Source organism: Crotalus tigris, unplaced genomic scaffold, assembly GCF_016545835.1.
Source record: "Crotalus tigris isolate CLP2741 ecotype Arizona unplaced genomic scaffold, ASM1654583v1 scf7180000019259.915256, whole genome shotgun sequence".
Lineage (NCBI taxonomy): Eukaryota > Metazoa > Chordata > Lepidosauria > Squamata > Viperidae > Crotalus > Crotalus tigris.
Window position 1 is genome coordinate 148,095 of NW_024097459.1, and position 144,179 is coordinate 292,273.

General features: G+C 37.1%; 1 protein-coding gene across 3 annotated transcripts; it reads right to left on the reverse strand.

Annotated features, from left to right (window-relative positions):
- Nucleotides 1-27,407: 27,407 nt before the first annotated feature.
- Nucleotides 27,408-106,759, reverse strand: RAP1A (RAP1A, member of RAS oncogene family). Of its 3 annotated transcripts, XM_039361356.1 has the most exons (9): nt 106,611-106,759; nt 57,212-57,282; nt 46,478-46,561; nt 40,721-40,789; nt 39,125-39,181; nt 37,575-37,715; nt 33,100-33,243; nt 29,941-30,056; nt 27,408-28,141 (listed from the first exon to the last, which is right to left on the reverse strand). In XM_039361356.1, exons 3-8 carry the CDS (start codon nt 46,532-46,534, stop codon nt 29,970-29,972), a joined length of 555 nt encoding a protein of 184 aa, XP_039217290.1. In that variant the 5' UTR covers nt 46,535-46,561; nt 57,212-57,282; nt 106,611-106,759; the 3' UTR covers nt 27,408-28,141; nt 29,941-29,969. The 3 variants fall into 3 exon arrangements, with proteins under 3 accessions (XP_039217290.1, XP_039217291.1, XP_039217292.1); XM_039361357.1 differs by lacking the exon at nt 57,212-57,282; XM_039361358.1 differs by lacking the exons at nt 57,212-57,282; nt 106,611-106,759 and adding an exon at nt 42,707-42,786 and having other exon boundaries at nt 46,478-46,540.
- Nucleotides 106,760-144,179: the final 37,420 nt, after the last annotated feature.

The following is a 144,179-nucleotide window of genomic DNA, read 5'->3' on the forward strand; positions in this document are numbered from 1 at the left end:
GCTCATCCTGTAAATATGGGTGGAGTACAAGAGGAAATCCCATTATGTAAACAGAGCTCTACTCCCATAATTCTAGATATAGGCTCTCATTACAACAATGTATTATTTTCTTAAATGCTAAAAAAAAGTATAGGGTAAAACAATTTAAATCAAGTAAATATTTTATATTGATAATAATTGGTTTTTTTTTAAAAAAAAGTAGGTAGTTCAAGTAAAGCACTCCTTCTATAAGCATGGAAGTAGCCATTTGTTTCCCTTATTTATTGACATAAAAGTTTCCCACCATTTATTGACATGTGTATAAATGGACAAAATTCTATTAGGACAAGAGCCAAATAAAGATGATGAAGTAAAAAGAAAATCATTATGAATTGATCATTTTTACTCTATTTTTATCCAAACAAACAAAATAAACTCCATTTGGCGCTTTAGGAACTAAGTATTATTATATTCTTGTTACACTGACTGATTTACTAGTAGCCTTCATATGACATGTTTATGAAGCAAATGAAAATAATTACAAATCACTGAAGCTTACTTCAGCAGTATGGGAACATCATCATTATGAAATGATGCGTGTATGTTTTAATAGCTATACGAAAATGCTAAATAACTAATTATTCTTATTCTATCTGGAACAGAATACTAATTTCAAATTTATTTTTGTATAGAAAATAAGAATTATTTTCTTATATGTCTCTGATGTTTTATCTTATACATTTACCATTTATGTGTAAAGAAACATAGTATAGAGCAGAATAGAATAAAGGGAAGAAAAATGCTTTTCTAATAAATGTCCAGGAAAGTAAAAAAAGTAATTGGAAAAAAAAATCTTCCAGGTTTTAAACTAGTAACTTGTGGTTGTGCCTTCTCACTGATTGCATCTGCTCTTTGGAATATTCTCCCTGGTGTATCTTATGATGATTCTTTGTTGAAGATGCTTCCCTTCACTCAACCTTCCCTCTTGGAACCACAGATGAATTGTTTTGTTACTTGCTTTCCTTTCCTCACCCAACTGTTTAATGAAAATATTGGTATAAATTTTAAAATGTATTTTTTACTGTTGTACATTATTTTAAATGTTTTCAGATGCATTGTACAGGTAGGTAGAAATACTATCTAACAAACAAATTTATATCTACAAAGTACATGCCAAGAGACATGATATTTGTAGTTATTTTATTTCTTCCAGATGCAATTCAGTAAAGCGTCAGCTATAATTCATCAATATACCAAGTTGTCAGTATAACACAAATAAAAATAAGAAAAAATGAATCATTATTAGAGTGAAACTGATATTTTAGGGGTGCCTCACCTTTTGGCACAGGGAGACAAGTCCCTATCCTATCCCTTGATATGGCACCATAAGGCAAGATGAGACTTCTCCACTAACTTACTATTATGGGATGGGCTCACTTCCCAGCTGCTATCTTTCTGATTGTCATTCTTAGTATGAATTTATATTCATCTGTCTCCTTTCACTCCCCTTTATTTTCCACTACCCCCCTTTCTACAGCAGCTGCCAGCTAATTAGCCCTTTGATACCATCCATGGGTCTTTGCCAAAGATGTCTAACTGAAGCGGGAAGAGAGAAGCAGACAGCCAATTGATTCCCCAAATTAAGATCCAAGCCATCCCTCTTTTTTCCTGCCCTAAATCAGATGCTTCAAAACCTAGAGCCTCTGCAGATAAATGTCCAGCAAAGCAAGCTAATTCTTCTAAAATTCTTGGAATGCTGAACATATATTTTTTCCAAGGTATCACAGATTTAATGAAAGTGGAGTAGGATTCTTGTTTTCCTCCCCCGCTTTGTTTCCTTCTGAATCTTTTTGTCAGCTCCCAATTTAATTAGGATGCAAGCAATCCCCAAGGAATGTTTAATATTAAAAAGCAAAAATGAAATGATTAAACTGGGAGGGGAATGCATGTTTATTTATATAGCTGTTTCTGAAGAACAGGTTTTTTTTTTTCCAAAGCAAAGTTATTTTCCCATTTATACTTCTCTCTCATTCTACTTTTCTAATTATTCAGCATTTTAGACCACCAGAAATAATGTTTGAAAAGGGAACATTTCCCAACTTGAGTTCTCTAATATGTCTTTCATTCTCATAGTTCCTATTCCACCTGGGGATTATGAGCATTGAAGCTCAACACATACAGTACCATCTTTTTGAGGAAAGATGAAATAACACAAATACTCTTCAAAAAATCATTCTCCATCAGACAGGAAAAAAGATAGACGTATATTCAAAAGTAATATTATGCCTAAATTGAGATATTCATTCTCAGTTGCAGGAGTTGAAGATTTGAGTGGAATGCAACACATATTGAATGGGAGGGAGGGAGGGAGGGAGGGAGAGAGGGAGGAAGGGAGGGATGGAGGAAGGAAGGAAGGAAGGAAGGAAGGAAGGAAGGAAGGAAGGAAGGAAGGAAGGAAGGTGCTGACGTTCTCCTTTCCTATATGCATTTTTTTAAAGTCTACTGATAAAGTGTAAAGCTTCTGAAGTACAGAGACCCACATATCCAATTAAAAACTATATCACTTTATACAGACCATGGCATTTGCCATGTGGGCTATGAGTTATGAAAGCTTTAGAGCCATGCAGCTTTTGTTCCAGAATGTCTGCTATAAATCCAGCAGAGTTAACAGTAGACTCATTAATGAAAAGGTCCCAAGAAACAGCGCTAACTGCTGTTAAACATATTGGGGCTACAGTAGGGAACGCCACCTCTGAATTCAATCTGGCAGCTCAGACATCTCACTTTATCTATGAAAAAAGCACTCTATCAAATTTCTTCAAGGGATTTTTAGGAAATAGAACTTGTTATTAATAGTACAGGAGCACAGCTGTCATTGACAACATCAACAGCTGACCTGGGTGCCCCACCTCTATTCTGAAATTTCTATTACAAGTACAAACCATTGTGGAGCATACTTGGACAAAAATTTGTCTAGCAGCTTCCTTACTGTTTATTGCTTTTATATATGCTGCCTTTCACGAGACAAACCATAGTACAGATCAACTAAAATTGTAAATCAAGGTATACTGAATAATAATTTTATTTAGAAAATATAATATTAGGGCTCCTTCTAATGAAGATGTTGGTGGTCATTGCCATGTTGGCAAGTGAGATGGACGTGGGTTTTGAAGTAGAATGAGAAAATGAAAAATCCTTTAAGTTTTTCTTAGCAAAATACATAAAACATCTAAGAAATTCCAATGCAATTGCCTAATAGAACTTTAAAAATAACATTCAGAGGGAGTAAGAAAAAGTAAAGTTTTGTTAATTATCCACAGAGCCAATGTCATAGTAACTTTGTCAGGAGCATTTCCTTCCATGCTGAAAAAACTGTAGGTGGGTCTGGAAGTCAGAACTTGAAGTGGCCTTTACACAGGATGTATAGTAAATTATCTCAGAGATAAAAAAAGTGCACAAGACTGAGGTAAGAGGAACAAAATCTCTTGTACCATCTTTCCCAAATAATTTTGAAGTAGTAATTGATTAATGCAAGCATATCTGGATGTGCTGCTATAAAGCAGGAAATTTGAATGACAGATTAAGTCTTTGTGTAGCCCTCTGGGCAGGGCTGTCCACAGGTGGGATGAAAAAATCTAGGATGGTGGCTGCAACCACAGGATTGAAGCCCTGACCTTTTCTCCTCTATGGTGTAGAGATGATAAAAATCAGAATGGCAAAGCTATTTTTGACTTATCTTCAGGCAACAACTGCAACCTATTTTCAGTCTGATGCTGAACTGCCTTGACATTACCAAGAGCCATACAGATCTATGACATATTGTATTGTTCTATCCCCAGCCATGGGATCCTCTGTATTTGAAAGCAATGATCTCACCAGCACCTAAGGCTTTATTCTAAGGAAATACAAATGGGGGACAGGGAGAACACAATACCATTATATTCTCAAAGAGAATTTAAGAATACTGAAGAATATAACTACAGTTGAAGAATATTTAGGAATAAATAAAACAAAGAAAGATGGCATGCTCCTTCTGCCACTCAGGGAACTTAAAAGAGATGATGACAGATGGAACCCTTCAAAGCCAAAAAAGTATGCAACAACCTTCCAATTAGGTATGAACTAAAGTTCTATCCCATAGGGATTTATATAGGCTCTGAACCACCATTATTCACATCTATTTTTGATTGCCTCATCTCACTGAAATTTATTAAGGCAAGCCTATCTTAACTTGCACTTAGAATACCTGCTAATCTGCTAAGAATAAGACCATCAAGGTTAGGGAGTATTTGTTTATACAGATGGCTGGAACTGAAGACGAGAAAGTTCATCCTACTCCACACAGGTGTTTCACCAAGGATAGACCAAAACAAAGCATGACTCTAATATGATACTTTAGTAAGTAAAAGAAATTCTTGCTCACATTTCATGTGAATATATAGTTCTGCATACCATGCACCTAAGAAAAAATGTTAGATACCACTATCCAATTCTTCCTCATTAATTTTCTAGTAAAACCACTGTGCACAGAACTAGCATTGGAGAAAAGTCTATAGAGATTCATCAAAACATTTTGCTTCAGTTCTGAAGAAGCTTATTGGATGAGAAGTAAAACATTTTCAAGGAAAAAAAAAACAAGAAAGTCCATTTGTCTTTTGGAAAAGCATTTTTGGGATAGTGTTGGGGAAATTCTAAAATGTCCAAAAATGTACCCAAAAAATCTTTATAGGAAAATACTGAACCAAAATAAACTGAACAAAAACTTTAAATCACATACATATACAGACTTAAAAGATCTGAAATTTGCAAGCTCAGAAGCCACAAAATAATGCCTGAGTGCTGGGTGAAACAGAACCAGGATGAGATGGCATGGAGTTACCCTAAAGACGCTATTACTGATTGACTGGAATTCTGAGCAGGAACAATCCATAATATTTGATGCCAGTCGATACATCCTTATATATTAAGAACAATTCATTCTCCAAATGTAGACTCTAATTAGGCCAAAAATAGCCCAAAGAGGGAGGGAGAACCCACTTTTTTCCTGAAAGGCAATCAATATTAAGGGGAACTCCCCACTAAACAGCAGAATGGTTTGGTTAGAAGCATAGGGCCTCCTTCCTAGATGACTAAAATCCACAAAAGTTCTCTCTCTCCCTTCTACATTATTGATTATAAACCTCATTTTTCATCTCTATATTTATACATATTCCAGATGAACTCTGAACACTATTAGAAATAGATTTTTTCTTTGTGTGGTATCCAAGTTATGCCCTGTCTATAGAAGTGAGCTGTGATTTAAAACTGTTTTCTGTTCACTGATATTTCCTTGGTTTTCTTTCCCCCCATCCTCTGAGTAGCTGTTTCTAACAGCTTACAATCCCAAGCAGATAATGGATTTGCTCAGAGAGCTATTGGTTTTAAAAAACAATATTAATATGGATTTGATTCTAAAAATAAATACATTTCTCAAGCTATTCGTTTTTTTAAAAAAATGAGATAGATACCAAAGGATCTGGGAAATGGGGATGCAATGGACTGAACTGAATCATTCCTGCTTCAGTTCCCATTGCAAGACAGCACAATACAGTTGAACACAAATGAATGATTCCAAGCAAAATAAAATTATCTGAAAAGATAGGATATAATCACATAATTTATATTCCAGCTTACCAGGTCAGGCATACATCTGATGAGACTCCTTTTGCCAATAGTTGTCTATAATATCAAAAGAGGAATATGGTTAACTCATTGTTAGTAATTATGGCTAATATTGTGTACAGATTGTCCTGGGCATGATAACATCCAGCTCGTAATAGAGCCATGCTGTTTTGGTCTTAGGTCTTCTAACTACAGTTACCCTATTTCTTTTGGAAGTAAAATTTCTTATTGCTGTTTTATTTAAATATATTTATTTGGATGGTTGTATGCTATCCATATTTTTTCATATATTATTTCTACATTCATTTGTAGACTGCCTCGTTCCATTTGAATGAGTTTACAATCACGTATCATAACAACTTTTTAAAAGTTCAGGACAGGAGCAACCTTTTAAAGGAACAATCTTTTGAAAAGGCTTTAAATCACTGGATTTTTAAAAACTAATTTCCACAATCCTTTATTACTGGACTTGCTAAGAAAAATTGAAACCCAAAACATCTGGTAACTAAAAATGGTTTTCCTTGATCTATATTAACTATGATAAACTTATTTTTAGGACTCAGTGTACATAATAATTTTTATTTCTTTATAGAGAATTGGCTTACATGATTAAAAACACCTGCAACATTTAAATATTTCAAAAGACTTTTTACCCAATTAATTTATAGAGCAGCAATTAGTATTTTTTCTTTAGATACTGTATTCTTTTTACAGTTGCATAACAAGCAAAGGTTGGCTACACTAAGATTCTCATAAAATGGCAGAGGTGAGAAAGGTGTCTGTTTCTTTCTGTTACATCTTTGTTAAAACACTACAAGACGAGGAGAAGAAAATTGCAGAGAAACTTATTTGCATTATGCAACTTTGGTTTATACTTGTCTTTCCCCTTTGTGATCTTGTGTTCTTTTTGCTTAAGTACTGGAATATGGGTATGTTCATGAAGTATTTTGATGATGTCCCATTATTTTTCCACACTATGGAAAATATGCCCTGAATCCACTAATTTGGAAGATATTTGCTATATAGTGTTCACCTGACTTACTTATCAAGCTGAATCATAATGTGGTTTCATTTTAGTAGAATGTGTGAAGTTGGTCACCGTGCCTTCCAAATCATGATTTTTGGCTTAGCATGGTGTATGATTTCAACTAATTGTGGTTCATTCAGTAAGCTGATTAAGCAAACCATGGTTTAGTTCAATGTGTGAATTCAGTCATTGTCTCTGAATCCTAGGAGGAAAAGGAAGGACAACTCATATTGGCTTTTACAGTTTAGTCATGGTACCTATATGTTTTAGTAAAATTGGGAAATTGAGATATGTGCTCCAATTTAAATTAGCATTTTCTTTGAGCTATTTAATTAGGTACTCTTTCTGCACCAGCATTTTTCCTTTAGCATGTATATCCCCTTGTCAACCACCTCAATAGGATTATAATGAGCATTTTATGAACTCAGATAACTATGTTTGCTCATTGTTAATAAAATCAGGAAAAATGTGCACACCTCTCTGTCGATGGATCTATGCCCATTAGAGGATTCATCCTTTCAGTTTAGGAAGCAGTTGACTACATGTATTGACTGCAAAGGTGTATCATCCCAGAAAATTGCAATATCCACCCCACTTTTTTCTCACTTGCACATCTAATGGAGCATAAATATGTAATAATTTTGCAGCTGGGCAGAGTATGTAAGTTTTTCAGAGAAGGAGTCCATATTGTCAGGTCTTAAATGAAAGATATTCAGAATGTAAAGAATGTCTTTTTCTTCCCATTCTTCTCTGCCCTTCTATTGACTATAACTTCTTCATAATAGGTCTCTACTGTGTTCCTTCTCTCAAAAAACCAACAACTTAAGCCACCAAGAAAATTGATTCTAAATTAAATATCCACTTTTACATGTGAATCTATACTATTTAAACAAATACTGTTAAAGAGCTTGATGAATTCTAGATCAGTGGTTCTCAACATTTTACCTTTTAAATTCCACCAATAATTTTATCAAGGAATCATTTCCCACCTGGTAGAAGTGGATAGAAAAGCCTCTACCTTTTCCAAGAAGATCTGTATTTAGAGACATTCTGTTATTATTAGAATTGTGCAGAATTAATGATTTATTCTCAAAAAGGGATTTTGGACTGCAAAACATCTTCAAAGCACTTTAAAGCGGTGTTGAAAAAAAATCTTCATCAGGGTCCAGTCCAAGTCGGGAATAAACAAAATGGAGACAGTGTACATAATAATGCTTATCTCTACAAAAAGTAGCCCTCATATTAAATATTCATTCACTGGAAATATTATTTTTCAGGGGATTCCCGCACTGTCATTCTCAATAGGTCATCCAGAATCAAAACACAGTGAGTTTTCCTTAGAGCTCTGTTGACTCCAGTTATACAGCAGCTTGATGTTTTTTGCTTGAAAGACTAAGCAAATCACACTAGATTAAGTCAAGTCTTGTATGCCTCCTCCCTCAGGTCCCAAAGGATGTTCCCTTCTGCTTATCTTTATTTGTTCTATAACAGGGTTTAAAGGTTTCAAAAAAGATCAGGGTCAGACTTTTGATACATGTGATATGAAACTGGTTTTTGCTCCAAGGACATAGAAGCTGTCTGAGAGAATAAGGCATATAATCCTATCACACAACCATTTTACCACACCTCTTCTGCATTATGCACTCCTTTTCATTGCATCAGACTGATAGCAAACTAACTGTAGCATATTGTAAAACAGCATTTCTCAAACATTTTGGTCTCAGGACCCCTTTACATTCTTAAAAATGATTGAAGCCCGCAAAAGTCTTGGTTGATGTGAATTGTATCTATTTATATGTACTCTATTAGAAATTTAAAATGAGAAATGTTAAAATATTAAATATTCAGTCATATTAGAAATATTAAGTCCCTGCATTATACAGAAAATCAATCATTCATTTTTTATTAAGCTTTTCTTCAAATGGAGCCATGATTTTAAAACCATCGTAAATATAAATATGCTTCACCATTTAATTACAATAGCTCTCTCAGTAAGATTTGGTAAATAAGTCTGCAAATATCAGTGACAAAAATAATGTAATTAATAACCTGACATCATCATAATTTCTGTTTTATATCACTCACTAAAATAAAGCCACTCTGTAAGTCAGAGTGATTTCCAAATAAATATATAAAATAAATAATTTCTGTTTTTTCATCAGTTCCAAACTTACTTCCCTAATGGCACTTTGAAGCAACTTAATCCATATCCACTCCTCTCCCATCATGCCAAAAATTCAGAGAGCATATTCATTGTCTACAGCAGGGGTAGGCAACCTTGGTTCTTTTATAACTTGTGGACTTCAATATCCAGAATTCCTGAACTAGCCATGCTGACTCAGGAATTCTGAGACTTGAAGTCCACAAGTCATAAAAGAGCCAAGGTTGCCTACCCCTGGTCTAGAGGATGGTGATATCTGGCATAATAGCAAGGCAATAGAATTTTCAGCCAGATGTTTGGAGTGGTTCTTCCCCTGACAGATAGGTTTCTACATAAGGAAAGCATGAAAAAAAATCCTAGATTTTCTTATCAAGCAGACAGTTTCTTTGCAGTTAGATTTAGGTGTCAGGTTTAATACTTTATGGTGTAAAGTATTATCTAGTTTATGCACTGACAAAGTACATTTCATTTGCAAATTTAAAACTTCATTAAGCAGGGTCAGGTAAAGTATCTACATTTTGACAGTAAAGGCTAGTAATTGTAAAGCTTTTAGAAATAAGAGATAAATATTTTAACTGTCACAGGGTTTTTTGTTTTCAAATTAAATAGTTTGAAAGATTATTCTTTTGAAGTTTATTTATGTAACTCTACTTCTTTCTTAGTACCTTTATTTTCAAGAGTTTCCCCTTCACTTCCATGTTTAGGTGCATATAAGGAATAAAGACTGTGTCTCTTTTAGAAATCCCCCCAAAAGAAGTTGGAACTATACCAAAGGTTGTCTTCAGATCCTTCTCACCCTCCCGAATATTAAATTCTTAAGAACTCTCTTGATATCTAAATTTAACTGTCCCTGTGAGGTTAAAAAGGTTATTTAGTGTGGGATCTGATGGGTGTTAATTGCAGTCCCCAAAACTGGCTAGGATAAAGAAATCATAAAAGTAGAGAATTCAGTCTGCAAGGTTTGTGTCCTGATGTCTGTTTGCTAATCACTACCATGTTTTCCTAGACCCAATAAAACATTGTAGCAAAATCTGATGGAAAATCTCTCTTTAAATGATGACTAGCTCAGTCAGTGTAAATTGGAAATGGGATCTTATGTTAAATGTTAAGAGCATGCATTCCTTATGGATGATAAGGACACCCTTGAATTTAAAGGACCTTCTCTTATTCACACATCTTCTCTAACATGTGATTTGATTTGACAGCTGAACAATGTTGATGTCTTATGACAGAAAATTGTATTTCTCTTCAATTTGGGTTAGCAATTTTGAGAGTATTATGGACAAAAATGGATCCTACTTAATTCCATTTGTTGGTAGTAGATATTTTATTCTCCATAGTGAAATATTTTTTCTTCCCCCCAAAATTTCAACTGACAAATCAACAATCTGAAACAACAATCATATCAGTTTGATGAAAAAGTGGTTTTTCCCAATACAAATTTCCTTCTGCCAAGGGCCTGGATGCCATCCTGAGTTCCAATAATACTGTTTTCACAATTAGAAAAGTGTTGTTGAACCCAAAAGATTAGGGTTGGCTTAAAAAAAAGTATCTTGTACACCTGAATGTAAATTGATTGAGACAGAGAAATGCAATTTGGAGGTGAATAGATTCTTCCTTTTCAGTATTTCTTGAACCTTCTTTGCCTGAATGTGTTACATTGCTGATTATTTATATTTATCAGTACTTTACAATGGAAACAAACAAACAAAATTGAAAACAACTATATTAAAGTCAAGTGAATCCAAAAACATAATGAGAACCTTGTTTTAAAATGCTGTATAGTTTTTGGAGGGGAATTATTCAGAGGCCTGCCCTTCTAGCATTCTGATTCCCCATGGCTGTTAAAATGGTGCATTTTGGCTTTTTAAAATATTTTGGATTGCTATCCTATACATTTTATTTTCTAATCCACTATATCATCCAGATTTTGTTGGAATTATAATCCCTAGAATTCCTAAGTAAAGTGACTATCCTAATATTCCATACATACTTTCCTAGAGATAAGTCCCACTGAATTCCACAGGACGTCTAAACTGATATGTGCTGGTGAGTGTGTGATATCAATGAATCAATAAAATAAAGTGCAACAGTCAGATCTGAAGTTACCTCTAGATCATGGCTTAGGAATTCTGGAAACTGAAATCCACACTTCTTAAAGTTGCCAAGTTTAAGAAAGATTGCTCTAAATCATTTCACACAAACCAGCACTCCAGTGTGTTAGGCAGCAGTTACCTCCTACTACCAGCAGATATCTGTGCCAGTGGGGGCCCATCTGTACATACTTTTAGACTACTGATAATGAGGAGAGCTGCTTTAATTTTCCTTGCAATGGTCCTGTGGCAAAAATGTTAGGATATAGGAGGACTGCATCTGGCTCTTAGCCTCCCAGTTCAGGCTGTGTGCTCAGATTACAAACTGTTCTACTGTTCATTTATGAAGTTATCTTTTGTGCTGCTGTACTGGAAAGGACCAGTTGGATACTGTGTAACTGAGTGCATTCTGTATTGGGCACATAATGCCTGGAGTTCAGCCAAAGTCTTATGGTTGTCTGCCACCTCAGCTTTGCTTCCTTGAAACTCTTAAACATAGCAGAGTTGTTCTAATAATTGGACTCAGCAATAAGGGCTTTTCCTTCTGATTAGGATTCCAAAGACAGAGCTATTCTGCAAGTCCATGCCATTAAAATAGTTGCCTTTCTATTAAAACCTGAAGTTGTTCAAAGAGGAACACAGCAGAAGCAGCAACTTAGGTTTCCTGAAAGAAGAAAATGGGAAACCATTATCATCATTATTGGAGCTAAATCGTAACTATCAGTAGCTATAACTAGTCGGTAAAGCAGAGATTTCTCATTCAGGAAGTTCTGGAGAACTGTGAGTTCTGCATTTCACCAATATTTTCCAATTTGGGCAATATATAGACCAACTCTTAGAATCCTCAACAAAGTTCATGCTTGTTGGGGAAAGCAAGCATAAGCATCTGAGGGCTGCTACTGTATATAAGAGAAATGTAAGATTATTTCATCAACAGTTTTCTGAGTGCCTTATGATGTAATTTTATTCCTAGCAACTCATTAGGTCACTAAATTGTTTCCTTGTATAAGATTACAGTATCAAAATTCTCTAACTTTTGAATAGAAGAATAAACTAAACTATTGAGGACTTTTGTTTAAGGTTTATTTAAGTCATTTAGGGTTGCTGCCCCTTCCTCTCTTTGCACCTCCTCATCTTCATTTGAATATTTCTAATGATATCATAACAAGTTTTTACAGCTTCATACTCCTTGCGCATGGCTAGTGGGTTTTCTTTTTTTTTGTAAAAGGCTTAGGCATCCAAAAAGCTGATTTGAGATTACTATGGAGATTATTATGATGACATAGCACTTCATGGATAAATGGATGTAGAGATTATAAATTATTATAAATCCTCAAGCACTGTGATTTTTGCTTAGTTTTGTGATTTATGATCCAAGTCTTATCTATTCTATCTATTACAGTTCTATTTTGCTCCAGTTAAGAAGCTGGGGGTTGGGGTGATCACACTTCAACTCAGAATCACATTAGGCAAATATTACAGTTTATACTAGATATATTTTAATTTATTGGATGTTCTATTCAATCATGTCTGATTCTTGGAGATGCTAGACTAGTCCCTATACTTTTTTGACAAGGTTTTTCAGAAGCAGTTTGTCATTGCCTGCTTCCTAGGGCTCAGAGAAAATTATTGGCCCAAGGAATTTCCAGAAGTCACCAAAAAGAGGTCTGAGACTACATCTATGAACTGCTCTCTCCTTTTCTTGCTCAGAGCAGGTTTATTTTTATGCTACTAGGATAAAATAAGTTTACATATAGTGCAGTATGATAAAAAGATATGAAAGCATATTAGGAGTCTTTCCAGGATCCTTCAAACTTAATATTTTTTTTCTGATAATGAAAATGCTGGAATATTCCTCTTCTTGTCATTGCATAGAACACTGGACTCGACCCTTAATATATTTCATAGGTTTAATAAGAGCCAGGTGTGTGTGTATATATGTATATATATACACTTTGTGAAAAGGGACTGAATAATCACTTGGATGTCCATGCAGAATAAGGCAGATGAGAAACTCTCAAAGCCTTGTGACAGCAGTTAGTAATATTCTCATCATGCATTTGTGCTTTGGTGGATCTGATAATAATAAATACGAATGAAAAAAAGTCTTTATTTAACCATTTATTAGAAGGAAAATTCAATGATAGAACATAAACATCTTGACCTCTCTAGTCCATTAGTCTGTTCTCACAGTTGACAATCAGTTGCACAAGGATGCCCAGTAACCTCCCCATAGATAGCCTTCAGAGGCAGTCACACTGCCCTCAAGACTAGTAGTCATCGATCTCCAGGACTTCAATGATTTGCTAAAACCTAACCTCTTGCAGATGTTTTGGACTTGAACTCTCCAGTCCACCTAGCTTTATTGGGAATATCTAGAAATTGCCAGTAAGTATGAAACCACTAAAATGGTGACTTTAAAATGGAGTGAAATTGTTGAGCCAGCTTCCTGCCAATTCCATCAGTTGTTGAGTTTAAGAACATACTGCATGTTCGTTTAGACAATTTTTAGGTCTTTCTCCAGTTCTATTGTTTTGACTCTTCCAGTTATGATTTTGAGGCACAGTGTCACTGATTTTAAATACCCATTCTGTCAAACATTTTTCTGAACTTTTCTGCAAGTTCAGGATCTTAGCTTATATTTCTTTCATAGTATAGTAGCTCATAACTACTGTATATTTCAATATATGTCAAGGATGAGAAACACTTTTTTTTTTTAACTCCAAGAGTCGCATTCGCTCAGGCACATTCTGCAGTTATACATGATAAGGCCAGGTCATATTCCCACAGTCACTCTCATCCTCTCCCTCCCTCTCTCTGTTTCATTTTTCCTCAAATATAAATACTACCACCACATTTATTCTCCTGAATAATGAAAACCATACAGGCAAATGATGGTTCAGAAATTTGGATCTTAGACTACAGTGGGAAGAGAGGAGAGGAGAAGAGAGATGGTAAACTGGAATTAAAGACTTAATAGGTTGCACACTTGGACATGAGCTTTCTGTATGTGTGTGTTAGAGAGAGGGGGGGGAGAGAGAGAGAGAGAGAGAGAGAGAGAGAGAGAGAGAGAGAGAGAGAGAGAGAGAGAGAGAGATGGGGGTAGGTGATACAAACATTGTATGCTGTAAGTTTTAACTTTCTGGACTTTGTTTATGAATAATGTAATCTGAGCACCACTTTTCAGAAACACAGCAGGAGCTGAATGAGAATTTTAAAAAGTAGAGGTTAGTTAAACATTCTAGCAGACTGGGGGAGGGAGGACACATTTTTTCAGGGAACTGTAGCATAAAAGAAGGTCTTATGAGAAGTGATATGAAACAACAAAATTTCAGATCTTACTAGGAGCCTCCAGCAAACACTCCAGTAAGAGATTTACAGTATTTATTAAGCTTAGGAGAGTACTTCTGTTCCTTTGTCTAGCTTGTCTTAGTTTTCCAGTCAACGTGTAGTGAAAAGGACCAATGGACCTAAAAATACATAAAGTTAAGCAGAGATGCCTTTAATGCAGTGCAATCAGCAACAATCCATTGTTCATCCATGAAACCATTCCTGTAGGTTAATATAAAGTGCTTTAGCTATAGGACCCGTCAGTTTACACTTCTGTAATCATATGATAGACATGGCCAAAAAGATGTTGGCTTTACTCCAAAAAATACTTTAGACAGACAGTCTAAAAAAATAGATTATTGGATTAATAAAACTCATGTGCAAGCCTACAATTCACAAATAGAAATTAGCCTGCATGGCTGAATTTTAATAAATATAAAGAACAGACCTAAACTCCAAGATTTTTAGGTCATAAATTGTCATTCACACCCCACTTTTTGAATACTACCTGATTCCCAACAAGTATCATTGTGAATGGATGATTGACTTAGAACTGAGGGGGAGCAACCTGAAGCCCCATGGTTGTATCCAGAGCCTGAGTCCTCTGCGTTGAATCTTCCATGTCTCTTTGATACTCTTTTTGTTGTTGCTCCTTTTCTCAGCATTTGTCCCTCTTGGTTACAGGGTCCATGTGTTTTGTTCTGTGCCGACTTGATTAATACAGCATCTATCAATGCATGCTACACCAAAAAGTTTAAGTTTTAAATGGCTTGTTGAAGGATCCTGACACTGATTAGAGTCGAAAGAGAGTGACTGGCCCAAAGTCACCCAGCTGGTTTCTGTGCCTAAGAGAGAACTAAATTTCCTTCTGGTCTAGCACCTTACCTATTCTGCCATAATGCTTTCTTTCTGACTACTCTTACTAAAAATTGCTAACATGATTTCTTGACATTTGAATGAGGGAAACAGGAAAACTAAAACATTAACCAAAAATAGGCCTAACATTGTTTAAACAAAGAAAATATTTGAAGCAGCAAAACTTAGTCCTCTAAACTAGAGTTCCCCAATCTTTTCGGCTTTGTGAATGGGCGGGGGTGAGAGAGAGAGGGGGGGGATGGTTCTGCAGGTGTGGTGGGCAAGCAAGCACCATTTGCATGAGTGATGAATGTGCTTGCCTGCCATGGTTAATACCTAAGAATGTATTTAAGAATATGGCCCAGTTCTGAAAGGCTCAAGGCCTGATAGTGGGCCATGGCCTAGGGATTGGGGACCCCTGCTCTAAACAGCAAAACTCCTGATCCTGTTTGCCATGTTTTGTCTTTCTCAATCTATTGCAGCCCTTGGACTGTTAACAGTGACTCCCAGCTATGAAAAAGTTGTCCACTGCTGCTTTTAGAATAGTAAGGCAAAAACAAAAAACAAAAACAACCAAAAACCATTTTTAAATACTCCAACCTCAATCTTTGTCCAAGATCATGTGTCTATCTGTCCAAGGCCTTTCAATTTTCATTTGTACACAACTAGATTTTGCTACTACCGTTATTAAATAGATTCTTAGGTATTAACCATACTTGTACCATACCCAGAGAAAATCATTTAAGGGTTGGTCCAAAAATGCTATCAATTCACAGCCTTCCTTATTAACCTTCTAACTCAGTTTCCATTACATTTTCCAATGAAGTTCATCCATTTGTCTTGCCAGGCTGTATTTATCTGTCCCCATTTGTTGTTCTCTCTCCTCCATCTGCTCATTAAAGATATCCATTGTTGAAAAGGACTAAATGATTTGGACCTTGTTTGACCTTTTATCATTTATTGTTAAAACCTCAAAATACCTTATTGATGTAACTGTTGGCTTTCCTCCATACATTGCATTTGTCTAAAACAGGGTTGAATCATTGACGGTTCAGTGTTGCATGGGACTTCCACCTTCCCTTGTGTAACCAGCTTATGTTAAGCCATACTAAAGTATTTGCTTGGAAATATTATGGTTCATGATCACAGGACTTATGGTTTGTAAACTCAATTCAGATTCTTGTTTCCCCCATAACAACAGCCCCTGTGATACTACCATGTTTCCCCGAAAATAAGACCCAACTGGAAAATAAGCCCTAGCATGATTTTTCAGGATGCTTGTAATATAAGCCCCAGACCAAAAATAAGCCCCAGTTAAGATAGCCAGACGGACGCATTTAGTACCATATTTCCCTGAAAATAAAACCTAATAGAAAATAAGCCCTAATGCGTCTTTTGGAGCAAAAATCTGATTTTTGGGGAAACAAAGTATGTGAAGCCAGCTGTAGATCTTCAGAACGTCATCCGAGCCATTCTACTTCTTGATCGGACTATCTGCCCTTAATAGAAATTTCCTAACATGGTTGTTATGCTTAAGAAACCATATATAAATCTCATATATACGAAGAGGGCCATTTTTGAAGAACTACCATTTTAATTTTGTATGTTGATATCTTTAATCAAACTTTTTATACAAGAAATATTTCATTTTCTTAAATACCTGAGCGTATGTGACACTGCGGCTTGCTTTGATTTTTTAATTACTACCTACATTTTTTTTGAAAGAAAGAATATAAATATTTTAATGAGAAAGGAATAACCATATAGTTATTGATCAGCTTAGAAATAATAATATAATAATAACAACCCCAAAATGGATGGTTTGTGGAATATGTTCTAAAATGAACTCACAAAACTGGGGCAACAGACTGATATGAGGAGCAGCCCAGTAAATACAAATCTGCATATGATTTATTATAGATAAGTGAATCCACTAAGAAACCCTCAAACAAAATTGGTAAAAAAACCTGGTCCAAATCAAGCCATATGCATTCATTTTTTAAAAAATCTGAGCAATACTGAGGCTAGAAGATAAGGGATTATAATAAGAACTGCCGTATTCAAGACTAGCAATTTTATTTGCTTTAATTAACCTATTGGGAACCAGACACCTTTGAAAGTCTAATGCAAATCTCAGGGATGGCCAATAGAATTATGACCCCAATGGAACCCATATGTCATGTTCCATTATGTGAGAGGTTTTTTTTGGGGGGGGGCTAGTTTATTCCCAACAATCTGGAGGGACTTTGGCAACCACATAGATTTTCTTTCTGTGTTCCTAACTTGATTCCAACAGTGCACCCATTTGCCACTTTAACTGACTCCATCCACCTTGCTACTGGTCATTCTTTTTCCTTCCACCTTTCCCAGAATTAAAGCTTTGTGGAGTGAGCTAGATCTTTGTATAAGATGTCCAAAGTAGGATAATTTGAGCCTGGCCATTTGTGCTTTAAGTAAGACTTCTGGATTGATTTAGGTTGTCTAGTTTAATGATCCACTTGTTTGTTTTCTTGTTTGTCCATGATACTCTCAGGAATCTTGTCCAGTACAAAAGTTTCAGTTCTCTTTCTATCCTGCTTCTTCAAAATCCAACATTAAAGTCCTGGGGAATACCGTTGCTTTCACTATTCTGAACTATCTTAAAAACATAATAATGAGCATAAACAATATTAAATAATACTAAACTGATTATAAACAAAGGCATAACACAATAACCAAAATGATTCACTAGAACATCTGTAAAATTGTCATGTACTGGTAATGAATAAAAAGTAGGAACATATAGTTGAAAAAAAGGTTGAAAATAAGCAGGTTAAAATATTGTGGGATTTCATGAATATAGACTTGGCTCATAACACACCAGATTTAATTAGTTGAAAAGGAGAAAATGTAGATAATTGATGTGGCAACAGAACATGGAATCATAAGGCTGGAGGGACCTTGGAGGTTTTCTAATCCAATATATTCTAGCTAGAAATAGAAGAATAAATTGTAGAAAGAAGATAAAGAATTGGAGAAGATCACAATGTACAAAGATCTAAAAATTGAAGAAAGATTATGGCATAAACTGACCCTGGTGGTCAGCACACTGGGTGTTATACCAAAAAATCTTGGATGGTTCTTAGAAAACCCATTGCACATTGTCAAAATGTCCATCTACCACTTGTACTGTGCTGATCCATTACAACATCCTAGGTTCTTGGAAGGAACTTGATGTATATGAAGGCCAACACCAAATGAACTGACAGCTGTGACTTCACATTGTTGTGAACAGATGATAATAATAACAACAACATCAACAACGATATAATATGAGCTTGCTTACACATCATGTTAGGCTAAAAACAAATCAAGCATCATTTATATTTTGTGTAAACCCAGCTATAAATAATGTAACAGATTGGAGGAAGCCATATTAAATATCTTTCTGTTATATTAACTCAATTAAATTAAAGCTAAATAAATGGTGGTCACATTTTCATCCAGACCCCTTTGTGACTTTGTGTCCCCTTTGTGACCATCCCCTTTGTGGTTGCTCAATCACAGATAGTATTCACAACCTGCACACACTTGTTTGAAGTAAATGTTTAAACTACACAGGAACAACAAAGGAGGACAATCTATGAAAGAAATGTTTCTGGGCTTTCTATCAGAGGCTCTCCATTCTCTGTCGTCTGACTTGATGGAATTGGCAGGAAGCTGACTTGCCTTCTTTACAAGATCAATTCAAAACTCAGGAAAGTGATTTTTTTTTTAAAGATCCCAGTACAGCTGCAAAGGCAAACATCTACAACATGCCATTGATGATACACAATACATTTCTGGCTCTTTCCCCATTTTTTTGTATGCATGCTTTACATTCAAGCACAGAATTTAGAAAGATAGTTTCCTGCAGCTGCTGCAGTTTTGCTACCTTCTTCTCAGTATCATGAATTGTTCTGGCTCAGACACTTCTACTGTTGCCAGGAGTTTATTTGAGACTCTTGTCTGAAATCTCAGGGGCCAGAGGGAGCTACTGAACAGACGGAAGTTGCAGCTTTTTGAACAGCCTGGAAAGCATCCAATGTAAGTCCTTCAATGCCTTTCATGTAGAGACCGAGCTGTGATTTACAATATCAATGTTACATCCATGCAAACAACCCCTGACTGATAGAAGAAGTATAGTAGGTGTCTACAGGCATAGCAAGCCACAAATTCTATGAAATTAATTTCTGCCATCTGACACTTATAGAACTTGTTAAGAGCTGCTGGATATATATTTGAGTACATATGGTCTGAAAGGAGTCATCCAAATTCATTTGGATTGTATAACATCAAGCTACAGATGGAGAATCAAAAATTCTGATAGTTGTTCTTTTTGAAAACTCCTGGATATTAAAAAAAAATTAGCAGACCAGGAAAAGTTAGCTTTTTTTTTTTAACCTGCAGGAGCTTTTTAATTGTGGAAAATGTAGTACTGAAGGATGGAACAGAACAAAAATATATGTACGTCTGCTTGGTATGATTTAATAATCAGCTATTTTCTAAAATGTCACTAGCATATGCGTGATTTATAACAGGGGCCAGAATTTAGTTTTGACAATAGGAGACTTTTAAGGAGTTTTTAATTCTATCACAATACTTTCTACTATGAGATGTGAAATAACTAATAATGATCCATCCCACAGCATGTTCCAATTTCGGCTGGCTCTATTAATGCTTCTAAAAAATACACCTCTTTTCCTATTCAAAGTTTCTGTATTTTAGCTCCAGAGACTATTCACCAGTCAGTCATTGCTTAAAATTGCACATTTTTTTTTAGTTACAGTTGGAAATTAGCATACAAAAAATTACCTTTCTCTGCTTTTGTCATAGAGAAAATATGAACCTAGAAGCAAACAGTTGTATGCATATATGGAGACTGAAATTCAGCCAGGTTTTACAATTAAAATAACAACTTGCTTTTACAATTAAAATAACAACTTGCTTTTACAATTAAAATAACAACTCTTGAAGTAAACACCATCTATTACTTTCCTAGAACTAGACTTGCTAATTGTCCAAATCACCCAGGTGTCCACTTTTTAAATTCAGGACTTTTTGACAACAAACTGAGCTATTCATCTATTATTTTGCAGAATTAGGGAAGGGTATTTAAATGTCTTCTGGGACCCATCAACATAAGTTGAAGGGACTTGCAAGAACTCTAAACACAACTCGAGGGAAATTGAACGGTTCCAATTTATACTTGCCCATCCTTTGCATTTCAGAACTGAACCCGAATTGGCATTATTTTAAGTGGACAATTCCTTTGTGAGGAGTTGAACTCTTTGTGTAAACATGAGAGATGTGAAAATTTAGCACGGCTCCTGAAATATTGATTTCAAAGCAGTATAGTATAGCTTTTAAAAGTGCGTACTACCATAAGTGCTATGGAATACAATTTCAGTGTGAATAAGCAGGGGAGATTGAGACAAGTGAGGAGTATGTGAGTGGGTTTCAGAGTCTCTTGTGATTGTTCTTTCTTCATCCTTCTGCTGATGTTTTATGTGCACAAAATTGGCAGGGAGTGGGACACAAAGACACAGATACAGTATGGATGCACAATAATTGTGAGCTGCTTCAGTCTTGTTAGCTTCTGCAACCTTGTGTGAGCCAAGTGCCAGACCCACATGGATCTATAGGAGACAATTGAAGTTGACTGCAGAGGATTGGGGCCCTAAAATGTTAGTTATTAGATGAAAATCAGTTTTTCATACAACAGTTTAAAACATAGTGCAAGAAACTAATAATTTTAAAAGACTGATAACTCGCAATTGGCTAGAGAAGGAATTTTTTGTACCACTATAGATGGTACCAACTATTAGTTTCCAATTTAAAAAAAGTAATTGTCAGAATCATACAAAAACAAGCCAAGGTTGCATTGCTATTAAACTGAGCATGGTTCTTATTGATTTATGCAACATTTCCTTAATAATCCAATGATTAATGTCTAAGGACTTTGAGATGTGTTTGAATATTAGTAGCTCGGGTTGGTAGTTGGTCTGTTGATTTGACCTCCGAGCTTGGCGATTTGGCTGCAAATGTTTCGTCTCCATTGGGGGGGACATCTTCAGTGCGCTTTGAATTGTGCTCGTCTGTCAGAGCATTGGCCTTTAAATATCTTTTTATGTGATGTAAATTGGTGTTATTTGTCTGGATGTTGCTGAGTCATGGTCTGGTTTCGGGTTGTTTGATTGGCTGGTTGTTGTTGCTGGGCCATAGTCTTTGGTGTTTAAGTATTGTCTGTGTGATGCAAATGGTGTTTGTTCCTTTGGTTGCCGCTGAGTCATGGTCTGGTTTCAGGTTGTTTGGATGGATGGCTGTTGCTGTTGAGATGTGGTCTGGTTTCTTGTGTGGGATTGTGATTTTTGCTGTGTGGTGGAGTGCCTGTTTGTTCATTTTAAATGCTGCGTTCGGGATTGTGGTTGAAGTAGTTCTTTTGTTCTCAATGGTTAGTAGATTGGGTCAATGTCGATGTGTCTGTTTATTGACTTATTGGTGGACAACCAGGCTTCGAGGAATTCTCTTTTTCTCCTTGATTTTGCTTGGGTTACAACTGTGGTCCGGTTAGATCGAACTTGTGTCCTTCCGAGTCCTTGTGGACAGACATGAGGGATAGTGGGTTGTGTCTTTTGATAGCCAAGGAGTGCTCATGCAGTCTGGTAGCTAACTTTCTTCCTGTTTGGCCCACCTAGTTCTGTTCACACTTGCGGCACTGGATTTGGTATATGACGCCTGATCTTTGATATTTTTCTGTCTGCTCCTTAGGTTTGGACAGGGTCCGTCTGAGAGTTGAGGCTGGTTTGTGGGCTACTGCGAGGTCATATTGGCATAATAGTCGTGCCGTCATCTCTGAAATATTCTGTACTAGGGAATTGTGGTTCATCTGATCGCTGCTGTTTCTGTTGTAATTGTGTTGCTTTGGTTGTTTGTATTGTTTGTGTGTATGGATCTCCAGATAAAGTTTCGTGGGTATCCGTTTCTCTCGAAGACTTTGCATAAGTGTTTTTGTTCTGCTGATCTGGCTTCGGTAGTGTTGCAATGGGATTCCGCTCTCTTGAACAGTGTTTTGATGCAGTTTTCTTTGTGGCATTTAGGGTGATTACTGTGGAAGTTGAGGATTTGATCTGTATGTGTTGCCTTCTTGTCATGGATGTTAGAAGTTAGCCATTGGTGGTTCTGGTTCAAGGACATCCAGGAATGGCAGTTTGTTGCTATTCTCGTTTCTGTTGTGAATCGGATGTCTGCAAAGACGTTGTATAACTTAAAATAGCAATTAAATACACTCAACAATTAAAACTCTTCTCTAAAAGATATGATTTACAACTTCTGTTTTTAAAAACCACTACGAGGTTGTCTGTGCAGGTGACAGTTGCATCTGAGAATGAAAAGCATCAAAGTTGTGGGTGCTCCAACACTGGAGGTTTTTAAGAAGAGGTTGGACAACCACTTGTCTGAAATGGTAGAAGGTTTCCTGTTTGAGTAGGGAATTGGACTAGAAAACCTCAAAGGTTCCTTCTAACTCTGTTACTTTGTTAAGTTAGGTTGCTAAACTTTATAGAAAGTATTTATATTAAAAAAAACCGAGGCAGCTGTAAAGACAGTAGAGTACTAAGTCACTAAACCCATTACAACTGCAGCTGAATCTCCTCACATGAGTTAAGAGAATGTGTGAGTTTGGGGGTTATATAGAAACAGAGATTTTCAAATGAACTGCAGAGAGCTTCCAAAATCAAAAGCAGCACTTTCTATTTTACCCATAAACAAATTAGTTCTGTATGAGTTATGGTTTCCAATCAAACTTTGGGTTACCAGCACAGCCATTTATTTCAAGATTAGTTTCTTCCAGAAAGTTTGCCTTCTATTGATAATCACTCAAAGGTAAAAAAAAAAAAAAAAAAAAAAAAAGTAATGCTGGCCATTTTGCTGCTCTACTCTGGGAAACTAGAAAGTTTGGGATACAAAAGCAACCTCAGACTGCACAGCTTCTGAAAGACATTAATGTTAACAGTAGTTGTACTTGCTCAATAAAGGATCTGTGAAAATAAGATTAAAATCTCCTGCAAAACACAGCAGGATGTAGATGCTTCCCTCCGAGTGTGAAAAGAGAATTGAACATCTTTTATTCCAATGCCTGCTTACCTTTAGTTTAACAAGTTCGCACCATCTTTTTAGTTTCACAAAAGTTGTCATCGTTATGTGGTACACACACCTTCTATCATCTCATAACTATACTTAGTACAAAAATGTTGCACCATCATCTGAATTTTATGGTTTTTCTTAAAAAAAGACATTGACCAATGACAATTTTAAAAATGGAGATTGCTCTATAGTTCTGCTTACTATTTTGCAGTCCATACCTTTTATTTTTATCAACTGCCATTCTTTGCTTAGCATGAAGTAATGAAGTGCCATCTAGTGGCTTGATGGAAAGAAATGTTCTTTACATCAAAGAAAAGTCAATAAAGAAAGATGCAAAGACCATTTTCTTGATTATCTTACAGCATTTTCCCCACATTTCTTCTTTATTTGCTGTTATTTGTTATTTTTGAAACTTCGATTATGTTTCAAAAACAGAAAATAAGGAGTGGGCGGGCTGAAAGCTGCAGTAGATGGGTTAATGATATAAATAGAATGATTTTTTGTCACACGTGGTGGATTTTGCTACATTTACTTTTCTCCAGCTTTTGGAGATAAGTCAACCTATTTATGTTAAGATTAATTTAGGAGTTTGTATTTACTGTCTTCAATTGGCAGAGAACTGACAACAATATCTTGGATTGGCTGCTCCACAATGTGGCAGTACCACTGTTATGGGCATCTCATGATAGGCCCATGTAACATTTCTGCTTTGTGAACTAGACTGGTGATCTGTTGTTTTCCAAGTGCAAATTTAAGGTTCTGGTTATAACATATAAAGTTATTCTTGATGTAAGTCCTAGTTGCTTGAGGGATCTCCTGTCTTCCATCATTTCTGTCTCTTCTATACAGTCTCTCACAGCCAGGATGCTCCAGATGCCATGACCAAGCAATTATCAATTTTTGTGACCTCTGTCATAGTGTTTGCCCTCTGGGATGGTCTCACCCTAATACAGGAATCTTCAAACTTGGTCCTTTTATGACTTGTGGACTTCAACTCCCAGAATTCCTCAGCCAGGCACGCTGTCTGAGGAACTCTGGGAGTTGAAGTCCACAAGTCATAAAAGGGCCCAGTTTGAAGACCCCCTGCCCTAATACTATTGAGACAAGGCCTTAAGACCTGATTTTTGTTTTCATGCCTTGGGTTATAGTGGGTGGCAAGGTCCTTGTGGGTTGTCTGATCTGTGAGATTATGGTTGGAGGTATTGGGAAGAAGGGGAATATTAAATTTTATGTTTGTGGGCTGCATTAAATTTTATATATAGTAAATTGCACAGAACTGCAGTAGAGTTGGGCAGTCAGTGCAGTCAATTCAAAGACCTAGTTTGGGTTAAAGACTTATCCCATTTGAAAAATACAAAGTGTCCTTTTACTCAAAACCAGTGAGACTAGAAGACAAGTATACTCATTTCAGCTCCATTTCCTGGCTCCAACAAAAATATCTACTTCACAGTAAAAATCTAATGCTTAGATAACTTTTAAAGAATTTTTAAAACAATGATCTTAATAGGAAGAAAATACATACACAATCTCTTACATCTGACACTGCTAACTATCTTTTAAAGTTATCCTTAAAGAGCATATACATCTCTTTTTCTTTCTCTGAATCTCTCTAAACTTACTTACACTACCCTGAGTTATGCACAAAGCGATTTTCTGGGGGGGATGGGAAGGAGTTTGACACATTTTCCACAAACCAGCCACAATTTGAAACCAGGTTGTGTTGGCAGTTTATGAAACAGCTTATTTAATGTAAACTGAGAATTGTGTCATTTGGGGCTTGTTTTACAGGCTGCATGATGCCATTACAGTATTTGATTGCATGCTTGCTGACTCTTACATCTTGTTTGCCTCCCTTCACCCAAACTTACCCAGGAGTAGCTTTGTGAGGAAAGCAGGCCCAAAGCTAAACTTACAAGCTGCCTGCAAGTTCTGATGGCCTCAGAAGGGAGAGAATGGCAGATACAGTAGTTGCCAAAATTGTAGAAACCTTTTGGGAAAACTGTACAGTAGAAATGCCACCTTTGGTTAGTTTCCACCAATTTTTCTTCTAATTTCTTTACAACTATAGCCTTGTTCACTTAATAATACTATTTTACATCACTTTCTGGGCAACCAGTCAACTCTTTGCACCATTACTTTAATTTTATTACATTTTACAAACTCACTAAACGAAAGAAAAAAAACCACCAACTTGATAGTGATCACATAACACACTGACAAATGTCCTCCTCTCTGCTTCAATACATGACATCAATAACTGAATCCTACTGTGATCTGATTGGCTCATTGCCAAAACAAGATGACACCTGATTGGCTCTCTAAACACTCATGCTCATTGGCTACAATCAGATGAAAGAAAGCTACCTGATATCAACCTAAGCAAGTTGTGCTTCCTTTTTCTGGTTATTTGGCTATAACGTTTCATAGAATACAGTACAGATAATTGAACGAACTATGTTGCATTACATTCTTGATTAAATTATCTTTCCATTGATATATAATTTTATGGTACTAGTCCAAAAAAAGTGGTGTTATTAGCCATCAAACCTCAAAAATACACTTTTCCCAAAAGGTTTCCACAATTTTGGCCTTTACTGTAGATCCTGGAACTCTGCTTTTAGCAGCAGCTAAAAGGAGTTCAGTCTTTAAAAAAAGAACGTAAGATATCCAAAGGCAAGTAATGTATTTCCTGGGTGCCACAATAAAAATGAAAATGGATTACATCATTACTAGCTCTCATGAAATGTTGGCATTTTTTACTCACAGTTACTAGGGAAATCATCTCATCTGATTTGGTAGCCTGGTAAAAGCTTGGACTTTTTAAATTTACTTGTTGTTGAATATCAAGGCCTGTATCAAGAGAAGAGCTACTGTTGTGCTAATGCAGTGTTTCTCAACCTTGACAATTTTAAGGCATGCGGACTTCAACTCCCAGAATTCCACAGCCAGCAATGCTGGCTGTGGAATTCTGGGAGTTGAAGTCCACATGCCTTAAAATTGTCAAGGTTGAGAAACACTGTGCTAATGGCTTTGGCTGATATGACAGCCCACCATTTGCCTGTCAAATTACAGGCAAGTGGCCTCCTAGAACTAAGCTTTCTGGATAATTTTTGTCTGCTACATCCAATTTCTCTGCTTACAAGAGAGTCAAAATCAGGAGTTTCTGCAAGAAGTTCAGAACTGTTGCAACAGTATCCATGACTCTTTTTTATAAGTGTTATGACTTCTTTGACTGCTCCTGGCCTAGATATCTCCATTCTTAGCTTAGCAGAGTAAAGAGTGAAGCCTCACAATAGATAATTAATGATCATATCACATTTATTACCTATATCATGTTTTTATCCATTAGCAGAAGGTGGTTTAGTTCTCATCTTAGAAATTAGGTAATCAAACAGGATATATGATTAGAAAAACCATTCTTTTACTGAATTAGCATGTTTAACATAATTACTAAGATTCCTGATCAGCAACTAGAACCTATCCCTCTCCAATAATAATAGGAAATATTTTGAACCTTTCAATGAATTTCCAGTATTTTTCAACATTACAATCAAAATTTCTGTAATGGGGAACAGCTTAGTCTGTTTGTATGTCCACTAGGTGGCACATGAATACTATTTATTCGGACTTTAAATACAACTCTCATTATGGAGGATACATATGAATCTTGAATTGTAAGCAAAAATGCAAGTCTGATGTTAAATGCTCTTCCCGTTTCCACTGAATTGTAGTCATCATTCCAAACCACAGTTTTTCAAGAGATTTGTATTATAGGATCCAACATATAAGCAAACTAGACAACAGATTAATACTAGTTTCCAGAATTAAACTGAAAAGTTATCTATATTTGTAACTATAATTTACCTATCCATCATATTTATCTGAATCTACTATTACTTTTTACGCACTGTGTTTATCTAATACAATGGTGGGCATTCTTTAAAGATTGTTTACTTAAACAAAAATTCTTAACTGCATTTTCAAATCACTTCTGCTTGCATCCATATCCAGTAAGAGATTTTCTGGTACAACCTAAGTGGGAGTTACTAGTGTACTTGTATTTACTATTACAAATGTTTTTCACCTTTTCAATTAAAAAACGAGACTTGCAATCTAAAAGAGTAACACACAAACAAAGTGGAAATGTACTAAAATTTAATCAATCATAAAAGCTGTAATTTAATCTGTGACAGTAAAACACAAGAAGCAATATTAGAATTGGTTTAGTATATTATATATTTCAGCTTTCAAAGCCATAGAAATCAGTTATCCCAGTTTATTTTCCTATAAAAGACCCATTTGTTTCCAAAGCATAATGCACAATTTTAATTAGAATATAGGGCAGAATGAAAATAATGATAGTCCATAACTTTTTAAATATAAAATGAAGTCAATGACTTGGAAAGGTATCACTGCAGTGAATATGAACAGTAAAATTTGTATAGCTGTATCTATCATGATAGATATCAAGTATTAATGACTGATCATTTTTAGTGCTTGATGGGCACAGGATTATGGGAAGAGGTCAACATGAAATTATAGTAGCAATATCTAATGTTTGAAATGCATCCATGCTCTTGTATAATCATACAACTAGAGTCAATTATATTTATTATCACATTTGTTAACTGCTATTGCAAAAGAGAAGTACTATTGTCTTTAATTCCAAGAGACATACACAGAGCAATTTTATTTTCTTATTTTTTTTCCTCAGGGACCTTTGTGCAAACCATTGTAAGATCTAATTTCTTCACATAATATATAAAAACAGAAGCCTCTTCAGATATGATGTCAATTTGTGGTATAGCTTTTTTGAATTTCTGGAATGCTGGCACTTTCCAAATTAGGCAACAGTTCTTCATTCCTGTGATCCTAGGTAAAGAAGTCAAAGGGAAAAATTAGCATCCAAGTCAAAATAGATTTTTTAGGATAAAAGTTTAATGTGAGCTACCAAGTGTCTTATTCATTGTAGCATCATAAAAGAGCATTTAGTCCTCTACCAGTCATCCTCAATCAGCACCGGTGGCAGGGAATTCTGGGAGTTTTGTCCAATACATCTCGAGTCAATTAAAACTATTTTTTGGGAAAGCTTTTTTTTTTTTTTTTTAACTTTCCAGATTATACCCTATGTTGTAGGTTTCAGAAAGAAGGGCAGATACCTGCTGAAGGATCTGCCCTTTCTGTATCAATATTCCAACTGGAAAACTTCCTCTCTAAAGATGTTTCATAGGTATAGATTTAGCACTGATTAAAATAGTTCTAATTTTCTCTTATTTGTTAATGGATGAATCACAGTAAACCTGAATACAAGTAGATATACAAACAGGGGGGATTCCCATTTTATTTCAACAGCTATCAGTCCTGGGGGGCGAGGGGCCCTTCTGGAATGGTGTGGGATATGAGACAGCAGTTGAGAGATAGTTTGAAGAGGATGAGTATATAATTTCTGCAGCTGCTGTTTTATCCTTGTGTTATTGACTGCATCTTTTGCCAATAATAATACGTACACATCATAAAACATTTTTCATCAGAATGGTGGAATATAAATACTTTAATTCAATAAATCTATTTTTTCACTGAATCAACTAAAATGTTATAATTATGCAAGCTTCTGACTTCTCAAAAGACCTCAATTCAAGACCTCATTTTCCTCCAAATGTACAAGAGTACCAAACAGAGAAGGAACTAGGACAATAGATGTTGATCTTACTGTGCATGCCCCTACCCACCCATCCTAAGTTTCAGTTCTTGCACTGAGAAGGAAAGATAAATCACATGATCAGAAACTCCTTTTAGAGCTTGTATAATAATATTTAGTTTATTCAAGAAAAAAAATACAAAATACCAAATATTAAAAAAAGAAAAAAAAAAACATTACAAGGCATTTAAAAAAAGTGTTCTTAGGAAAAAAAAAATTCTAACACATATAAACATTACAGCCTCCCTAGTTGAATGCTGATTAATATAATATAACAATATTAATTTCCCACCCCTTACAAAACAGGTCAAAAGCATTATAACTACTCAACTACTAAATCCGTTTACAAATTGTTAGCCTGTCATCTATATACTATATTAATCCTTTTAGAGCTTGTAGATTAAAGCTGCAAACAAGCCTTCTAACAAATGTATGAAGAGATGGACAGAAAAGTGAGATAGAAATCTAATGCAAATAAAATAAGGAATGGGAAGGAAAAGAACATCCTAGGACATACTGTAATGATGAAACACTTATCTATAATAGAAAAAAAAGCACTTGTGACAGGATACTGGCTAAAGAAGGTAGTATATAAAAGAATGATTTATCAGAAGAAAACACTACACCAAATGTAGTGCATGTCATGTTTACAGTGTAAAAGTTTTGCATCCAGGTCTTCTGAACTAAAGGATGATCTTTACGTTAAGTACTGAATTAGAAAGAATGCTTGCCAAAACTCTACAGAAAACAGCTTTTAGTTCCACTGCAGCTTCTGTTCCACAGTCTATAGTTGCCCTTAGATAACAGAGTAGCTTCAGGGTAAAGTCAAGTCAGTAGAAACATGTCTCAAGAAAGAACAATCGGATTTGACTATTCAGCCATGCTGACAGAGAACTTTGGTAATGAAAGTCTAACCCATCTGGAAGTCCCCAAGTTTTGACAAGGCTGAACCTAAAGGAACGTGTTTGCTTACCTGGCTCAGAGCTGCTGCATGCTGTGGGTCTAAAGCAGCAGACATGACTTCTTTTTAGGCTTCTTCTTTTCCACTGGTGTTTTTCTATTTATCTGTCTGACAAGATCATAAAAGATCTACAAAAGAAAGACATTTAAAAAACCACCAAGAACAATTAGAGAAATGGGTCTTATAGAATGGAAACTTCTTACAAAATTTCATCTAATGAGCTTTGTGCTGTATCAAGTGAGAAAGAAGTGGAAAGGAATCTGATGTCAGAAAGAAGAGTTTGTCACAAAAGCACAAGACAATTCAGTTAAAACAGAGATTTAGTTGATTTCCTACTGGGACTTTCCTAACCATGGAAACTATGCACACGCAAAACAAAACAAAAAGTGTGCTCTTAGAAATATTTCTATTACTTTAAATGAGTATTGCTTCAACAAAGACAGTATCATATCCTATAAAATGCTTATAAAAATAGTACCATTCTACTGGCTATTGTAAACATTATATGCTGTTTATATGTAAATTCTGTATATGTAACACCATGATGCCAAACATTATTTGCCTCCCTTTCTCTCTCTCTCTTATAAGAAAGTTAATTTTTGCAGGACATATGAACACTTTCTGAGAATAATCAATCTAACAAAAGCTGTACTAAAAAAACTTTTTTTTTATGAAAAAAAATCCACATTCTACAAAAATGCAGAATCTGGTAACATGAACTTCAGAGTTCAAAGGTTCCTTTGAAATCATCATTTGCCTCATGGTTTGTGCAACACAATCCATTTTCCTAGTAAATGAGAGAAATACTAAATTTCAATATAATCCAGTATTTTCCCCCTCCCAAAAAAAGTAAAAAGAAAAACCCTCCCCTAAGAATCAGAAGGACTAATGCATTTTATTAAAAATTATAAACTTTTATCAGTTGCAGCTCACTTCATTAAATGCATTAAATGCAAATGATGTAGAATTTAAATTAGGATGAGATGTGGGGGGGAAAAGATGGGTTAGTTATGCAGATTTAGTTTACAAGTGAGAGAGATTACAAACACCTTATTTATAACAACTGCAATGTGTTAATAGTTGGGTTTGTTGACACCTTTTAAGATTGTCTGAAATTTTTGATATACATGATTTCCATAATCTCTCACTCAATACTATTAAAGTCTCACTTTTCCAAAATGATCACCATCAATGAGTCCTAAGAGGTTGAAATGCTCTGATATTGTAAGTAAAAGCAGACAGCATATTTAAGCCTTAACTTTATATTCTCAAATGATAGAATAAGACATGCAGATCCTCTAGACTTGTTAAAGATATTGATTACAACAACAAAAACAAGAAAAATGTGCTCTCTTTTAGAAGTGCTATCCACCAGATATGTTGGACTTTTAAGTTTATAATTCACAGTTAGATCTACATTTTCTTTAACTATTCTACTTGTGAGGGATGGGAACTGGAAATCCAATTTTCCTTTCCTAAGGAAGGAAGGCTGACTCCTATTTTAATCTACTGTTCAGAACTGGATTGGCAAAGTGTACTTTCCATAGTAGCTCTTGTTTAAGAAAATCAAAGCAAATATGAAAACAACTCTTTTGGATAAAAACCCTTTTGGATTCTGAAAAATGGAAATTACAAGAGGAAGTCACTTCTTGCTTGCAAAACATAAAATAATAGTGCAATCTTTAGCAGTTCCACACTCTTGGCAAGATCCAAACAATATAAAGGTCAATACAGAAACTTGAGTAGTCTTCTCAAAAAGAAAAGAAAAAAAACAGGGCAAGAGATGGGGAAGAGAAAAGCAACAAGAAAAATGAGGGAGTACATATTTTCATCTTCAAAATAAATGCTATCAGACACATACGTTAAAAACCTCATTCTCACTAGATGAGAATGTCTATTTAATTTATTAGTGCCTATACTGAACTTAATAACCAATAGACAATTCATGCTTTCCTGGGATACCTTGTTAACTTTTGGAGTGTTTTTGGAGATTCTAAATCTTACATTTCTAGTCTTGTCAAGACACATTACTACCAATCTTCCATAACATGATAATTTCCAGTTGCACTGGACTACAACTTCATTATTACAGCCAGCATCACTACTTAGGCAAAGCTGGCACATATATCTTATGATTCAGGCATTTATTTAATATCTTGACGATCCTGTTGTAAAGGTGGCCCACTTTACTTGGACAGAGCTGCACTCACCTTTAAGGATCAGGTTCACAACTTAGGGGTCCTCTTCGATGTAGCACCAATGCTAGACAGTATATTTATCATATCTGGCTGATAAAGAGAGTGAACCCAGACTATGGTAATCTCAAAGTTGGATTACTACAATTTTCCTCTTGCAGGATGTCTATAAATGATGGATGAGAAACCACAGCTGGCCCAGAATGCAACAGCATGGGTGACAAGCAGTACTTCTAGGGTGTGCCATATATCTTAAAACTATTTTTAAAATGTCCATGATATGTAGGTGTAGGCATGTTAAATTATTATTTTGTTATCTAGAGCCAGTGGAATTGGGTGGAATTATAAATTCATTAAAAAAAATTGCATGGCATATGTATTTACACAAGTCTATTTATATTAATTTGTTCATTTACAATCCAAGTCAAAGAATGTAAAAAATACAGTATACCATTTAATATATACATATGTAACAATACATACATATATGAAAGGAAGAAACCCTGTAAAATTCACCATTGGTAAAGGCACCAAACAGTTTCTATCAGCTAAAGCTATAAATAAAAAAAAATGCTACTATTTTCACAATATCTGAAAATTGACCATTTATTAAGAATACCTTTATCTGCTCATCAGGAGTCAAGATATTTCTCCTAAGACATTTATCTTGTTAATGAAATAGTAGAATTTATTATCACTTATGCATTAGAGAAGAAAACATTAACATGCAGCAATGCAGGCTTATATGCTTTGATGGAGCAATTCTCACTTTTAATTAATTGATTTTTTGGAACAAAAGCATCAATGGTGATTATCTAAAAAGCATTCTTCAGACTGGCACATTAAGGGAACATTTCTGAGAGATTCTATTGACAAAATGTAGTACAAACTATCTAAATAGAAGATATGTATATACACATGCTCATGTTTACAAACCAGGTAATACAATGCCTTCTGAAAAATCAACCAATATTACCTCATTTACATTGATTTTAGACTTTGCAGATGACTCTAGAAAGGCACAGTTACACCACTGTCTTGCTAAATTCTGTCCTTGTTCTTTGCCAACTACTCGTTCATCTTCCAGATCACATTTATTGCCAACCAAAATCATAGGAACCTGTACAAAGAGAAAAGAAATGTATGTGTAACTGACAATGAGATAAATGCTTGAAGTTCCTTACTTTGGTCTGGACTAAAAAATAATTTCTGGCTAGTCTCCTGTCATGAGAAAGTAAGCATATAAAATGAACTTTCCAAACGTTCATACCGTATATTCCGGTGTATAAGACGACTTTTGAGAGCGTTGAAACAAGCGCCGAACTCGGGGGTCGTCTTATACGCCAAGTTGTTTTATACGCCGGAAATAAGGTAGTTTCCGGCGTATAAGACGACTTTCTAGGCATGCGACTCAGCGTCGATTGTCTTGCGACCCGACGTCGAACTCGGGGGTCGTCTTATACGCCGAGTCGCCCTATACGCCGGAATATACGGTACCTTCTATTTGATAGTTGTCAAGACAATTCATAATTATCAGGGCAATATAATCAGGATAATATCAAAAGATAAAAAGGTTTTTTTTGCTGACTTTCTTGCTCGTGTTTAATGCATAATCCCATCTTTAGTTCATTAGATCTGCTTCATTTAATTTCTAAGTAATACAGGGTTTTTGTGTTTGTTCAGCTACACATTATTATTACTATCATAAGCTTCCCTCCCACCAACCTAAGATGAAAAATTCAATTAAAACATAAAAGATAGGTAGACAGATAGACAGATAAGACCCTCAGTTTTAACTTTCATTGAATTTAGATATAACATCCCAAAGGAGTTTATGAAGTCTGGTAGCACACTAACTGAGGTGCTGAAATTGTGACAAGGAATATTCTAGTTCCCTCTGAACCCATCAAAGTGATTGGGGCTAATCATGCTCTCTCAGTCAAGTTTACCTCACAGAATTGCTATTGTAGGCATAAAATTAAAAGACTGTCCCATGCACTGCTTTGAGCTCCCAGGGAAAAAGTTAGATAGATATTAATACACCCCTCTTTCCCCAAAAAGGATTATATAATGGATATACATCTCTAGCTATTTGTTTTGAAATTCTATAATAGAATCACCATTATTGACAAGTTATGTTTACAGAAACAAAATGAGGAACAGAATACATTAAAATACATTACTATTAATTCTTTCCATCAATAGAGATCTTTTGTTCTTCTATTTGACCATTCTCCAAGCGAAGATTAAAAGGAAAATATTACACAAGGAAGCAATGTATTTTAGAAGAAAGTGCTGAAATATTGACCAATCAAAATCAAGCTGTTTTGGAGGCTACAAAATTCAAAACTCAATTCTGAAAATATTAATTACAGTAGGCAATCTACAAATGCCCATTAGTTTTAAGAAAGTGAAACAAATATTGCTTCCCCCTTCCCCCCCACCCCCAAATATCCCACAGACACACAATACATAATAGACTGAAATTTGCAAGAATATTATAACTTTCTGAGGAGATGACGTCTGTCAGAGTTTGCAGTCTGGCCAAGAATCTTGATGGTCTGATTTTATACTCTATTTAAAATTGAACTGAATTGAAAATTGAATTGCATTTTGTTTTAATTAGATTACATTTGCATGCTCCGCAGTTCAATCCAAACATCAAAAGGAGATGTTTAAATTCCAATGAGTTCAGGAAGAGAATCTTTGGTATCAATTTTGAACTTCTACCCTCACTTTATAATGCCTTGGTAAGACTATACTTGGAATATTGCACATTCATTTTGGTCACTATGATATAAAAAAGATGTTGAGACTCTAAAAAGAGTGCAGAGAAGAGCAACAAAGAGGATTAGAGGAGTGGAGGCTAAAACATATAAAGAACGATTGCTGGAATTGAGTATGTCTAGTTTATGAAAAGAAGGACTAGGGATGACATGATAGCAATGTTCCAATATCTCAGGAGTTGCCACAAGGAAGAGGGAGTCAAGCTATTCTCCAAACCAACTGAAGGCAAGACAAAAAGCAATGGATGGAAACTAACCAAGGAGAGAAGCAACCTAAAACTAAGGAGAAAATTCCTGACTACTAGAAAATTAATCAGTAGAACAACTTGCTTCCAGAAGTTGTGAATGCTCCAACACTGGAAGTTTTTAAGAAGAGATTGGACAACTATTTGTCTGAAATGGTATAGGGCAGTGATGGCGAACCTCTTAGAGACCGAGTGCCCAAACTGCAACCCAAAACCCACTTATGTATCGTCGGGTGCCGGGTGGGTGTGCCCCATTGGGTGGGTGTGACCAGTGGGCGCAGCTGCAGTGGTAATGGCAGACTGGGCGGAACTAAAAAGTTCAATCAATCAATTCCAACTTTGCGAGATCTTTTTTTTCCCACGAGAAATTGAAATTGATTGAACCTTTTTTTTTTAACATGGTGGCAAAGGCCTAAAATGAAAAGGTTTTATAAAAACCAGCTGAAAGCCTAGGACTGGGGCAATGGCGTGCGTGCCATAGATTCGCCACCACGGGTATAGGGTTCCTTCCTGAGCAGGGGGTTAGACTAGAAGACCTGCGAGGCCCCTCCCAACTCTTGTTATTTTGTTATTCATATATTTGAACAATAGACATTGAGCTTCCCTTGATAAAGACCCTGCCAAATTATGGATGTTTGAAGTGGAAAAGGAGGAAATTACAAATCTACATTATTTCCTATAGCTTGTGGAGAATGCAATCTATTAAATGTACAATACCCTAAACATTTATTTACTCTGGAAAAGGATGGCACTTCATAAAGAACTGGGAACTGAGGTAAAAAGCTAAAGAAATTATCTTTCTCACAAAAGAAATTATCTCTAAGATTTGGCAAGAGCTCAGACAATGTAAACATCTTGAACAAAAATGTAAATAACAATGTATCTGTGAGCAAACACAATTATGTACTCGCTAGCAAGTCTATAAAATGAAAATCTAAAGGAGTTGTTTTCTTCATTATATTCAAGAGTAAATGCAAAAACTACTATCACTTAATTTTTTGGTGAGAGCCAACATACACTACATGAGACTGGCCTGACTATTACAATTAAAACCTGATCCACACAATGGGAGAGTGGAAAGAAAAAAAGGAGATTAAAATTTTGGTCCTATCAGCATTTTTAAGCCTGACTAAAATTGGACAGGATATGGGAAAAACCATGTTTACCTATGGAGAATGATAATGGACTTTCCAACTCTGGGTGACTATCAGATATAGAGATAATTTTTACACATTGGCAAAATTTGCTTTTTTGTAGGAGACAGATAAATAAGTGATGAACATGAATAGGCCAAGTGGGAAATATACTACCTCTCAGAAACTTTTTTATGCTTTGTGCAAATCTATCATTTTAACTTGCATACCTGTGCTTCAAATTATAACCTAATAATGAATACTGAATAGGTTCTGAATTTAAGTTAAGTATGAACATTGTGGTGCTATATATTCTCAACTACTCCACACTAATAGCATTTAATTTACTTCAAGCTGACTATTAACTTATTGTTTTTAAAATACTATTTCAAATAGAAGAGAAAACATTTTGATTAAAAGAGGTTATACTATATTTTAGAGGTAGTCATTCATGTCTCTTGGCAATGCCTTTCACAACAGTGCAAAAGAGAACATTATACCATATTAAAGCCTGACAAGTAATGTGTTAGTACAAATGGAAAATCAAAACAATTAGAATTATAGAACAAGTCCTCAATCTAATTCATTTGATGTATCATCTGATAAAAGTCTCACTTCATGGGTGAAAATAGCTTCACAAGCTATAGAGCTTTGACTTAAATGCTTAGAAAAGAATTGGGTTTCAAAGGCTCTGCAAGAAAAATAATCCCTATTTTAAGGAAGATTAGTTTTACAAATATTTTTATATATCTACTTAAGCCAGAGTGGGAGCAAAAGCTTATAGAAAAGAAAATGAAACAATGATTGGTATAACATTAGAAAAGTAGAAATACACAACTAAAATCCCTCTAGTCATGTATTTTAGTAGGTTATTCTTCAAGAATAACAATTTAAATACAGTATTTCCTGATTTCAAAATAAAGCCATCTTCAGCCTTATCAGATCTAATTTGTTAGACAGAGACTAGAATATGTTATCCAGTTCCATTTCTCCATTTTGATTTCCCTATCCTAACAGAGAAGATTTGAAGGGAAACTTCACTCATTCATTAATTATGCTCATCTCTGTAGCAGGGAAGATTCTGACTATATTCATAAAAACAAAATTATGGTTTCATTTAAGACAAAGGAAATTTAGATCTCCATTATGCTGCTCAATTGAGAATGTTATTGCATCATACAAAGTATTTAGAATGTTTTTTTTCAGTCACATAGACACTGCACAAAAACAGAAGCTGCCTTGTTTAAAAATGCAATGGTTCACAAGGCAAAAACCCTATTTACTTACATCTTCAGTGTCCTTTACCCTTAAGATCTGTTCCCTCAGGTCCTGTAAGTCATTGAACGTGGACTGTGCTGTAATAGAATAAACTAGCGCAAATCCTTGACCATTCTTCATATACAGATCCCTCATTGCGGTAAATTGCTCCTGTAATCAATATATACGTATATTTAAAAATTCACTGTTCAACAGAGTTAGTTCATGTTAAACCAGAGACAAAAATGCCATTGTTAATGTTGAAATTTTCACTCTGCTCTTCCAGAAATCCAATGAAGCATTTGAATGTATTTTAATGATATCAATTATTTCAATATAATTTTTGAAAATTTAGAGATGAAAAGAGGTATCCCAAACAATGATGTTCTCCAGTGTTAATTTAGGAGTTATCTTATATTTTACAACAGAAGTGTGCCTCTATTTTTTTCAGTGAAAAAATTGTATAATATTCCAACTAGACCAGTGATGGCGAACCTTTCAGAGACCGAGTGCCCAAACTGCAACCCAAAACCTACTTATTTATCGCCGGGTGCCAGGTGGGCATGGCCCACTGGGTGGGCGTGGCTGTGGTGGTCATGGCAGACTGGGTGGGTGTGGCCAAGGTGGGCATGATCACCTTGATGTTGCTTGTGGGGAGGGACCCCTGTGGGGGCCGGGCAGGGTTGGGGGAGATCCAGGGGGTCTCTGGCAGGTGGGGTGGTGGGCAGGAAGTTCGTCCTGCGGAATGAGGCGAGGCAGGGTGGCGGTGCCATTGTCACAGGGCAAGGTGAGGCAGGGGCCGGGGCGGCTGCTGCCTGACACCATCAGCCTCCGCACACAGAGGCCAGCAAGCACATGGGTGCTAGGATGCATCTGACCATGTGGAACCTCGGCGAGTTAACGGGTGGCTGGTTAAAGAGGGATGGTTGCCATCCCTGGGGCAGGGCACATGTGCCCACAGAGAGTGCTCTGAGTGCCGCCTCTGGCACGCGTTCCATAGGTTCGCCACCACTGAATTAGACTCTTGTTTTTTCTTTCATATATATACTTATACAGCAGAACTGAAGTAACCAGTCAGTTTTAGAAAACTGCAGACAGACTATATGTTATGGGAATACATGATTTCAGATAAAACCTATTAACAGAAACGTCTGCTGTAAAGAGCAAAGCAGTATTAAAATACAGGAAGGTCAATATTAATATGGAAAATTAGCTCCATATTTACCTGCTTTGCAATTGACATTAGCCCTAGCTAATGACCATAACAGGTTTGTCTGGTAAAGTCCAATAAGAAAGAAACAGTTAAGTCATAGTTAAGCAAAGCTAAATTGTGTAACTATTTTAAAAAATATTATTGGAATTCTCTACTTGGAATCCAAATCCAAGATCATGAAATTCAAATTTACTTCTCATAAAAGCAATCTTAAATATGTAACTGTATGACTTGAGCTACTCTTGAATATATCATAATAAAAATTAGACCAAGAAAGATAGATTTCTTCTCCTAAACACTGGATCTTGTGTTCTTGGTTCTGTCTTCAAATGAAAGTATTTCAAAATGTATTATAGATTGTACTTACTGTCCCTGCTGTATCGAGGATTTCAAGCATACATTGTTGGCAGTCTACTTCCACTTGCTGAAAAGCAAAGGGATAAGACACACCACTGAAGCATTAAAAATTCAGTGCTTTAGCACAGAGATCTCCAACCTTTCTGGCGGCCCAGAGGGAAGGAGAGCAACTTCCAAATTGGTGCATGCACATGCACGCAAATGGGTCCACACACACCATTAAGGCACTAGCTGCGCTATTCACACATGTGCAAACGGGCCATGCGCACTCGCCCGATTCTAGTGGCCCCAATTGTGCATGCGCAAATGGACCACACACACCTACCCAGTGCTAGTGGCCCCATATGCACTCCCATGCATGCACAAACAGGGCCAGGGGCACTAGCGTGAGTGGGGGAATGCGTGCATACATGTGTGTGCACTGGCCAGCCATTGCTGCAGCCCACTGGCCAAGAGACCACGGCCCGGTAGTGGGCCATCCCCCCATAGGTTGGGGACTCCTGCTTTAGCACACAACTATGGTGAGACAATTCATGATCACAAGTGTTTACAAATACACAGATTAATCAATATAAGGCTACCCAATTTGTAGAATATTAGAAAAGTTTTCAGTAGAAAACTCTCTAACTGTACTTTTATGGTAGGGCCATCTTAAATTTTATCTTCCTTTCATATAAACACGATGCTGCAAGTAAATAGCTTTGACAAATTCTGATTTACATATTTTGCCTGATATTATAAAACAACCTACATTAACTGTAATTTCATTCCATGTAATTGTTGGTATAACGTATGTGTCTACAACAGGCTTCTAATAATAAGCTTTCTTGGCTTTGGAGAGATGGCTGATTATTTCAGAAACTATGAATGTAAGGAAACCCAACACAGAACTTCAAAACTAGATTGAGCCCTTCTTTCAAAGGCCATTCCTCACTCTCTACCAACAGATCATAACAATTTATCTTATGAGTACAATTGGCTTGAACACCAACTTTGAAACAAATATCAGTTTTTGTTTAATTGTTGGCAGTGAAATGAAATTGGAGAAGAATCAAGGGTTTTCCCCAGTTCAGATCATATCTTTATAATTTTACAGAAAAAAAGAAATCTAAACTACACAATCCCATGGTTATCTATGTACAGCATAAGCATAAGCATAGTATGGTATAGTATAGCAATAGCAATAGCACTAGCACTAGCACTTAGACTTATATATCACTTTATAGTGCTTTAAAGCCCTCTCTAAGCAGTTTTTACAGAGTTAGCATATTGTCTCCAACAATCTGAGTCCTCATTTTACCAGCCTCGGAAGGATGGAAGGCTGACTCAACCTTGAGCCAGTGAGAATCGAACTGCCAAAATGCAGGCAGCCGGCAGTCAGCAGAAGTAACCTGCAATACTGCATTCTAACCACTGCACCACCATGGCTCATAGTATCAGTATCAGTATAGTAACCAATGACCCATAATCAGAATCTTTCTTGCAGGGAAACTATTTGTCATTGTAAAGGTAATTTTATGTCAGATAAGGCATAAAATTTATATTAGTTCGTTGATTGAAATAAAGGGTATGATTTGACATAACGTTTGAAAAACTCGAATTTTACCTTTCTGTAAGAGTCTTCTATTGTGGGGTCATATTTTTCAACAAAAATTCCCTGAACAAACTGCACAGTCTGGAAAAGAAAAAAAGGAGAAACATATATTCAGTTAGTTGCCTGAAGCCAAAAATCTACAACAGATAACAACACAGTTTAAGTTTAGTTTTTTACCTATGTGATTTAGAACATGTTCTTTACTGAGTGTCAACTTTTCATGAATTCAACAAAATCTATGAATGGGTTTATTTTTTCAAGCATGTATGACACTAGTCCAGTTATAAAGTTTAACTAGCCTGTTTTCAAGTAAGAAATGGCAACCAGCATGAGTTCCTTTAACATATGTTACACTCCTCCTACACTGGTTCCTAAACTATTTCAATACTGATAATTAGAATATTTTATTTTAATTCAAAAGCCTTCATGGATTGGTTGGGAATGACAGCAGTTCATATCCAATGTCCAAAGTTCTCTTGTGACTTGCTCATGGATTAATTCCATAGCGCATCTCCATATTTCTATGTAAGTGCAATCTCTCTCTCTCTCTCTCTCTCTCTCTCTCTCTCTCTCTCTCTCTCTCTCTCTCTCTCTCTCTCTCTCTCCCTCCCTCTCTCTCTCTCTCCCTCCCTCCCTTACACACACACACACACACACACACACACACAGAAATAGCTCTAGTAATAAAGGACACATATTCTGAATGCAACTCATAAAATATATGCTGACAGAGAAATATGGTTCAATGTGGATGTACTGTCATTCTAACTAAGTGCCCATGTATTCTCTCTCCCTTTTACCTTGACTTTCCTCCATAGAGCATTGTGGATGCTCTAATTTATTAACCAGGTACTTTATTACAGACAAAGCATATAATCTGATCCAGGCCTGAGTCATAGGAATTATTTTATGTATGTGTACACACAATATATATATTAGATAATATATTAAAGATGTGAAGCATCAGAATCAAGGCACTATGTTGACAATCATGGCTCACAGATAAGTGGGCCTTAAAAAAAAAATAAACCAGGGTTTATTTATCAACATACCAAAATTTACAGTATCATGTTGTTCTCTCATTCTTTCAGTCAAAGAAGATACTATATGAAGCTAGATTCCGATAGTTATGTATAAACCAAGTAATTGGAATTAGAGTTCATTACCAAAGCAATATGTGCTTCTGATCCATAAATAAAAATCTAAACAATGAGAAATTTGGAATTAGGCTCCAATGGACTCAAGACTTGTTAAAGTCTTGCTATTTTTCAGCAGCTTTACTACTCTATAAGCTACAGTATAAACTCCACCACCATTTTATGCATTCATTTAAGGCCTATCAGCAAGGTTTCAAAACAGGCCTCTCTCACTTTTGAACAAGCATTAACTCTAAAATGAAATCCTTTGCTTTCCAGAATAAAATGAAAATACTTCAGAAGCATAGGGTTTGGGTGTTTCGCCTTTATATTAATGAGTCTTTTCTGCAGTTACTGAAAATAAGCTTTTCTAGCCTCTACTACATCCTTAAACAACAACCCATTTTGTTTAGCTGCAAAATTTCTCGAGAACAAGGAATACAAGTGCTGTTGCTCCTAATAAATGGTTTCAGATTTGAAAGTCTAGTTATCTGCAGAAAACATCATTGTATTCAAGAGACTAATGAATGCTTCAGAAAATTCTTAACAAGCATGAAACCAATTTTATACCTTTCATGCTCACAGGTGTTTTCTTGCAATTGTGTTTAGGAAGGGTTGACTACAGACATACTGCCAGTCTAGCTCAACTTACATTTGCTCCTGTAAAAAGGTCTCCCAATATATCATCAAAATGAAATACCAGTTCAAGTTCTTTTTATGTAACTCATTCTGTTAAAAAAAATTCAACGGGGAAGATGACCCAAATAATTAGATCAAAGTACAGTGTGGATATTAGGTAAATGATTTAAACATAGTTATTTATTGCCAAAGAAACACAGAATTATAGAAAATTCTCACTTGCCTAAGCCATTTGCAAAAGAGCCAGTGTTCTAAATACAGGAATGCAGCTACTCTGTAAATACGTATGTTGTAATAGCTTTCCTTCAAATAGCAAAAGAAGAGTACACATCAGTGTTATTTTAATTACTTAGAACATGCATTTTATCAATGATATCAGATTTTTATATTTTTATTGAAGGGATAATTGCACAATGGGAAAGGCAAAGACTTATAGTACTGTGGCTTAAATTTAGCCAATGGTAGAATAATTTTTGTAAGCAACTGCTTATTATTATTTATCACCATTAGCACATTTAGTGATATGTAGAATATAAGAAATCTGATCTCTTGCCAGAGGAGATTGTAATCTAAAACTTGAGGAAGAAACAAAGAGTAAGAGTAGCAATAGAAATAACTTATTTATTTCAGCTGTACATGCCATCAAATGTTCATATGTAGGAAACTGGAGTAGTAAGAAATCAATGTGAACTTTACTTTCAACTCCAATTGTCTCCAGCAGTTTGTTTTCAGGTTACACAATACTTAAACTGCACAGGTAGATACTGAATACTTTATGTATCCATTTAATTGTGGATATCTAATCCTGATTTAACTAATTTGCTAAACAGAACCCCATGACATACATTATTAAATATTTTGGTGAAACCAAGATATATCATGTTCACTGTTTTAATCCTGCCTATTTATCCTGCTTGTCATAATTATTAGTAGAATATATACAATAAGTATCCTCTTCTCAAAGAAGATACAATCAAAATAGGAGCGTAGTAGTTTCTCTTTTTGTTATTACTTTATTGTACTTAACAACTAAAAAGTGATTCCTCAAGGATAATCTCAAAATCCAAAATGGAATCTATAAGAAGCAGTCCTCTAAGTGTGAATGTGTCTGGGTGGAGTCAAAGGCTACTGGAAAACAGGGAATAACCAGAAGTCAATAAAGTCTATCTTGGTTTATTTCTGGATTCTCTTTTGCTATTTCTTTAAATATTGTTGGCCTGATGAGTTTGCTTAAACATGTAAGAAAGCTGAACTGAATTTACAACTTTACAAAATGTCAACCAGATAAGTATTACCATTTGTGAGGCTAGAATACTAATTTCCACTTTTTTTTCCAGAACGTGGGACTGTACTGAATACTGAACAAAACTACATAGAATAAGCTAAGTACATCAGAAAAATAGATTATAGTATCTTTATTTTCAACAGCCTTCTTCCACCAGGATATCCTCCAGATAATGACCTTCAACTGCTGCATGTCTTAGCAATGATAGTGTAAGTTGGGAAATCTACACATCTGGAAAGTACTCAGACCAAGCAAGTCTAGCTTTCGGTAGAGCAGCCAATAAAGTTGTGCGTTAATGATAGTTCCTGTCTATCATCTTATCAGAATTAAATAAGAATTAAATAAGTTTCCCTAATAGTGAAATAGAACTTCTTTTCACAGGGTCATCTAGCAAGGCCAGCTCTAACAATATTAATACTGACTTTGTCACCACTAAATAAAATATAATAAAAATAGATCAATCAAGGAGGCACCTTTTCTGACTGCTAAGAAAAAAAGAAGAATGAAGAAGAATGCCAAGGAGAAACGAAAAAAATCTGTCTGGCCAAAGTGTAAGATTTTAATATAAAAAATGTATTGCATATAAATTTCCCTGTGTTTGTAAAAGAGAACTCTGTGTTCAGTGATTGTTATTTCTAATAAAAAGAATCTTTAAAAGGCATTTTGTCATATACATCTTTTTTCAGGATACAGTGAAAATATGAAAGCTATTGAAAACACAAGCACACACAATCAAGAATACATTTTAGTACTAGAAACAATTTTAGAAACTTCCAAACTAATGAATAAATAGGATCCATATAATTAAACTCAGTCTTCTTAATTAATGATTTCCATCATGATTCAAATTGATTTGATTTAAACATATCTATCTACTATATAACATATATAATTTGAATTCATTTGCTTTGTGATCACAGTCTTTTAGGGAAAAGGTTGTTTGGGAATCAGTTCTTTCTAATTCTATTACTTCCAAAGGTAATGAGGACCACTAAAAAGTGATTCCTTAGTTTATCAGTGCAGTTTTTAGTCTCCATATCTATTTCAGCATTACAAAACATTAGTCATAGAATGTTATAAAAGTCTACACTATCTAATTCACTCCCTTTAGTAGGCCAATCCCAAACATATTATTTTTTTATTCAAGGCTACATATTTGATACTTAAAACAGCAGTAAAGTAAAGTAAAGACTCTAGAAGAAGAGCACAGAGAAGAGCAACAAAGATGATTAGGGGACTGGAGGCTAAAGCATATAAGAAACGGCTGCTGGAATTAGGTATGTCTAGTTTAATGAAGAGAAGGACGAGGGGAGACATGATAGCAGTGTTCCAGTATCTCAGGGGCTGCCACAAAGAAGAGGGAGTCAAGCTATTTTCCAAGGCGCCTGAAGGCAGAACAAGAAGCAACGGATGGAAACTAATCAAGGAGAGAAGCAACCTAGAACTAAGGAGAAACTTCCTGACAGTGAGAACAATTAACCAATGGAACAAGCTGCCTCCAGAAGTGGTGAATGCTCCAACACTGGAAGTTTTTAAGAAGAGACTGGACGGCCATTTGTCTGAAATGGTACAGGGTTTCCTGCCTGAGCAGGGGATTGGACCAGATGACCTCCAAGGTCCCTTCCAACTTTATTATTATTATTATAAACATGGTGGCATAGTAATTTAAGGCTTAGAATTTGAAGTAAGTACCAGTGTTTATCAGCATCTAAAAGGTGGTATTTTTAAGCTTCTAACAATATTCAGTTCCATCAATTCAATTTCAGTTAACTAAAAGTACAAGGGTTTTAACTATATTTTAACTATATAATTAAAATATATAACTATATAACTATATTTTAAGTATATAAAAAGTACAAGGGTTTTAACTATATTGTACAGTAAACTTTTTAAAATGCTCTTAAATCCTTTACAATGCTGGAGATTGGCACTTAATCATCTACCTTGCATTACATTAAAAATCAAAGGTAGTCTAAGAGAGGCAATTAAATGCTCAGGGAGCATCTAGTATGGATCCCAAGCTTCTCTGTGGCTTTCCAGTTATAACCTACTATATTGTCCTTATTCCCAAGCTTAACATTTTGTGAAAAACATTTGTTTCACTCTAAATGCAGACAGATGCCATTGGCCTAAATTAAGGGTGGCTTAATCTATTTTTTAAGATAAAATAACTTGTCTTATTTGGTTGCTGGTATTCCTTCCAAATTTTAATCAAAATATACTACGAAGTTTGGTCCAAGGCTAATTTATCAAGAAAAAAATGTATCAACTTCATATACGTTTAAAGATGTTTTTCTATTCGTTACACATATTACAATATTTTTACATATATAAAATGCTACTTCTGAGTCTACATACATAATAATTTAGAAATCAGTTATTAGCACAAACTTTATGAAGGTAATGTGTTCACTAAGCAAATTTCAATTCCTAGGCATTATGGAGCTCCCATGAAAATGGAACTCAGATAACCTTGATATTAATATTCTAAGTTTTCTAGTTTAGGTTAATTCAGAATTTGCCATATGAATACTAGAGAAACAACTATTTAAGAAATATTTATTTCTTTTCTGAATATTTTAAATGCAAACATCTTGACTATTAACTATTTTATTAGAGGGTCAAACCTGGAAGGTTGCAAATATGCTTTTTTGAAAAATCAAAAGCTTGAAGAGAGAAACTTTGCTTTTTACTGAGCATTAAACTTACCAAAGCAGACTTGCCTACACCACCTGAGCCAAGGACCACTAGCTTGTACTCACGCATGATGTGGTCTATTCAAATACTGAGAAGCTGTAAAAGAGAAATTAGCAATTAACAAAACAAATTTTTGCTATACATTTCAGCATATTCAGCATATTTCAGCATATTTTGCAAAGACTGCCAGTTACTGGGATATATTCATTTGTTTGGTTATAAAAAAGAATAAGACTTTATAAAACATTTGAATTGACAGGAAGCACTATTTCTACTTTTCATCCAAATCTTCTAAAATACACAATAGAATAAAGAATTTGGTTACATTCTACAAAGACCAAGATATTTCTACTAATATATTTACTTCAAAAAGGAGTTTTATTTTACAAAGTTGATTAGCGGTTGAATGCTAATTTATTTCAACCCCTTGCTAGGTACTCTAATTGCTTTTTTCTCTTGATATATATTGTTCTGGATAACCTGGATAAAATATGACAGTGTATTTTAACTTTCAATGAAATAAAAACATATATTAAAAAATGAGTTTAATTATGTAACTGTTATAGATTGAAAAATTGAAAAAAACTCACTACATATTCAACATTTCTATTTATTTTGAATAGTTTTGTTGCAAATTAAATTCTCTGAATCTTTATTTCAAACCATTATTGATTTTCATGTAAATAACAATGGTACAGTAGTATTAAAAACCCAGGAAAAACTAGGTGTCCAGCCAGTTAAGTTTAAATTATGGAATGCCTGCCAGACTCTAGAAGCATGATGGATGGAGCTAAACAGTTAAACAAGACAGCTGAAATCATTTCAAAAAATATTCCTTAAATTTGTAAATGAATAAATATGACAAAGAGATGCAAAGCAATTCTGCCTTAATGATGGGTATAAGCTGAGTGGGAGAGTCACTTTGATAGGCTTTCAAGATTATGTTAAATACTCTAGCAATAAAGATCTTTTTTAACAAATTCAAGTGGTTCTTTTTTCCTGAGCTTTCCAGCTGTATAGCACTTGACCAATTGTGAACATGCAGCTGTTTTATTACAGTTAAATAAGAGACAGTCAAAGTAATGGAAATAGACTGAACAAAACAAAGTAAATCCACCCTATCATCACTACTGAGTCCAACTTTCAACTATCTCTTTGCTTCCAGGTTCTAAAATTTGAATAGGGTGATACTGATGAAGAAATAGACCAGGGGTGTTAAACTGCCGGCCCATGGGGCAGTTTAATCATACTGAAGCTGCGCCCACCCCATTGCTGGCAATGGCAAAACCGGCTCGATACGTTGCGATACGTTGCGCAACATCACGTGACGTCGCGAGTTTGACACCCCTGAAACAGACTGTTTCAAAAAAAAGGGGGAGGAGAAAAAATCTGAGGAAGATAGAAACAACTAGTAAAAGGTCTGGTGACAGGCCTAATCAGTGTCTTAAGGCAAGTATAAATCAATATGCAAGCAATGAAAGGGCATCAGGATATACTATATCCCATTCTCCATGAACATCACATCTCTGATGATGTTGCTGGTTCAGCAGATACCCATCTATACAGGATTGACATTTGTCAAAACCTACCTGGACACTGGTTTCTATGTGAGTAAGAACACTGAAAGACCGTTGGATTAAAAAAATCAGAGGTACATGCAGCAAGGGGGAGCTCCTTATAGATTTGAACAGACTTCAGATTAAAAAGCAATATGTAACTATGATAAAAACAAATTATATATGTTTTTTTCCTAAAATTTCTAGGCATTGAGACAGAGATATTATATTCTCTAGTATTTGAAATCAAATAGTATGAATACAGCTCTGGCACATTAAAATGTTGTAGAAATGAGTAAAACGGCTAGAACTCCAAGACCGTAACATTTTACTTTCAAATACATTAATATTCACTTACATAATTTATGTTTTTCACCCTCAGTTGCACAGAAGTATGTGCCATTGAGCAATAAAATTATAGTAGCGAGCTGCAAGTAACTACGATTGCTTTCATATCCCCAACAGGGAATGATTTAAGACTTTTTTTTTCTCTGTACAAGGTCAAGCCTCACTTGCCACTGCCAACTCAGAAATCTTTCTGTTCCTCAAAGCATTCTCTGTGCCTTTTTATGGAAATCTCTCTAGTTACTATGCTGTACCAGAAAACCTTTCATTCTCTTCAAGATTACTTGACAAATATGGAAAATGGCAAAACCTATGATAAACATTTTAAAAGTGTTTATATTATAAACCAGCCTTCGCTGCCCCAACTGATCCCAGCCAAGTTATGACATCGTTTACTAATTATCTCTTCAGCCCTCCCAAGTAAGGATTCAGAAACAGCAAAAGCCTCATCAGAGACACCATAATCCAACTTCACTAAAAACACTGGCTAAAATAAACTCTCCTGATCAACCTAAAGAGCTACCGGTACATAGTCTAGCATTCTAGTCCCACAATATCTAATAGGACTATGCAAAGTACTTTCCAACATAGGGGAGAACATCTGAATACCACTTTTTGAAATATGAAAGCAGTTCTTTTTTTTTCCACATTCATGAAGCTACTTCATTGGTGTCGCCTGGCTGGCTGTGTATGCATCTGCTGGGGCAAGCACAAAGTTCCTGTACATACATACATACATACATACATACATACATACATACATACATACGTGGAATCAGCTAGGAACTGTCAGTCCTCTGAAGGAGACCAAACTAAGAAAGCAATGCCTATAGGTCTAACAACTTTTATTAGATCAACTATAGTGACAAAATCTTGCGCTTTGATCTTCATTTGAATTCTCAAACTTGTTTCTTGGAAAGAATTCAAGTCCCACTTGACTGATCCATTGCCTTAGTAGCAGCTCTTCTTATTCTTCAAGACCATTCCTATGCCCTCTGTAAGAACAACTTGAAAACAATCATCCAAGTCTGAATAAAGGCAGCTGTTTTAATGAACTGAATTATAAAGGAAGTGCTTTATAAGTGCAATGCAAAGTACCTTTTTCAAAGGAATTGAAAAGCCCTGGAAGCCAACAAAATAGAATGACTACAAAAATGGCATAAATGTCATTCCCTGTACTTGGGTTCCAACAACTGATGAGAATCATCAGTACTGAAAGAAACAAGATAGTCGCTTGGTTTTGCTTCAGTTGAGCTGAAGCCGGTTCATCCTAGATTACCACAGCCTCCAGATACTAAGAACATGGATAAATCACTTGATCTGCTTAGGACAGAGCTAGGTGTCATTAGTCATTGATGAGGCCTGACAAAGGATTTTACCAGCAGTTTCATGTTGATGCTAAATAGGAGCGGGGAGAACAGAACCTTGAGGAATGCCACAGGAAAGGGGTTAGGGCAGAGGTGTCAAACTGCCAGCCCACATGCTGGATGCATCATAGCGAAACCGCGCCCATCCCATTGCCGGCAATAGCAAAAAAGTCACAATACGTCACACCACGTCACGTGATGTTGCATATTTGACACCCCTGGGTTAGGGATTAGATCTCCACACATGGGAAAAGTGAGGCAAATTTAATACCATTATGTAATTGATCAAAACTAATTTGTTTGTGGTAGCAGATTCTTTGAATTGCACATAGAGGCATATAGACGGATAATGGCCAGAAAATGCAAGTCTTTAAATGTTTCACTGGTTTTTGTATTTGTGTCATTTAGTTAGTGGGTCATACAGAAGATAACAATTCTTTGCTTGTGCAGGCATCAAGTCAACTGTTCTGCCTATTATTCTGCTGGCTGGCAGCTATGGAAAGAGCACTGAAGTTCTGAACAATGACTACATTGGTTCTTCTTGAAAGAATGGCTTGCAAAAGAATCTTCTGAATAGCTGTCTGTCTAATATGACATTGTGATGTACCAGGACATTAGGAAGCCCATTCCTAGCCAGTAAAATAACTTGGGTGAAAGTATGTCATGCAATTATTAATGGAATCTGACCCTAAATTTTTAAAAAAAGACAATGCCAAAGCAAATTGAAATGTGTTTGGCTATTAGGTATGATTTTATTGCTTTGCAAGCCTGAAAAAAATCCATGAATAGAGTTTAAATCCAAGTTTTATTACTATGCAACAAAACCTATTTATGGAAATAAGAAGTGACAAACACTTAAAAAAACCTTTCTCCCTAAAGGCATTTCCAGACATAATATTGCTGAGAGTTAATGATGAAATGAAGTCAAATATAGAATTCAAACAAATTATGTTTTTCATTAGCCAGCCATCCTCCATGAACTCTACATTGGACAAAAAAATGTTTTTGAAACTTAGGAAGAATTTCAACAGCTGGTGGTTATACAGTACAGGACAGAAGTCTTTTATCATAACTCTATCTTAATCTGAGTCTTGCTAAAAAAAAATTAAATGTCAGCATAGATTTGAGCTGGTTATTCAATATTTGTGTCTTGCCCACTAAGCTGTTAACGCAGGATCAAATATAAAATCAGCATTTTGTGTTTGTAACTATTTTAACTGCTTATTTATATTTTGTAAGCTGCCCACAGTCTACCCGAGTCGGTGGCATAACAACTTACAATAAAAATAGTATTTTATAATCCCTTTTATTTAAGAGGGATTGGAGTATAAAAGAAACAACAAAATACCAAGGTAGATCCTACATAAATTCTTCCCCCAAACATCTAAACTTTCCCTTGATCTGAGAGATACCTTTTTATCATTGACTTGCAGTTCTTGATTCAGGTTTCCCTATAAGTGGAATAAGTCCATCTGGTCTCATTTCCTCACAGCCACGTTGGGAAGCTTAATTAGGTAATTGCTATAACGCTTTTGGCAGACATGACAAACATTCAAACATAATTAAAAGAGCAGGTGCAAAATGATCAAGCTCTCCCCCACCCCAACAACATTTTAGCAGAACTGCCAGGAGCCTGGCAGAAGAATTTCACAGCATGAACTCACTTATTTTGGAAGTGTTCTTAAGTTCTATAAGCTTGGCTTTCTTCATTATTTTACTTTAAAGAAGAATGCAAAGGCTTTTTCATCCACCCAACCCTAGCAGAGCTAGTCAGATTAGTGAGAAAGCATCTAGTGAATGAATGCACATTGCTTTGTCCTACAAAGCCAGAATACCCAATAACTTGTACCAAGTCCGATAGGAAAACAAAACAAAAACAATGTCACTTTGCCTGTGGGTTCTTAGATGGGATTATGAGGAGGCAATAAAACCCAGTTGTTGCTTGATTTGAACAGAGCACGTTTGGGATTTCCTTTCCTTGATAACATCATACACTTGAAAACAGCACATTTGGGAAAAGCCATGCTACCGAATCTGCACCTCGTTATCTCTTATAAAGTTCAGAATAGTTCCCATAAAATCTGTATATATATCTATCTAAACAGGAAATACTACAGTTATGTGAACAAAGGGTCAAAGGGCTTGGCAACTGAAAGACAGAAAAAAGTATGCAAGAATAGCAAAACAACTAAGTGCCTTATCTGAAACTGAAGCAATGGCATAAAACATTCTAAATAGCAGCTTTTTTGAATTCTTGTTCTACATTGCAATCAATATACATATAAAAGGATTACATTATTTTAGAGGAAGGAAGGAAGGATGGATGGAAGGAAGGAAGGAAGGAAGGAAGGAAGGAAGGAAGGAAGGAAGGAAGGAAGGAAGGAAGGAAGGAAGGAAGGAAGGAAGGAAGGAAGGAAGGAAGGAAGGAAATTTCCGATGCTCCCTGCCAGCTTCCTACAATGAAACTCAATGGGGAACTTGACATGAAGTTGTTTCCACTCCCACAATTTTTTTTGCCACCCATAGTTATTCTGTTTGTTTAGGTTAGGAAATATCTCTGAAATGATGGCCTAATGGGTCACAGGTTGTCTTGTGCACAATAAATTTTGACTGGAAGGCAGATATCAGTTTCAGTGTATATATCAGTTTTGGACAGACTTATTTTGGATGAATTATACAACCCATAAAACAATACTATTTACAACTCAAAAATCCTAATAAACAGAAGATGATATTAATAAAGGAGAATATTTGTAGCTCAGGGTTGGAATGAGGGGTCCTTGGTGCTTTCTGAGCTTGCTTATTTTCTTGCAAATGTAGCACTGATAATGTTACTTAATTTGGGTAATGAAATGTCTGCAAGAAAACAACCAAGCTCAGAGAGCACCAAGGACCCTTCAAGTAGAAGATGATTTACTGCTTAGCTTAAATAATGTTATACTTTCTGATGAAGATCAACAGATGGATTTAATACTGTTGCTAAATGCAGCAACATGCAACATGAATGTTCAGGATAGAAAGACCAGTAAAAGTATAACACGTTATTATACTAAAACTCATTTTGATATAACAAAATCTCCATATTCAGTTTCAATACAATCGTGTTAACTCCGCATGTCTTTAGAAAGTTCATTGAATTATCTATTTGGGCTATAAGGTGCTTGTTTTTTATTAAATAAATAAATGCACAAGAAGTGATTGTTTAAGTGGCTGTTTACAGGCATACTACTAGAGCAGGGTCCCCAACCCCCGGTCCATGGACCAGTACTGGTCCGCGGCACTCCAGCAACTGGTCCGCACAAACAAGCAGAGCCCCATCCATGAGATGCAAGTAGCACATAAAACCACACACCCTCTGGTCCACGGAAAAACCTCTCTCCACAGAACTGGTCCCTGGTGCCCAAAAGATTGGGAACCTCTGTACTAGAGCTTATACTGAAGCTTCGGGTACACTGTATATTAATCAAAAGGAAGCTTGATTTGTATTTTATTACTATATTGTTTAATTTAGGGCTTAAAAAATTAATATGGTCAGTAACACAATATACAATCATGTATATCTGACTACTGTTAATTAAGGATTTACATTATGTTTTGTGGTTTTAGTATATCTTGAATAATTGCTTTATTTTATTGATAATTTACATTTACATGTACTTTACATTTACAACCACATTTAAGCTGTCCATTCAAATTAAATAAAAAACAAGAACTGGGAGTAATGAGATTATAAATATGATCAATATTACTATACATGCAGAAGTCAGCATGGGGAATGTACAGCAGTCTAGAAAATTGTAAAGATTTTAACATTTCAATGAAAATAGTAGTAGTAGTAGTAGTAGTAGTAGTAATAGTAGTAGTTGGAACCTTGGACCTTGGAAGTCTTAGTCCAACCCCCTGCTCAGGCAGGAAACCCTATACCAGGAGTGTCAAACTTAATTTCACTGAGGGCTGCATCAGCACTGTGGTTGCTCTTGGGGGGCTAGGTGAGTGTGGATGGAATGGGGTGTCAAACTCAATTTTACTGAGGGCCGCATCAGCACTGCGGCTGCTCTTGGGGGGCTGGGTGGGTGTGGCTAGGGGTGCAGCCTACTGGGTGGGTGTGGATGGAATGGGTGTGGCCAACTTGGTGGGCATGGCCAGTTCTACATCATTCACCAGTTCTACATCATTCACGTCAAGGGTGCCTGTGGGGCCTGGGCAGGAGTGGGACAGATCTGAGGGTCTCTGGCAGAAGGGGGTGGGACCGGGGCAAGTGCCAAGGCGTGGTCCACCAGGGCAAGTGCCAAGATGGCCACCACAAAATTGTACATTGGTTCCTGGCTGGCCTGGGCCAGGGCCAAGGCAGCGGGGGCCGTTCCCTCAGTGTTTCCAGGATGGCTTCGCGGGCCACATGAAACCACTTCGCGGGCCGCATCCGGCCCCTGGGCCTTGTGCTTGACATGTCTACCCTATACCATTTCAGACAGATGGGTGTCCAGTCTTTTCTTAATACTTCCAATGTTGGACCATTCACAACTTCTGGAGGCAGGTTGTTCCACTGATTAATTGTTTCACCTGTCAGGAAATTTCTCCTTAGTTCTATATAGTTCTATAGTCATTAAAATACAAAATTTGGAGGCCAGAAAAGATGTTAGGCCAGGTCATCATCACTATAAAGTCCTTTAAGACTGATCATTTCACTTATCAGACAGATTTGCATGAAAACCCATCTGAAGAATAAGTTTTGTATAATTGTGGCTTTACAAAATTCAGCTACATGCCCAATTTAGAAGCTATAAATGAAGATAGTTTGCAAAATGCTCTGTAAACTTTAATTAGTATACTGCATGATTCAAGCCAAGAACAAAAGAAAAAAGAAAAAGTAGGGTTTGTTTTTAAGATAAATGAGAAAGAGCTTACGTTTTTGAAAATATTAACATTTCAGTCCATCATACTCAGATACTTTCACTTAATGCTTCCTCTATATTGCTAATTTGTTAAAATATGCTGCTGATTTTACATATGGATATTGAATGACTGACAGAACATCTTACACAACAGAAATGCTCTACAGCTCATAATGCTTATTTTAATGCTGCACATATTCGACTATGTAAAAAAACTGTCTTTATCCTACAAAACTGGCAGGAACTTCGGCTGTTCTTTGCTTTCCACGTAATGTAGTTCTCTCTTATATGAACAATCCATCCAAATCAGCATCTTTCCTCTAGTGAACTATTTTTTGCTTGTAAAATATAATAACACAAATTGATAGAGGTAGCCCTTGACTTACAATTGGGACCAAAATTTCCATTGTAAGTAAGGCAGTTGTTAAATGAGTCGTGCATGATTTTACAATATTTTTTGCAACAGTTAAACAAATCACTGCCGCTAAGTGAATCATGCTGTCATTGAATGAACCCAGCTCCCCCTATTGACTTTGCTTGTTGGAAGTTGGCTAGGAAGGTTTCAATTTTGATCCCTTGAACCTGAGATGTTGTAACCATCATAAATACATGCCAGTTATCAAGCACCAAAACTCTGATCATGTGACAGACGTAAGTGCAAGGATCAATTGTCCCTTTTTACAGTGCCACTGTAACTTTGAATGGTCAATAAACAAATGGTTGTAAGTCAAGGACTGCCTATACTGGGGAATCCATGAATGCATGAATATTTCATATTTACAGTAGGAAGATATTCTATTGACTTATAGATACTGTCATCCTCAGGGGTCCCCAAAACAAACTGCAAAACAAAATATGCCACGACCATCTCCAAGCAGATTTAATTTAAAAACCTGAACCATGAAAATCCAGGTGGAATCAAAATGTTTTGTTGGACAGCTACAAGTTATCAGAAGCAGATCTAATCTATTTTCCTTTAGAAGGAATTCCATTAATTAGGCTCTGCTAAAGCAATAATACTAGTTCCTTTGACCTAAATTACTTCCATGCTGGAACATTCAAAAGCAACTCAGAAAAGTTCCAATAGTGAAACAAAATGTTCAGATATTTTTGTTTAACGAATATAGGTTTATAAATAGCAGTACCGTGATCAGATGGTTTTATCTATGGTCTTATTTCTCAGTAACTCTGTAGAGTGTAGGACAGTGGTTCTCAACCTGTGGGTCGGGACCCCATTTGGGGTCGAACGACCATTTCACGGGGGTCGCCAAACAAGGCTGCCCACCATTTTTTCCCCTTTTCTTTGGCCACGCCCCTGGCACCCGGTGATGTATAAGTGGTTGGGGGTCACCACAACATGGGGAACTGTATTATGGGGTCGCGGCATTAGAAAGGTTGAGAACCACTGGTGTAGGAGATGACCAGGTTGAGCCTGACGAAGGGATCAAATGTGTTATCAGTCATGAGTCCCTTCCCGTGCCCACAAGAGATCTAAGACCAGCCCATCTTGAATTTTTTCTGCCCTTAACTACCGCCAATTTCCTTTGGCAGTTAGTAGTTCAGATTCTTGTAGAGAGGTTAAGCTTGTAATAAATCTTTATATCCATTTGGACTGCCTGTATCTCCTGTTTTCTCTGGAGCTTGACAGATAGCATTTTAGTAAAATATAATAGTCTGCTAAAGTATCCCAAGTTGCAACAACTTGCATAGAGCTAGCAGAGCCTTTTTATTACCAGTAAGATATATTCATTTAAGGCAAGAAGCAATGGAATGGGATATGAGTAAGACTTATTCTGCAAATAAAATTCAGTTTGTTTAATTCTGAAATTTTAATCAAAGAATATTTGACAATTCCTCAGAAGTGATAAGAGTTCAAAGACAGTTTCATACAGTATATACACAGAAGACATCCAGATCAAAGCCTAAGCATTTATATTTAGACATTTTCTGGCACTAGGGTCAAGAAAGATCTTTGGCTGACCCAACCAGGGCTACTGCCAGGCACAACGGACACTACTGGACTAGAGAGGGAACATTACACTAGGGCAGTGGTTCTCAATCTTTTTAATGCCGTGACCCCCAACCGGTCGTAAGTCGAGGACTACTCAACTGGTCGTAAGTCAAGGACTACTCAACTGGTGCAGCACCATTTGCAGAATGGGACTTTTGGCGGGCTCAGCAGGGCAGAGACAGCCTGGACAATTCCTATTGGCTTTTGAAAGGCAATAGAATTAGACTCTATTTCAAAAGCCAATAGAATAAAAGGGAGTAGCACAGCTAAGGAAAAGGGGGAAAAATGGTGGACTGCGTTGTTTGGCGACCCCCGTGAAATGGTCGTTCGACCCCAAATGGGGTCCCGACCCACAGGTTGAGAACCACTGCACTAGGGGACGGCATATATTTGAATGAAAATAGTCCTAGTTCATTCCTGGTATTTCCAGATAGATTAGGGGGGGGGGGAAATGTCTGAAAGCCTGTCACAATTAAGAATAAGATGATAGACAGAACTACTGTGACATGTGTAGATGAATCAAGAGTCTGCCTTAGTTTAAGCAAAAAAATGCAAATATAACAAATAGTTCAAACCTTGGTATATAAGATCTCTCATCCGTATGAACAGCACCTGCTAGAGGTCTTCCCAAACTCCCGTTAAGGGACTGAAAAGAAAAAAAATGGAATCATTTTCAAAAATGTAAATATTAACATAAAACTTACATTTACATATACTGAAAAGTGCACATTTCAAGCAATTTGAATGGTTGCTTTAAGGAGTGTGACTGCAGATACTCATTCAAAAAACCCTCACGCCCTTTAGCCTTCCCATTCTATGGACCAATAAAGATACAGTATATGTCACAAGATAAAATATACACAATTTCAGGTAATTTAGGCAACAGAAAATTAAAAATGACCACACATGTAGTGCTTCACTAGATGGGAGCATCTAGTGGATTATGGGTAATTCTGAAAAATAAAAGAAGCTCGGACTTGCTTAGTACTTGAATGGAAGACCACCAGGAATTATCAGAGTTGAACGCTAGATTGAGAACTTGTGAACAGAACAGGTAGAGCAACAGCAAACCACTTTCAAATTGTTGCCAAGAAAATTACATGAATGTATATTAGAGGAGTCTCCCATGTAGTCATTGGGAGTTGACCCAAAACAACTATTTGGAAACTGAAAATCATATTATTGAAGTAAGATTTAAAAGAGCAATATGATTGTGTAACTCAAATAAAAAGTACATCTGAACATAAATTACTACTCTTAGAATAGCCACATATTTGATATTATACCAGCCAATAAAATGGTACACAAATTCCAGAATGAAAAGTTTTATTTTGCTTCCCCCAAATGCATTACAGTTCTCTGAATTATGAGGCAAAGTAATGACAAAATCAGCCTAAACAATTTGATCCCATCTACAGAATCTTCTCTCTTCCCATTATTGCATTCTTATATTATGCTGGTTGCTAAACAGGACATCATGTCATATAACCATCACATTCTACTGGATACTTAATTCCAAAAACAGGTAAAATCTATGCATGAATTGTTTGGTATGTTTGTATAAATTTTCTAAGAAATCTACCTTTAAAGTATTTTCTTAAAAGACCACATCCATACACCACCAGTAATTTACATTTAAATTACATTTCAAACAGAAGTATGCTTTTTACACAAAATACAAACTACTCAGTTTTTCTGCTGAAGTATTCCTATTATGCAAATTCTCTCTCTTCAAAAATTTTCCCTATAAAACAGATTTTTCTCTGTTTCCACATGCATGTTCATACACAGTTGCTTAGTTGGGACACAAATGGACACAACTGGGGCAACTTCTGAAACAGACACAGGAATCTGACAAAAATGCAGCTGCTTTAACTGTCAAGGTTCCGACTGACAATCCTTTGACATTAACATTCAAAGAGAGGTGTTTCATAAATATTCCTAATGATTTGAAGAACTTATTACAAAATATATGTGCAGCCCTAACAAACTCCCTGTAATTTGCTAGCAGTTCTACAGTTTTTCTCCACAGGCAGAAGGTGGCAGAAGATTTTCAGTGGGAAACCACAGAAAACATATCTTAGTAATGGACACAACAGACATAAAACTGCTAGTAATTTTACTGGGTCAATTAGAATAGATGCACGTTAACTTGAGATCTTGCCAGTGTAACTGGATCAACTCTGTCCAGATTAGCATTTCATCATAAACAAAAAAAGGAAGCTTGATCACAAGTTCTTAAAATGAATCCTCTATATCTCATTTTTTGACAATACTAAACACTAGTTAAGAGATGTTAGTAACACAAATATACCCTTACATTGCTCCCCATATAAGAAGATCTCCTTTTAAATACTTTTACCCTTCAGTCTTCTATTTTAGTTCTGAAGACCTCCACACTGAATTTAGGCAAAGATATCCCCTTTGCCTTATTTCCAAAGAGATTCTCCTCGTTTCAAATGCCACACATTCTACTTTGCTGTGCCAACTTGTGAGACAACTAATATTTCAGCATTCTTTACTCCACAATATCACAGAAATGCTTATGAGCTAAAATTAGCAAGTTTTACTCACAGCCTGAAAAGCAGAACAGAATGTCTCCATTGAGAGATGACAGCCCATTAGAGGAACTGTGAGAGACCTGGCTCCAGGCCCAAAGGAGTTGTTCAAGGACAAGGTTACTGAGGAGAGAATTCATCTTGAGTAGACTTTGTCTTAAGTAGCCACAGACCAGCTGGCTTGACCTTGGGCAATCCGCAAGGCTAGAAATCGTTCCTTAGAACATATTGTTTGGATTCTTCATTGGGCTATTCCGAGGACTGAATATGGCACTTCAAAAAGGTACTGCCAGGGAATGCAGATTATCTGAATGTTTAGGCACCAAATCTGCGCAAAACTCTGGTTATGCATTTTTTGATTTACAAAGTATACCATTCTTTTGATCTGGATTAGAGAAGGACAATGAAAAATGATGGAGAGATTATGCTTTCCTTCAACATAAGTGGTATTAAAACAAACTTTGAATAGGGAAAGGGTAACACTATGACAAGCATAGTTATAATCTTTTCCAGCTGGGATCACAAAGCTAATACAAGGTCAAACACCCGGAGTGTTTATTGTCATTGAGTAAACAAGCACCTTAGGGAGCAAGGATGGTGTCCACTCCCTGTTCCATTCAGTCTCCTTATCCTTTATTTGGTAAAACAAGTGCTTCACAAAAGCAAGACACCTCACTTAAATACTTTGCTTTCAATCTGCTAAATTATTCCAGCAGTGCATGCCAGTTTAGCACAATGAACCCTTCATTCACTTCAGGTATATAATATGTAACAAATATTTGTCCTAGCAATTGATTAAGGTATGAAACAGCTGCATACCACATCATCAGCAAGCCTCTAACTTCTCTACAAAAGTAGAAATGTGGGAGAGGGAAGCAAGCTGCTTTATTCTGCATCACAGATAGACATGCAACCAAGTTAAAGACCAAATTCAATCCAGTTTTTTTACAGCTGAAATAAAGCAGCCTTCAGTTTAAAACATCCATGCATTCTTTTTCTTATAGATTTCAGATATCAGTGTAGAAAAGAACATTTTAACTAGACAAATGAATGGCAAAATAAATGAAATTTAATGGATCCTTCTTGGGCATTTTTTCAAGGACTGTTGTGAAAAAGAACTGCATTCATATACACAGCTATAGTCAAATGGTATACTGTATATAAACAAAATGCCATTTGGAACCATGCTCAACCATGAAACTAACAAAGGTGCTCACGGCATCAATACTAGGTTATAATAGAAATGCAGCAAAAAATAGTTTGGTTGAAACTAATGTTTGCCAATATTGGCAGTGCTGGCAGATATATGCTAAGAACTCCTTTTATACCTCAATTCTCCAGTTCTGCATTTATACAAAATATATATTGTAACGTTTTCCTCCAATGCTCCAAAATACTTGCATAGAAATATGATAAAGATTGGTAAAAAGTGTGCTTCTGGTAAAGTAACAGATGGAGCAAATTTGGTGTGGAGGGAGAGGACATCCAAAAAAATACTTTTCTTCCAGGATGATCTTGCATACGTCCTAATTGGCATCTCCTTTATTCGAATTCATAATCACAATATGGACCCTGCTGTTATTGCAACTAGTTTGGCTCCTAGTATTTTAACAGTTTCCATCAAGATCAGAGTAATAATCTAGCTATCTAATAATGTCGTATCTAAATAAATAAATAAATCTAATAATTAACAAAATTAAGTTATCAGTTTGCTTTGTCTTCCAAACTCTCCAGTTCACAAAGATCTACTTCGTAACAGTTCTAGATTTAACTATTCATTTATTCTTCATCCATGAAAATCTACTGTGAAAATTTGGGAAACCCTCTAGAACAGTATTGGAAGTGGCTCAAGAGGGCACATACTGTATCTAACTCACTTCCTGCAAAGAAGCAATCCACTTGAGCACAAAACATCCAACCTTGACATAGGCCAAGCCAGGCAACAACACCACAGGAAATACTGGAACTCTACTTAGTGGTGTAGACCAAGCTTTCCCAATTTTTATCCTGGAGGAACCCTTGAAATAATCTCAGGAAAATCCTCATAAAATCTGCAAAAGAATAAGAAAACTTTATAATAAAATGTATTTTTAATCCATACTTCTCACATTTTACAACATTTATAACAACAAAGCAGCAGGCTGCCAGCTGAAATACAGCATATAAGAATTTCCAGCATACAAGCACTAGCATTGTGCAGCACGCAAAGTTTTTTTAAAAAAAAATAATACTTTTTTTCAATTGTGTTTTCTTGCAGAATCCACAACTTTGAAGTGTAAGTCACTGATAACAGCAAAGGAGATGCAGTTCATCTGATTAACTCACGCTAAACCAATTTATTTCCCACCCATCCACCTACCCCAACCCAAAGACTTCATGGCCAGATATTAGGTTTGTTGGTCACTTGGCAATTTTCTTTTTCCCTGAAGACAAAGACTTGATCTGTGTAAAGTATCAGATTGTGAACTTTCTGAAAGCAAAACTGGTGAACTGAAGTCCAGAGTATCATCCCTCCAATATTTAATGGTAGTGAATAAGTGATTTTTTAAAAAATATATATGCATGCATGCTGCAGAAGACTGCCTGGAAAGAGAACGCATACACTCTATTGTTCACATTTTATGCAGGCCTGGTCTACATCAGTGTTTTTCAACCGCCACCACTTTAAGACTTCAACTGCCAGACTTTCCTAACCAACATCATATTGTTTTTCAATATTGCTTCCTAAACATTTCATTATGCTTGGGAAAAAATGAAACACAGGTACATTTAGTAGTTTAACTATTCATGTCACTTTGTAAAGGTACACCCTTTTTATGTTGCTATTTTGTCATAGTAAAAATATAGCAGATCAGCTTTCCCTTTAAAGACACTGGCAAACAATAGTCAGTAAAAGAATTAAGAATTAAGGGGAAACAGCTACTATTCTTTCTACCTACGCATCATTCCAAGATTAATGCTTAATAGATTGCCAGCTCCTCCTCTGCTATTCAGTTATTCTGGGCCCAAAGTGGGGGATACCTCTACTTGCTGATACTTAATTTTTTCTTCTAATCAAACAGCTCTTGATAAAAAGCCCTCAACTTCCTTCATTTCCTTCCACCGGAAGCATCATTTCTTTAATCTTTCCTTGATTTCCAGAAAGGATCAGCTTGATTTTGTGTGGTTTTTTAAAAAAATATTCTCATGCCTTTAAATTATAATAAAATTCTCTGTTTCTTCTATTATCTAGGAACAACTCTGAAAAACTGCAGAAAATTTACTAACCAAGATTAGCCTGCAAATATTTATCTGAATATTATCTACAAAGGACTGTGCAAGAATATTGTTTGTGGATTCTTCTACAGGTAAATTTTCTACAGTTACCTCAAGAGATTTCTTACAGAAAATTTAAGAAACTAATTTTTCTACCCTACACCAAAATCAAGGCTATTCCAAAAATCCATTGAAGCTGTTTGTAGGTAGTATTAGCTTCCAGCAGAGAAACCGAAAGCACCCTTCACGAAGGCTATAAAAGAGCAACATGAAGCAGAGAAACCAACGTGAGCTAAGATGGTATAAGCAATGCCACTCCTTTCACTAACCAAGCGAATTATGCTAGGGCTCTTATGATTTTAATGCATACATTTTACAATATGCTCTGCCTATTTGAATGCAGAAAGTTAAGTCTTTGTGTAATTTCTACCTCAACTTTGTGAGAAACTATGTTGTTAATTCTTTGTAATTGCTCCACAAATGGAAAAAGGGTGAGGTCAAAACAGACCCTAACTTAGAATATTGTTTATTGTTTATGATATTTCTTTATTTCCACTAACAAAATTGTTGGATCAGTTCCTTAGTTTAAGTACACTTTGTTTTGGGAAACCTATAACTGGTGCTCTTTAAATAATCACCTGTTCAGTCTCAGTTTTGTATCTGTGCAGGGCCATTATCCCAAGTTTTTTTAAGTGATGCAGAATTTGTTTCCAATTTTGCCAGCTCTCTTTTGCAGGTAGATATTCAGGTTTTACCAGCTTCCCTACCGTTTACATATATTTTTCAAGTGAGAATCACGGCAAGTCCCAATTTAATTCAGTAAGATTTACTTCTAAGTAAATGTGGATGGAATAATAGCCCAAGTTATAAGCTTTAATAAACTTTAATTTGTGCAAAGAGATATATCAGATCAACATAATCTCCAAAAGTTTCAGGTGCATCTACTCTGCTTCTGGTAAAATAAGGCTAGGATTTTCATTTGTTGAGTAATGTTTATAGAAACATTAAAAACAACAAATTTGTAAACTTTCATAAATGTATGTTGGCAATGAGAAGAGTGGGGTATAGTTTACTTTATTTGGTTCAAGACACTTGTCTACATGAAATTCAGAGTTTTGTTATATGTTGCTGCTCTTTCTGGTTGTTATATAAAGTGCAATTATTTTCCATCCTTTAATGGTTAAAATTAAAGTGAGAATTAAATCAGAAAACTGTGAGTACTTGAACAATGTACAATGCAGAAATAATTCATATGTAACTTTGTATGGGTTGAATCTTACATCTGGATTTACCATCACATTAAAATAATAAGTCATGCATTTATATAATCTTGAACTCAGCAATTTATAAATATCATCTAATAATTAGAGTTTGCTTGATCCAACTAGAAAATTTCATTAGGATGTGTTTTGTTCAGATGTAAAAACAGATTTTTTCAAAAATTATGGACATGACTTAAAAAAACAGCAATACTAATACCATTTTCTTCTGTTTATAAACCTCACCCACATATTTTTATTTTAAAGTGTCTGTGTTTTAAAATCAAAGGAAACATATTCAAAACTACCTCAGGGATCCTTTTCACAATTGCAGCAGCATCTGTTTCTAGAGAAGATGTCTAAAGCATCACAAAGATTTTAGCCAGTTCCACTGTTTGCACATTTGTTTTTAAATATTATCATCACTAAATAATTCCCACTTAATGACCTTATGACCACTAATCTTACTTAGTGTTCAAACTGAGTGCATGAGGCCCTCAAACCGAAGGCAGAGATGCAAACAAAACCCATAAATTTAGATTATTTTCTGAGAATTTTGTTTAGTGAGAAATATTAGAGATTTGTGTTTCTGTGTAAGTCTGTGTGTGTGTGTGTGGAGGGGGAGGGGAAGAATAATTTAACATGAATAGAAAATACCTCTCAACTGCAACCTCTGCTAATACAGAATTCCACATTTCAGGGAAGCTTCTAAATACTGTCTGCTAAATGCACTAAAAAAATTCAGATTGTCATAACAAATTCCCAAGGTCAAGGGGTGGGTTAGCACATGTAGCCCTGGCCTTCTACACACTGTGTTGTATTCCTGCCTGCAGGCTGATCTTCTGAATAGGGATTTCCCGGATACATAATGTTTAGAGCAAAGGAAATGGTCAGTCCCAAATTTAAAGAATTTGGCCAGCTTCAAGTAGTACAGAACATTTGGAAGGGATAAGGGAAAAGTACGCTCAGATAGCTGGCCAATAAGATACTTTTCATTAAGAAAAATGCTACTCACACTTCTTATCCAAACAAACAAACAAATGAAGTTGTATGGCTGTTAAATTGGAGTTCAAATTTCAAGGTTAATTATGATCAGTTAGCAAAAACAATGCACCAGTGGGAAAGTTAAAGAGCCCACTCAATTATCAATTACTTTAAAATGTCCTCATTTCAAAAGGCCTTCTTAGTTTAGAGGAATTTGCTCAGCTCAAGGGTAACTAGAGGCCTTTGTGAATGTGCTTTTATAAGCAGTGCTTTTATAACCAGCTTCCGTTCTCTTCTGCTATCCTGTCACTTTGCTTTATGCAGTTCTATGTTTCACAGGGCTTGGAGTTCTTTATGGCATTATTTAAAAAGATTATTTTAAAAAAAGAAAGGGAGCAAAGATGAAAGGAAGTAAAGGCATCCTGTGATGACAGTCACAACTTCAATGTTCTCATAAAGAAAACAACAAAGAAGGTATAGGGTACATGCATGTGTATATCTATCTGTTAGGAGTAGGATTAGGATTTGTAGATCAACAAGGCAGTGATCGTGGATGGAGTAAGTAAAAAAAGATTAATCAGTCAATGATGTTCAACACGTGTAAGAAAAGAGATTCTCAGAAATCAGGCCCTGAGATTCGGGCTACTTATGCAGAAACAAAAACAAGAAAGGGGCAGTGGCAAAATCAGTTAACATATGTGCAAGCATGAGGTCATGCTGTACTCAGTGCAAGGCAAAAAATGAGAATGCCTCTCCCTAACTCTATCAAGAGAAAAAAAAAAGCTTGGCTGAGATCAGTCTATATTATCCAGCTATTTGATCTTTTAAAAAGAAGCTCTCCAACAATTACAAAACCTATCAGTTCTTCCAGTTTAATAGTTCAGCTATTCCAGATTCCAATTATTCCATTTATATATTTCTCAGATTTGTAAAACACACTACAGCTCTTCATGTAGTTTATAATATAGGGTCTTTTTTAAAAAATAAAAAATTAGCTGCCATGAAACCAGTTCAGCAAGCAGAATGCAAAAAAAAGAGGGAAGAACTCTCTGAATTGCACTATTCTTATTAGAAAGGACACAAGAAAACTTATCTATGTCACTCACTCATCTAGCTCTGTACAGAACAATGACTAGCACCAACTTTCTACAATATTAGACACAACATCAACATGTTGTTCTACATTTTGTTCCTCAGAGGAAAAATAAGGAAATTCTACAAGCCGAAAAATCACAATTTATCTTTGGTTTGTTATGGTCCAAAATATTTTCATCTATTTTATACATATGGTACACGTGATCCAGCTACAAACTCACATAAAATCTCTCTCAACTGATACAGCCTCCAGTGAAACTACTGTACTTTAAAATATTGACCTGCAAACCCATAATTCAATTCTGACTTTATCACCAACATAATGGAGATGACAGAAATATATTACTGATACTGTACTTTTACCCAGTGTTTCCTAGCCTGTCCTTCTTCAGATCTGTTGAGATCACAGGGACACTCATTTCCAGAAAACATAATTAAAAGAAAGAAACAGAAGTTTCAGTTCACTCTATTTGGAAGAAGCCAGATGTGGGTGGATGTGTTCACTGGCCTGCTAAACACTGAGGATTAGTGGCACAAGAAGTTATTATCCAAAAATGGATACTCATTAGTTATTAAGGACAGGTCAACGTAGAAACCTTGTAGAAACTTTGTTTGATTCATCGTTCCAGGTTATATATAAATGTTTAAACAATCAACCCGAATAGCTCAAGGTTGAATAGAAAGCTACTTCCACAATTATTTCCCAAATGTACCCAAGATAAGGCAAAACAAGTACTCTTGTAACAGCCAGCCCCCAGTACCCAGTAATTATTAGGGTGAGTCAGAAAAGAAAACCCTGGCAGTATTTTATCACCTTCCTGATTTAGAGTTAAATACTTCCAAAGAGCCCCTTTATAAAATGTCTGCTTCAATAAAGGCTATTTATTGTATGCCTATCAAAAAAAAAAAAAAACCCTCAAAGGAGTTTTAAAACTAGAAATAAATTTTGCTCATTTTAGGTACATAAGATTAAAACTTGAAGAAGCCAATAATATATACTTTGTTGGCTAGCTTTAGACTGTGCTGACATTATTTGGTCAGGGACAGAAGCATAAGTATAAGACTCTGAACAAGTCCAAAGACATCATCTCTATCAGTGGCAGGAATCCACTACAGCATCGTTTGATGAAAGTTAACCTCTATTTAAACATTCCACTGAAGGGGAGTCCACTACTCCCCACTATACTGCTATATTGGTATCCATACAAAATCTGATTCCTTGTAATATAAATCTATTGTTTTTTAACCTGTTTTCTGGAAAAACTCTGAACCATTCTACCCGGTCTTTTACATAACAGTCCTTCAGATCTTGGGAGGTACTGTTTTGCATACTAGGAATGCATCAAAATAGGTAATATTACTCACCAAGTCACCAATGTCCACAGGAAGAGGGGTCAAAACAGACAAGAGGGAATTTGCAAAATAAAACCCCTCACCTTTGTACGTGCATGTGATATCCATGCACATACAAAAGGGTCAGGGCTTCAATCCACTGCTGCAACTACCATCCCTCCAATTTTGATAAACACATAGAGTGGATATATGAATGCTGCCGGACAAATTATAAACAAGACCGTAGAGTATGCTTACTCTGTAACTCTGAAGACCTCATTGGCCTGATTTATAGACAATCTAAGTCAGAGGTCACCAACCTTTGTTGGTTGGCGGACCAGAAGAAAAGGGAGGGGAAAACATTTTACATGTGTGCATGCACGCATTTGTGCACAGGGCCACGAACACGTGTGTCGCAAACAGGATGGGACTAGCGCCCATGTGATATTCACTAGCCTTGCCCCATTCTTGCGTGGCACAGTGCCTTGTTTCTGTGCCCCGCCTTGCAGTGCAACAGTGGCTCCTTCATGCTCCGTGGTTGGCGGCACCCTGTTTTCGCACCCCGTGGCAGAGCCCCTTTTTCACACCCCGAGGCATGGCGGCATCCCATTTTCACACCTGAGGTGCAGTGGTGGCCCGTTTTTGTGCTCTGTGGCATGTTTTTGTGCCCCATGCCCACGGCGTTAGTGCAAGTGAGGTGTGCGCGCACATGCATGCACACTGGCCAGTCTGTTCCACAGCCCAGTGGCCGGTAGGCCACGGCCCCAGGCCCTGATCTAAGTCATAATATAGCTATCTCTTTCCAGTCTATTATGATATATGAACTCGGCATTATGTTATAGTTTTAGGAGTTAATTAAGCCACTAGAGCCTATTTAACAGATCATGACTACAAAATCCTTAGCCTAGCATTATGCACATATTCAACTGCAATATTATGTCAAGATACTTAACAGTCTCCAATATGGAAAAGTCACATGAAAAGTACAGGTATAACTGATATACAAAAATGAAATGGGCATTGACCCAACTATTTTAATTTATTTTGTCAGCATGGCAACATTTTGAGAGAGCATTTTAATTAATTTTCTTCTTTTATTTTACTGCCTTCTTGAATATGAGAGGACTATCTATTTTGTGGTATTCCTGTGTACCCAGCACTCTCATAAATTTGAAATCATTTTGACCAACCTAGCCCCTTATAGCCTCAACCTAGCCAGCATTGCCACCCCAGTCTGATATTGTGATGTATAACTGAAGAATGTAAATGTAGTAAAGATACCTCAGTGATGACCTCTTCTCACATAGATATTAAAAACCATGGGATTGAGTCAGAGCCTATAGCAGTGATGGCGAACCTATGGCACGCATGCCAGATGTAGCACTCAGAGCCTCTCTGTGGGCACGTCCTGGAGATGCCAACTGTCCCTCTTCAACCAGCCGCCTGCTAACTCGCCGAGGTCCCACGTGACTGGATGCATCCTGGCATGGCTGGTTTCCCTCCCCCCCCGTCCCGTCTCTCCTGGCCTCGCATGCTCTCCTTTTCCCGGGCACGACCCACTACATCACCTCCTTAGCTGTTGGCCAGCCATCCAGCTCATAGGCAATTTCTTTGAACTGCTGGTGGCAGGCTGCGGAGCCCCAGAGTGCGCCGGTTGAGGGGCCAACAGGCTGTGGCTCTGACGGACATTGTCAGCCCCCATGCGCTCACTGGCCTCTGTGTGCCGGGACCTATGGTGTCAGGCAGCAGCTGCCCCGGTCCTTGCCTTGCCCCATAGCAATGGCATCCCCCGCTCTGCCTCGCCTCATCCCGCAGGACGAGCCTCCTGCCTACCGCCCCATCTGCCAGAGATGGCCTGGAGCTCCCCCAATCCTGCCCATGCCCCACAGGCATCCCTCCCCACGAGCAACATTGAGGTGACCACATCCACCCAATCTGCCATGACCACCACAGCCACACCCACCCAGTGGGCCATGCCCACCTGGCACCTGGTGATAAATAACTGGGTTTTGGGTTGCAGTTTGGCCACTCGGTCTCTAAAAGGTTCGCCATCACTGGCCTATAGCAACTCACATTAAACAAGCCATGAACTCAACTACTTTTCTCCTGTCAACTGAAGCATATCTATTGAATTTAATTGCAACAGTGAACTATTAAGGACATTTCCAGCCTCAACATCAAAATAATTTAACAGTGAGAAGGACCAATATTGCTATTCTGTTCCTGGGTGGTGAAATATAATTCTACTTAGTGGAAATAGATTTCATGCAATCGTTCCATGATACACGGTGGTGAGGCAAAGTCTAATCATACCACATAGCAGAAAGTCAGAGCTCAGAATCATTTCCCAAACATGAAATCCAATCAGCTGTCTGGGACAATTCCTCTTTCGCAAGGGGAAGATGCAAAAGAATTATATCTACCCTTTGTAACTTTCCATGAATCCCTTTCATCACATAAAAGTTGAGTTTGTTCATAATGCATTTGCAATATTTTGAAAGGAAAAGAATTCTTCAATCATTGCTCTCTCCCTCAAAATCTATCTTCTTGTACAAACTATTATCTCTTATTTATCTCAAATGGGAAGCCCCTTGTAGTGGTAGTATAATAATTCTCTCATTTCATACCATTACCTTCTATAGATACAAGTTGTTAAGTGATATAAGTTCATCAGGCAACTCACAGATAGCACACTCAAGATAAGCAATTATGTACTGTAATTGCCAAAAACCATCCAAAAATTCAAAATTTAATCCCTTATCACACATTTTGTAGCAACATGTGGGAAGCTGATTGATGCAATCTGGGAAATTCAAAAAACGTATAACCATGTATTTTAAATCTGTTTTAGAAAACTGTTCAGAGTAAATACATAATTGCATCAAATCACTTTTTCTAACTAATAAATGTTATCAGTAGTCATAAGCTTTCTTGAGTTGCAGCTCAATTCATTAGATGTACTCTTTCTGACTTGGTGCTACCCTAAACTATTATGTCTTTCCTCCTACAATTATTGCACCAGAATTTCTCTACCTTTTTTATAGTTGTGAAGTTAGAAGTGTGTCAAAAAATTAACAGGATGCAGGTGGGATCTGAAATTCAACAGTTCAACAGCTTTCAAAACAAAATTCAAGGACAAAAAAAAACATCAGAAAAATGATCTAAATGAGAATTTTCAATATAGCTCTATAGTGACATTCTATTTATGAGGCATTTAATTTCTTTGTTTAGCAATTATACTTTCCTGAGCAATTTCTGAGCCCTAGTTCCTAAGTTTTGAAGAACAGAATAAAAAAGTGCATGGCATCGAATCTATAATTTAAAGAATAATAAAAGAATGTATGTTTTTCAAACTTACAAGGTTTCTCCCTTTTTTATTGATAAGGCTGATTATAAATGTAAAATGATACATGTAAAAAAAATGGAAAGTCTAAGTGGAAAGGTCTATAGTTTACTTTTTACTTTTTTTCTGTTCACAGAAACCCCTGATCCCAAAGTAGAACTGCAAAAGATCTAGTCAGCAAGATTATACCCAGTAACAGTAAGTCATATGCAAATACAAAAGAAGCAAATTTTTAAAAGTGCAAAAACAACAAGAATCAACAAGAGTCAGAAGAAATGGCCAGAACTCATGAATGAGCCTTTTCAATTCTTCTCAGTATTATCCAGATAAGATAATCCACACAGAACAAACAGTGACTCTCAGGAGAGCATAGAATACTTCCCCAGGCCTGAATGTATAGTATTAGAGATAAAGAAATAAATGATATCAGTCAGAATCATTCAATTAATATGGAGCTTGCTGGATAACATTTGCCACAAAAATGAGAGAAAAAAATCATATGTGTAGCATATGTCTGTGATGTAGGTAAACATAGAATGTATCAGCCGTGTTTTTGGACTAACATGTCAATTTTAAATTTTTCATTAAACTAGTACAGTAAAAATTAAGTCAGGTGATACAGAGAATCTAACAGGAAGTAAGGTAAGTGCTTACACATACATCAGTGCTTCATAGGCATCAGATTGCATACCTATCAGTCAGAGAAACACAAAGCTCTCAATTGTTCTATTTAGCTTTTTTTAAAAAATCTATATTCTTCTTGAAGTATTATCTACCAAAACCCCCAACTGAAATCTGACAATATTCAGAAACAGAATGGAAAGCTGTTTCATTTTTGCTACACTCCTCCAGATTTAAGAAACAGAAATGAGAATAAGCATTACTTTTCAATATACCGGTATTTAAACATACTGTCCCTAGAAGCCACACATATTCAACTGACCAAAAGTGAAATCAAGACCTGCAGTCTTTTTTTTTTTTTTTGAAGGAAGAAATAAAAAGATTGACATTGCTAAGATAAGACATGCAACTGTTCTAGAATCAATAACTTCCCTGTAATACTGACTTATGCACAGATGAGCTGAGAGTAAAGCCATAAAGAGGAACAGACTGTGTTGAGGATTAAAAGATTTCAGGTTCATTCTATACCCATTGAGATTCAAGGATCAAAAGTAAGTCCTGGGTGAAGAGACAGAGGCTGGCACATGACTGACTGCTCTGGATAAAAGGCTGCATTTCAATTACTGGAACTGAAGATTCGACAGTGAGCACTGTCCATTTTGATAGTCCATGCTGCTATGTAAGAGGTCACATTAGGCAACCATTACCATCCCCGCTCGGTTAAAAAATTATGATCAGAAGGGACATCAGCTACTGACCTCAAGCTATCATTAACTTTTATTTTCAGCTGTTATTGCTTCTAGGCTTCAAAAAATGGGTTATAATTGAATGCCATAACAACTGATCAACCCCAATAATGATAACATACGAATCTTTTTTAATGTAGATGTTGCATAGATAATTATCCACTATTCTAATCTATATACATTTTAGCAATGTGGCCCTTTGCCTGCCTTTAAGGGCATGGGAAGTGCAAGACCAATGGCAGATAGACAGAGCAATTGCAACTGGAAGAGCAAAAGAACCACTGGCACCAAGAGCCAGACTTCAACTGGAGTAGTGGAAATGTGGAAATATTGGCAACAGAGTCAGCATGTATGGAAAAATTAAAACATTATTTCCTTGGCCTTCCCTAACCAGGGAGTTTGTGTGGACTTCAACTCCCAAAATTCTCAGCAATAGTTATGTAAGCTGGAAAATACTGGAATCTATGTATCTGGAGGGCACCTAGGCTGGGGAAGACTGAGTTAAGGTGTTGTAATATGCCCGAAAATACAGCAGGAAGGTAGATGAGGGTGGTAGTAAAGCTGTCATGAAAAGTAGAAGGAAAATTAAGCATAGCTTAAAATTATCTGTGAAGGGAGAAGCAGATTGACAGCTGCACAAAAGGAAATTAATATCCTTATTTCCTTAACGTACCTCTTAAACAATTTAATCAAAGCATGACACATAAACACAAATCCTCACTCCAGTTATATTTAAAATAATGCAATATGCATTGACTTGGTCAGATAATCATTGAACTATCTAACCCAGGTTAGATAGAAAAGTTTTATTTTTTTATGCTCTCGTTTGCAAACTTTACAGGGAGATGCAATGGACTATTCTACATGTAAAGTATGAATTTTCCACTGAATTATGGCTTCTCCTTTTAGCTTTTGGACATTTTCAGCTTGGAGATACACACACACACACCATCTAAACGGAGAGACTTGGGCATCATGATCTTGGGTATTGTACACGGTGTCTCCATCCCTCATTCTCTCCCCCCCCCCTTCCCCAAGAACAGAAATCTTGGTTCCCTGAAACTTCCTTATGCTCCTATCTATCCACTAGGAAACTAGTGTTGCTCGGGGGAAGGAGTCATTTATGTGACATGCCAGGAGAGACAATGGATCTACACCTCCTCCAAGCTAGTTCTAAACAGCTGTGTCTGAAATCAAAGAGAGAGAAGGAAATAAAGAAGAGGCCAGAAAGAGTAAAAATGCTACTATTCACCCTGCCAACTGGAGTCTAGCAGACTCTTGGATAAGGTAGTATACAACCTCTGGCCTCAGATTCCCCCATTGACAGCATCTTTATCCTTTGCAGTCATGAATACAATAATAGTTCAGTTGATTTCTGTCATGATTTGAAATGTCAACAAATAAGCTCTGGCAACAATTTGATATTTGTATTTTTATTTTCATCAGGAAATGGACAGATTCTAAAATTCATGCTGGGTTAATTACCCAAACACATGTAATGAATTTAAGCTCAAAGTAGCTATCAGGGAAACATGCTATATTCCTCCTAGGGTGTTTAGCAACTGCTTATGCTGGACAAATTAAATTGTGAAGTACCATCAAGCTCATGAACATTATTTAAAACCATTGTAGCTTATCAACTTTATGAATTCTTGTTTTATTAATAAACAGGCTGTTTTGTTTCTTCCCATCAGAACTTAAGGGAAAGTTTTTAAAATTGTCTATTTAATTGTGAATGTAGTATTGCAATTACAAGTTCAAATTCATTAACAAGTAACTTCGTTAATTATTTTGAAAAATATAATTAACTGGTGATGGATTAAACTAATTAATGCCTAGTCAAATATATAATCAATTAAGGAAACACTATTATTATAATTGGTATTTTTGTGCAGTACTGAGCTAAAAGAACATTCCTTTTCAAGCTTTGGCTAATCAATGAGCTCTGCAGTATGGATACTGTATATATTTAATTAACAAATTATATTCTTCTGGCAATGAAATAAAACTCTACATTAAAAGGCATGGCAGACTAAGAATGAACACTAGCACTATCTAAAATGATTCAGTAAAACAATGATATTTAATGCATGTTTGCATATTATATTATACTTATTAATATATCACTTCCCATATTATATTTACACCAACATAAACACATAGGTAGTCAGGAAAGCCAATAAAAGCACAATTATAAACCAGCAGTAAGATAGAGTGAATACAATAAGAAATAATAAGTAATAATAAATAAGTACATTGATCAATAAAAAGACCAATATTAAAAAAGTTTTGACCTGGAATCAAGTAACTGTAAGTCAAGGTCCATGGGGAAGGTATAACAGAAAATAACAAATAACAAATAATTGTTAAAAGCTGCCTGTGAAGTGCTTGAGATATTACGTAATGTGCTAGATAGGTTAATATGTACCCATTTCTCTCACACTCTCTCACATGAATTAGCATGATGCAAGCTTTATAACTGGCACATTGCAATTCCATTTCTATAATTAGTTTTAACTGCTGAATTTTTCAATTAACAAATAAGCAGTGCTCTTTGGTCAGAAAACAATCCAACAGACATATATTGATTTCCATAGAAGCTTGTTAGCGTTACTTAGCTATCAAAATTCAGTCAACAGATATAATGAACTGCACAGAAAATTGTTTACCAAATCCGAAGATTACCAGAAGCCAAAATCAGAATTTAATGACTCAGCAAACACTTGTGAACAAGAAAGATAGAAATCAACACCAGAGCAGCTTATCTAAGAATGTTTTTTATACAGTATGTCCGACACATTTTCCATTCTTAAGTATAATTTTTTTCAAGTTGGAGACTTCCTAAATGGTTGAAAAACTGCCACAAACAGATAATAATAAAAATCATTATAAGTTTCAGCATCTCTCTGGCTTGACACAAAAAATATGCTTGAATTATTTATATTCAACCCATCAAGTGAGATCTGTTTGAGAAGGTTATACAAGATAGAAAACTAAACAACCCACAGAACAGTCCAATGTTACTTTTAAATTGGTAAGTATTCACAAAATCAAAAATGATTTTTTATCAATTTATACATCACCTTGCAATGGCAGTATAAGTACTATTGATAACTAAAACGTAAAATTGAAATACTGTGCAACCCAATTTACTAACAAACTTCCATCATATAAAAGCCCTGGGACTTGTATTAAATTATATATTAGTCATATGAGGCGACATTAAAGCTAATGGTTGCATCTCCACTAGGCACCTTAGGGGACATTGACACGGTTTCATTGATGTATTTTTCCTATTATTGACAGCAGAGAAATGTATGCTGTTTGAAAAGCACTGCCCCACAATGAACTTTCTACAAGGTTCAGGAAGGCAGAGTTGCACAAAAGATTGACATTTGCTGCTGCTGTCAGGGATAGAGGTGATGATCTCCAAGAGGCCACCAGGGTGAGGAACAAAAGAGGAAGTGATGATGGTACTGATTCAACTAGAACTCTGTGTTTGAGTCATTGCTACAATAAGAGCAGTATGGAAAAGAATTCTCTCAGTTCCTCTTCAGTTCTACTTGCCAAACTCAAGTTCTTTTCTCCATGTATGATATAGTTTCCTATGGTTTCTTTTCATTTTCTATCCATGCCAGACAGTGAAGAGGGGAATTTCATGTCAGCCCCTCAAATTCTTCTGATTGTTGAATGAGTTTTGATATTGGACTGCTCTCACTCTCTACTATACTATTTTGGCAAGTTAAAGTTGCTTAATTATTTTATTAATTTGCTTAATAAAATTTTGTGTTCTAATATAGATTCAGGGATTTTTCTTATAGCTAATGTAGGTATTTTTATTTTTTGATTTGTGTGTGGATGAAACCAAGAGAGAAATGAAATCCTAAGCAAGTTGCTAGTATTGACATAATAAGCCCTTAAACTTTAGGTGAAGAAAGTTTCTGAAGAGATTCAGCTCTTTGCATCCCAATTGGAATAACTAACCTTGTGAAGATTTAAGTTTTTGTCTTCCACAAGCTTGAAATTCCCCTCAGCAAATATGAAAAGGGGACAGCTGCACAAGAGACGTGTTGGATCTCTGTAGCAGAATAGAAATGGTCCCAGAGGCATGGAGCCCATAATTGGATTGGAAAGGGCCTTATCATTCCTATTATAAACCAGCAGGTTCTCGATCTTCTGAAGGCTCCTCATTCATGCAACACAGAATGCTCTCATAGGATGTCTTCTTCCATTTTCCCACAGAAAATTCCTTCTGGATTATCCTGATTGAACTTCAACCTGCTTGAACAGCAAGCTAGCAACAAGATGGAGGCTCTATCATGAAGACATGTCCTCAACAAACTGTAAATGGATCATCTTAGAGCTAAGTCAAGGAAGTCGCTGTGGGTAAATCCTTACTATACAGGTTGTACTATACCACAGGTCGGCAACCTGCGACTCTGGAGCCACATGTGGCTCTTTGAGCTTTCCCCTGCGGCTCCCAGCCTCCTCTGCCATTTGCAGAGAGAGACAGAAACACTTCCCTTCCCTTCTCTCTCTCTCTCTCTCTCTCTCTCTCTCTCTCTCTCTCTCTCTGAGTGTGTGTGTTTGTGTGTAAAAAAGAGAGTGAACTCACGGTGTTCTCTGATGAGCTGAAAAGCTTACTGGGCGGAGCTCCTCCCTTTGCTGCGTCTCTGCAGGAAACAGGAAGCAGGAAGGGCAGGAGAGAGCTAGCTAGCTCAGCTATGCTGACTCAGGAATTCTAGGAGTTGAAGTCCATGAGTCACAAAAGAGCTGAGGTTGCCTACCCCTGAGCTTGTTGGAGAACAGCTTGAAGCCAGCTTGCCAAGTGAGCAGAAGATCAGAGAGAGTGAGGGGGGGAGAGAGAGAGGGAGAGAAAGAGAGAGAGGGAGAGAGAGAGGGAGAGGAGAGACAGACACTCTTTTGATATCTAAAATGAAGCTAACACTGCATATATCCTTTTTTACCTTTGTGAGATATACATACATACATACATACATACATACATACATACATATGTATATACATACTATAAAAAACAAATAAACACGAACACCAGGAAAATTTTTAAACTAAAAACGTTTAATTTAATGCCAAGCTTTCGTCGGCCAACTGCCGACATCATCAGGGCTTAAAACAGGTCAATGGGAGTCTTCTTTATAGTGTTAGTAAGTTTTTGCGCACGGCTCCTGGACCTCGTCACCGGTCCACTTAACAGTCCTAATTGGTTAAACTATGCCACCATGTTTATAATAATAATAATAAAGTTGGAAGGGACCTTGGAGGTCATCTGGTCCAATCCCCTGCTCAGGCAGAAAACCCTACACCATTTCAGACAAATGGCCGTCCAGTCTCTTCTTAAAAACTTCCAGTGTTGGAGCATTTACCGCTTCTGGAGGCAGATTGTTCCACTGATTAATTGTTCTCACTGTCAGGAAGTTTCTCCTTAGTTCTAGGTTGCTTCTCTCCTTGATCAGTTTCACCCGTTGCTTCTTGTCCTGCCTTCAGGCGCTTTGGAAAATAATAAAATAATAAAATAAAATAATAAAAAATCAAGATTATTTGAGCCTTCCTCCAAAATCTAAAATCTTTGTGTTAAATAACTTCCCTTCATTTGATGCATAAATTAAAAGGAAAAGCAGCCATTCCCCATAGGCCCTTCCATTTGTTATCCATGACTGTTTGGTCAGATTGGGTATGGATGGGGTACTATTTACTACTCTCAATATACACCATTTATCTTTCAAAACTGCTAAATTTGTGCTACTTTATGATTTACTTTTTCCAAAGCCATCAACTTGAAAGGTTCAAATTTTAAATTCCATGAACTCCTTAACAAAAATCTAAACAAATCAAGCAGATTCCCTTGTAAATCATGTTTACTTTTTACTTTTAATTTTAGTTCTCTCTCTCTCTCTCTCTCTCTCACACACACACACACACACACTCACACACACACACACACACACAAACACACACCCCAAGACTTCTATCATTCCATTGGGAAACTTTAGTTTTAATGTGGCTAATTGATATTTGCAGGAACTTTAAAGGGGTATGCAAAGCAAACAAAAGGAAAGCTGGTGGCAGAGCTTGAAAATAGCATGTCACACCCTTTACTTAGAACAAAATATGATTTTATTGGCAGCAGTCTTCCAAAATGAACTGCAGTACTGGCACGAATTTCACAGCATTGAATGTGTCTGTGGGACAGGAAGGATAGTAATCTATCTAAGCTGGGTAATATTTTGTTTTGTTTTTGCAAATAAGGATGGTGGGTACTATTCTTATGCTGATTAAAAAGATATAATAAAAGTATGTTGATAAACAGAACCAATTGTATATTAATGCTATGAAAACTGAAAACCAGCAGAAAGTGTGTGTGTGTGAGACTGTGTGTGTTTGATTTCAACAATCACAAGATTTAATGTCATTCTCAGCTGCCAAAACACATAGTTAGCATAGGGACCCTCATAGCATAGCATTGCAGAGCATTTTCAGCACAGGATGCATATCCCAAGGTGGAAAAAATCCCAACTGGCTTTTTCTCTTCTATTTGTAGCAGGTAAAGAAGGGTCACGTATCTTTCATTTTCCGTACCTTCAAAACAAACATGAGTTTCGCCACAGTCCTTCCAATAAAAATAAAACACTGGATTTAAAAGAATATAAATATTATGCAACCAATTTCCTTTGACAACCATTTCAATTCTAATTGCTAGAGTATAAGTCAGTGATGGCGAACCTTTTAGAGACCGAGTGCCCCAAAACTAGCCCGCCCACTGGCCCGCCCCCGCTCCGCCCACCTGCAGGGCTACTCACCACAGATCGCCCAGGCAGCCTTGCAGCGCCATGGCGGCTACACCCTCCGGCCACACCTCGCAGCATCATCTGCATGTCATGGGGGGGTGAGGGCGGAGTCTTGCCCCTGCTGCCCAGCTGCTTTGTGCTTGGCTGCGCTGCTGGGTCACGTTTGGTGGAGCTTCTCCAAGCAGGCTGCTGATGAGGGGGTTGCAGGGGGAGGTGGGGCTGGGGCAATGGCACGCGTGCCCACAGAGAAGGCTCTGAGTGCCACCTCTGGCATGCGTGCCATAGGTTCGCCACCACTGGTATAAGCAAACACACCTCGTGTAGTACTGTACATCACATAAACTCACAGATCAGCCCATCTGCAAACTGGCTGATCTCAATTCTGGCAGTGGGTTTTGGAAGCTAAAATTGTTATCTTATCTGCGAGTATACTGAATATAGTATCTTTAAAAAAAATTGATAAATGTTCCTTAGTTTTCAGATTCTATCATCCACAATTAGCATTATTCATTTTTAGTAAAACTTTTTAAGTGATTTAATAGACATTCCACAAGACGATGAGCACAACTATACCTGTAATATAACTAGAATGAATGAAACTATTTATTTGCTTAAATATTTTGTCTACTACTTAACATATGCTGTGGGACAATATTTGCTATAGAAACCATCTCTTGAAACAGAACAAGTATTCTTTTTTCCTTCTTCAATTACATCCTTACAAAAATACACACACTCACACAAATACCTAATATGCAATATAATGAAGATTCTTTTTAAAAAAAGAAATAGGCATAGAAAAATAAGGCTGAAGGATTCTGCTTTACAAATATTTTCAAAATTGCCTTTTCAATCAATGATCATTTCTTCAGAAAGCCTCCCATTATACATTGCCTGAATGTACCCCAAGATCAAATTAGTGTGCTTGCACCATTTAAGCACTGAGATCTGGACTTTGAAAAAGCAGGATAAAAAGACTATATAGGTAGTCCTCGCTTAATGACTGGTCGCTTAGCAACTGTTCAAAGTTATAAGGTAAGTCATCAGAGCTACTTGTGCCCCATTTTCAAAGTTCTGACAGCGGCACCCATACCTGCCTCCAGAAGCGGTGAATGCTCCAACACTGGAAGTTTTTAAGAGACAGGACAGCCATTTGTCCGAAATGGTGTAGGGTTTCCTGCCTGAGCAGGGGGTTGGACCCGATGACCTCCAAGGTATCCCTTCCAACAACATCATCATCATCATTATTATTACCTATGATCACATGATTGCATTTTGCAAGTGGCTTACATATATGATCATTTGCAGCAATCCAATCCATGTGATCACGATTTTTTGCCAGTTTCCTGCATTTACTTCTGGTTTCCTGCAAAAAGAACCCATTGGGAGAAAACAGACTCATGCAATGGCTGAGTCTTATTCACTTATTTAACTGCAGTGTTCACTTAACAACTGCTGCAAAAAGGTTGTAACATCAGGCATTGTCACCTGGTGATTTCCATAACTTACAACTGTAATTCCAACTCCAATTACAGTCCTAAATTGAGGACTGCCTACATTAACACTTCTGAAATGTGCCATTAGAGAAAATTATAAGAGAATATCATGAACAGCCAAGAAAAAAAAAGAAATGGATCATCAAAAAATCAACTCATAATTCTTACTTGAGACATATTATTAGAATAGAATAGAATAGAATAGAATAGAATAGAATAGAATAGAATAGAATAGAATAGAATAGAATAGAATAGAATAGAATAGAATAGAAGCTAGAAGGGACCTTGGAGGTTTTCTACTTCTGCTGAGAAGGCTTTAATGTTGAGAAAAGTGGAGATAAAGAGAAAAGATGACCAGCAATGTCATCTATAGCAAGAGTATGGACCTCAAATTACAACTTATATAACAAAAATAACTCCTTTATGTTTGTACAGAAAAAGACTGTTAAAAACAACACTTTGTTGGAGATGTAATAAGGATAATGTTCTTTAATACATGTTTCTACACTATGGCTTTATAAAGCAGTACTAATACTTCATGTGATTTTGATTCTATGCCTCTGTTTATACAACCAAGGATTGTATTAGCTTTTTTGGCTGCTGCCGCATGTTTAAGTGATCATCCACTAGGACTCCAAGTTATGTGACATCATTAGTTTGATGTCACATATGCAAGCAAGCATAACATTACATGAGTTATTAAGCTAGCCTAATTAATTTCAACAGTATTATTTTAAACTAGCTGAAGCCTGAACTATTATTAAAGAAGACCCTACATATAATAAATGTATACATTTATAAAGTTTTGGGAGAAATTATCTAAATTGATATAAGCTAAAAGTTTCAGAGGATAACATCCTTACAAACTATATACCTGGTATATGGAATTTGACAACTGGACAAGGTAAAATTTATTCTCCATGCCCTTACTATGGCTAAAAGACTGATTTGCAGCACTGAAATGATAAACATATGTCCCCATTTATTCAATGGATTGAATACCTAATTACATTTGCAGATTGCTTATAAATGTGGACTTTGTATAGACAAATATAATGAACTATGGAACTCATTTATACAGTATATAAATGGTTAAAATGGTAATCATATAAACGTATTAGAAATATATACATAATGGAATAATGTTTGCATTATATAAATAAATAGACTTATAACTTATTACTGTTACAACATATACTATTTTTTCTTTGATTTTTTTTCCATTTTGATAAAAGCACTTTTTTGTTTTTCCTCCTCTTCTCTTTGATAATGTATATATCCCCATCAATATTATCTCTGTGTTTTGTCTTTTTCTTTTTCTTTGTTGTTAATTAAAAGGCATACATACATACATACAAACATACATAATCTGAAAAACCAGGTTAGGAACAGATTGTTGTAGAGAAAAATATATCTATGTGGTTGCTAAAAGTCAACATTGAATCCAAATCAGAATCAAAAAGAGAGCTGGAAGGGACCTTGGAGATCTTCTAGTGAAGCCCCCTGCTCAAGCAGGAGACCCTATATCATTTCAGACAAGTGTCTGTCCAGTCTCTTCCTAAAAACCTCAAGTGATGAAGCACCCACAATGTCTGAAGGCAAGCTGTTGCACTGGTTAACTGTCCTCACTGTTAGGAAGTTTCTCCTTGATTCCAGGTTGTTTCTCTCCTTGCCTTCTGATCCTTTGGAAAATAAATTGACCCATCCTCCTTGTGGCAGCCTCTCAAATACTGGAATACTGGTATCATGTCCACGCTAGTCCTTTTTTTCTCTCTCTAGACTGGCCATTCCCAAATCCTGTAACCGTTCTTCATACGTTTTAGTCTTCAGGCCTTTAATCATCTTAGTTGCTCTTCTTTGCACTTTTGTTTCAAAGTTTCAACATCTTTTTTGTAATGTGGTGACCAAAACTGAATGCAGTATTCCAGGTACAGCCTTACTAAGGCTTTATAAAGCAGTACTAATACTTCATATGATTTTGATTCTATGCCTCTGTTTATACAACCAAGAATTGTATTAGCTTTTTGGGCTGCTGCCGCACACTGCTGGCTCATGTTTAAGTGATCATCCACTAGGACTCCAAGTTATGTGACATCAAATTAATAATTTGATGTCACATATGCAAGCAAGCATAACATTACATGAGTTATTAAGCTAGCCTAATTAATTTCAACAGTATTATTTTAAACTAGCTGAAGCCTGAACTATTATTAAAGAAGACCCTACATATAATAAATTGCTGTAATCCAATTAAAAGTTTATCACTTTCAATACCACACTATCTATATCCAGGTAAGAACACTGTTAGTATATGGACATGACATAACTTCCAAAAGATAAGGCTATCTTAGTTACCAATAACAATAACAGGTCTAAGAACAGCTTGACATTGTATATTTGATCCTTTAGGTGATTTCATTTCTCTGCAGAACAGACTAATTACTATTGAAGTAAAATCAATAAAACAACAAATCTTCCTACAAATAGAAAAGTTGCCTTATTTGGACTAAGCTTTACCAGCTCTTCAACTAATACAGTGGTTCTCAACCTGTGGGTCGGGACCCCATTTGGGGTCGAACGACCATTTCACGGGGGTCGCCAAACAAGGCTGTCCACCATTTTTTCCCCTTTTATTTGGCCATGCCCCTGGCACCCGGTGATGTATAAGTGGTTGGGGGTCACCACAACATGGGGAACTGTATTATGGGGTCGTGGCATTAGAAAGGTTGAGAACCACTGAACTAATACATTATCCTATTCATAATCTCTTCCAGACGTTCCATTAAAAACAAAAGGCAGCATAAAATAAGTGCCTTTACAAACACTGCATATTTGCCATGGAGCAAAGTAATTCCATCGTTACATTCCGGAATTAGTTCTATTAACTACCGGTTCTGACAACTAATCCAGGAGGATATTATGGCTGATAATAATGAAGTTGCTGAGACATACAGGGCAATTCCTCCACATAGATTTCAAGATTTGGACTGAAGTCAAACATAAAGTTTAAAGTTGACTCATAGCATCTTTGGTACTGTCGCCAAGCTACAACTGAACTGATATAAGTCCTTTCTTCATTACTGTTATTTTGGCAGAAGACTATTTCGATAACACTAGAAGAGTCTATAAATCTCAAGCATCTGGCTACAAGTTAGGTTTGCTACATCCTGGCACTCATTAACTGAAACATCTTGCCCAACAAGAGATATGTGTTTGTATGTTGATTTTCCTTGCTTCTGAATCTATGTGCAGTTTTTTTTTTTCAGAAATGGCCTGGTAAGTGACCTAATGCCTCTTTACAAAAGTTTTATGTTACTCCATATCTTTCAAAAAAGAATTTAAAATCTCTTGAATCTATGTTACCATTATTGCTTATTACATGCAACAATCCTAGGATGGGATCAAGCATATAAATAACTGCTAGCATTTATCTAAGGATTATGTCTCAATATGCAAGCTTTAATATCTGCATGTTGATTCCATCTTCGAAACTCAGAATCGTGAGTCTAAAGCAGGGGTGTCAAACTGGCAGGCTGTGGGCCAGATGCGCATGCCCACTCTGGCTCCGCAAAAGCAAAGAAGTCACAATACGTCATGATACGTCACATGACACGATCAAGTTTGACACCTGTGGTCTAAAGCATGCTGGTTGCACACAATTTTACCTTAAGTATTTCCAATTTTTTCACAGTAACATTTTATAGATTTGTCCAATTCTCTTTCAGGGTCAAGTTCTATTAAGCCTTTCATCACACTAAACATTTCTTTCTAAATTAAACAGGGAAACAATTCTGCTAGAATGTTCCTGTACAAATAATGAGTTTGAATCTGCATTTGATTACTGTAGCAAAAGCATTTCTCTACGTTATTTTCAAACTATCATTCTGCTTGCTCCAATAGCTTTAGCCTGAAGTAGAGTAAGGAGATAATCTGGATCTGTTAGTGCCCTTAGGCATCATGTACCATCCAAAGTGGAGGGGTTCACACACTCTGTGCCTATTTTAATTATATTTAGCTGAACTAGCCAAGATAGCTTAGTTCACATGTTTACAACCTACAATTATTGTGCTTATACATAATGCTAAATTAAATTGAAAGAAACTGCACTGTAGCTTAGTCTGATGTGTGAAGCTAGCCAATGTCAGGCCATTATAACCTACACAAAAGTTGGGGAAACCCTGAGAAACATTTGGAAACCCATTTGAATCTATTTGTCTCTGGAGAGAGAGAGAGAGACCATGCTATTAGGTCTTGCATTTGTATAGCTTTCCAAACACTGTATATTATAATAATCAGGGCTTTTTTTTCTCATAGAATGTCCAGAACAGAGTTCCGGCACCTTTTTGGGATGGAACCTTATAGGGTAGGCAAGGCGGGTTGTATGATGTGTGTGAGTTCTGGCACCTTTTTTTTTATATAGAAAAAAAGCACTGATAATAATTATATATTTAAACCAAAGCACAAATAAATATTTGTAAGAACGACCCACATCAGAAAGCAAACTATCTAGCTAACTCAAAACAAGCAAGTGTAGAAATAAAAACTTTCCCATATATGGTTAAAGAAATTACTTTCTAAAAGCACTGAATTATTTTTAGCATTTATGTTTCCCTATTTAAAAAGTATAAACAAGTCATATATGCATATTTAGAAGAACAGTCATCTTAGGAAACAAAAAGTTGTGTTCTTATCTGCAATCTAGCCTCACATAGGCATTACAGTAAATACCTTCATGGCAACCAAGCAATATTAGAAGATTCCTAAAGGATACTTTAAATAAAACAATAGGAAATATGATTCAATCTTGAAGCACCTTTACCTCAAACTGACTTGGGTACCCTGAAGCAATCTTTTTCTTCTAAGTACTTCAGTCAGTTGACTCTCACAATGTATGATAAATAAACAATGGGTGAAACCATCCATTGTTTCTTATTTGTATCTCATAATGGAAGGAATAGTGAGATACTCTCTAAGCAATGTACCCTAGCATGCTGCTCATTCACAAATAAAACCTGGCTTGTAATAATGGCCTCTAACTTGGGCAGTTTTAAAAGACATGAACACACAAGAAGTAGCCAATACTAGAGGCACTGTTTAGACAGGAATGTATTCTTATTCATGCTTATTCACTTCTTCATGCTTATTTACTTATTTTGATATTGGATTGTTCATTGTGGAAAGAGAATGTTAAACTAAATAGGCACTTGATTTGATCCAGCACAATACTTTAAGATAATTTGTTCAAACACAAAATATCACTATCTTCAGTTCTCTAGTATTGTTCCTTTACTCTCAGGCACCCTGGCTAAGAACAATGTATTTAATGCATTATGGGGACATTTTGGTCCTCCAGATTTTGCTGCACATTCCATCAATTGCCAGTTGAAAGAGATGCTTGAAGCTGTAGTTTAGTAACATTTGAAAAAGGCATAAGTTCCTCATTGATAGTCTAGAAAAAAAGAAATGTAATCATATCCAAGTCTTCCTATTTGAATATTTTACATGTGTGTATGTAATACCAGGGTTTTTTTTCTCATAGAGCAACCAGAATGGTGGCCGCTACATAAAATTGCTTCAGGAGAATGAGCGCCGATCAGGAGCAACAAAGGAATGCACCCCTTTTGCCAATTAGTTTCTGGCTGGAGGCAGTAATCCAGGCCGTTAGATGTTGCAAGCGGCAGCTGGGAGGACACTAAAAGGATTTTTTAGGGAAAAACGGCTCCCCATGCGGTTTTCAAACTGGCCGCGATGAGCGCGCTGAAGAACGGGACAGTTGCCAGGGGGTTTCCTGAGCCTGCAGCCTAGTCGGCAAGACCGATAAACCGGCTGTGCACTGTGCTGGTCCCAGCGACTGAAAAAATAAAGGGAATCTTGATTTCAGCGATTTAGCCAAATTAAGGAGCTTAAAGCCAAGGCTGCAGCTCAATGGGAGAAAGGGGAAAAACCGCTGAACGGTTTGTTGCAGGGCTGATCCCAGCGCTGCAATAAAAATAGAGGATTCATGAATGGGTGAGAACCATACAACCTGAACAATGAAGAATAAATCTGAGAAACTGGAGCCAAATTTTTTACGTCCTTCTGGGCATCAGATTAAGTCGTGAATGGGTGGTATTCTAGCCCAGGACAGGCGTGGCAAGTTTGACAGGCTTAGTCTAATTAGGCAGGAAGACAGAGTTAACCCATTCGTGGATTCTCCATCTTCATGCTGGAGAATGCCCAGAATGGAGTTCCGGCACTTTTTTTGGATGGAACCTTGTAGGGTAGACAAGGCGGGTTGTATGACATGTGTGAGTTCCGGAACCTTTTTTTTTTTTTTTTAGAAAAAAAGCACTGTGTAATACATATGAAATACTAGTGTTTATATCTTTTTCAACAATGATAGCCTAAACTAAACTGGCCAATGAACACAGAGGAAGATATCAAAAAGAAAGAAAACAACTTGTTTGGTTTTTTTGAATATGAATATATCAAAACATTACAGAATTGCGCACTGTCAACCATCATCTCCATTTTGAATATATAAACAAAAAAAATGCTAAGATATCCATGGCTGAGTGTTAGATATATGCAAGATCATATACAGACAAGATACACAAAATAATATAACATGCATTTTAATTAGCTTATCAAAATGATCTGACATTTGTTTTCCAAACTTCTAGCCATCTCTATAAAGTGAGCTCCCTCATTTCCCTTCCAATTTAAATCTCATTGGGAACAGACACATTACACACTTTGTAAAGTTTAATGCTATCTAAACAGAAATATGAAATAGGCTGGGTTGAAATAAATAGAAATCGGGAGCATGCAACTGCAGTAATTAGACTTTATATTTATAAAAATCAGTTGGTATTTTCCAGCATAATTCTCTCAATTCCAAAAATTTAAAATGAAAAGAATTTCAAACATGCCTGCTTCAAAACACCTCTTTAATTTTTAGAAAAGTATTATAAAAACAAAAGAAAAATAAGGCCATATTTATCACCTTCTAGCAGCAGGATTTTAACCATAATGCTACAGACACCATAATTACCTAATCTTTAGGACTTAATAATAATAATAATGATAAAGTTGGAAGGGATTTGGAGGTCATCTAGTTCAACCCCCTGCTCAGGCAGGAAACCCTATACCATTTCGGACAAATGGCCATCCAGTTTCTTCTTAAAAACTTCCAGTGTTGGAGCATTCACCGCTTCTGGAGGCAGGTTGTTCCACTGATTAATTGTTCTAACTGTCAGGAAGTTTCTCCTTAGTTCTAGGTTGCTTCTCTCTTTGGTTAATTTCCACCCGTTGCTTCTTGTTCTGCCTTCAGGCACTTTGGAAAATAGCTTGACTCCCTCTTCTTTGTGGCAGCCCCTGAGATATTGGAACACTGCTATCATGTCCCCCCTCATCCTTCTCTTTGTTAAACTAGACCATAGGTCGGCAACCTGTGGCTCCAGAGCCGCATGCAGCTCTTTGAGCCTTCCCCTATGGCTCCCAGCCTCCTCTGCTATTTGCAGAGAGAGACAGAGACAGAGAGAGGCACTTGCTCGCTCTCTCTCTCTCTCTCTCTCTCTCTCTCTCTGTGTGTGTGTGTGTGTGTGTGTGTGTGTGTGTGTGTGTAAAAAAGAGTGGACTCACGGTATACTCCAACGAGCTGAAAAGCTTATTTGGGCGGAGCTCCTCCCTTTGCTGAGTCTCTGCAGGAAGCAGGAAGCAGGAGAGAGCTAGCTAGCCCAGCTATGCTGGCTCAGGAATTCTGGGAATTGAAGTCCATGAGTCATAAAAGAGCCGAGATCGCCTACCCCTGAGCTTGTTGGAGAACAGCTTGAAGCCAGCTTGCCAGGTGAGCAGAAGATCGGAGAAAGAGAGGGGGGGAGAGAGAAAGAGAAAGAGAGGGGGGGAGGACAGAAAGAGGGAGAGGAAAGAGAGAGGGAAAGGAAAGAGAGAAAAAGAAAAAGAGAAAGAGAGAGAGAGGGAGGGAGGGAGGGAAAGAGCAGAGAGAGACCCTTTTGACATCTAAAATGAAGATAACACTGCATATATCCTTTTTTACCTTTATTATAGGTGTGTATATATATGTATGTATGTATGTGTATATATATGTTGTGTGGGTGTGTATATATGTGTAGGTGTGTATATATGTGTATGTTTATGTATATGTATGTATGTGTATACACACACACACACACACACACACAAACAAACAAAATAAAGATAAAAAGGATATATGCAATGTTATCTTCATTTTAGATATCAAAAGGGTTTTGCGGCTCCCAGTGTTTTGTTTTCGGTGGGAAACGGGTCCAGGTGGCTCTTTCAGTGTTTTGGGCTGCCTACCCCTGAACTAGACATACCCAATTCCAGCAACCGCTCCTTATATGTTTTAGCCTCCAGTCCCCTAACCATCTTTGTTGCTCTTTTCTGTACTCTTTCTAGAGTCTCAACATCTTTTTTACATCGTGGTAACCAAAACTGGATGCAGTATTCCAAGTGTGGCCTTACCAAGGCATTGTAAAGTGGTATTAATACTTCACGTGATCTTGATTCTATCCCTCTGTTAATGCAGCCTAGCACTGTGTTGGCTTTTTTGGCAGCTGCAGCACACTGCTGGCTCATATTTAAATGATTGTCCACTAGGACTCCGAGATCCCTCTCACAGTTACTACTATTGAGCAAGGTACCCCCTATACTATACCTGTACATTTGGTTTTTCTTGCCTAAATGTAGAACCTTACTTTTTTCACCATTGAATTTCATTTTGTTAGATAGCGCCCAGTGTTCAAGTCTGTCCAGATCCTCCTGTATCCTAAGCCTATCTTCTGGACTGTTGGCTATTCCTGCCAGCTTGGTGTCGTCTGCAAATTTGATGAGTTCCCCATCTATCTCTCGTCCAGATTGTTGATGAAGATGTTGAAGAGCACTGGGCCCAGAACAGAGCCCTGGGGCACCCCACTACACTTCCAAATTATCATGTAGTTTCAGGAATTGAGAATTTAGGAGAATAATAAAGAATAAATCAAGTTATCTATCATCAATTCATAAAGAGCTATAGTGACACTTTACCATAGCTAAGTATGACATTACTGAAATAAAGAATGGAGGAACTTAAATGAAGTTAATATTCTATAATATATAACTATCCAATGGGGAACAATCTAAGGATGGTAGAAGCAATTTCCCTACTAAATTAGAAGTTGTGTAATGAAGGATAAGGATACTTAAAACTCAGTCTTCCTTAGTGTCCTTCAGTTATGTGAATGGGAGATTTTTTATTTTTATTATAATACATTTAGCCTGCCTTTTCCCTTACGGGCCAAGATGACACACATGAAAATTTTACCTCATGTTAACCTAATACAATAATCATGCAACTTAAGTTCAGTTTTCCTCCATTGTCTAATTTTCTTGCATAATAGAAAACATATATTTTATCAAGTATGTATAAAATAGTACATTCTTTTGTTTGCTCTGCAGTTTCTATTGTTTAGCTTCATCTAATACCAACCAGGTACAGTACTAGGAATATAAAGCCTGACATATTAGCTTTGCTTTCTTATGAAACTTAAAGATATACTAAAGAAGATACAAATAAAGATAGAAGATACATATAATCGTTAATTTAAAATCATGCCATTTCACCTCTTTGGGAGAATCAATTTTCATTGAATATATATTTAAATCTAATAACCCACACAATTTATCTGTGTAGTTGTACAAATACAGCTTGTTGAAATTATTTTAGGGAAAACACAGAACACTTTAAATAAATGTAAAAGTATTTCTTGTCATCCATATTCATTAAATGATTCATCATTAAATGATTAATGATAGTATTAATGATTAATGGTAGTATTGCACAAGTCTTGCTTTAAGCACTTTGGTATTCATTCTTGAGTATGGCTACACATATGCAGTTCTAGTAGCATCAGGTATTCTAGGATGGCCAAAATCCTAGAGTTTTCTTTTTTGTGTGTGTTTTCTATCCAGGCCCTTTCAGATGAGCATGCTGGCTGGAGATGTGAGATGTAGTTGAGCATTTTTAGAGGATGTCACTTCTGAGAAAATTGTTACAAGTTCTTTCATACCAGTATCTTCTGCTTCAGGGCTTCTGATGCATCTTCTGATACATCCTTAGGGAGTGCCTTTGGGCTAAATACTACAAAATGATATTTATTCATTTTATTTCTGTAACTGCCCAAGTCACCAAGTATCTCTGCATCCATTAAAGTAAGCAAATTGGGACAAAAAATATTTCAGTTGAAAAATAAGCAACTTTATTTTTTCCCCACTACAAAAACGTTGAGAACCAGTCACATCTGTATCTTTATGACTTGATAGGTCATTGATGCAAAGTTAAATTTATATTTAAAGTAAATATTTTAAGTATTAATTTTAAATGTAGATTTAAATATAGCTGGGTAAATAAGCAATAGATTTTAAAATATTAAACTTTTCCCTTCTACATAGGAAAGATATTTGCTTTTTGAAGTTTTCTTGGTATCTCTTTAAATTTAATTGGGGCAGTATTAATAAGTATTAATCTATCAGCTAAGAAGAAACTGAATGGAACCATTGCTAAGGACAACTCAGTTACAATATATGCTGGTATGCTTATGGAGTCTGGCTCTAACTTTTCATGGGCCAATTCCCAACCTACAACATTTCAGTCCAAGCATAGACTTGTCAATAAACAATAATTATACTGACATTAAAAAGAACCCAGTTTTGAATTCAATCTAAATTTTAAATCACAACACTTTGGAAGGTTCATAAAAAACCTGCTTTTTCACAAACCACATCACCAATCTTGAGTTTTATTTGGCACACTCCAGGCTGGATCAGATGCAAATGAAATGCAGTGAGAATAACTTTCTTGATTATGCCAAAAGGTAGCAATTTGTTTCCCAACACACAACTTCTCTTCCATGCCTTAAAATATTTGTTTACCTTCAGCAAATTATTTGAGGCTGCAAAACAACAAGAATATTTTTTTACATAACACTTAACACTAGATGGATGCATGTTTTATGATCACACAATACACAACTAGTTTTCCACATCCTTTATATATATCCTATCACAGTGATGGTGAACCTTTTAGAGACCAAGTGCCCAAAAACTGCCCTGCCCACCACCCCGCCCATAGGGCCATTCACCATCTCCACGGCCCGCCGCAGATCACCCAGGCAGCCCAGCAGCGCCATGGTGGCCACACCCTCTGCACTCCGCGCATCATCTGTGTGCGACTGAGTGTGAGGGTGGAGTCTTGTCCCCGCTGCCTGTGCTGCTCCATGTGGTCCACACCCAGGGGCAATTTTCCTCCAGGGGGGATGCTGGTGAGGAGGGGGCTGCATGGGGAGGTGGGGCTGGGGCGACAGCATGCGTGCCCACAGAGAGGGCTCTGAATGCCGCCTCTGGCACGTGTTCTATAAGTTTGCCACCACTGTCCTACAGGAATGGAAGTAAAAAATTGGAGTACGTGTCATGTTAAAGTTACAAGATAGACAAAATATGGGACACCAGGATTTTTTTCCCCCAAAACTAGTATTAGTTTACAGTAATAGAAATTCCTGTATTACTGATTCTTAGAAAGTCAAAACAATTGGACAGCCACATCACCACTACTTTAAAATATTTCTCTAGAGATTCTGTTCAGCAACCCAGATTTCCATTACCTCTCTTTAGAGTTTAATGATCGATCACTTAGAAATTTTCATCTTAAAATGAGGTAACCTCTGAAATTTCATACTTGGCCATTTTTTTGCTCTTCCAGAAAGATCTTAAGGCCTCCCATTTGTATTCCTACTGCAAATCAGCAAGATTGGTAAGTTACCTACTTGTTATATCCTTATATTAATGCATAGTCAAGAAATTTTTTTTCGGTAAGTTATAAGAGACAGCACTATTCAAGTCAATTAAGTTAGGCAAGTTTCCTACTTGCAAGCGATTGGAATCAGAATACTGAACAACTGCAATTATCTAATGCTAAATATTGCAGCCTGTTACACAGCTATAACCAGTCTTGTATTTAAGCATTAGCCTGAAAACCTACAGGTGAAGACCTATAAACTAGCAATTTCTTGAATTTATTTACATGACTAAAATAAAACAAAATGTCAAGATATTTTACTTCAGAATCTTCCCTTTCTTCAAAAGTCATTATGGTACATATATAAAAAATATCCCTCTCTTAAATTATATTTCCTAGCTTCCAGTGTTTGTCTAACTTTAACATTTAACATCATCAGTCAACCGATGTTATTCTAAGCAAAGGGAGCCAATAACAAAACAATGTATCTCTAGCAGCTGCTGTTACGAACAGTTTAAAAAGATTATGAAATAAAGCTTTCAATTTAGTACGAAATAATTTTTTTTAAATAACCTGATATGAGGTTAGTAAAGAAAACCTATTACAGTTATAGTATAGTTTGTTTAACCTTAGTTTACAGAATAAATGATAATTCTCAATTCCTATATAACATTAAGTCCTAATAGCTGGTTAGTGAATCTAAGTCAAATGAATCACATTATGATTTAATACAATGAATGAACTTTAAAAAGTTCTAGTCACAAATTACTGTTTGCATGTGTTGAAACTCTGCAGAATCCAATCTGTCCTAAATATGCCTTAAAATATCTTTTTCTTAAAAATAGCACACATGATTTATTATCTTTTTCTATGGTATTTATCTCTGAGAAATCAAGGTTCTTGAATAATATTGAAAATGTAATGTAAACATTTCTATTATCTAAATATTCTACTAAGAGTACTAAAGAGTACTAAAATCAATATATTTGTGAAGAGAATTTAAATTCTGCTGAGTTCCAAACCAACCCAGTGTACATGTATGAATGCATTCAGACACCTCACTTATTTATACAATTTGCATCATAAGATTATTTTGAGTAGGTAATTAAGTTCAGACCTCACTTATCTCAAGTCTAAACATCAGACATTATCAAAGTAGCACAGGTGAGACAAATACTATTACACTAAGCAGCAACAAGCAGCATAAATATATATAAGTGCCTCAAGCAAGTATTAATATATTTTGTGTTATTTAGCTCTACTTTAACATTTTTTGTAAATCACCATGGAATGTGATTGCATGGGTAACCAAACATTAAAAAAGCAAACAAAATATGCCCTTGAAATACACTTGAGAGAAACATGAATTAAAATTACATATTCATTTAATAAAGCAATCTTAACGGCATATTTAATTGATTTGCTAAAACAGCTTGCTAAGACTTTGCTAGTTAACATTTTGACACTTGACACTTAGAAAAGGGTAAACTTGATGAAAATAACACTACCAAGCATCCTGAGCCATACAGTAGGTTATTTTAAATAAAGTTAATGGATATGTATTTCAAGATTTCACATTAAGAAATGATACACCACAGATACAACACTGGGGCCATATATTCTGCTTTTAGATCAGCACAGATCAGCAACTACCAAGAAATTGGGAGGAAATCACACTGAAGCCACAAAACCCTGAATGTGCTTTGTGAAAAAGGCCTTTCTTTTCCATTATGAATCGCTTGCCAGTACATTTCATTGTGTGAACCAGATTTTTTCCATTATGAAAAAAAGATAGAAAGAAAGCCAGGCACAAAGAAAAGAGGAACCAGTTTGGTGCACAGGCTAAATGCTAGGCTAGCAGTTGGGAAGCTGTAAGATCCAGGCCTCCCTTAGGCACGAAAGCCGGCTAGGTGACTCTGGGCCAGTCTCTTTCTCTAAGCCCAAACCATTTCACAGAATTATTGTTGGAGACAAAATTGGAGGTAGGAACACTAGCTATATTGCTGAGTTAATCAAAATAAAGGTGGGATAAAAAATATAATAATACATATAGAACATTCCAACTCATCTTACTATAAACATCTACTTTTAATACAATTCTGAGGTCAGAGGATTTGGGACTTAGATTTGAATGATGTGCCGAACATAAGATTTTAAAAAGTTAGTGAGCCAGGACAAGAAAAAACATGGTAAAACTAGAGCAAAATTTAATTTACATGTGATAAAAATAAATGTAAATAAATACACAATATTTTCTCACATAATTTCCCCTTTTCTATCACATTAAAAATTACAATTTAGAAAAAAACCCTTGGAATATCTTTAGGGAACGCAAGTTCTGCAGTTCAACTTGACATAAACTCCTTTTCTATATTCAAAAAATTAATGCATCAGACAAAATGCTTCAAATGCTTTCTCTTCTCCACGTGGCTTCTATCTCCATGATATTCTTTATTGTAGCGGTGTGCTCAACCGTTCACAATCTTTCCTATATCATGGTACTACAGATAAAGACATCATGAGACAGGCAGTTTTCATTCTGCAATGCTCCCTAACATTTCAGTGTCACTTCAGCTAAAGCAATGTTTTCACTTTGTGAATTTACATTTTCTTGCCCTTATTTGCCAAAATGTTATTACATATATTGAATTAATATAATTATACAGTGTATTCCCCTAAATCAGTGGCCCCCAACCTTTGGGGCACTAATGACTGGTTCCGTGGAGAGATGGGATTTTGCTTGTTTGCACAGCCCAATTTCTGGCATGGCATAGCCAGTGCCAATCCACAACCCGGTGCCGGAGTTGGAGAGCCCTACCCTAAATAATCACTATAGAAAATAATGCAACTTCATTTGTTAAAAAGCCAGTTTCCCGATTGTACTCAGAAGTTCATCCTGACTGGATCTTATTCTTCCCCTGTACTTACTATGCTTGCTGGTTGTAACAAAAAGTATATAAAAAGAAAAAATATTTTTATATTTAATTTTAAATTTAAAAATATCAAGCCAGCTGAGTATTGTAATTAAGTTATTAAAAACACTTATGTTAAAACTATATCTTTTAAAAAGGAAGCACCATGAATGCATCTAATTTTTTCTCTTCAACAAAAGTTCAAGAAAGAAAACCTAGGAAATACAAGATTATGTTACTTTCAAAACTGATTAAAAACCTAATTTATCTTCTGATTGTTGAATGAAATATAGGTCCTGGTCGGGTTCTAGGGCTACCATCGTGTGGTATCCCTGTTAGAAGAGATGGATTTATCCCATCCAAATAACACACATGGTAGACTTCCAAGTACCCTTCCCTGCTTCACTGTTGCATGTTGAATACTTCAGTTACAGAAGTATCACGAGGATAAAAGCTGAAAAAATAAAAGGCACGTGCCTTTATTAAAAAATTAATAAAACTAACATCTTTGGACTAGAGTAGATATGAAGATCCTTTACCAGAATTATCACTTCAAAAATATTAATCAGTTCATTAGTTATCCGTGATAGCATATCAAAAGAGAACCGCAAAAGAGCAAATCTTTCTTTGTAAAATTATAAAAAGCTTCACTCTTTCCCCAAACACTGCATCATAGAACTAGATCTATTAAATGCTACTGGAGAAAGGAATAGCCTACAAATAGTCTCTGTAAAATTTGCAAACATTTGGAATCTAGTCTAAAAACCATTCCTTAGAGAGCATATACAGAAAGAGAATATGGAATAAAAAATATAGTACTGTAAAACTTACAAGTCTTTTTTTTCTGAAGAACGATAAAAAAATGATCTTAGATTCATTTCATTTTCTTTATGCACTAAGTTATTATTTTGGGAACTGGTACCTTTTTGTTTATATGGAACAGTCTGCCTGCTTCGGTTCTCTGGATATGCACACAAATCCAAATTGCAGGAGTTCCCAAAATAGCCTGGTTGGTCAACATCAGTGGCATGAAAATCTCCAGGGCTTCAATTGTGTTAAAGAGATTATAACAAAACATAAAAAAATTGATTGCTAAAATGATGCAAGGAGGCAGCACTATGAGAATTAAATACATTTATGGAATACTTTGTCCTTTGCTTTTTAGACCATTTGATAAAGCTAAAGCTAAAGCCAAAAGTGAAACTACCCATATACCAAATGGTTTCGAAGGGGAAAAAAAATAACTGAATTGCTAACATACTGATTAGAACTCATTTTAGCTCAAAAGAACATACCATGCCAGATCTAGAAGCTGTAGGTAGAATAATGTTTTTTTTTAAAGGATCCAAAGTAAGATACTTGAAAGTTTTGTATGACTAATAACACAGGATGTTTCCTCTCATGGCTGAATTTCCTCTTTTTTTTTATTTGCTGCTGCTGTGCTAGGCCTACTTAGAAAGTAAAGGCCTTGACAGAAGATGTGTCAGTCTCAAAAACGTTGAGCACTTCCTTACTAGCGCAGAAGAAAATTTGCAATCTCAGCCACTTTTAAAGTGCTACTCAAGGAATATAACTACTGTAGTTTTAAAGCACTGGAATGAGAAAAATTACAAAACTAGATCAAGCAAGAAAAATGATACTACTGTAAATGATGGAGGGAAATCAGCTGTCTCCAGCAATGCAGAGAAAGAACACCATTGCTTATTTCTTTTGTACAGATAGTTTTTGTTTAGCAAGCACAATTGGAAACAGCAACCCACTTGTTAAATGAGGTGGTCGCTAGGTGAAATCACAACTGTGCTTATGATCTTACTTCATTTTTCCTTTGCTTTGCAGACCTGTGAAAGTCATAAATGTGAGAATTGGTCACAAAGCTAATATCACTAGTGTAATTGCAATCACTAAAGCAGCCACTAAATGAGGACTATTTAAAAAATTAAAACAGTCATAATGTTCAAAAAGAGTTATTTCTTTAACTTTTTTTGCCTAACCTTTATTCATAATAAAAGAGTGCAGACAAGCAGAAGTAGTGCTATGACCTTGAAACAGAAAGGGGTTTTTTTTTTAACTTCTATTTGTATTTTTAGAGAATTCTGTGGACATTTCAGTCATTTTATAGGACTCTCAGATTAACTCCCCTCCTCATTCTCATAGGCTCAAGGTCTCAGTATCCACGTTTACATCATAAGTGGTTGACTTTGGAATGTAACACCCATAAATAACAAGTTCTACTTGTACTGGCTGAAAAAGGAACAAAAATGAATAAAGGAAAGAAGAGTGGAAAAGAGAGATACAATAGCATAAAACAGAAAGAAAAGGTGTGCAAAGAAAAATAAATAGAAATAGAGGACTGTGAAAGTGTATAGTCTCACTCACTTTGAACTCTTTTCTAGCTTTTCCACCCTTCTCTAGCATGTGATATGGGAACCAACATTTCTCAGGAATGTGACCTCAAAAGGGAAACTAAAATAGATTGTAACTAAATGCTCCACTCTTGCCCTCCTAATCTGCCCAACAGTCTTTTTTGACTAGTTTTGAAAAGCTAAGCGTAGTTGGACATAAAATAATGAAAATCAAAAAGAAATCAAGAAAATCTGGAAGAATGTATTGGTTAACGATTTCCATATTACAGGTAACTTTCAACCTACAATCACAACTGGGACCAGAATTTCTATTGCTAAGAAAGACAGTTGTTAAGTCAGTAGCACCCGATTTAAGATATTTCATTGCAACTCACTGAAGTTGTTAATTGAATCATGTGGTTGTTAAACAAAACCAGTTTCCCCCATTGACTATGTTGGTTGGAAATTGACTGGGAATATCACAAATGGTGATCAGATGACCTAGGAAACTGAAACCATTATAAATACATGCCAGTTGCCAAGCACCAGAATTTTGATCATGTGACAGTAGGGAGGCAAAAGAAACTTTTTTTTTCAGTGCCACTGTACGTTTGAACAGTTGCTAAATGAATGTTTGTGAGTCAAAGACTACCTATATTTCTAAGAAAATAATATGAAGAAGTCCAAGAAGTCACCAGATATGAATTTGACTGAAGGAGACTTCATCTTTGATCTTAGTCTATAATTAGCCTTTGAAACTATGAAACTTTCTCACTTCTGTGATGCAAGTGCCATCAATATTTAAATAAGAAACAGTAATGTAATTTTATATTGGCATATCAGCCAGTCCAGTCAAAATCATAGGGATTTTGGCATTAGTATATTTACAATGTAACTCAGAGGTCCCCAACCTCCCGGTCCATGGACCGGCACCGGGCCGTGACATGCCAGCAACCAGTCTGCACAAACAAGCAAATCTCCATCCATGGGATGCAGGCAGCACACAAAACCACACCTGCTCCGGTCCACGGAAAAACCTCTCTCCATGGAACCAGTTCCTGGTGCCCAAAAGGTTGGGGACCTCTGATGTAACTGATAGTAACCAAGTTCATTTTAGAATATTGTACTCTACTGAACAAGGTTTTTTTTAAGAACACAGGTAATCTATCTAATTCTGGCGATGGGGGGTAGGATTGAACTGTATTTTTAAAATTTTTTAAGTTAGATTTTTAAAAAATTCACAGTCAATCTTTCACAGAAGGAATCACTTCAGTTACTAACTTTAGTACTTTAATCTTGACTGGAACAATTATAACATTAAATTACTAAGATCCACTCAGAGAAGGGGGTTTTTTTTCTTTTGTGTATTTTAAATATATATTAAGTTTGCAAACAAGGAAACTGGAGAAATTCAGTTCTAGATTTGTCTGCAATCCATAGGGATTTATCAAATCCAGGAATTGTAAAAGCACATATGTATAATTTTAGAAGTAGTTAAGTATAGAAACTAAAAGTTATACAACAAGTAAATATAAATAGTGTTCCTTTTCAATAAAGAATAAGAAATACTTCCAAGGCATAATATTACAATTCTTAATTTGCATCCTATTAAATCACAAGAAAATAAATGCTGTACTTTTTATTATATTGTGTAATACCAAATAACTATCACTAATCATTGTTTCATAAATACAGAAAACAGGGATTATCAACAATGAAAATTATTCCAGCCAAAACTCTGATCTCCAGGCCAGGTTAGTCATTAGCATTTGAGAAAAATACTGCATGAATTTTCTAAGAGAAATCAATGGGACAACAGCTCTTTCTTCTGCAGTGATTAAATCAAGGTGGCTATCTCATATATACCCCTTATGAAAGATAAAACCTCAAATATAATTTATCATTTCCTATCGAAGACATGTATTTAAATTATTGTATGTATATATGCCAATAGTAATAGCAATAGAACTTAGACTTAAATACCACTCCATAATACTTTACACGCTCTCTTACCATATTACAACATCGGCCTATTGCCCTCAACAATTTGGGTCATTTTACTGATCTCAGAAGGATGAAAGGCTGAATCAAACTCGAGCTCCGTCACAATCGAACGCCAGACTGTGGGCAAAATTAACCTAAAATTAGCCTGTTATACTGCGTTCTAAGCATTGCACCACCAGGGTTTTTTTTTTTTCTAAAAAACTATATTTGAAAAACACAATACAATCCTTCCCCTCCCCCCAGAAATTAGATGTGTTCCTGTGTTTATTGAGGCTATTTGATCATTTAAGATTCCAAAAGCATACCTATAGATATTTGGGTGGCATAATTCATTGCCTTCTTTAGCAGTGGGCAATCAACATGTTTCACAAGTTATCCAGAACACATGAAATCTGTGCTACTGAAATGATCAAACCATCACACTTATGGAATGATAGGTAGCTGTGACAGAAGTGCTTATCCATCTGAAAAATAGATAACAAATACATGAATTCTTTAATTCAGGGATGTGCAAATTGGATCTCATTGAAATGTATTTATTCAGTTTCAGTTTCTGGTATATATTAAATAACATGGGGAGACAGCCAAGTATTGTGATACCTTCATAATGTAATCAAGGGCTCAAAACATCCTCTCCCGTGTACACCAACTAGACTGACCTGATCCAGGAAGATGCAAAATCATTGTTAAGGTGTTCCCCATTTCCAACAGGGACTGCAGGGGTTAAAGATAAAGAATACTATCATTAATCATTTTAACTACTACTCAAAGGTCTAATGCAACCAGAGGGGAGCATTTTCTCCATCCAAGTCCCTGCATAAATTATTCACCAGAGAAACTAACACTATTTTTCTCCCACACTCAAGCCGGAATCATGATTAGAAGACATTCAAAAATCTTCCTTAAAAAGGAGGATTGCAGGCAGAGTAAATGTTGTCCAATACAGCTGATCAAAAAATGGTTTCCTCAAGAGGGGGTGCACTTCTGTTTTCCTCACATATGTATTAATTACCTTCCAAATCCAGCCCAGAGATGGCAGAACTCATTAAGCAGAGAACTCTATCCACTTCCTATCTAAATTCCAGATGGACTCACATCTATTTGTTTTTTCAAATAAGATTTGCAACTGATTCTGATTAAATCAACTTCAGATCTTTATATGAAATGTGTGCTTAGATCTTCAGTCTTGGTTTCAATGCATGCAATTTTAACTTTGATTAGCCTTGTATTTATAATACAATGTATTTTCTGACTGCTCATCTTTCAAAACTACATGGCACATTCAGTACATATTTCCAACATGGGAAAATAATTCATTGCCACTCAAAGACCCTTTTGAGAGAGGTAGCTACACAAATTGAATAAATAAATTTATCTATTAAATTTGAGATCAGTGAGAATTTCATTTTTCCTGTTCTTAATAAGCAAAATTACAACAATGGTGATTCAGTGGTTAGAATGTAGTATTGCAGGCTAACCCTGCCCACAGCCAGGAGTTCGAACCTGACTAGCTCAAGGTTGACTCAGCCTTCTATCCTTCCGAGATTGGTAAAATGAGGACCCAGATTGTTGGGGGCAATATGCTGACATTTGTAAATCATTTAGACAGTACTGTAAAGCACTATGGGCCTGTATATAAACCTAAATACTAGTGTTATTCTTCATAAATGGGATGAAAAAGTAATCATGAGAAAGTAAAACATCCACAGAAAACCCCCACTCCATTGATATTGAGATATTTCTCACTTTGTAATTCTGAGCACTCATCTATGTTTTAGTTAGTTCTTATCAAAATCAAAGAGATATTTGTTGGACATAAGCAAAGATGACTTAAAGCAAAGATGACTTCTTGGTAAACAATTATTCTTTGTCTTCCTGAAATCATAATGTTTGTACTTATGAAATATATTTAATTTTAATATTTTCCTGCAATAGGACATTGATAGAATTAGGAAGTACAGTCATAGATTTTAGTTCAAAGATTGTCAGAGCCTCTTCAATACAAAACTCTGCAATTAGAAATAAATAATGATGTATAAATGCACATTTCTAAATATTCAAAGAAAAAAGATGTTTTGTTATTGTTGTTCAAATACTACAGCTGCCAGGTTCAGTTCTACTTTATGCCAGCAATACCTCTCTGGGTGTGGGTGAGGCATGAAATCTGTACTATTTGGCGTATCAGAACATAAACTTTTTCAGTGCATGGCTACAATTCTGACACTCTTTATACAAAGTAGCATGCAAAACTATAAACACATCATGCACAAATAAACTAGCCACTCCAATATCTGCACTGAAATGCAAATTAAAAAGTATATACACACACACACTCACACACACACACACACAGAGAGAGAGATATATATACATATATAAATAGGTATTCTTGAACTCAAAGGAATTCATTCCATTAAAAATACTTAGGATATTATTACATTGCAATCATATTAATATTAACAGAACTAAGAATTAACACTTTTTCTGCAAAAATCTGGAATTATAATATAGTTGCCTTCTACAATGCAAAAAGTTGGATAAAATATATACAAATATGCATCTGGGCATGAACACAGACATGCATTTATGCTGTAAATTTTCATGTGAAAATTATTTACTTTTATCTTCAACCCTTAAAATATTGCCAATGCAAAGCTCCAAAGAACACTTATTCAAACTCAAGTAATTACAACTAACTTTTCACTGATCACTTTCACTACCATTCAGAAAGAATAGTATTTCCTTAATTATTCTGATCAAAGTCCTCCAATCTATTTGGGGAAGGGAGCCCTTGTCAGTTACATATTTATTGAATACAATGTAATTGTTTTATTTTGTTCCTAAATTATAACTCATACTAAATAGCAGGAATCAATATTATGACTTTCTGAAACAGCAACCACTGTTCTGCTGAAGTGTCAAGCTTTGGAGAAAACATGTATGAAAATAGATCTGTTTACAAAATTAGTTGAACACAGGACTTCCTGTTTTAATTCAGCTCCACCTTAAAAACTATATATGTTCTACTGACATACATTTTTTCACCAGCTGCAAAGAAACATTCTTCAAATCTGCAGTAGAATAATCAAATTGTCCAAAAACAAAATAATAAAGTATTAATATTTGTAATTTTCAAATAGTGTGTGAACATTTACTATTTGAGTGAAAAATCCATGGCAATAGGATACTATGACTGGTAATGTCAAGCTGTTCTAATAGAACTATAGTCATAGTTTTTTTGCAAAGATTTAATACAACAACAACAACAACCACAACAATAATAATTGGAAGGGACCTTGGAGGTCATCTAGTCCAACCCCCTGCTCAGGGAACCAGCATTTTCCTGTATCTCAAAAGGAAGATTCCAAAAGAGAGGTCACATTCAATGTTTGTGGCAGAAACACTAAACATCTCATTGCACCTTAAAAAATAACATATGTATTCTCTCAAAGTTTATTTATTTCTATCCCTGTATATCCTGCCTTTATTATTTTTATAAAGAACTCGAGGAGCAAACATATCCAATGCAACCTTTCTCCTCCGATTTTCCTCACAACCACCACCCTGTGAGGTAAAATGGACTGATAGAAAGTGAGTGGCCCAAGGTCACCCAGCTGGCTTTCATGAATAAGGTAGGACTAGAACTCACAATCTCCAGCTTTCTAGTCTGGTGCTTTAATCACTAGACCAGTGATGGCGAATCTTTTAAAGACTGAGTGCCCAAACTGCAACCCAGAACTCACTTATGAATGTGCTGGGTGGGTGTGGCTCATTGGGTGGGTGTGGCCCATTGGGTGGGCATGGCCGCAGTGGTAACAGCAGACTGGGTGGGACTAAAAAAATCAATCAATCAATTTCAACTTTGTGAGATCTTTTTTTTTCCAGTGAGAAGTTGAAATTGATTGATTGATTGAACCTTTTTTTTTTTTTGCACATGGCGGCGGAGGCCTAAAGCAAAAAGGTTTTATAAATCCTAGCTGAAAGCCTAGGACTGGGGCGACGGTGCACGTGCCCACAGAGAGGGCTCTGTGTGCCACCTGTGGCACACGTGCCATAGGTTCGCCACCATGGCACTAGACCAAACTGGCTCTTAAAACGGTTTATACAACTTTGTAACTGTTTTTACACTACTTTATTTCAGTGGAATTTGCACTGGTGAACTTGTCACTGGGATGTTTTTTGATAGTTCACGATAATTCACCAATTTGAAAAATAGCACTTCAGTGTTTTGGGTTAACTAAAAGACCAAGGAAGCTGAAAAATATTTCCCATGCTCTTTTAAACAGTTTCATTAAGTAACATGGAATAATTAAAAGCATCATGTTGTGTACTGAATTTTGAATGTACTGAATTCTGACATTCAAACTGCTGCTACTGTTAAGCTCAACTGCAAACACTAAAGTGACAAGTAAATGCCATGAAAACTTTCAGTTCTTGACAGAAATTTTTTCTGAAATCTTAGTGTTGTAAACATATAACTAGTTTTGTAAACATGAATTATTCATTTTAAGTTTTTAAAAACCCAGATATAAATGTTTATTTTATTCATAACATTTAGTTTTAATTGACAGTTTTGTTCTGATTTCAAGCATCTCAGATATCTGGACTATTTCCAGTCTTTCTACAAATAACAAATATTGGACATAAAAATATCTCGTGGATTATTACTATAGAAAGTCAATTATTCTGAAAGTTTTAAAGTTCGTGACAATATAATCTTGCCGTTGGCCAATATGTGCAACTTGTTAAGATGCTTTGGAACTTCAATGTGATCTATATGAAGCTATCTACAAATCTATGTTTAGATCATTCAACTCCTTTAAAATCTACACAAACAAGATTTCACCATCCCAAGGATTTTTTGATTGCACACATGATGGACTGACACAGGGGTTCAGGAAGGAAATGATGTACGTGGAGAAGAATTATACTTCCCACATCATATTAAAATAGAAGACTGGCATGAAGTACAGACAATGTGACTGCTCTCCTGTCTTGTGACATACTGCAAATAGTATACTGCATTTCCCTTTTTGGAGATGTTGGTATTTCAAAATAGGAAATCCTATAGCTAGTAAGCTACATTAATGATCAGATAAGCTCATTTTTCACATGCAAAACTCAGTCGATCCTATCACCCCCAAAAAGAGCATTCCAAATTGAATGGGTTCAAATATTACCAGCTTGACAAATCAGTAATAATTCTAGTTTCCAATAAGTTAAAGTGAGCAAATTTGGTAGTTAAAGCACCAAACTAGTAACTGTGAAAATGTAACCCAGCTGGCACAAAGCCAGCTGGGTTACTTTGGGCCAGTTTTCTTCTCTCAGCCCTCAGAAGAAGGCAATGGCAAAACACCTTTGAAATCTTGCCAAGAAAACTGCAGGGACTTTCCAAACAGTTCCTAGCAGTTAATATAGACTTGAAGTGCTAGATATACATTTGTGAATGGGTTCCCATTGAATTTTTGCCTTCCAATTTTGCCGCTCCAAGGATTTTTTTTTAAAGAAAACACCTTCATACATGCCTAAATTATTTGGTAAAATAACTAGCTTTCAGGAAACCTAAGGCATCTTTGCTTTTATGAACTGCTAGTTTTTTATTTCCATGCTTTAGGGAGAGCAAATTAAGAGGCTGTACAAACCCATCGAATGAGTCTAATATGCACTTGGAATTCAAGGCTATGGACCTTTTATGTTACCGTAGAATCATGGCTGAACTAGCCAGGTGATGTTACATCAATTACGTTTTCTATGAGAAAAATGACCATTCACTACAAATGCAAGCAGCTGCTCAGATTCCCCAAGCCAGAAATTACTACAATCTGAATAATTTATAATTCATTCTATAGACAACTCCACACAGAGAATGAGCCTGTGTACCAACACCATACTGGACGATATCTATGATAATGGCAGCAGAACATCCCTGGTTTACACAGAATTCAGTTTCGTATTGCTTTCAGCCACTGCAATATTCAAAAGGTGGTTTGCTACAAAGTTTACAGCTGGCAGGAAGTTATTGGTTCTTTCAAGGAGAGAGCTATTCATTCTAAGGCAGACAAAAGCAACTGAAGTTAAGGAATGTTTTTTGACCCAAATGGGGATCCTTAGCAAAATTGCTATTGCAAAAGACCTAGAGCTGTGCTAAAGCTGAAACAGGATGGCAGCCAAGTGCCAGCAATCTTCCCCCAACCACAAAAGTTTAAAACAGAGAAGTCGAGAGTCCTGTTTCTTTTCCTTACATGTTAACATGGGAGATGTGGGGAAATTCTGTGTTTTACTTCCTCATTAATGAAACCAACCAGAAGCAGAAATTCAAGGGAAGGGGATGAGAGGAAGTGGAGTCTTTCTGGCATTAATTCAAATATTTGGCATTAAGAAGTCAGCATGCCAATGATTTCAATATAACAAATTTGGATCTACCAGCACATCAAAGCAAATTGTCACTAGTGGCTGGTGGAGATACAAATAAAAGCAGAACATCTTTAGCTAGAAAAGAGATTACAATATAACTACAGAAATAACAATTACATTTCTGTTATTTATGTTCTTATGTTCAGAAGATCATTAGAGAAGGAGTAGCAACAATGCTAACATCAGCCACACTAGCCTGAAAATGTTTGGCACCCACAGTATGGTCACCAAAGGAGGAGCAGCTCCCTTTTGTCCCTGGGTTTCTCTGTCCCATAGAGAAAAATCACACCACAGCTCTAGTCCTAGAGGGAAGGGACCACCCTTCAACCATGCACAGAGACCTTTTAGCTGTCTGGGCAGCAGCACCATCTCCGAGCACCCCAGAAAAAGGTGGAAATCTCCATCCTGTCCCGAAGGACCAGAACAGCAAGAGAGGCAGCGATCTTCTAACAACTAATGGGGAAAGATATCTGTGCTGTCAAATCGGTCAAAATAACCTTCCCCTTCTCCTCCTCCTCCTCCTCCCTCCCTCCGGCACTCCCACCCTTTTTTTTCTTCCTCAAAGGAACGTCGGAGAACTTCACCACTTTAACCCCGCGATCACCCACGACTCTCATAGTTCAGGAACTCCCCCTCTCACCTCGCAACCTCCACCGACCGCAAACACGCACACGTTACGTGCACTCCGGGCAGCCACTCTCTGGCCCGGCTCCAGCCTGGCTGTCAGAGCCTCTCCCTCCAGAGCCCTCCTTTTGCTGCCGGGGTGCAGCAATTTCCCCGCCGCCTCGCTTTGGGGAGGGGGCGGGGGAAGAGGTGCCTCTTCCTTTCTCCGGAGGGAAAGACGCCCGCCCGCCCGCTCGCTCGCTCGCTTCTTTCCCTCTCGGGCTCCGAGCCAACGCGAAGCTGCAGGGCCCCTCGGCCTGGCTGCGAGAGGGAGGCGACCGGGCCCCGCACAGAAAGAGAGCCCGACCAAACCGCCACCGCTTCCCCTCTCCGGCTGCCCCACTCACCCCGTTGCCGCTGCCTGCCAGGGCGAACCCAGCCGCCCGCTGCTTTGCTGGTTTCCTTCCTCCGGCTTCTCGCTACCTGCCTGCTCGCCTTCGCTCGAGGCTCGGTGGCTCCAGTGTGCGGCGGCGGCTCATGCGCTCCGCCCCCCCTTTCCTCCCTGAGAGTGAGGCGGGGCTTTGGAGCCGGCGAGGGCGGAGCGAGAGCGACGGGCGCATGAAAGGCGAAGGCGCAGCGCGGTGAGTCCGGGGCGGTTCGGCGAAACAGCGGCGAGACGGCTAAGCTGCGCTTTAGTTTCGGCACGCTGATTTTTCAAGGGTGCCTCGCTGCTCGCTGTTTGCATGGCTGATATCCAACTGGCAGCTCTTGCTAGGGAGAAATGGTGTCAAGCAGCAGTTCAGTCGTCTCTCCTCCAACAGAGCGGGGCCCGGATCTACCTCACGGGTTGGAAGCGTGCTGAAACGATCCTCCCAACCCTCAACCCCCGCCCCACGGAAGCAGCACATGCGACCACTGCAACATTTCCTCCCTTCACTTAGGGAGGAAGGCAGTCAGTTGTCCCTATCTGCTACTGCTGTCAGTTCTGAGCTGAAATATCCAGATGTGCGCTAGATAGCAGCAAAAAGTTAACAATTGTCTTTGTCTCGTTGCTCCCTTCTCGTGGCAGTCCGGGCAATTTGCAGGCCAGCTCTATTACAGAATCGCACTGCAGTACAGTAGCGAAAAGTGCTTACGCGCAGTTTTCGCCGTGCACTTGAGCGCCATCTCTCTCTGTAGTCAGCGCAATTGCAACTTCCAAAATGAAAGATACTGTTCAATATTTTTTTACCATCTGTCGGTTGAGATGTCCAACCAAGAAAGAAATATATAATAATATGAATGTCATATTTAAATTTTAAACAGTAGACCTGTCTGTAGCAACTTTTGTCAACTACAGAATAGGAAAAAAAGTTTTCCTGTCCCGTGATTTTTGTGATGACTAGCAATCCACTCAATGCATTGTTTCAACAAAATGTTAATTAAAAATTCAGATTTTATTATTTTGGTCTGTCCAGACATATGAAAATAAATCAAAGCTAACACATCATCTAAAAGAATGTTTTTCAACTTGGCAACTTTACAATGTGTGAACTTCAACTTCCAGAATTCCTCACACTTTAGATCAATGTGACTTGTAACCCACAAAATGCTTTGCTCCTTTCCCCAACCTGATTCCATTAAGATAGGTTGGATTTTAATTCTTTTAACTGTTACTCAGCATAGTTTTTGAGAGGACTCCAACACATCTGGAGCCCACTGAGTTAGAGAAGATTGCCCAGCAAAAAGTAAAAAGAGGAAGGAACATTCTTTGCTTTTAATTGCTCACTTACCTTCTCTCAGCAATGAAGAAAATTGGGCCTCATTAAAGAAAGATAGGAAAAAGCAATTTGTTATTTTGCTTAGATGAATAATAACCAGCTTTACCTGCACTTTCCCTCTCTAGATAACAATGAAGAATGTGAGGGTTTTGGGCCCCAGTCCACAGCACCAAGCAGTACTATGCCTGCAGTGGAGGGTCACTTGATCATTGCAAAGTGCAAATAGAAGTATCATGTTCTTGTATGTACTTTGTATATAATGTCAATTTCTGGAGTGAAAACATTTCCACAGTAGGGAGACATCTGGCTTAGAATCTTTGTTCTGACATGCTTTTTTTCTGCATAAAATAATTCCTTTTATGGAGCATTCCACAAAGGATCAAAATATTACACTACCTGTTTTACACTTACACTGCATGATATTGCAGAAATACATCTGGTTCCACAACAGTAATTCAGCTATGTATACCTAGTTTTGACAGGCCATTTAGATGTTATTTGCGAGTGAGGACTTAGAAGTTCCCAAATTCATTTTACACAACCATTTGAGGCCAATTTGAGTCTGTCACATGAAATTCAAATGCTGCCAGTCAATATGCACCAGTTTCAGTTATTACATCCTTCTCAATTTAAAAGGATACTTATTGGAGTCAAAAAGTAGATTCAGTAGGACTGATCTTTTCCCTGTAGTAAATCAAATATATTTGTGTGGAAACCTGAAATTTGGTCAAACTAAGCCCTAATCATCTGCTATCCATAATGGATATTTTCTTCCTTTGACAGCAATAGAAGCTTTAATTGTGAAAAATGAGTGGAGAAGAGGGCGTTCTAAATGAATTGTAATGGAGGCCAATGAATAAAGCACTTTTCTCTGCATTTTTTCCCACTATTTCTTAAAAAAAAAATCACCTTCGCCCTGTAGCAGTGAATCTTCAGTGAACTGTTGAGTTATGACTTAAACTCAGCTTTAGTAATTTTAAAAACAACTATGAGTATCAGTGTTTTTCAACAGCATTGCTGGCTGTGGAATTCTGGGAATTGAAGTCCACATGTCCACATGTCAAGGTTGAGAAACACTGAGTTAACCTGTCTGCTTTTATTCTGAAAAAAGAAACCCCAACTGAGGGCTCCCAATCTAGGTCACCTGTTTCCTGCTTGAAAAAAAGAAAAAGACCCACTCCCTACCAGTCCTTGCAATCACACTAGAAAACAACTGAGATGATTTTCAGCAAAAAAAAAAAAAAAAAAAAAGCCTGAAAGAAGGCACCCATCCCAATCAGGAATACATTTTCAATATGGGCTGAGTGGCCGAGTTGCATATACTGACATATGTGATGTTTGGTGTTCCCTAGGTTTCTCTGAACATAACTCCCAAAAATGCTTAGAACGATACCCTTATTGCCAGCAATATACTAGGCCTTCTATTTTAGGCCCAAAATAAACAGAGGAAGCCTGCAGAGTTCAAATGCAGTCATACAACCTCCTAAAACTTCAGTAAAAACAATCTACCCACTGTTGTCTCAGAGGGGAAAGAGGAAATACACCTTGAATAGTCTGAGGTTGGGTGAAATTATAATTAGGTGTTGTGCTGACTTTTATGCAAGAAATGCACACGTTAAAAAATAGGTACAACATGTTTCCCAAAGCAATTTTTCTTTTTCAAATTATTTGCTACCTACTGTGTTTTAGTTTTTCACCTGGCACTTACCCACTTTTTAGCCTCTAGCATGCCACTCGAAGGCCAAAAGTAGCACTCATGAAAGGTTATGTATCCCCTTCAATCAATCATTAATACCGTATGTGTGTTTTAGAGTTCTTGCATGATAAATAGAGGGGTTAAGAGAAAATTCCATATGCTGTTGCTGCAATGGCAGCAAAATGTTCATAGTAATAGGGTATAAAAGATGATACACAACATGGGGCAGCAAGGATGAACAAGCCACAACAGAGAGCAAATAACCAAGATAACTTTCTTTCCTTATCTATGCAGAAAGTGTGCTTTTAAGTGTTAACAGCACAGGGTGGGATATATTCATAACAATGTAAGGGAAAGCAGAGAACATTAATGACTTTGACATGGTTGATAAATGTAAGGCTGAATTATTTCATCTGTTCTGAATTAAAAACCTAAGCTACATTGACACATCATGCTAAGTCAAAGTTTATTTTAAGCATGCTTTCTTGAATAATCACATGCAACTAGTGCATACAACACATTAAGTCCAAACTAAATAACCCACATCAAGACTTAGAGTTGATTCACATGGCTAACCTCTTCTCAGATTCTTTGGTGGGATGATGTAAAAAGAATGCCCTGACTTTATTTTCAAGTGAAATTGAGAACTCGGAACTGGTTCTCCTCCTAACTCAAGAGGCAGAGAAAATGAAGAAACTGAGGTTTTCTTTCCCTTTTTAATCTGTTCAGGAAGGGATTCTAGCAATCCCTTCCTGCCACCAGGCAGAAAATCAGATGATTACTCTGGTCAAAGCAAAGAAAGAGATTGAAATCCAGAAAGGGATTTCTTAAACCAGACTTATGCCCAAGAGTTCAACAACTTAAGGTTGCAATGTGGAAAAGCCTTTAGTGTGGTATGTTAAGCCAGCATTACTAGCCTGTTTTTGTGGTAACTGCAGGTTTGATTGTGTTACCGCTTTCAAGTCACTGAACATCTGCAACTAGCCATGAAATCTATCAGATCCCTTTCATGGGATAGTACCTTCCCTTTATTCTTTATCCTCCCTCAAGGCTTTTAGTATTGTGTCGTCATGCAAACATTTATTAGTACAGTAACGTAATAGAAAATCTATCCTGTACTAATAGACAAGCAATCATAAAGTTATTTAGATGCTGTAACAAGAATGAAAAAAGTGTCATGTCTGCAAGGCTGCAATTATTTGAAAGATTTGGATAATAAAATTGTTGCATTGGTCCTGGGCATTCTAAAAGCTGCCTGGGACCAGACTGAGTGTCACTGGCTTTGTGCGCATGCGTAAGGCGCGAAAACGCCTTATTACTTTGTTTTGCCATTGTCCGGGTCTCCGGACACATAAAGAGGCCAGCGCGCCTGTTGTTTTTGTTCGAGTATTGATTGAGGAGGAATAAAGAGCTGTTAAACTTCGCCATGTTTATTCATCATTCGCAGCGAATGGAGTATTTATCAAAAATTGATTGAAATTGAACAGATGATAAAGTATGTAAATTGAGCAGTATCTGGGTAAGTATGACTGAGCATAGATAAGAGACTGTATTAAGGACTACTTGGTATTATTAAGGACTGCCTGTCCCCAGTGGTTTCTGCCTATTCCAGAAAATCTGACAGAGTGGGCATACTCCAGATACCATAGATAAAACAATGCCATATAACAGGTCTTGGAACTGTGCTTCTCTGTTATGGTACAGTACTTGCCTTTCAGACTCTTTCCTGAAGTATAGATAGCTTCTACTCTATTGCCCTTTGCTAAGGCCATGAAGGCCTAACTCTTCTGCCTGGCATTAGGCATGTGACATTAGTTTAGGATGTCTGGCTTGAAAATATATATCTAATGGTTTATGTTTTTATTGAGCCTTAATGTGATTTTAGTATATCTCTTCATTTTTGTTTCTTTGGCTATCCAGAGTTTCTCAGATAACTGAGATAAAATAAAGATCTTACACAGTGCAAAATTTGGAGTTCTATGAGTATTTAGACAATTAATTCAATTCACATTGTTTTAATTCTGCACCTGTCAGTTCATTGTGAAGGGCTGACTCCATATTTGAGTGATATCTCAATAGAAAATCTCCTTATGAGTTCTTCCTACTGGGGATAATGTGTAGCTGTGAGTTATATAAAACTTATGTGTGATCCACCTTTTTAATTTTCTATCATGTCTTTGATATAGCGCTCAGAGCAAAGATCTTTAACCTTTCTGAACACTTGCTGTGGGTACTCTCACAAAATGGCTGTGATTGGGGTACTAATCTGTTGCAAAATATAAATTGATAAGAATGTAATTTGCCATCTCTTCTGCCATGACTTTCCTTCCCATTGGGCATTTCTTCTTCCCCTGCTTTCTTTGTTATTTTTCTGGAAAGCCAGGCAGATTTCCAAACAAAGCATAGTGCTACAAGTACTATCTTTATTCTCTAAGAATTCCTATGGAATTCATTTGAGGCTTGTAAATTAAGAACAATAATGGTGGATGAAGGTTGCCCTACAACACTAACATCTTATTTCTTAAAAATAAAACATTTTAATCTAAATTTTGGGTGCCAAGGAAGAGTTCAATGGACACACTGAAACCTTGAGGTGCCACCTAGAAACTCTTAAGGTCAGGAACATCACTACGGTAGGTAAGTAGATTCCTGAGAATGCTGAAAGCTAGATTTCACTTGCCACATTTCACTTCTCAGGATCAAAAAATAAATTCAAGTGATAAAATAATTTCACTGTATTGCTCTAGAAAATTCATGTTACAGATTGAGGAATAATGCATTCAGTAATAGGTGCCATTTTCAAAGTGTCTGCTGCATTTCCCCACGGAATGCCCCATTTTGTCACATCAGCAGTACTAACTGAGGTTTGGATGCTTCCCAGCTATTGTCTATAATAGGGATTTAGTAGTCATTGCTGTTGCTTAGTGTGTGTTGACAGGAGAAAGGAGCAATGCAGTACAGTTTTAAAGAGCAAATTGGATTAATGTAACTGTAGCTGTACTATTTCATCTATCTATGTTTGAATTATTAATAACAAAAATAAAATTTTAAAATAAATCTGAAGATCCAGTTCCCAATCTGCCCATTTATTATGGCTATGGGCTTTCCTCAATTTCAGGAAAGGAATAGTTGCTGCAATTTGTTATAATTTAAACAGAAAGTTTTAATCAGCTAAAGTCTATTGTTTTTATTCCTGTTTCATCAATATAAATAATTTATTAAACTTATATGCTTTATGACTTTCAGCTAGAGTCTGGGTGGCTCAATATATCTCAGGGGTTAGCTGATGATATTAGGATGGAGGAAGCCCAAGAACAAAAAGGGTTGGGGCAACACTAAGAAAGAAGTAAAAGAAATGGAACCAGAAGAAGGCAAAAAACAAGTCTAGCCAAACATCAACTCCGAGTACTATCTTGCCAAAAATAATTTAGCCTAATTCTTTTCATATTTTTCATATTATGGTGAGAGAAGGTGGAGTTTTTATGTGCTTCTTCCATAGGAAAGGCTATCATAGCTTATAAATGTCTGTAAAAAAGCACTTGTCGTTAAACAACAAATACCGTATATACATGGACAAAGGCTTTCTAAAGATCACAGTAGAAAGAAAAGGAGACTTCTAACAAATTATGTCTTCATTAAGATGCTGTAAGAAATCAACATTTTCCACGAATGTTCTATGATAAAAATGAAAACACACACAAGTGGAATTATAACATCATCTATTTAGGATTTAGGATTTAATGGTCTCTTACCACCATTGTAAGGTGTTTAAAATAGCATGCATCTATTTTATTTTACAATAGGCAACTTTCTTAAAGAGGTAAGAATTGGGATTTGAGGTCAACTCTATAGCTCTACCATGATAGAGTAGAGCCTGCTAACTGGTTGTATGACAGTTAAGGAAATGCACTGTCTGTATGTTTTGCCGACATTTTGTTTTTTATTTTAAAACAATTTTTATTTTATCTTCGGAGGACAATTGAAGTTGAGAAAAACCTTCAAGAACAAGAACTGGTTTTAATTTTTCACTATGGGCTGAACTGCCATAAACATTTACAGTAAATACTTAGAAACAGAAATTCATTGAGTTCTACCTGGTATTTATTTATTTGTTTATTGAGATACCAGTTCTTTCAGGGACAAACTTAAAAGCAAAGAATATTGGAAAGTGAGTGTTGCCATGAATTGAGATACAGGAGGAAGGCTACATGTTCAATGTAACTAAATTGCATGTTCAGTGCACGTTTTCTAACATTCTTCAGGTCTTTTGGGGGAACCAGAATACAAAATAGCTTCTGTCAAAATGATGGCATATGTGTGAATACATCTTTCTGTGGGTGGATTTATGCATTACACTAACAAGTAATGAGGTTTAGTCTTTTGGGCTTAATATATTGAGATTTGGTTTGTTGAACAAACCATGTTTATACAAGCCAAGTAAAGTGAAATGGAGACCATTCCTGATGCCACTATATCTCCTTGATCCCATGATCCAGATTTCACTTCCCTCATCAAGAGTTTTAATTTTCATGTGACTTTTTTTTCTGTACTAATATCTTTCCTGGTTTCATGAGTTATACTAAACATGGGTTTTGCTGTAATTTAATTTGCATGTTGTATAAACCCAGCCACTTTAACCTATACAAGAAAACATGATTAAAGTGTAACATACTTAGCCCAAGATGTGAACCAGCCAATATGAGATTCCCAAGACTGTTTTAGAACACTTCATTTCTCAAGTTCTCTTCTAAGTTTACTCTGCTACCCTTCTTGGATTCCTTATTGTTTTATTTAGTTCAGTCATTCTACAACTGGGGATGTGGTCCTTTGATTAACCATTTCCCAAGTCCTATTTGTCTTCTGAACCCCCTTCCAGCCAACATTCTTTCTGCACCCAAAAATGTATGCGACCAAATGTATGCGACCAAACCCAAAAACATTTAATTCCAATTATTTTAGGTAAAGTGACTATTTTCCATTTCCCTAATGTATAATAAATTTCACTTTCTAACCTGTTTGAAAATACAATTTGGCTACAGCTTTTAAAAGAAATCTAGGGGAAGCAGGGAAGGAGTGCCTGTGTGCCCATCCGTTCAGCATTCCAATTTTGCAGTAATCTGTAGCTGTTAGATATTTAAAATATTTAAAATTCATTTTAACTTTTAAATTGCTTGAGATTAAATTGCTATTGAATTGTGTTATTTATATGTCAAGAGGTATACTGAAAATGTCAGTGTTGGGAAGCAGCTAAAAAGTTATTAAATAAATATATGTCCCCTCATACAACTTGACACAGTGAATTAGCTGACATGATTTATACTCCCTGAATATGCTTTGCAGCACTTGGAGAGTATTGGCATTTGTTTGCAAGCAGACTGCCATAATCAAGTACCAAGGGACACAGCAAGGACCACAGTGGTATATATCTCTAGGGATATTTAAAGTTATACTACACAAATTAGACTTCGGATATGGTAAGAGTATCTAACTGTTATAACAGGTTGGAATAGAGTCGCACATGTTTTATAATATATTTATATTTGCCATCCTATTAATATCTCATATCAATAAAATGAACAGATGTTCTGTTTTTACAGATTTACAATGACACTTTGCATAATGTTTTAATGCTACAGTATTATATCAGTGATCATCCTTGAATTTGATGCTGTGCATCTGTCTTGATTACCACTTGATTAGGGCTGCAGTTGTAAGCAAGTAGTAGTTCCGTTGTATGCAACTTAAATCCTAAAGACATCGGATTGCATTAATTAAAGACAGGTTTCCCACATTGTACTCAGCTATGTATTGTTTAAATATAGTTTGTTGAATGACCCAGAAGTAGGAATTTGTGCTTGGTGCTAAGCAATAAAACATGGCATACATACCACAAGAGCTAGATTTAAACAACATATTGAGAAAAAAAAAACCAATAAACCACATGATGGCTTAGAGTCATGTGTGACATCAACATGTTTTCTTCTAAACTCTTACTTCTGACAAAGAGTACATCCAGGCAAGGAGAGAAGGTGGGAAATAGAGCAATCAAAACTCCAATACAAAAATTAACTCTGGCATCAGGAAGTTCTCTAGATAGAGAAACTAATCTATTTCAATTTGCCTTTGTTTTTTTCAACCTTATATTTATTGCATCCTATTTGCACGTCTGAAATTTTTTTTTAAAAAAAAAACTGCATTATTCCTACAATTTTCATAATATTTTGTTAAATATATATGGCATTTTCTTATGCACTACTTATGCATAATACTCTATTTTTACAGAACATTTTCCTCTAGGTGAGTGAACTTTTATACATTATTTTTGAAAACTTGCATGTGTGTTTTTCAAACCTTTCCATAAACTATGCTTTCTAAAAAAAATTGAAGCTCTGCAGTGAAAAATTCAGAAGAAAGCAAACATGAAAGATTGTGTTTCAGTTCACAAAACATTCACTCAGAAAACCCAAATTAGATATGCTATTATCAAAGCACAATCTTCATAAAAATCTCTCCATTCTCCACCTCTGTTTTTTTTTGGGGGGGGGACAGTTCTATTGATAATCAGCAATTCTATACCTGCTTCTTACTAAGAAAACTGTGCTACTCTTTATAGATGAAATGACTATGTCATCTGTAATCATTGCCTACTTACCTGTCAATGGAGATATGGGCCTTAGTCTCAGTTGATATATATGAGTATAACCATTTTGTTTTCAGAGCTCAGTGGAGGAAAAAAGCCAGCTCAGCACATCTTGACAACTGGTGTTAAATTAAGGAGCAGTAATTACTGCTGAAATTGGTCTTTTCCCTAAATCAACATAATTGGACAAGAAGCAATACTCATCACTTTCCAGGTCCAATGTTTATGATTTTTCTCTTAGTTCATTTTGAGATTATCCCACTTGCTTCAAATATATTGTGATAGTTTGAGATTTGAGGGGGAATATTTTTTTTAAAAGACCTCAAAAGTTCTTGTGCCTATAATCTATTTTATAGAGTTCTGTAAGTAAATAGGGAGGAGACTCTGTACAAGACTTTGAGCCAACAGAAATCTTTTAAGTTCTTCAGAACTACGCATGAATGGGGTATGAAGGAAAATAGCTGGTACTGATGCTTTAAGTATGAAGTATGGGGAAAACAGGAAATCCAGGCAGTTCACATAAAAGGTTTATTGCAAGCTTAAGGTCTTTATAAGAATCTGAACTGCTAATGGTCAAAGCAAATTGGTGGTACATAAGAGTCAATGGAATTCAAGGTGGACTTAGATTTCTTGTAGACTCAAAAAGACTCGAGACTGATGATGCATTTGACCCCTCCCTTGGGTTCAGCCTGGTCATCCCTTACATCAAGTCTGTTGCAGGACATGTAGAAACAGATTATAATAATGATTCATTGATGTTCCAGACATCATCTCAATTTCTCCCTAATAGTGCTAGGATAAATAACAATCATCCAAAAGCAATGGTTGGTCCCTAGGGATATGCAAAACAGTCTGAAAATTATCCATTTCAAATCTAGAACATTGAATATGGTGTTCACAATTGAAACCAAATATATACAAGTAAAATTAAAATAAGGATTACTTTTGAATATGAATTAAAACACAATTATTTTGATTGGAAATGATTGAAATTAAACCAGACGATATGATGAAATTGACTGTTCTTCTCAGTTAGCAACTCAAGTGTGAAAATGAAGGTCAAAAGTAGAAGTAATTGTTCCTTCTAAAAAATTGAGTCAATGGCACATGATGACAGGGGCCCCAAATGGGCACAGTAATTCAGAAGGTAACATAATATGGAACCCCGTCAAGGTTGTGCTTGAAAACCCCAGTTATATGATCTACAGCTATTGCAGGACATGGCTGAGCAAGGGAAAAAAGGTATCTTTTGCTCTTGTGGATGTTTCAACATCTGCTTAGGCATCCAGATGCCCTTCCCATCTTTGACAACACTAGGCAGCCCATGATGCTATCCAGAAGCAGGTCATCCGCTCTTGAGTACAGCAGGATATCTTCACAATAGTGAAAGCAGCTATCAGGCAACATCTGTCAGGGTGCTTCAAAGGCATCAGACCTGACAAATGCTATCATGCAGATGGATGATGCCCTCTATCACCAATGCAGGCAGAAATATTGGTACAGCTGCAAGTATGCTTACATCCACCAGTTGAGGTGGAATTCATGTTTCTTGTCTTGTCCTCACTAAGAACAGGTAGGGGAGAATTGTAAATGAGAGGAATGTTTGCAGTTATAGGGCCCAATCCTTTCCAGAATGTAGGATAAATATTGCTTCTTACTGAGCAGGGCTCATCCAGCATATGAAGTGAATACAATTATGGAGCACATGGTTAAGATCTGATTGCCCAGGAAGCCAAGTATGGTCACATATAGAGCCAGTCGGTCTAGTGATTAAGGCAGCAGGCTAGAATCCAAGGAAATCATGAATTCTAATCCTGCCTTAGCTGGCTGGGTGATTTTGGGCCAGTCACTCTCTTTCAGCTCAACCCATCTCGCCATGTAGTTATTGTGAAAAATAGGAGAAGGAAGGAGTATCAGCTATGTTTGGCACCTTGAATTATTTATAATAAATAAATAAATGCAAAGAGAAACTCTTCAGATGAAATTTGTTGGCATCAGCTTAAAAAGTATAACTGATTCTGCAGAGTTGACTTGAACTGGAAGGGAACAGAACCAGTATCATCATATCTGGCACCAAGATTGCCATTGATGTTCCTGCAGAGAAATTCCCTAAGATTATAGATTATATTTATTGAAGTCTGAAGGGAGAATTGGATGCTAAACCATCAGCAAATCAAACTTCATGTACACTGATATCTATCTACTCAGGAGGTCCCACCCATGGAATACTGCCTATGTCTTGATCTAGAGGTGTGCGTCTTCAATCATGAGAGTAGATAATCATGGCTAGGCAGTTTCTGACTTCAGCCATTCTACATGGTAAATCTCTTATGTGCAGAAACAGTGGCACTAAACTAATATCTGTGTCTGGTTCTTAAATTCCAGATTATGAATTAAAAAAGAAACTGGAACCCAACAATGGCCTTGGCTTCCTAATTTCACAAATGGGTTGCAATAAATATTCAAGCTTTCTAGCCTTTGTGATCTTCAGTAAGGTTGAAGGGGATCATACAATGGTGCTGTGCCCCAGAGGAGAGAACTTCTGGTTATAAACATGGCCCAAGAGAGGAAAAAATACAAATACAAAAATAGACATTTCTAATGTAGTTAAAGTACTAGACCAAGACTCACCTTCAGAATAAAAACTCAGAATGAGTGTTGCAATCACTGGTGCTTAACACAATTTAGCTCACATTGTTGTGGATAAAAATTATAGAAGGAAGTTTTGAGCTTTGTGGAAAAAATAGGATATAAATCTAAGAGGTAATAAATATATCTGGTCTAAAAAGTTAGGCAGGACAACAAAAAACTGAAAGGAGATTTAGGAAGAATAGAAGAAACTGGTGAGTATATTTGCATCACTGATAACAAGAAAAAATGGCAGCTATTGGGGGGAGGGGAGAGCTGTTCAAAAATTGGTTATATCGGGATTAACGTATAGTACAGGGCACCTGAACTAAGTATAATTTCTGTATTTTACAGCCTCTGACGAGCTACAGATATCTTGGCATAGGTTTTTTTTTTTTGTTGTTCCCTCTCAGTATAGATTTGAAAGTGAGCCAGCATTTGAAACTAAATCTTTGTTCTATTATCTATTTATCTCTTGTTTCCTCTTTAGTACTTTGACCTTTGTGACCAATGATTCATGATATACTTATCTGTTATTTCTTCCATACCTAACAGTTGTGAAGATCATATTATCCATCTGTAGATAGGGGCTATGTGTTTGATTTAGCATGGAAACCCATATTATATCTTGTTACATTTGAAAGCAAGCTTTTATGAGAAAGATGTAAAAACAGACCTAAATAATTGCTGAATCAGATGTTTCACTATAAGTAACTAGACCAAATATTTCTTAAATGAAATGGGAAAATCCAGAGGTAACTCTCTGTTATTTGACAACCAGTTCATTTGGATGAGCTAAGAAAGGTTCTATTATAGCAAAGACTGAAGGCCAATAAAACAGTAGTAAGCTGGAGTTGTCTTCTAATCTCACCTCATTCTGACCTAGCAAACCTGCCTTTTAAAGCCCAGGTTGATCTACTGAATGAAGAATTGATATGGGAAGTTGACAAAGCAATAAACTGAGCTCTGTTTCTCCTTCCATCAGATCCTGGTAGAATATGACCTCCATTAATGACTGCTACAGATAGCTGAGGGTAAGTAAATAAAAACTTAGTTCAGATAAAAACGGAGTAAAGGTGGTATTTGCAGAATGCTCCATTGACAACTATTGAAAACTTCTGGGATCAGATTTGAAGTTTGTGTGCAGCCCATTGCTCAGAGCACTTTTTATATACAATTTTCACTATATGTGGAGCAAAACCCCAGGATCTGGCTAGTGTCTCTAGTGACCTTCTGATAAGATTGCTCTGAAATGTTTTATTTAATGCTGTGTTTTAGCTTCACTTGTTCATCCTTTGGTTATTCATCAATCTAAGTCATAATTAGTTACATACAGCCTGCAAATAAAAAGTTTCCTTGGCTACGCAGATGTTTCTTTCCAAACCAAAGATGATATAGTCACATTAACAATATACATTTGGGTTTAAGATAAAGATGTACAAGTCCAAAGATACGATAATATTCCCTGGCCAAACCTTTTTTTAGAAAATTACCTTTCATTCATAAAGAATACTTGGACAAACCATGGGAATTGTTAGTATTGCGTAAAACATTAACTTAGATTACCTTTCTAATGATTTTCTTTGAAAGGCAGTTATCATGTCTTTTCTTAAAATAGAAATTTATGCTTGGATTTACATCTTCTCCTGTTGGCTTAAGCTCCTTTTTACCAGTTGCCTTGGCCCTTTAATTATCATTGATAGCTTTCAGTCTTCCTAATCCTAGACCAGTGGTTCTCAACCTTTTTAATGCCGCGACCCCCAACCGGTCGTAAGTCGAGGACTACTCAACTGGTGCAGCACCGTTTGCAGAATGGCCTTTTGGCGGGCTCAGCAGGAGAGAGACAGCCTGGACAATTCCTATTGGCTTTTGAAAGCCAATAGAATTAGACTCTATTCAAAAGAGTCTATTTCAAAAGCCAATAGAATAAAAGGGAGTAGCACAGCTAAGGAAAAGGGGAAAAAATGGCGGACTGCGTTGTTTGGCGACCCCAGTGAAATGGACGTTCGACCCCAAATGGGGTCCTAACCCACAGGTTGAGAACCACTGTCCTAGACAATACATGCTAAATAGATTCTATGGCTTTACATGGGCAGCCATCACTTTATAGGCTAGAAGTGTGCATTAACTAATTTCAAACAATGGATCATCAATCTAGATCTGCAATCTGATTTATCAGTCCTACCTAGAAACATCTTTTTGGGCCATTCTACATATTCTTCCAACCAGGCAGATACCTAAGTTCCATAATAACTCTGAAATTTAGAAGAGCTGTATCCTTGGCTAGCCTTAATGCCCTCTCAGCAGCTGTTATTGAAGGGAGATACCAAATATCCCTTTTGAACCAAGACTGTGTCCATGTGGTGGAGAATAATTGAAATGATGGAACAAGTTATTTTGTATTGCTTCCTCTATGTAAGTGCTCACCAGGAATTATCATCTTCATTTTCAACTAAGTATTTTGGTCATTCTGATGCTTTCTATCTCAAGTTATTAATTGAACATTCCAATTTTGTTTTGTTGACCACAGGTAGTGCTCTATAGTTTGTACAGTATACTGTAGTATCTCCTCCAATTTTTCTCAAATATTTTAGAATTTTATGTCTTTGTCTTTTTATCTTGTGATCTCTGTTTTATTTGCTGGTCTATGACCAAATAAAAAGTACTGATTGATTGACTGATTAAAATGTGGAAAAAAGTACTTACTAAGGATATTTCTAAGACTCAATTCAGAACTTAGATATTGTGTTATGCAAGGAGGAATGAAAATATAAAGTTGTAATGAAATATTGTTTGTGACCCTTTTACCTAATAAAAAATATTGTGTAGGTTATTTGCTTAATAGATAATAGCATGAGGAAATTGACCAATAAAATAGAATATAACAGCCTCAGTCTTCAGTTTCTGTTTAATTAAGAAATCCTTGAAAATGAAATATAGTGGCCACATGCCATGGAGTGAGATTACCATAGCTCAGAGGTGTCAAACTGCCAGCCCGCGGGCCATTTGTATCATATGGAGGCTGAGCCCACCCCAGCTCCAGCAATGCAAAAAACCTCACGTGACGTGACGAGTTTGACACCCGTGCCATAGCTGTTGGGAGATGGACTTGTTACTCACTTCTGATGTCATGAATTCCACATGTGGACTTGTAATCCTGGGGTGCAAAGCTCCAGAGAAATATGTGAAGCAACCCTTAGTTATTATATAACATGGGATCAGTTCCATTTATATATTTTGCTTAATGTTATAAGGGTAATTCTTTTCACTGAATTTCTTGAAATGTGGGTTCACATACAGTATGTGTGTCTCTGCACAGGAACTGCTATTTCCCAATTGAATATATTATTCAATAGCACAAATGATTCATTAATACACATTTGGCAATGTAATGGCATTCAGAAACAAGTTGCATGTTCATAATGAGCACAGATTCTTGTAAGATAGGATCATGACCCTGGAGAGTAGAGGAGGTCAAGTTCAAAACAGATCAGTCCTCTGTTTCAATGAAAATGTACTCAGTGCTATTACTGTGTATAGGTCATTAGTATCAGAAATTACAGATGGTAACAGATTTCCTTGAATTACAGTATTACAAATTTGTCTGCTTTTTAAACTATGGGAAGTCTTATAGTTATCATGAATAAGTTAAAAAAAAACTTCAGTAGTATAATATGGCCATAGAAATCTCTGATATATAGGTGCAAAAATTTTCCTCCAAAATCTATATGCTTGTCGTGTGATCAGGTTCATTCATATTAAAAAGGTCTAATACTGTAATGGCTTCTTATACATGGCAAGTGAGCGCAGGCATCATTAATTTCTGAAGGCTAATGTCGCAGGGCAATGCAGCAGTTAGATGCAATGCACCAAAAGCACAGAAAAAGAAACACAAGCTTCTCTACAGCTAGAATGTAGGCTATACAAGACATCGATTAAAAAACACAGATACCTTCCTGTGAACTTGGAAACAACTAAAATGTATTTCAGTAAGCAGAGAAACCTTGAGAAACATCCTTTCTGTTGAGTCCCTCGCGAAATGGCAAGACACGAGAAGCAGTTGTAGTTCTCAGATTGCTTTATTCTTCATTTAGCTTACAGATTGAATGCTCCGGCAACGCCCAAAACTCCCGGCCTCTTATATAGGCCTTTCCCGGGTCAATGTGTTACTTTTCGTGCGCCAGCACCCGCGCATGCGCACAGGCGCTGGCGACAGCCTGTCTGGTCCCGGGCAGCTTGCACCTGCCCGGGACCGCCTGCAAACGCCCTGAGCCCGTTTGCAAAGCTCGGGACATAACACCCCTTTCCCCAGGGCTAAAACTACTACCAACATACAACCCATTTTCTTGATGCAGTTTTCTACTCCCCAGTGTTCCTACCCTTCTACTGGCTCTGTTTAGACAGCAATGTTATGTAATCCTCTAAGTATTTAGGTGATTTCCTTGCTCTCTGTGACCTCCTAGGCTCTGGGTCTCTGGCAGGTGTCCCCTGACTGAGGGGTGACGTGTGCCTGTTCCCCTTATCATGTCTTGGTGCCTTCCAAGGACTGTGCCACAATGCCTGGCCTGCTTGCTTGCCCACCGGGCTCGTCAGGCCAGGGCTTCTGTCACTTTGTGACCTGGTTGTCCCGCCTAGCTGTAGGCTCTCTGGCCCTTCTAAATGATAGCCACTGTTGGGTGGCTATCTGTAGAACCTCCTAGGTCCGTCCAAGACCTGTCAGGAGGCTGTCCATCCCCTGATCCCCGTTCTGTGTCTGGGCTTGTGTGGGTTTCTGTGCCTTCCCAAAACTCAGTTACTCTCTGATTTGGGCTGGAGGTGTTGTAGTCGGGACTTGGTTCCTCGACCACCTCCCTGTATGTTTGCCCCCTTGTAGGACTTGGGGTAAGGTCAGGCCAACTCTGGGGATTATGTGCCAGCTCCCTTGCGGGGTATGATTTATTTGGATGCTCCCGGGTATCCTCCCTGACTGGAGTACTGTGTTGTGCAGGTGAATAGTGATTGTGCCCCCGGAGCGACTCCCTGGCTGGAGTAGGCGTGAATGCCTGGTGGTTGGATAAACCCCTAGAATTCCTGTTTGGGGCACTCGCGGAATCTTAGAATGTGCCGTTTGTGGCTCCATCATTGGTGATGGGCAGCAGCTCGTGCCCTTCCCTTTGCTCAAAGGGGTCCCCCTCCCCCCTGGAAAGGACCCAGGAGACTCAGCAGGAAGGTCCCGCCTAAGGCGGAGTTGGTCAATGTGCCGACGCAGGACACGACCGTCGTCCAGGGAGACCTCGTAGGACAGAGGACCTGTGACCCTGGAAATAGCAGCGGGGACCAATGTATGACCAGGCCCGTAATTACGAGTCCAAAACGGGGCACCCACAAGTAGTTGTCTAGGTGCCCTAGGGTGTGAGGTAGATAAAGGCAGTCTGTCCGGATGCAACCGGTCAAGCTTCGTAGTCAGTTGGCGCCCCCAGCGAAGTTCAGCTGGGCTTCTCCTTGTAGAAGTGGATGGTGTGGTGCGATAAGAAAGGAGAAAGTCAGCCAACCTGTGATGCCAGTCCCCATAGGTGAGTTTCTTCAAGGCGTCCTTGGTGATGCGAACCATGCGTTCAGCCATACCGTTGGTGGACGGGTGGAAGGGTGCAGAAGTGGCATGACGAATCATGTTGGCCTGCAAGAAAGCTTGGAATTCGGAGGAAGTAAATTGAGGGCCGTTGTCAGACACAATGACATCTGGGAGCCTGTGTGCAGCAAAAATCCCCCTCAGTACCTGAATAGTCTTTGCAGTGGTGGTGGATGAGACAGGTACAACGTCAAGCCATTTTGAATGGCTGTCAACGAGGACTAAGAAGAATTGGCCCAGAAAGGGCCCAGCGTAGTCAATGTGCACCCTAGACCATGGGGACTGTGTTTCCTCCCATCTATGCACAGGAGCTTGGGGCATCTCTGGGCGAGAGCGTTGGCACAGGTGGCATGCATGCACCTTAGCCTCAATGTCCTTGTCTAGGCCAGGCCACCACAAGTGGCTGCGCGCAAGGGCCTTCATTCGAACAATGCCAGGATGACCCTCGTGGAGGGACCCTAAGACCCTAGTCCTCATTGAGGTGGGGATGACAACTCTGCTTCCCCACAGCAGACAACCCTGGGAGGTGGAGAACTCGTTCCTTTTAGACCAAAAACTCTGAAACTCAGGACTAGGACAGTGCTCAGGCCATCCAGACAGAACCCAAGAAAGGACACGTGAAAGTGTGTGATCTGTGCCCGATTCAGCGGCTACATCCCTGGCGTTCAGAGGGGACTCTGGCAAGGCTTGGATGGATAGAATGTTAACAGCTGGCGCAGGGTCAGCTTCTATTACTGGCAGGGGCAATCTACTGAGGCCATCAGCATGGCCCATCTCTTTCCCAGGCTTGTGAAGTAAGGAAAAATCATATGCAGACAAAAAAATAGACCACCTGAGCATTCTAGGTGAAATGATTTGGGGAGTTTGCTTACGTGTGGTAAACAGTCCCAGCAGAGGCTTATGGTCAGTGAAGACCGTGAAATGCCTGCCATATAAAAAATCATGGAATTTTTTAATTCCAGCAACAACAGCTAAGGCCTCCCTGTCTATTTGAGCGTAGTTGCACTCAGCAGAAGACAATGTTCTGGAGTAATGTGCAACAGGAACCTGAGTTCCATCAGACCTGAGGTGGCTCAGGACAGCTCCAACCCCGTAAGGGGAAGCATCACAAGCGATGCACACAGGAAGGGACTCATTGAAGTATGCAAGTACACTGTTAGAAGTGAGCAAGGCCTTGACCTCATTGAAACTAGTCTCATGTGTTTGTGACCACTGCCACACTGCTTGTTTATCTAATAGCCTGTGAAGAGGCTCAGCTACACTAGCTTTATGTGGAAGAAAAGAATTGTAAAAATTCAGGAGGCCCAGGAAGGCCTGACGTTCGGCCTTAGACTTTGGCCTAGGTGCTTCTAAAATGGCAGTTAGTTTGGATTCAGCAGGGTGAATCCCAGCAGCATCAATTTTGAACCCCAAAAATTCAATAGAAGGCACCCCTATTTTGCATTTGTCCTTCTTAAGCTTGAGGCCTGTCTTCCTGAATCTTAATAGAACAGCCCTTAGCCTTTCAGCTAGAATGTGTGTGGAGTCTCCTGCAATTAAGACATCATCAAAGTAGGGGCAAACCCCCGGTATACCTCGTAGTGTGTTTTCCATTACGCTTTGGAAAATCCCAGGAGCGACATTAACTCCGAACTGTAGCCTTTTTACCTTAAAGGCCCCTCTGTGGGTCACAATAGTCTGAGCTATAGCAGCATCGTCATCAACAGGCAGCTGTTGATACGCTTGAGCTAGGTCAAGCTTTGCAAAAACACGCCCCCCCTTGAGGGAGGCCAGAATATGACTGACCACAGGAACAGGATAGGCATGTTGCTGCAATGCCTTATTCAGAGTGCATTTGTAATCGGCACAAATGCGAATGTCCCCATTTGCCTTTAGAGGCGTGACAATGGGGGTCTCCCAAGGACTGGAGTCAACAGGTTCTAGAATTCCCTGTTGGATCAGTTTGTCCAACTCAGTGTCAATTTTACTCTTTAAAACAAAAGGGACTCTTCTTGCTTTAATTCTAATGGGAGTGACAGTGGGGTCTAGTTTTAAGGACACAGGGGGTCCTTTGAATGTGCCAGCTGGGGGCTGAAAACATCTGCGAATTCTTTGCAGACTTCCTGCAGGTCGAGTGTTTGTAAGCTGTTGAGCCCCGTGACGTGTATCCTCAAGGCCTCAAACCAATCGAGTCCTATGAGACTCGTTCGTTCACCCCCTACTACTAATATGTCTAGTGGACCTTCAAAATTCTTATACTGTACGTTAAGGGTGGCCTCCCCCTTAACACACACTCTCAAATTCTGAAAGTCTGTTAGCACAATGTCAGAAGGCCTTAACTTGGCCTGAGTTCCACTGCCGGAACAAATCTTCCTAAATGTATGTAAGGAGATGATTGAAAGTGCAGACCCTGTGTCTAGTTCCATAGTTAATGGAACCCCTTGTAGCTTCACCTTGAGTGACAGCTTTTTCTTAATGGGCTTGTATGTCCTAAAGATGCTCCTTCGTGAAGCGCAAAACCCTATTCTGGCTGGGGACCCTGGTACCTTTCAGGCGCAATTCTTCCTGAGGTTGTACCTTTCGTCGGCCCAGACACACAGCTGCAATATGTCCTTGTTTTCCGCACGCCCGGCAGATAGCGGAGCGGAACTTGCAGTTGGTTCTCCTGTGGCGACCTCCATAGCAGATGCACTTGAGGGGAGCTGAAGAGCTTCCTTTCTGGTTCCCTTCCTTCGTGGGGTGGAGACGGTCGACTTCCTCGTCTGGATCCTCCTCGGAGTTCCCTTGGACTTCTTCTTGGTGCACGGATGCAACATCTGGACTGTTCCTGATCGGCCGCATGTTCTTGATGGCGCCGCCTGCTGCTTCTTCTGCGGTGACTTCTCTCAAGGCATCTTGGAAGGACAAGTCCTCTTTGGCGAAAAGCCTCTGTTGTAGATCTCGATGCCTTAGCCCGCACATGAATCGGTCCCTCAGTCGTTCTTCGAGGTCCTTGAACTCGCAGTGCTTGGCGGCCTTTCTCAATGCAGCGATGTATTCTTTGGCCGATTCTCCGGATCGTTGATCCCTCTGTTCGAAGGTGTGGCGCCATGCGATGACGGACATCTTAGGCTGGAAGTGCTCCTTCAATAGCTTCTTTAGATCTGCATAGCTGACAGACTCTAATGGGACAGGTGCTGCGAGGTTCTCCGTGATTTCGAAGGCGTCTTGACCGCAGACACACAGCAGGATGGCAGCCTTCAAGCTATCTTCCCTCACTTGGTTCACCTTGAGGTAGTTTTCCACCCTGGCTACGTAGGGCTCCCACCTCTCTGGATGTGAGACGTCGACCTCCGAAAACCTTCCAATTTTTGCCATCTTCAGGAGACGGGTCTATCAGCCAGCCTACCCCCGAATGCGCACTGGATTGGTGGGTAGCTGCCGAGTCAACGCCGTTCCGCCGCTCAGGACTCACTTGGGTAAGCTTACACCTTTTCCTTTTCAGTCGATGCAAGGCAATCCCACCTTCGTCGCCAGTGTTGGATCCCTCGCAAAATGGCAAGACACGAGAAGCAGTTGTAGTTCTCAGATTGCTTTATTCTTCATTTAGCTTACAGATTGAATGCTCCGGCAATGCCCAAAACTCCCGGCCTCTTATATAGGCCTTTCCCGGGTCAATGTGTTACTTTTCACGCGCCAGCACCCGCGCATGCGCACAGGCGCTGGCGACAGCCTGTCTGGTCCCGGGCAGCTTGCACCTGCCCAGGACCGCCTGCAAACGCCCCGAGCCCGTTTGCAAAGCTCGGGACATAACACTTTCCTCTGTATCCTCAAACTCCACTTTCTGCTAATTCTGCTAATTTAAATATAAACCTGACTATTTTTCTGACTTGACAGACTGAAGACCCTGAAAAAACAGATCCCGCTTTGGACCACAGATTTCTGAACATCAGAATCCAAACCAATGATTCTGAAAATTGCATATGCCAGCCTGAGTGCAACCTTAGGCAAACAAAACCCTCTTTGGGATGAATTAGTAAGAAATTACAGAACATTGGAACATCTGTAGGGAAAATGGAGCTCAGTGAAAATCAAATATGCTAAGTCTTTACAGAATGCTAAGTAGCAGTAACTGAGGAGTTGGAATTGAAAATGGGGAGGGGGATGCAGCTGGACTTGAGAGTCCTTGAAAAGGACTTCACTGGCTGCATAATTTGAATGCTAACCTGAAACATTCCTCACTGAAATATTGTTAAGTGGTTAAATCTTGCTTTGCTTTGAGCAGCTGAACATATATTTGATGCATTAACATTGCCTTTTATTTATTATTTTTCACATTTTTGAGCCACCAATCTCCTTCCCTTTGACTGTATTCTGCTATGGAAATTTTAGCTGGAACCAGTGATATCCTTCTTCTCAGGAAAGATGGAAGCTTAATAGTAAAGTAAACATTGTGCACACCATGCAAATGGCCATAAATACAACTTCAACTTCTTGCTGTATTATGCAGAGTATAGTATTCTAAAAAGACCAGAATACTATATAATTGTCACTAAGGTATTTCAGATGGTTCATCTAACTTTCATCAGAATATGCTTCTCTGCCATTTCTACCATTTCTGCACTGAAAGCAAAGATAAGAAACCTGCTCTGTCTTCTGTGTGATTGACTGTTGTACCTTGATTGAAAGTTGATTGGATCTTTCTATTCAGGATTCATTCTGGAGCCTTTATGTGGAGAGCAGAAAGAGGAAAGGAAAGGCTGTTAATGCAAGTACATGATTACTAGAATATAATGCCAACTTTTTATAGTACATTGGTGTAGTTAAAATATGTAGCTTTATGCTATGTATTTGGTTTATATATGTAGTCAAAGCAATGATTCACCTCTGCTTTATTCATGACATTTCTCTGTAGACTTCAGCATGTTTAATTTTTTTAACTTTCATTTCATTTTTAATTACCTGTTCTTCCTTAGTTACTTGCTTTTCCTGTAAGCCTACTATCAGCTACAATATAGGCAGAGAGAAAGAAGGGATAAACAAATTCCAGACTCCCAAGCCCAAGACAGCCTCAAAACAAGTGAAGATTAGTGAATTAATGCCAGTAATAGACTGCACCTTGGTAAATGAAGATAATTTAATCTCATTAAACAATCAATTTGATTGCTTAAATCTAACTGAAATTAAAATTGAAGCTATTATAAGAAAAAAGCAATAAGCCTTCTTCCCTTTCTGTGTGTTTTATACATTAACAAAATATAATAACAGCCCAGTAGAGATGAGTCACGTACGAATTCCCACTACTGCCTGTTCCCTTTTGGATCAGCTTTCAAGTCAATGCTTTTATTTTTTCAGAAGACATAGCATCCTTGATCCATCTACATCTTGTCTCCAATAATGACAAACTTGACAGACATCCTTTTCTAAATCATCTCCCTGTGTGTCTGCTGAAGGTAACCCTTAGCTGCTGGGGAGAGGAGTAACTTACTTCCACATAAAGAATGCAAAAATACTGACTCAAATAAGAGCATGATATCCTATGTGCCGGCTGAATCTTCTTATGTATGTACTTGCTATCAGAAACAACCCCACCAAGAAGAACAAATGGACTTCCTGTAAGACAATTATTTATTTCTCAGCTAATTACTTTGATTTCTGGTTCCTCAAATTGACCCAGAGACAAAAGAATGGCTTTCTAGTTCCTATGAAGACAGTAGAATAATTACATTTAAAACTTTAATTATCCTGTACATTCTTCTTGAAATGAAAAATGACTTGGAATTCTTTGAAATATTCTCAGTTGTGTTTTTTTTTGTGATAGCAACATTAAGCCATCACTACCTAATATAAATCAGAAGTCTGCAGCTAAGACCCCCAAACCCAGAATAAAACAAATGCTAACTAGTGCCAATGGACCAGATAAGTCAGCCTGGAATGATGACAATGAATATTAACTATATAACTTTTAACTCTCTCAATGCCAAATATTCTTCCAGAAGAAACTATAATTAAAAAAGGAATACAAATCTTTATTCAACTTCCAAGGAAGGGAAAAACCATTATGATAAAATGTTGAAGGCTTTTTTTAAAAAAAGCTCTGTCAAATATACATGATGATGCAGCCCCAGACATTTTGGGTTCTGGAAAATAGCGCACACAGCACCACACCACTAATGACAGACCTTCCTCAAATCTCTGCAAATCACTGAAAATATTTTCATCTTACATTCTTTCCATACCTTTTAATATCAAACTAGCTCTTCCCAAGACTGATACAGGTGAGCCACTGCCATGTGAACAATCCCTAATAAATCACCAATTTCTGACTCGAGATACATAACTAGCCTGAAGCAGAATGTCTTTGATCTAGTGCAGATATCCTTATATCCCAAGGGATATAAAGTCCACTGTCTTACAAATGTAAAAACAAAAAAGAAATGTTCTAAAGATAAGATATGTGAGATTTAAGAAACCAGGTCCAAAGACAGAAAGGCTTACTCTTGACAATTTCACTTTATGCATCATATGAAAAAAGATGACTTCAGAAAAGACACTCCATCAGGTGGTTCTTACAATAAATGATGTTTGCCAGATGAGACAATGGCCCTCAGCTGTAAAGAACTGTACATTACAATTCTGCAGACTTCACTTTTATGAACAAATAGTTCACTCTACAAATATAATTTATATTTTATTGTGTTGTATACAACAATATATGTTTATGATATGTATGTGCCTTAACATAAATGTATACTGAGTTTTTCAAAAATACACACAAATTGCTCCTTAAAGTATTAAGATGTGCTTTATTTTTTTACACACTTAGAAAAACTAAGTGATAAACCTAGTAGAATGGTGTTGTAAATAAAGGCATAAAAATTAAGGCTATGCTGCAAACATTGTATTAGGTTTGTGTTATGATCTGTCAGATTTTTTCTAGCTTGAAATCATCCAGTACAAAAAAAAATGAATTCATTTAAGACTGGTACTGAGAAAGATAATATTTAATCTTTTTCTCTTGCATTATTTAACTGTCAGATTAATATTCTCCAAACTATTATATTGTTAAAACTCTTGTGTCTCTTTGCAACCTTTGACTGGGTGAAATGGTGCTTTATAGGGCAACAAATTTTGAACCAATGTAACTCAAATGGGTTAACTTGCAAAATGATTTTGCAGTTGTCTTCATTTTCATTCCCATACAACTTTTACTAGTGGATTTGGCTCACAGTATAATGGTCAGGACTAAGCTTTCTTGAGGTCAATCTTCAGTTAGTAAATTTTCCCAAAGAAAGTACAATTGATACCCATGTAGAATGTGTGTATGTATTGTGTGTATGTGTGTGTGTGTGTGTGTGTGTGTGTGTGTGTGTATTATAATAACTAAAAATATGCTTCTTCACCCAGGGCTTTGTGAGACATCATCTGCCACAGAACCAGAGTGTCTTTTAGATTACCATTTTTAAAATGAACACTATTTTTGTGATTAGATTTGTTTAATTTATATTATTTGTATATATTGGGTGTGAATGTGTGCATAATTGTCTATGCTGATCTTTGACTGTAATAAAGATTTTGTTTTGATATGTGTGTGTGTTTTTGTGCACACTGTTTTGGGAACCTTTGACTGAAAGAGCAGCATATTAAGTACATTGATAAGTGAATTAACATATTAATGCAACAAGTTTTTCAATAAAAGGACATTGTAGTCCACATTATGGAAAACTTTGGTGGGGAGAGTTAAGAGGCGAAGGTAGCCACCCATTCCTGACAATGAGTTATAACAAAAATGATAATCTATTCCCTACATAAAGAAGGGAAATAGATTACTCCAGGCAAGAGAATTGTGCAAATCTTCTGATGATGTGCTGGTGAAGCTTAGAAAAAATGATTATTAAGTATTCAACAAGAGCAGAGAAGACTTATGGCATGCATTTCTAAGGTAACAGACCAACCACAAGTTTTTTATCCATATTTTCAGAGACCATGTCCATATGTTAGTTTCATAGTACAAGAAACAATAACCTTGATTTTTATGAACAAATAGTGACTGAACTTACACTTCTTAAATTTTGGCTTGCTTAGCCATGGTTTACTGATTTAGCTAGAATTGGCAAGATCTCTCAACCATAAACTAGGTTATAAAATTATAATGGCTGTGTTGGCACAGCACACAAAGCCCAGTTTTTTTTTTTAAAAAAAAAATACATCATAACTTATCACAATGTCAAAGTCAAACCTTCATCTCCTAGAAATCCAGCATCAGTTAGGGGAAAAGCATAAATAGAAGCCTATTGATGTCTGTATGTCAATCATTTATAGGTTTATCTGTGACCTTTGTGCCTACATTTCTACAACCCCCTCACTCCTTTAAACTATTCTGCCCATTCTTCCTACTCTGACCTTAGAACTTTCTTGTAGCTTCTGTGTGATTGGGGCTTCAATAAAACTACTTGATCTGGGATGCAAAAAATCAAAGATTTTTAGATGGCAGATTTCTTTAGTATTATTTTACTGCCAGCTAGCAATAATTGCATAAATCCAGGGTATAGAGCAGGCCCCGCAGCTCCCAAAGCACCAGCTGCGCCGGCTCCGGCCCTGGGGGACAGCCCGCCGTCGACACATCCCGCCTGCCCCGCCAGCACCACCACCCACCCTGCACAGCCCCATGTAGAGCAGGCTCCGCAGCTCCCACAGCATGGGGGGCAGTCAGCCACTGCCATCCCTCACACCCCCACCCCGCAGCAGCCCCGCCACCCCTGCCTCTTGCGTCTGCAGCCATTATTGCCCTAGCAGGGCCAAAGATCAAGAGAAAGTTATCATGGCATCACCGCTCCAGTCTCCTCCAGGTATCTTCGGGACTAACTAGGAGATGGTGTAGTTGGGTAGCAGGGAGGGGTGCAAAGTTCCTGCCAATTTGCCTTCACTGCAGACAACTTACATGTGCAAAGTTTGCTGGCTGGGTGTTTTAGCGCGCTCAGCAGCAATTCCTATTGGCTTTCGAAAGCCAATAGAGGGAGTAGCACAGCTCATGCAAAAGTTAAAAAAAAAACATCAAAAAAAGGTGCCGGAACGCTGTTCTGAGCGTTCTATGAGAAAAAAAAAAGCCCTGCAGATTAGTCTTCAAATATCGAAAAGGAGGACATGTAGGAGGACACTTTTTGAGGGAGGACAGAACTCACAAAAGGAGGACTGTCCTCCCTAAAGGAGGACGGTTGGTCACCTTATGTCATAGGCATATGCATTTTGAAATGAGTCATGATTTGCACACAAGCACAGTTTCAAATTAAGCTGTTCCTATATCTGTAATTGAAACATGAGGGAATGTTATGGCTTGCATACTGCTTTCTGGAGAATCTCTACCACTTCTTCTAGTGTGAGTATGAAATTTATCACTTCCCATTTTCATAAGATTTGGGAATCATCATATTTTTGTATATGATGTCTACTGAGGTACATTCTACATGAGAATCTGTGCTTGAATGCAATCAAGGGGACAAGGAATAGAAGCACAGCTGGATAGCAAAGGATTTACTTTGCATGCTGAAAAAGATTAGTTCAATTCCTACTCTTTTGGCAAAACTAAATTTTGTATTGCACCTGCTTCTATTTTCCATATTTGCCAGTCATTGCAATTTAAACTAGACAATAGGCAATTTGTGTTGAAGGGACAGAATAAGTGGTATGTTCAAGAATAACTTGAGGTTTTCTTTCAGTATGATACTTCATCATTGCAGCATCATTCCTTTATTCATCTTGAGTAAAGATTCCATGCTATTCCACATCTGCACTTTTCAAACTGATAATCCTACTACCTGATATATGTGATTTCCAGCACACAAAATTAATCTACAAAGTTTCTGTGTTCTATGATAGCTGCAACTCATAAGATAATTATCTCAGCACTAATGAATAAATCTGTCTCATCATCTTTCTCCTAAACAATTGAAATACATACATTGTTGTACTAATCATCTAATTCTATATTCTCACCAGCATTGTCATCCCCTGTGACATATGTCCATAGATAATCATTGTGGCCAAAGAACCATCTTTGATCAACCAAAGATGAATCATTCAGTCGCTTGTATGTTTTTGAGCCTCTCCTTCAAATAACTATGTAGTAACTTTCAAATAACATGTAAATCTTGGATTTACATGCAGGTTCTTGGATTTCTTACTTTCTAAACTGTGCCTAAGATTATAAGAATACTTTCTTTATCACAGGAGCTAGTTTTCAGTCAGGTTCATACACTGACCTTTTCTTGAAGAACCTAAATATTAGCTAATTCACAGTTTGTTTTTTTCAAATTTGTAATAGTTCCAGATTTTTTTTTAAAAAAACCCTTCATTAAATAATTACATGTGAGTTCATTAAATAAACTATGCTCCTGTTTTGTACTATGTAAAAATCATGATAATCTCTGACTCACTTCATGGTTATTTCTACCATGAGACAGAAGTCATAGAGTGCTTTCTCAATCCTGCAGTGGATCCCGCTTCTCTTCTGAGTCAGAAACTAAAGAAACTTTGTCTTAGGATTCCAGCTTAGACCACTGACTCATCCCTTAAGCTCCTATTATGCACTGTTTCAGCTCAGCTCCAAGATTAGTCATACATGAGCTGGATTGTGGGCTAAGGAAATGCACTGGGCAGGAAATAGATGGAGGACAGTTTCCATTCCTGTGGGGGAAGGAAGTGATGGGTCTGCAGAGAAGGTGGAACCACCCATTATATAGCTAGAGCAAAGCTATCCAGGGCAAGGATGTTATTTTTGGGTTGTCAGGATTGAACAGCTTGCCAACAACAACACTCCAGGCCCTTGGGTAATGGTGCAGCTAGCCACTCCCTGGGAAAGACTCATTGTTTCTAATTTTTTTGTAAAACAAAGAAACATTCACTTCTAAGATTAGTCCAGCAAGTAAGAAGGATTTCACAGGACAACTCACAAATGTGAGTTTGTGAGTAGTGAACAGCATGTGGGTGGGAATGTTTTGGTAGTGACCTTTATAGACCAGGTGGTTATGGGAAGAAAGCAGAGCAGAAAATGGATCGAGATTGTTATGCGTTTGCTTAACATTTCCATCGACTTTGCTGGCAGCAGGAGAGGAAGAGGGTGAATTCACAGTTCCTGCAGTTTTATTACAAATCTTACTGTCTAATGAGTTGGTTTCACTTAATCAAAAAGATAAAGATAAAAATAGTAAATTTTATAATTTGAATAAAAAGATAGGGAAATAGTGATTATTTTGCTTTTCAATATACACTAAACCTGTTATCATAAACAGAGAAAAAGAACTGAAATGGAAATGGGCTGGTCACATAGCAAGAAGAACTGATGGCAGGTGGACCAAGGCAGTCATAGAATGGATCCTACTTGATAAAAAGTGTCCACAAAAGAGATCTAAAACAAGATGGATCAACGACATCAACAAGTATTGTGGGATCAATAGGCAAAAAATGCTCAGGACCATATTAGTTGGAAACATGCAGAAGAGGCTAAAGTGATGATGATGATGATGGTACACTAAACTACATGAACATGACTAAATTAAAGCCAAAACAAGCAAAGGAGAGTGGCTGATGGCTACAAGTCACATCTTATTTCTTAAGTAATTCCTAAAATTGGTAACTCCATGGGTCATGAAAACTATCTAGCTGGCTCACTATCAACTACAGGTAGTCGTCGACTTAGAACAGTTCATTTAGTGACTGTTCAAAGCTACGACACTGGAAAAAAATGACCATTTTTCACACAACTTTTGCAGCATCCCCATGGTCACATGATCAAAATTCAGATGCTTGGCAACAACAGCAACAACAATAATAAAGTTAGAGGGTACCTTGGAGGTCATCTAGTCCAACCCTCTGCTCAGGCAGGAAACCCTATACCATTTCAGACAAATGGCTATCCAGTCTCTTCTTAAAAACTTCCAGTATTGGAGCATTCACCGCTTCTGGAGGCAGGTTGTACCACTGGTTAATTGTTCTAACTGTCAAAACATTTCTCCTTAGTTCTAGGTTGCTTCTATCCTTGATTAGTTTCCATCCATTGCTTCTTGTCCTGCCTTCGGTGCTTTGGAGAATGGCTTGACTCCCTCTTCTTTGTGGTAGCCCCTGAGATATTGGAACACTGCTATCATGTCACCCCTCGTCCTTCTCTTCATTAGACTAGCCATACCCAATTCCAGCAACCGTTCCATGTATGTTTTAGCCTCCAGTCCCCTAATCATCTTTGTTGCTCTTCTCTGTACTCTTTCTAGAGTCCCAATATCTTTTTTACATCATGGTGATCAAAACTGGATGCAGTATTCCAAGTGTGGTCTTACCAAGGCATTGTAAAGTAGTATTAACACTTCAACTGACTCATATGTATGACAGTTGCAGTGTCCCAAGGTCATGTCATCATCTTTTGCAACATTCTGACAAGCAAAGTCAATGGGGAAACCCAATTCACTTAACAATCGTGACACTAACTGAACAACCACAATGATTTACTTAACAACTGTGGCAAGAAAGGTCATAAAATGGGACAAAACAAATGTTTCACTTAGCCATAGAAATTTTAGGCTCAATTATGATTGTAACTTGAGGACTACCTATGCCATCATAATTGCCTAAGAAGGAAAATGATTGTTGTTGCATTCTTGGAAATAGGAGGGCTGAGCACCAGTGAAATTGTCAAATGGGAGGACATGATATCCAGCTCTGAATACCTTGAAAGCCTTTGCCAAAGCCTTTTAGTCAAACAGGATTTTTTTTTAAGACTCAATCCAGTATGAGCACCATGAATATAGGTGCACAATACTGCATCCAGTGTTGGTAATCACCTTACAAAAAAGATGTTGAGACTTTGGAAAAAGCACAAAGAAGAGCAACTAAAATGATTAAGGGCCTGGAGACTAAAACATATGAAGAATGGCTGCAGGATTTGGGTTTGGCTAGTCTAGAGAAAAGAAGGATTAGAGGAGGACATGATAGCAGTATTCCAGTATTGAGAGGTTGCCACAAAGAGGAAGGGGTTCAAATTATTTTCCAAAGCACAGAAGGCAGGACAAGAAACAATGGATGGAAACTAATCAAATAGAGAAGCAACCTGGAATTAAGGAGAAACTTCCTAACAGTGAGAACAATTAACCAGTGGTACAACCTGCCTCTAGAAGTGGTGAATGCTCCAATACTGGAAGTTTTTAAGAAGAGACTGGACAATCACTTGTCTGAAATGACATAGGGTCTCCTGCTTGAGCAGGCACTTGGATTAGAAGACCTCCAAGTTCCCTTCCAGCTCTATTCTGATTGATTAATTATGAAGCATAGATATGGTCAAATTTGTGATTGATTTGGGTTACAAATTAGATCAATATATACTATTGCACCTCCCCTCCAATGTCCCAATACCATTCCTCCCATTAACCTTTAGCAACTGTTATCCTACCCCCCCCCCACCCCCAACGTTTTTGTGAGTATTACAAGCATGTTCCCAACTGAAGAGCTTAGTGCAATTACTACTTTGCATCCACCAGTACTTGCATATGCTACATGTATCAGGAGTTGCTTGCGCTACTAGCTTACAACGGGGAATTTATGCTGACATTCTCAGTGGGAATCCCTTTTGCCTACACAGCTCACATGAGATCTGTAGTAGTTGTTAAATTACTTGAAGAAGATTCACCAGAAATGTACTGCTGTTTCCCTTAGGATGCCTGGGAGAGATAACACAGATGGCTTGAGAGCAAAGTAGAACAACTTCCTTCCCTAAGCAACAAACTATTTGAGTGGGTTGCCTATTCCAAAAAGACAGGATCCTTTGGACTGTTTTATTGACGACTGGAGAATATGGATTTATTTTACTTTATTTTTTAGTCAGAGCAGAGCAAACCCCAAAGCGGTAGTTCTTTTATATCTATAGTTGTGGCTCTGCAAACATTTTTAAATGCTGCACATTACTGAAACAAATATGGGGAGCTCACTACTGTTAGAAAAGAGAAGCTCAATCCTTTGATTGTTCACTTGGAAGTAAATCCCATTACACTCCCCAAGCTTTCTTCCTTTTATAGTAGCATTTTATTACAAATCTTTTCATTTTAAATGATTTTGGAAAAACTTCTCCATATTCTACTGAGAGCTTAGGGTTTTGTTTGTTGTTGTTGTTTAGGAGTCGTGTTCATTTCAGTTCTTTCCAAATCTTAGTCAGGGGATATTTCCAATCTAGGCATGCTCATGGCCTGTTCTGCAACCCAGGTTGCTCATGCAGGAATCTGTAGTTAATTTTCCCATTGCAAAGTGTATGCTCAAACCAAAGGATTACAAAACTCAACAGGGATTATTTCCCACTACAACAAAGGAAATAAAGCACTGGAGCTAAACTTATACTTGCAGAAAGAGAAGGGGAAATTTAGCATGAGGCAAAGATGGGTGAGATAAGTAACTTTTCAAAATGGAAATAAAGGCAAAAGCGCACCATCTAATTACGAGGGCAGAGGGGCTTAGCCACATAGTGCTTTTTTGCTATCCTCTTTCCTCTCCAAAGCATATACTGTATCTGTTAACATAGCTATTCCATAAGAAGATGAAGCCAGAGGCTGAGGATGTTTCCATAGGGGAGATTTATAACAAACATTTCAGAATCAGTTCCAGACTTGCCTTATCCCTCGATATCTGCAGTCTGAGAGTGGATTTAGTTTCACAGTGTATATAAAATTACAACAAATATGGCTTTTTTCTCTTGAATCACTGCAATCTGACCAAGCTGGTAAAAAGTCTGCTTTCTCATTAATGGAAACTCTGGCTTGTTCTGCCTCCAAGTCCTTCCTTTCTCTCATTGTCCTTATTAAGATTGGCAGTAGTAAAATTAGTCACAGACACTTTCTCGGTGTTTGTGAGAGAAAGAATAGTGGAAACAGTGGTGGTAATGGGATGGTGTAGAAGTGCCTCTGAGAGAGAATATTTTTGGATTGGACTTGATCATTTCTTCTTCTTCCATTGATGTATCATTAAATTACACCACAAATATTAAAAAGAAATGCAAGAAACACCTGATAAAAATAACCTTACTTATTTAAAATGGCCCAGAAGAAAAACAGTTATTTGGCTTTTTAAAAAAAAAAAAGTCCGTAGAAGCAAGATATGATTTTGCTTTCAGTGCCTTAAACACTTAGAATAGATCATGTATGAAGAATTATAATGAAACAGGGCCATCCTTTATTGAAACTGTTGAAACAGTAAACAAAACTTTACAAATACATACATGTACCAGATAATATAGACTAGACCAGGAAGCTGAAAAACATCCTAGAAAAAGTCAGTGGTAAAATTAGTCCTGCTTGTTGCCAAAATCATGGATGGTTATGTCCATATAATCTGCAGGAATTAAATTCACCTGAAGGCTGTTTTTTATTTCCATTTCAGAAATGTTAAACAATGCAACTCTCCCCTCTCCATTATTCCCACTGTTGCACAAGAAGAACTGGGATATGTTAGCTGAGTTTCTCCTAGGTTACATGCAGGATCCAGCAGCCTACTTATCTTTTGGTCCAATACGTAAAGCTGTTTTCCACAGAAGTAATAATTGTGTCTTACTTGGGGACCGAGTATAGGAGAAACTACAGTAAAGCACCTGGCTGACCCAGTTTAGCTGCTATTTAAAATTACTGTACAATTTAACTGCACTGTGTTATCTTTCTGTGTTCACACACATTGTTGAAACAGGATTGCAGCCATTACCACTTCATGTCACTTACCTCATCATGGTTACCAGATGGTAATACTAAGGACTACTTTCCATTTTCTATAAATATCCATTTGATATATCTATGCTATTTTTAAACATTTGCATCAGGTCACTTAGTAACCTGAAATGCTGGGAATTACTCCTGTGCTATAATAAAAATCAATTGAGCATCCTTTCGTAAAACAGGCATGTAATCTATGAAGTCACACTAATGCCAGTCAAGCAAAAGAAGGGGACTTTATTCCATAAATTGGATTTCAATGTGATAAGGAAGCCAAACATTTGACAGCATTCAGCAAACAGTCATATAAAAGGCAGAGAGATAAAGTATGGTAAATGTCATTATAACCTTTTATTCTACTAGGTGCAAATTAAGTAAATTAAAAAAATCTAAAGTATAAAGTAAGGTATGACTCTGGTTTCAAAGCAATAAGGCAACAAGAAAAAAACTGGATACTTTTTGATAGAGCAAGCTACTCATTCATAAAACTGACTCCCATCAAATATGCATGGAGGCCTATATTCAGTTGTTGATCCTCGATGCTACCTTTCAGCTTTTCAGGACTAGTCTATCACTAATGAAAGTGAGGTGGCCACCTCAAATACTAGATTTGGGATATTGTAAATAAGCAGAAAATAGTTATTTAATTTGTTGTGGTTTTTTTTTATTATTAGGGATAGAAATATCTCAGGCAGCCAAATTCCCTGACCCTTTTCAGTTATTTTTATTCTTAGTTGTGTTGGTTGCAGTCTCCTTCTTACAGAATTTTTTTTTACTACCCTTTCTTTATTATTTTATCTAAATCATACAGTTTGGTCTATAGTCACCCTGTACCAGCATGACATATAAGAGACCACAGAAAAAACACACACATTCATTGAGTAGAATCACTGTTGCTTCTTCCTTTGTCACTATTGTCATCTTAAGACTTCAGAACAAACTTCAGTTCTAGGATGCATCAACAGAGAGATACCATCAAGATCATGAGAAGTTATAGTACGGTACTGCTCTATACTTACCTAGTAAGGCCATACTTGACATACTGTGTCTAGTTCTGGTTGCCACAATTCAAAAAACGTGTTGAGGTCCTAGAAAGTGTGCAGAGAAGAGCAACAAGGATGATATAAGTCTTGAGACTAAACTATATGATGAATGTGTTAAAGAAACTATGTATGTTCTAATTGTCTAGACCAGGGGTAGGCAACCTTGGCTCTTTTATGACTGATGGACTTCAACACCCAGAATTCCTGAGCTAGCATTGCTGGCTCAGGAATTCTGGGAGTTAAAGTCCATCAGTCATAAAAGAGCCAAGGTCGCCTACCCCTGGTTTAGACTATTGACAAGAAGGATTTGAAGGGCTGTCACAGAGAAGTGGGTGGTCAACTTATTCTCCAAAGCACCTGAGGCCAGGACAAGAAGTAAAGGGTAAAAGTTTATTAAAAAGAGATCCATCCTAGAATTAAGGAGACATTTCCTGACAGAGAGAACAATTAATCAGTGAAGTTATGTGTCCTACATCACTGGAGGATTTCAAGAAGTGTTTGAAAAACCACTTGTCCAGAATGGTATAGGAACTCCTACTCAAGCAGTGTGTTGGACTAGAAGACCTCCATTGTCCCTGTTATTTCAATTATTACTTTTAATCCTGTTATTGTATTTCTATATTCTATGACATCTGTTATAAGAAATTGGATCATTTTGAAAGTGAATCCTGCCAAATGTCATTAATCACTGTAGCAGTAGCCTTGTGGTAGACTTATGTACTTATATAGTGCTTAACAGCACTCTGAGTAGTTTGCAATAGTAGTTTGGATCGAACTTCTGGCTGTGGGCAGTTAGCCTGAAATATTGCACCTTAACCAGTTTCAAGGTACACAAGACTTTTTCTTATAACTCTGTGAACATTCATTCCTCTCATCCTTGAGTTAGAGGAAAGTATGTCAATATAATTTGCACTGTTCCCTCAGATGAACTTTACTGTGTCTCAACAATGATTGAGGAGTGATGCTACCCTGAAAAATTTAATATAGAACAATTTCAGAATAATATTAGCAGATTCTCTCACTTCTCATCTCCTCCCCCATCAACCAATCATCAAGGGAGAAAAGAAGGAATGGGCCATTAAGGAAATGAATCCATCTCTTTCCCTCTCATTTCCATCACATACATACAAACTTCAGAAGAATAGAGGAGAACATTGAGGAGAAGTAACCAATTGTTTATTCAATTATCATTAGGTTCCAACTTTACAAGAAAGAAAACTATAAACAAATGGAAAGTAAAGATGTTTATGAAAATTGAGGGCTACTGTACAGGCTACTGAGGGATCTGATTTGTTTGCAACTTTTGAGGAAGATCCTTATCTATGGCCATAAGATTATAAATTACTGTTTAATACTATTTAAATAATATTTAAGTTACAGTTAGGCAATAGGTCAGCAGCAACAGTAGAACTAGAGAAGTTTAGTTAAGTAGAGGAAATATTGAGATAATCAGGGGAGTGTCCCCGATTAAGGATGAAACACTGAGGTTTCTCATCTTGTTGCTGTGTGTTGCAATTCCGTTTTTCTGACTACAGTGAGTGGATGAGTGAGGCTTTTATTGTTTGGTTCAGATGGGAGTGCAGGCAGCTTTGTCCAGGGGCAAGGAGGGTCAGTTTGCATCTGATAGGCTAAGACAAGAGAGGAGATAAGTTTGACTATAATCATGTCCAAAAGGCAGGGAGGAAGGAGGTGCAGCCTCCATGTTGTTTGTTGCATCAATTTTTTCACCATATGTCCCACCTTTTTTTATTTTGCAAACCTCAAAAGCAGTTTTGGTACACAGGGTTGCCTAACACATTGCAAACTATATTCCAAACTATATGGAAATCCATGTGAGATTTTGATTTGGATAGAGGGCGTGTTATATACCTCCTTCCTGCCCTGAGTTACTTAAGCAATGTCCCAAAATGATCTCATTTCATTTTTTTCAGGCTTTGTATTGAGCCAGGGTACAGTCCTTCCTTAAAGCCAAAAGGCAAAACCCAAAGCTCCAACCTGCTCTGAAAGCTTTAGGTGTGTCCCTCAGTGGCTTCCCAAAATTGTTTCCAACTTTAAAAATGTCATAAAATGAGAAAATATTAAACATATGACTAGAGTATGGCAATAATAAAGATCATTGTTGTGCAGTAATGGGATTTAGTTAGAAAAAGAAGCTTCAGAATTTATGTGAGTATATGTATGTATGTATGTATGTATGTGTGTGTGTATGTATGTATGTATATAAATATGTGTGTGTGTGTCTGTGTGTGTATACCATCTTTCTGAAACTCCTTAAATCAGTCAAATCTTTTTCTAGGCTTCTGCAATTGCTGTGGAGAAGTTTCTATTATAGCTATGTGATCCTAGACACAGATATTAGAGATGAGGAAATAGAAGTTGTATTTATGCTTCACAGTTCTTTAAGTGTTATTCTCAGCCTTAACAAATTACACACTCCTGCTTAAAGAAAAACAGTGGGTACTGAACCATTTGCTGGTTAAAGGAATGTAAAAACTAATTAATTAATTAAGTACTAAACAATACTTCATCTTCCACTGTAGTATAGGCAGGATCCAAAATACACCAATCTGAAATAAGATAATACATTTCCTTTCCAATGATTTTCCCACTGTAAACTTATCATTCTGAAAGAGTTTAATAAAAGATGGACCTTCATACTAATTTGATTCCTGAAACAGCCAGTCCGGATTTGCTCAATGTCCAGTGATTTTGAACTAGCTGTTCTGGATACAGAATTCTACTTGAAGTGTGCTCCAAACTTGATAGATTCTGCTGTTTGTATTCATTCTCTTTTGTGCTTATATATGGGAGACACTTATTTCCATTTATTTGTTAATCAGCACTTTTTTTAATTCTCCAGAAAACTATTTCTAAAGAAACACAACAGGCAGTAAACAGATCTCAGTCTGTTT

Coding starts and splice junctions, on each gene's coding strand:
- RAP1A (XM_039361357.1), bottom strand. CDS start 46,534: ATGCGTGAGTACAAGCTAGTGGTCCTTGGCTCAGGTGGTGTAGGCAAG. Junction 33,244..37,574: donor GGGTAAAGGACACTGAAGAT/GTAAGTAAATAG, acceptor CTCTTTGTACAG/GTTCCTATGATTTTGGTTGG. Junction 30,057..33,099: donor CTAAAATCAATGTAAATGAG/GTAATATTGGTT, acceptor TTTCTTTTGTAG/ATCTTTTATGATCTTGTCAG.